General features: G+C 43.5%; 2 protein-coding genes and 1 long non-coding RNA gene across 5 annotated transcripts; 2 read left to right on the forward strand and 1 right to left on the reverse strand.

Moving 5' to 3' along the window:
- The first annotated feature begins 7,165 nt into the window (after window positions 1-7,165).
- Window positions 7,166-44,475, forward strand: lrrc41 (leucine rich repeat containing 41). 3 transcript variants are annotated; one of them, XR_011036720.1, is made up of 12 exons: window positions 7,166-7,446; window positions 8,868-8,954; window positions 9,045-9,103; window positions 9,179-9,962; window positions 11,255-11,491; window positions 16,937-17,101; window positions 17,866-17,964; window positions 20,133-20,935; window positions 28,249-28,321; window positions 30,033-30,262; window positions 30,836-30,987; window positions 31,330-31,873. XR_011036720.1 is itself a non-coding variant. In XM_068319087.1 (10 exons), exons 1-10 carry the CDS (start codon window positions 7,374-7,376, stop codon window positions 42,056-42,058), a joined length of 1,926 nt encoding a protein of 641 aa, XP_068175188.1. In that variant the 5' UTR covers window positions 7,166-7,373; the 3' UTR covers window positions 42,059-44,475. The 3 variants fall into 3 exon arrangements, 1 of the variants encoding a protein (XP_068175188.1); XR_011036719.1 differs by having other exon boundaries at window positions 20,807-20,935; XM_068319087.1 differs by lacking the exons at window positions 30,033-30,262; window positions 30,836-30,987; window positions 31,330-31,873 and adding an exon at window positions 41,839-44,475 and having other exon boundaries at window positions 20,807-20,935.
- A 271-nt stretch (window positions 44,476-44,746) lies between these two features.
- arhgap39 (Rho GTPase activating protein 39) lies at window positions 44,747-105,011 on the reverse strand. The gene is made up of 11 exons (XM_068319086.1): window positions 104,928-105,011; window positions 92,886-93,308; window positions 75,102-76,380; window positions 69,948-70,112; window positions 69,678-69,863; window positions 67,288-67,501; window positions 62,193-62,266; window positions 57,485-57,684; window positions 53,647-53,738; window positions 52,135-52,304; window positions 44,747-47,314 (listed from the first exon to the last, which is right to left on the reverse strand). Exons 1-11 carry the CDS (start codon window positions 104,936-104,938, stop codon window positions 47,120-47,122), a joined length of 3,009 nt encoding a protein of 1,002 aa, XP_068175187.1. The 5' UTR covers window positions 104,939-105,011; the 3' UTR covers window positions 44,747-47,119.
- A 19,268-nt stretch (window positions 105,012-124,279) lies between these two features.
- LOC137598425 (uncharacterized) lies at window positions 124,280-125,261 on the forward strand. Its single transcript, XR_011036676.1, has 3 exons — window positions 124,280-124,399; window positions 124,570-124,796; window positions 124,922-125,261. It is a non-coding gene; the product is annotated as an uncharacterized lncRNA (long non-coding RNA).
- The last annotated feature ends 18,918 nt before the right edge of the window (window positions 125,262-144,179 follow it).

A 144,179-nucleotide genomic window follows, 5' to 3' on the forward strand; every position in this document is an offset into this window, starting at 1 on the left:
GTTAGCCGCAGTAAGACAGAGTACATGTGTGTGAATGAGAGGGACCCAAGTGGAAGAGTGAGGTTACAGGGAGAAGAGATCAAGAAGGTGGAGGATTTTAAGTACCTAGGGTCAACAGTCCAGAGCAATGGAGAGTGTGGAAAAGAGGTGAAGAAGCGTGTACAGGCAGGATGGAACTGGTGGACAAAAGTGTCAGGTGTGATGTGTGATAGAAGAGTTTCAGCTAAAATGAAGGGAAAGGTGTAGAAAACTGTGGTGAGACCAGCGATGTTGTTTGGCCTAGAGACAGTGTCACTGAGGAAAAGACAGGAGACGGAGCTGGAGGTAGCAGAGATGAAGATGCTGAGGTTCTCTCTGGGAGTGACCAGGAAGGATAGGATCAGGAATGAGTACATCAGAGGGACAGCACATGTTAGAGGTTTTGGAGATAAAGTCAGAGAGGCCAGACTGAGATGGTTTGGACATGTCCAGAGGAGAGATAGCGGATATATTGGTAGAAGGATGCTGAGATTTGAACTGCCAGGCAGGAGGCCTAGAGGAAGACCAAAGAGGAGGTTTATGGATGTAGTGAAAGAGGACATGAAGGTAGTTAGTGTGAGAGAAGAGGATTCAAAGGACAGGGCTAGATGGAGGAAATTGATTCGCTGTGGCGACCCCTGAAGGGAAAAGCCGAAAGGAAAAGAAGAAGAAGTATAACATCGTAGAGTAGCAGATTTATTCAGGTAAGAGTCATCAATGAAATAATAAGTAGTGTCTTATTTTTATTACCCCAAGAGACAATCAGTATTATCAGCTGAATATACAGAAGTACAGTAGTCGTTGCACCAAAAAGATATATTGCAAAGCTTATTGGACCCATTACAAATATCATCCACTCTGTCAGCATAGTTTCTCATCTGTTACCTGTTTGTGCTCCACATTTGTAATCAATAACCTCGGTTCTGTCCCCTCTGACCGTCATCAGCACAGTGCAGTTGGCCATCACTGCCTACACAGGAATACAGACCTATTTATTGTACACTTTAAATCTCCATGAGCTTCTGAAGAGCTTCTGAGCTTTCCACCTTTTAAAGGTTCAAAAACATCTTTATTTTCACATACCTCATCCTGGAACTCACAGTCGTCATAATTCTTGGGGTTGACAGTGTGGCAGTTTGTTTCCAGAAGGTCCAACTTCAGCTCAATGTTACGGCCATCAAAAACCTGGAGACAGCAGAGCATAATCATAGATCACCATTATTATGAGACTGTACTGTCCTCACTGTGAACTTTTGAACTGGGAATGAGCCCACAATGTATTTACGTCTATGGGGACATTCACAAACATCCAGACTGACGACAATTCCCAGGTTGAAAGTTAGAGCCAGCTATGTGGACTATAGACTACATACCTGTAAGATGTGGTGGAAAGTTTTTTAATACAATAAAATAATACAATAATATAATAAAATAATATCATTTCATAGAACCAAAAATCTGGATTGTTGTGTGTGTCAAATTATTCAGCGCTCGTGAAGGTGGCCCCAGGATGTCTCGAGGTCATGAAGATGCTGCATGAAGATAATTACTGTTAGACCATATTTGGAAATGCTTGCATGACTGTATCCTTGGAAGAAGTTAGACACTGACAGAAGCAGCAAGCCAGATCATTTCATATACTAAACCTGAAATTAGAATATATGTTTCTGCACAGGGTCATCCAAAGAATGTCTGCAGCAGATATGTCCTCACAGGGTTCGCGTGACTGATTATGTTATGTCATCAAATAGTTTTGTGAAACTGTCGACTTGACATTTTTGGTAACGTCTTGAGGTCATGACGTACCAACTGAAAGCCCGTAAAGAACTGGTTGAAAGCAGATGGGCCGAGGTTAATACCTCCCCCTAGTCACACCTTTAGGGTATATAAAGATATGTGATCCATTTCCTAGTTTGTACTTGAAGTTTTTTCCTGTACCCAGAATATTCTGCAACAACACACCGGAGGACTTTTTCATCATCTCCAGAGCTCTCATCATGCTTAGATAAATATTTGTTAAACTTGTCTGTTTGTTGAACCTGTCTGTCTGTCAATATCATCGATGATATTATTGGACTCATACTCAACCTGTGAATGATATTATTGTACTGCTACTCAACCTATACATGATTTGAATTGACCAATATCTTGTATTTTATACACTGTCTCCTGTCCTTAAGAAAAACGAAACCCCACCACAAAGAAAACACTCAACCTGCCTGTTTCATATTTTTTAAATCATTGACAGGGTTGTACTAGCCCAATGATGTATGAGATCTTCTGGGAATAATTGTTGCTCAGGTATAAGTAGAAACCAATGTTGGCCAGGTTAGGTTTCTACCCTGAAGAATTCAGACGCTCATGGTGGAGTCTGAATATTTTACTATTTGATGTTTTTCTGTGCCTATGACTGTGTTCAGATAACTAAGGTGATGGTATGGGCTGAAAAATGCTGGAAAGGCAAAATGTGGCAAAACTAATAAGTCAGACTCAAAGTTGAAACTCAAATGATGCGGAGAAATGCAAATACCTACAACTGTCTCTTGATCAGACCCTTGCTTCTGTTGCCAGTGACAATGCTATAAAGTAATGGGGAAACCTCATCTCCAGTTGTAAAAACTCCATTTGGTACAATTCTAGAAAACCCATCCTGGGTTCTCATCAAACCCAGGATGGGTTTGATGAGAATGATCTTTTGATCCCAGAGCTAATCGCCAATAAGAGGAAAGCCTTCGTTGATTAGGAGCATTACTCTTTGAATACCTATACCAAAATAAATAAATAAATAAATAAAGAGGCAAATTCTCTGTTTAAAGAAGGAGTGTTGGGAAAATAAGGCGAGCAAGATACAAAGCTTTGCTGACAAGGATGACACCCGCAACCTATTTAATACCATTAAATTGTTCAACTTCAATCAAGGACAGCGACGGGACTCTCTTGAGACGCCAAAAGCAATAACCACCGCTGGATTAAACACTGTAAGAGCTCTTGAACTTAATTCCTCTGTTGACAGAACCATTCCCGATGAGAGCAGCTCCCTTTTAATTTGGAGCGTGGGAGTGAACCCAGGAGTGCTGAGATATGAATCATTATCACACAAATGATAAACTGTAAAGAGAGCAATATTGTCAGTAGAGGGAAAAGTAGATAAGGAGACTTGGTGGTGGAATGAGGAGGTACAGGAGTGTATAGAGAAAAAGAGGTTAGCTAAGAAGAAGTGGGACACTGAGAGGGCCGAGGAGAGTAGACAGGAGTACAGGGAGATGCAGCGTAAGGTGAAAGTAGAGGTAGCAAAGGCCAAACAAGGAACTTATGATGACTTTATACAATTTCCTCCGGGATTAATAAAGTATATCTATCTTGTATGCTAGGATGGAAAATAAGGAGGGGGAGACTGATCTACACAGGTTGGCAAGACAGAGTACAGAGATGGGAAGGACGTGATTAAGGATAGGGATGGAAGTATATTGACAGGTGCCAGTAGTGTGATGGAAGATGGAAAGAGTACTTTGAAAAGTTGATGAACGAGGAAAATGAGAGAGAATAAAGACTAGAAGAAGTTGCTGTTGTGGACCAGGATGTAGCAAAGATTAGTCAGAATGCAGTGAGGAAGGCATTGAAGAGGATGAAGAGGGGAAAGGCAGTCGGTCCTTATGACATACCTGTGGAGGTTTGGAAGTGTCTAGGAGAGGTGGCAGTACAGTTTCTGATTGAGTAACCTTGTTCAACAGGATTTTAGATAATGAGAAGATGCCTGAAGAATGGAGGAGAAGTGTCCTGGTGCCCATTTTTAATAACTAGGGAGATGTGCAGAGTTGTGGCAACTACAGAGGAATAAAGCGGAAGTTATGGGAAAGAGTAGTTGAAGCTATATTAAGGGCAGAAGTGAGCATTTGTGAGCAGCAGTATGGTTTCTTGCCAAAAAAGAGTACTACAGATGCAGTATTTGCTTTGAGGATGTTGATAGAGAAGTGCAGAGAAGGCCAGAGGGAGCTGCATTGTGTTTTTGTAAATCTTAAAGCTTATGATAGGGTGCCCAGAGAGGAACAGTGGTATTGTATGAGGAAGTCTGGAGTGGCAGAGAAGTATGTTAGAACGGTGCAGGACATGTATGAGGACTGTAAGACAGTGGTAAGGTGTGCTGTAGGTGTAACAGAGGAGTTCAAGGTGGAGGTGGGACTGCATCAGGGATCAGCTCTGAGCCCCTTCTTGTTCGCTATGGTGATGGACAGGCTGACAGGCGAGGGTAGACAGGAATCTCCATGGACTATGATGTTTGCAGATGACATTGTGATCTGTAGTGAGAGCAGGAACAGGTGGAGGAGAAGCTAGAGAGGTGGAGGTTTGCCGCAGTAAAACAGAGTACATGTGTGTGAATGAGAGGGACCCAAGTGGAAGAGTGAGGTTACAGGGAGAAGAAGGTGGAGGATTTTAAGTACCTAGGGTCAACAGTCCAGAGCAATGGAGAGTGTGGAAAAGAGTTTTGGAAAAGAGAGTGGAAAAGGCAGGAACTGGTGGAGAAAAGTGTCAGGTGTGATGTGTATAGAAGAGTTTCAGCTAAAATGAAAGGTGAACAAAACTGTGGTGAGACCAGCAATGTTGTTTGGTTTAGAGCAGTGGTTCTTAACCTGGTTTCGATCAAACCCTAGGGGTTCGGTGAGTCGGGCTCAGGGGTTTGGCAGAGATGGGGGTCAAGACAAAACATCCGACACATCGTGTCCTGTGTTTTATCTTACCTCCGCCGAATATACACGAATCACTGTACGTTTGACACGTTGTGTCAATTCTTGATGACACGCCCCCCTAGCCATCATCAGCTGCAGGTGATCATGCTACATCAATTAGCCTACCTGTGCTACATGGGATTTTGCACACTCAGTAGTCGTTTCATGCCTGTCAGGTTGATAGGTCATTTGATTGCTTTCTTAATATTTTAATTCATAGTAACTATGTCGAGCAAAAAAAGAAAGTGGTCGGATGAATACGTGCAATGTGAATTTACATGTATAACGGAACGTGATGGGAGTTAGCATTCTGCGTGATTTGCAATGTCAAGTTGAACAACTCTAGTCTCCCAAATAAAGGAACACTTCCTTCAGATGCATGGAGGACTTTGCTGTGAAAATGACCTTGGCAGGCAGCACTTGCCAGGGTGAAACCACGCATATCTGAACTGGTCTCTCAATAACAACAGCCGAAGTCACACTGATTTGCAGGTAGGTCATCTCGTGTGAGTTCATGCACCGTCTTGGTTTTGTTCCTTGAAAAAGGTGACATTAATGCACAGTTCATTAAATGCACCAGTAAAACATACACTTACAGTGGCTTGCAAAAGTATTCAGCCCAAGATTTTGTTTTGACATTTTGCCACATTTCAGGCTTTAAACTTAAAGATAACAAACTGAATTTTTTTTTCAAGAATCAGCAACATGTGAGACACAATCGCAGAGCCTCTGCTGGTCAAATGGATGAGTACCTTGCCTTCTTTCCTCCTTGAGCAGGAAGTGGACGTTTTGAAGGACCCAGTGACAGCAGTCCCAAAAAAAGTGCACCATCACCACTGGATTCGTGCAGGCAATGTTGGTGGAATGCAGGACAGCAAGTACCATTTCTTTTCCTATCTACACCATGATAGAACAACTTGAACCCTGCTTCCAAACTTCTAATCTTGCTACCTTTCCACCTAGTCTCCTGGTAGTTTTTTTCACGCTTCGCCATCTCTCTTTGTGACTCCACAAAGAGACTTTGTGGGCCTGCATGGAGTCTGTGACTCCATGCAGGCCCACACCACCGCTTCTGTCAAAAACCACGTCAAGCGGCTGAATTCGGAGCTTGCCATCATCCTGGGAGGATTAATGAAAGAACTCCAACTGCTGGACATCGGTGTAAACAGCCTTTAAAGTTAAGCTGCGTGTGTCGTGGAGTGATGGATGAGAGACATGAACACATGTTTACCAGGACTGGAGGCAGTGCCGAGCGAGTTACACCCCCACAATATGTGCGTGGATTGCGAATCCCGGACTAACGTATCAGCTTCGACTTTTGTTTCGCTAAAGCCGGCATCATTACCGGACAGCCACCCAGAAACGTGATGGTCAGCGATAATGAAATTGCTGAGCTATTCAATGCAGACAGAAGATGAGGACTTCGAAGGATTTAGCACATATTTATCAAAAAATAAATAACATATTTAAAAAATAATGTCGGTGTATTTTTTTAAAATTTAAATACGTAGTACAACACAGTTCAACCACACTCACCTTTTTGCTTCTGTTGGCGCACCTTATTTGGTGCATGCTAGCTGTGTGTCCGGTTAAAGTACAGAAATAAACTCCATCATTTAGACTGCGCCTTTTTATACAATGAGCCGAATGTCGTGCAAAATATGGTAACTTAAGGACTTTTAAATTGGCAACTAAAGCAATTAGTTAATATACTATAGACTATAGATATATCCCTATCCTACAGTAAACAGTACCGCAGGACTACACCACTGCTTTATGCAAGTTATATCACTGTAGTTAAGGCTTATGCCTCCTACTTAGACACTACATGAAATAAGACAAGAATAACTTCCACCATGTCATGTATTGCTGAACAACAGATATTCATTGTGCTTCTCCCACAACTCAATATTACTACAAAGTGCTGGCAGTACAGGAACACACTGCTCTGAAAATGACTGTAGCCAATGAGTTAATGTCTAAATTATACATATTTAAGATTGACATACTGCAGTGTTTACCTGTAGTGATTAAATTGTGACTGGGAGACCTCCCTTTTCTTAAGTGCTGCTGATAGCCGCTACTTCTCTCTGCTCTCATCCCACGTCCAGTGAATGACAGGAAGGGAAACATGAGGTCAAATATTTTTTTTAAAGAACGAAAAAAAAAACCCGGTATTAACCGGTTTACAATTATTTTCTGTTCCAATTCTGTTCATTCTGAACATTAAAAAATATAAAGTTTTCGGTTTCGTTTTCGTTCCTGCCAAAATACCAAAAGTTTTCTGTTTTCGTTTTCGTTCCATGAACCGGTTCAAAGCCCTGATTCTAACGGGTGTCATTCACTGTGTTCCAGAGGGGGGCGGTAATACACTGATGAGAACAGGATTTATGAAGAAGAAGAAGTAGAAGAAGAAGAAGAAGAAGCAGCAACAGTAGTAGTAGTAGTAGAAGACGAAAGATTTTTGTTTTTGATTTTTAAAATCGCCTTTATTCATAAAAGCCAAAATTACAAGATACTCACGTTGATAAAAATACAAAAGAGATATACGAAAAAAGAAGAACAACAGGAAGAAAGCGCGTGCGCCAGAGAGACAGACATCGGTCTGTAGTTGACAACAGACAACAGGACATGCGTCTAAAGGACTTGTGTCTCCGAGCCGTCGGGGGACACCTGGCCGTCCTGGGTCCTCCGGCTGTTCTCGGTAAGCAGCGGATGTTCTACCAGCGTTCGTTACTGATCACCTACACACAGCAGGGGGGTTGTTTCCTACAGACCGTGTTGAACATGGCAGATTCTCACTGACTCATGTTGAATAACCGACCAGTCAGACTTTTAGCTGTGGTCTGGTCTCTCAGTTCTCCTCATAGACCATCCATTTCAAACCGGACAGTACCAGTCCATCCAGTTGGTAGGTAAGGTATTCTAGGTAGGTCCCAGTCCAAGACCAGTCTGAGTTCTGTTAATCTGACCAACTCATCACATCTGAACTAGACTGCCCAGCCTGGGGCAGATCATCTGTCACAGCCAGCCTGCCTGAGGTGTGCTGGTCGTCAGTGGTCTCCACAGCCTGTGGTTCTACATATCACACACGGATGGAAGGACAAACAAGGGGGACACGTTTGTTTGTATCCTTAATTAATTGTTTTCTTTATAAATAATGGTTGTTTATTATGCATGAGCCCCAGCAGAACTTCAGTTAAGAGGCTGAAGACAAGATGATTAGGTCAGGGAGGCTGGTGTCCAGACCTGGATGTAGCGTCTCGCTGAATGTTTGCATGAATGTTAGCATGTCGTCACCTTCACCACATTTCCACCTAGAGGATGATGTTCATTGTTGTGCTAGACTTCCACTGATCTATCAGGTCAGAGTTAAAGCAGATGGACCTGCTAGACAAAGACATTTCTTCCTCTTGTCCTCCATCCTTTGACACTTTCATGAACTACATTTTAATAATTAACCATGGTAATAGACCTATTTATCAATTCAAGTTCCTACATACCTTCCCACTGAATTTAGAGTTTTGCATAAAGATATCTTGTAGCCCAGTTGTCTCCAACCCCCAGGCCGTAGACCGGTACTGGGTTGCACAGAAAGAATGCTGAACTTACATTATTTCTGTTTTATCTATGATCTGGTTTTGAACAATGTTTTGTTTTGGAGAATGACCAGATTCTCTCCTCCACATCAGTCCATGAGTCACTCTTGACGTCAGTCAAAATGCTTGCTTTGGTCACATGACTACCTTCTTGAAGGGGCCATGCCGGCTGCTAACGTAGGTTACACTGCCGCTAAATTGAAACTCCCAAGCCAGCAAACCGAACAAAAACAAGCGAAGGTGCGATGTTACGAGGATGCTGCTAATAAAGGTGGATTCACTTTTATTATTCTATTTTATTTTTGTTGTTGTATTAATCCACCCAACCTTAAAGGCCGTTCCGTGAAAATATTGTCAAGAAAAGGTTCAGTAATGTAGCCTATCGATCACTCTGACGTTTCTCTAGTCCATTTTTAAAGACACTTAACTTGACTTTGCTGTGGGAGGTGCCAGTTCACCTCCCGAGCACTGCTGAGGATTTTTTTGTTGTTGTTTTTAATGTGCTAACACATCTGTCAACATTTAGACATTCCAGTGCTTCTCCTTCAGGATCTTCTCCCTCATCTGACTGTGTGTCAGCTGGATGAGCTCCAGCCTGGTCTAAACAAGAGAGGTACGATCTGTGGTTCAAGTTTGATGCTAATGTTTCTTTTTTACCTGGGCTGTAGAGTTGACGCCATTATTTCTCTTTGCCGTCTTTCAGGAATATCAACTCTGTCTAGATGGATTGGAATCATTCGGGACATGTGTGGACCTAACCATGTAGGTACTTTTTCGGTCAATCATTAGCATAACGATCGGTAGAGCCCTGCTGTGATGTTCTCCTCTACTTTTCAGGTAATAGACGTACATACTGAAGAAGAAGCCAAGCATAAAGTTATGAGGATGCTGTTTGTGACCATAGTGTATGGCTTCACCAACTCCTTTGTCGAACGTAATGCCACAAATGTAAACACACCAGGATTCCTGTGGTCTGCAGCTAGACACATAAGACAATTTCCACTCATTATGAGTTTGGATAAATCTCTTCAGGGGTTGACTGCTGAGCTGTGGCCTCTTCTAAACCTCCTGGAGAAGTCTGTCAGAACTGTGAGTGTATCGCAGTCCACTCATCTAGGAAAGAGGAAGACACAAACACCATTGTATGTCCTCCATCGCCTGCTGGATCACGGGGTGGCTAAAAGCCTCATCGTAGATATGCAGTGTCCCCACCTGCTGGCTTGGCTCCTTCATGGAAGGGGATCTCAGTATTTATATCCTCAGCTTAGAAACTTCAAGCACACAAAAGAGGCAGGCTGTGTATCGGCTGCTTCAGCCATCTGCTGTGGTCAAGAGACCAGGACATCACAGGAGCAGAATGATCAAAGCAGTCCACGTAAACGCCCAAAAATGGATTCTGTGTCTTTGGAGAATGAGGAAGCTGGAGAAACAACCCATACTGTAGATCCACACCTACTCTGTCAGATGTTCAACCGGGGCCATGGTCCCTCGGTGGGTGTTTGCTCACTGGGGCAGATTGAGACTCTGGAGATAAGGCAGTGTGGATCGGACAGCCTGAGAGTACTGAACTCTGCCCTTCCCACGTTTTTCTGTCTTCGCTCTCTAACAGTCCACAGCTTTTGTAAGTTTTCTAATTAATTATTAGAGGTGGGGGCTCAGTATCACACTGGTTTTGGAACACACTAAAAAAATACGATTTTATTTACTTAGTTTATTTTTTTGGACATGTCATTACAGCAGACTTTAACACCTTCATCTCATTCGCAACATCAACAATATCTGAAAAAAAGGGTTGACGGGTAGAAGCCATTTAGCTTGTGTAGTCCCGTCCCCAGAATCAACAAAACACCTCATCACAATATGTTTTCAACCAATTCATAAAATGAATACAGTAAGTTTTAACAGTCATTATAGCACATTGTTTTTTCAAGTTGTCCATTCAATCCCAATAGATGTGTGTGTCTTCACTTCATCTGTTCCTTTAGTGACGTAAGTTGTTTGTTGACCTTCATTAGCTCCGTTTGTGACCTCCAGATCACTCTTTTCAGGCTAGCAGCTGTGTTCATCACTGCTGCATGTTTTTGCTTTGGGTGGAGCAACACTGCCTTAAATGGTCTGAGAACACTAACTCATTTAAAATCCAGTGTTAAATTACTATTTTATGAACTCTCCTGGTAAATAAAGTGAATTAAAAACTTCACCGTTTTACGAGTTAATCGATTTATTCAACATTAGTGAAATAAGAGATAGTGTTACTCTATACTGTTAAGTTTTCTGTGTACTGGGTTTATTTTATTATGGAATATATGAGTGTGTGCATGCGTGTATGTCTATGTCTCTGTGTGGCTCCGCTGTGCACTGTCGTCATGCCCGGAGTGTCCCCCGCCTCACGCCCTATGCCAGCTGGGATAGGCTCCAGCTCCCCGTGACCCGCTAAGGCGGATACAGCGGCGGTACATGAAAATGTATGTATGTATATGAGTGTGTGCGTGCGTGTTTGTCTATGTCTCTGTGTGGCTCCTCTGTGCACTGTCGTCATGCCCTCAGTTTCCCCCGCCTCACACCCTCAGTCAGCTGGGATACGCTCCAGATCCCTGCGACCCACGACGACGGAACAAGCAGTTAGAAGATGAAAGAATGAATTATATTTTTTCTTGTGTTTCCTCAGAATACAGCTGATGGCTGTTGAAAGTCTTTTGACTGTTGCTGCGTCAGTGTGTCTCAGTGTCATGAGATGTACAATTTACAGTTGACCAGTTTGCTGGTCACCAGTAATATAATGAACTAATGTTAAGCACCTTTTAAAGGGCTGATAATGTATGCCATCAGTCAATCATTCAAGACAAATCTTTTGCGGAGGGCTATTTAAGATGTATTTGCTGTGCAGGAATGAGTTGTCTTTTGTTTGTGCAGCCACCTTTAGGAATTCGGACGTGTTGGACCTGGCTCAAGCCTTGAGGCTGCTATCTGATAGCTCACTCGGCTCCCTGGCTAATCTTGACATCAGCGTTCTACCACACATCAAGCTCATATTGATTCTGCTGGATGCAAGCCCCAACATAACATCGCTGCATGTAGAAATCCAGTCTGCAATATGGGGACCCACCTTCTCATCGTATGATCCCAGGACTACTGAGTCAAGCACATCAGGTACTAGAAAGCTAATATCACACAAAACAGACCATTACAAATGAGACTGAGAAATCCATTGTATCTGCTTAAGAAGAAGTTTGTTTTGGACAGATGGGCGAACTCCCAATACACCCCTCAATAACACTTTGATGTGTAGAATGAAAGCCAGATTCACATCTCATAACTAAAACTAGGTTATGTACGAAGACTACTGATTTAAAGATTAAGAGGCTACATCTATTAAATTACATCAACTTGAAAGCAGCGTTGTAAAAAATGTTGACATGTACCACTGTGCTCTCCTGCCGGGTTTTTAAATGGTATATTGTTGCTTTGACTGTACAACTCATCTTCTGTACGGTTAGACCGTGTGAATGTGCCACCGTGGATACAGCTCATTTTTACTTTTTACTTTTGTTATTATAAAAAAGTAAAAATCAGAATGTAGCCGCAAGAAGGCACAAGCCAGTGTCTTATTGTGCTGGTCCCAAGCCCAGACAAATACAGAGGGTTCTGTCAGGAACCCGACATAAAACTTTTGCCAAACCAATATGCAAATTGAATCTACTATAGGTGCGGAAGGGTATTGACAGGTGCCAGTAGTGTGATGGGAAGATGGAAAGAGTACTTTGAAGAGTTGATGAACGAGGAAAATGATAAGAGAACAAAGACTAGAAGAGGTGGTTTTGTGGACCAGGAAGTAGCAAAGATTAGTCAGGATGAAGTGGGGAGGGCATTGAAGAGGATGAAGAGTGGAAAGGCAGTCGGTCCTGATGATATACCCGTGGAGGTATGGAAGTGTCTAGGAGAGGTGGCATTAGAGTTTCTGACTGGTTTGTTCAACAAGATCTTAGATAGTGAGAAGATGCCTGAGGAATGGACAAGAAATGTGCCCACTTTTAAGAACAAGGGAGATGTGCAGAGTTGTGGCAACTACAGAGGAATAAAGCTGATGAGCCATACAATGAAGTTATGAGAAAGCGTAGTTGAAGATAGACTAAGGGCAAAAGTGAGCATTTGAGCAGCAGTATGGTTTCATGCCAAAAAAGAGTACTACAGATGCAGTATTTGCTTTGAGGATGTTGATAGAGAAGTACAGAGTAGGCCAGAGGGAGCTGCATTGTGTTTTTGTAGATCTGGAGAAAGCTTGTGACAGGGTGCCCAGAGAGGAACTGAGATATAATATGAGGAAGTCTGGAGTGGCAGAGAAGTATGTTAGGACATGTATGAGGACTTTAAGACAGTGGTGAGGTGTGCTGTAGGTGTGACAGAGGAGTTCAAGGTGGAGGTGGGACTGCATCAGGGATCAGCTCTGAGCCCTTTCTTGTTCGCTATGGTGATGGCCAGGCTGACAGATGAGGTTAGACAGGAATCTCCATGGACTATGATGTTTGCAGATGACATTGTGATCTGTAGTGAGAGCAGGGAACAGGTGGAGGAGAAGCTAAGAGGTGGAGGTTTGTCCTGGAAAGGAGAGGAATGAAGTTTAGCTGCAGTAAGAGAGACTACATGTGTGAATGAGAGGGACCCAAGTGGAACAGTGAGGTTACAAGGAGAAGAGATCAAGAAGGTGGAAGATTTTAAGTACTCAGGGTCAACAGTCCAGAGCAATGGAGAGTGTGGAAAAGAGGTGAAGAAGCGTGTACAGGCAGGATGGAACGGGTGGAGAAAAGTGTCAGGTGTGATGTGTGATAGAAGAGTTTCAGCTAAAATGAAAGGTGTAGAAAACTGTGGTGAGACCAGCGATGTTGTTTGGTCTAGAGACAGTGTCACTGAAGAAAAGACAGGAGACAGAGCTGGAGGTAGCAGAGATGAAGATGCTGAGGTTCTCTCTGGGAGTGACCAGGAAGGATAGGATCAGGAATGAGTACATCAGAGGGACATGTTAGAGGTTTTGGAGATAAAGTCAGAGAGGCCAGACTGAGATGGTTTGGACATGTCCAGAGGAGAGGTAGTGAATATATTGGTAGAAGGATGCTGAGTTTTGAACTGCCAGGCAGGAGGCCTAGAGGAAGACCAAAGAGGAGGTTTATGGATGTAATGAGGGAAGACATGAAGGTAGTTGGTGTGAGAGAAGAGGATTCAAAGGACAGGGCTAGATGGAGGAAATTGATTTGCTGTGGCGACCCCTGAAGGGAAAAGCCGAAAGGAAAAGAAGAAGAAGAAGTAGTTGCAGGTCTTCCGTTTTATGCACCAGTGATCTGGCGTTGGAGAGGTACAGGCTCGGTAGAGGTGGCTCGGTAGAGGTGGCTTGTGTGGCTAAGGAGCCTTAGCATAACGCCGGACCTGCAGCCTCGTTTCTGCTTCCTCTCCCTTCTCCAGGGCCTGCGCCATCTCTGGGACCCGACAACAAACCACAGAGAGCCCAGTGCCCTCGCTGTTCGGACTGGGATGTTATGCGTGTGATAATAATCACTCGTAGCGGGTGTGTGGTGCTGGTTCCCGATTACCAAAGGGTTCTGGTGGGTGAAGTGGATGTTTGCATAACCCATGGTGCACAACAAGCGAGAAAAGTATATAAAGTGGAAGTAAAGGAAGCACTGGAAGGAAGAACCGTGAGCCGCCGCACCTACGCGCGCCGCCACACCAGTCCAACAGGACTGGTGTGGAAACAGGAATCAGAGCTGGAGGTAGTAGAGATGAAGATGCTGAGGTTCTCTTTGGGAGTGACCAGGATGGATAGGATCAAGAATGAGTATATCAGAGGGACGGCACATGTTAGAGGTTTTGAAGGTAAAGCCAGAGAGGCCAGACTGAGATGGTTTGGACATGTCGAGAGGAGAGATAGTGAACATATCGGTAGAGGGATGCTGAGTTTTGAACTGCCAGGCAGGAGGCCTAGAGGAAGACCAAAAAAGAGGTCTATGGATGTAGTGAAAGAGGACATGAAGGTAGTTGGTGTGAGAGAAGAGGATGCAGAAGATAGGGTTAAATGGAGGCAACTGATTCGCTGTGGCGACCCCTGAAAGGAAAAGCCGAAAGGAGAAGATTTTTGTTACTGTTACTTATTTCTCTCTTATTTCTTTCTTATTTCTTTTTTTATATAACTTTTGAATTGTTTCAACTGTAAATATAAAAATATTCATGTTTTTTGCTTTTTGTTTGCTCTGGAAGTACCGGTACTGTCACTCTGTCAGCTGAGCACTACTGCTCCGTGGCCACTTTGTTTACACCTGAGATCAGTGATGGAACTGAAGCCAGATGGCATTGTTTCAAGACCTACAGATGTTCCCAAGGAATTTTGGAGAAAAACGCATTTAGGCTGAAGGGATAAAAGAAAGCAAAGGAGAGAAGATAGGAGGAGACAACATACAAAAAAAGCTGTGTCTCCCGACAGTCATCATGGACAATGAGAGATCGCTGGCTAATAAGATGGAGGAGACAACAGGACTTGTCTGGAGTCCAAAAGAGTATCGGGAATGCAATCTGATGTGCCTGAGTGAAACATTGTTAAGCATGGACATCCTGGAAAACTATGCTTCCATCAGAGGCTTCCAGACTATTTTTACCAACAGAAATGGGACTGGGAGTGCTAAGAAGATAGGTGTAGGTCTTTACATTCTTGTGAACAGCAACTGGTGCTATCCTGCTCACATCACCAGCAAAGTGAGCATCCATGATCCTGACATTGAACACTTAGCTTTTGGGCTGTGTCCCTATTTTCTGCCACGTGAGAAGGAAAATGAGATGTCTCCATTGTGGTAAGACTGCAGTCCCAGAAGGGTTAAGTCCTAGGGTCCTTAGAACCTGTGCCTCTCAGCTGTATGGACTACATGTCTTCAGGATAAGTCTGAGTCTACAGAGGATCCCTGTGATGTGGAATTCATCTTGCCTAATTCCTGTACTACAGACAACACGCTAAAGTGGATCTAAGGATTACAGACTTGTGGCACTGACCTTCCACATTATGACGACCCTTGTAGCATCTTCGATCCCTGATCCAACCATACTTGGATCCTCTACAATTCAACTTCCAGTCCCATGGTGAAGTTCAGGATGTCATCATCTACCTGCTAAACCATGTCTACGGTCACCTGGACAAGGCGGGAATCACTGTGAGAATCATGCTTTTTGAGATCTACAGTGTATTCAACACCATCCAGGTGACTCTTTTGGTGAGATGTTAATGGCAATGCTGGTTAACCATCTTCTAGTGTTTTGGATTGGTGATAACCTCACCTCCAGTATGTGTGTCTGCCATGCTGTGTGTCTGACAGGGTGGTCAGCACCACTGGGGCTAAACAAGAGACTGTTATCTCTCACAATTCTCTTCACTCTTTACACCATGGACTTCAAACTACCACATGGGTACCTGCCATCAAATTTTCTGATGACACAGTGGTGGATATATCAGCAAGGGTGATGAGACTGAGTCCAGGACTTCTTGGCAAAGGCAAAAGAATTGGTGTTGGACTTGAGGCGGATGACAGGACAGGTAAATCCTATCTCCATTCAGGAGGACAATGTGGACATTCTTGAGGACTACAAGTACTAAGGGGCCCACATTGAAAACAAACTGGACTGGAGGAAGCACACAGATGTCCTCTACAAGAAGGGCCAAAGCTATCTCTTTCCTGAGGAGGCTGAGGTCCTTCAACATCTGCAACACCATGCTGAGGATGGTCAATCAGTCTGTAGTGGCCAATGCGCTCCTCTATGCCGTGGTGTGCTGGGGCAGTAGTCTAAGGGTGGTGGACTTTAGATAGATAGATAGATAGATAGATTAATAATCCCGGAGGAAATTGCAAATATCCACTGCTCAGCCAAACACCAGGAAAAACAAAAACAAAACAGAACATACCACAAGACATACACTAGACTAACAGACACATGTAGCATTAACAGTACATATACTAATTAAAATTAAAATATAAACAGTATAAAATTAAAATATAAACAGTATAACATTAAATAAAATTAAATCCATTAACCGCGTGCTGACCTCGTCACCTCCCCCCCGCTCCTCCTGAGAGAGTCATTGTACCCCCTGATGGCACGGGGCATGAAGGAGGACCTCAGCCTCTCTGTGGAGGCGCTGTGTGACAACAGTCTGTCACTGGTGCTCCTCTGCTGGGAGAAGGTGGTGTGCAGGGGGTAGCTGGTGTTGTTCATGATGGCCCTGAACTTAGACATGGTCCTGCTCCCCAGAACTGTCTCCACAGAGTCCATGCTCAGCCCGACCACTGAGCCCGCTCTGCGGATGAGTGTGTTAAGACGATCCATATCTCTTTTCCTGGCCCCACCACCCCAACAGAACAGAATACAACAGAACACAGAACACAATTCTCTCATTACTCTTACCACAGCTCATTTTTGTTTTGTTTTTCTATTGGAGAATAATTCTGAGAGAAATCAATAGTGGGATAGCGCTGTAATAGTAAATAGTTGGAAGCGCTGTTCCTTAAATCATTACTATGGTTGTGCATGAGAGATAAACCTATGCTGTTTCTAACCTTTTGTCAGAGTTACCCCTGAAGAACCTGACAGTCAAAGTAACGGATCTCCAAACACATCTACACCCCATCACAGCTGTGCTGAGACGCTCTCCACACCTCTCTTTATTTCACATATCTGGGATGAGATTAACAGCTGGCTCTTCTGAAAGTCAGCTCCTTACCACACTCTCAGGTAATGTGTAGCTAATTTAAAACCGTAGACCACACTGATACAATTTGTCACTCTAAATACAACACGTTAGAGATTTGTGCTTTTGATTCTACATGTGTGTATCTAAATGCGGGAGGCAGCAGCATTTAACCTGCTGTAAAACAACAAAACATAGCTGTATGATTGTGATGCACCCTGATAGGGACAGTAGAAATAAAATAAGAACCATGTGCACCATGCAGGTACAAATGCTGTTAATTAAGAAAGGTGACCAGTCACACGGTCACATCAGTAGAACAGCTACTGGGAGCAATCTGGAGTTCTATATCTTGCCCAAGTATACTTTGACATATTGTATGAGGACAAGGGGGCATTGAACCACCAACCTTCTGATAATTGGCCAACTGTCCCACCTCTTAGCTTCCTCCCCTATTTGCCAGGTAAATACCATGAAATTACTGTTGTAAAGTTTTAAAAAATGAATAAACAGCCCACCACCTTGAAAGACCCTCTGAACTCCACAGACATCAAACGCACTACATCAGTCCAGCAGCAGCCCAGGACTGCAGTAGAATCTGATGTCTGTAGTAAAACATGCAGCTGAAAACCGTTACGTGCAGTCTCGTAACTGTTTTCAGTTAAGAGAATGCCTGATTGGCATTTTCCAGCCAATCAGGAAAATGCATGCATCAGTAATTTTTGTCAAACATATTTTGGTACAATGTTAAGGAAATTTACTGTGAAACTCTTTTGTTATATTAACATGGGTCTGTTCACCTTTTTAGAGTCAAATCACTTTTTGAAGAGTCTCATGTTAGAGGATTTAAAACTGTCTGACTGTCTCCCTGAGATTCTAAAACTACTGAGTGACTGCAAATTGGAAGGTAAGGAAACTGGGTCACCACAGGTGAGCGATGAATGTAAACATCTGTTATCAGTCTTTTATTCAATTTAGACTTGACAGGTAGATTGAGTTTCTTTTAAAAAAAAAAACAATATTAGTCCAAAGTGCAGAGGTCCAGCACTGGTTTGTCTGCAAATCAGTGTCTTTTAAGGACAACAGTGCAATTCAGTTCTATTTCAGACTTGAGTCCAGTGTTTTTCTGGTGCTTTACAACAGGCTCCACCATGACTAATCTGTTCAATTTACCCTTGGGGACATATAAAGTTTTTTGTAATTGAATTGAATTAAAATTTGTATGAAGATGAAGTAGACAAATCCATTCAGTTCTCCATACAATGTAGCTTCTGAATTTCTGTGGTTTTGAGTTTCTTCTCCGGGCTCTTGTCTACATTTTCACATATCAGTTTCATTTGCTAGTTATTTCAACTGCATCTGAGGAGGGCTGAATATTCATTTATTCTAGAAAATAATTTGTTTATTATCAAAGCGGGAAACTGCTTTATCAGTTGTACTAGTCTTATACTACCAGGGCTTTGAATCACAATTTTTTGCGAATTGTTTCGTTCGGAACAGAAACGGAATTATAACGTTTCCAGTTTTGCGTTCCACCCATAAACTGACGTTCCTGAACCGGTTAAAAAAAAAAAAAAAAGTTCGTGAGCCGGTTAATAACGTTCCTTGTAAATATAAATATGGAGGGGCCGTATTTTGCGCACCATAAGACGCGCTTTAAAGTATAAGAGCCTTTAAAGTTAAGCTGCATGCGTCGCGGAGTGATGGATGAGAGACGTGAACACACGTTTACCAGGACTGGAGGCAGTGCCGAGCGAGTTACACCCCCACAATATGTGCATGGATTGAGGATGCCTGGACTAACGTGTCTGCTTCGACTTTTGTCCGATGTTTCGCAAAAGCCGGCATCATTACCGGGCAGCCACCCGGAAACCAGATGGTCAGCGATAGTGAAATTACCGAGCTATTCATTGCAGACCGAAGATGAGGACTTTGAAGGATTTAGCACAGATTTATCAAAAAATAAAGAAATAACATATTTAAAAAATAATGTCAGTTTATTTTTTGAAATTTGAATACGTAGTACAACACAGTTCAACCAGTCACCTTTTTGCTTCCGTTAGCTAGCATGCACCGAACAATAAGGTGCGCCGTGTGTAAAAGTAGAGAGAGTAGAGTATAACATTATTTGTCCCTTAAGGAGGTTCCGTCAGGGACATTGATTTCTCCGTCGCACACAGCATAGTAAGTACACAAAACACAGAAAAAACACACAAAAAGCACCAGCACATAAAAAATAGCATATCGAAGTACAGATATATATATACAATGCGCCAAATGGTGCGCAAAATACAGTAACTTAAGGACATTTAAATTAGCAACTAAAGCAATTAGTTTATACACTATAGACTATAATTATAGTTATATCCCTACCCTACAGTTAATAGTACCACAGCACTACACCACCGTTTTATGCAAGTTATATCACTGTAGTTAAGGCTTATGCCTCCTTCTTAGACACGACATGAAATAAGACAAGAATAACTTCCACCATGTCATTTATTGCTGAACAACAGATCTTCATTGTGCTTCTCCCGTAGCTCAATATTGCTAAAAAGCGCTGGCAGTACGGGGACACACTGCACTGAAAATGACAACAGCAAATGAGTTCATGTCTAAATTATACATTTTTAAGATTGACATACTGCAGTGTTTTGTGTTATGAATAAATTGTGACTGGGAGACTGCCCTTTTCATAACTGCTGCTGATAGTCGCTACTTCTTTCTGCTCTCATCCCGCATCCAGTGAATGACAGAAGTGAAACATGAGGTCAAATATTTTTTTCAAGAACGAAAAAAAACAAAACGGTATTACAATTTTATTTACAATTATTTTCTGTTCCGATTCTGTTCCGGAACATTACAAAATATAATGTTTTCGGTTCTGTTTTCGTTCCTGCCAAAATACCAAAGGTTTTCGGTTTTCGTTTTCGTTCCATGAACTGGTTCAAAGCCCTGTTATACTACAAAACAGCCTACAAAATCGATATGAGCATGTGTGACAGCATTTTCAAATTATAAAGACAACCCTGATTATATTTCCAAGTTGATATCTTACTCAATCTGTCTGTGTAGTAGGTTCTCAGCTATCCAGGTCATGGTTATCCACTGGACTTTAAGAAAGTTTCTTGAAAATGATTCCAAGAGGTTTCGTCAGTTCTGAACTGATGAACCCTAACCCTAACCAATGGTGCCTCGGCAGTGCTCCGGAGGTGAGCTGACACCTCCCACTGTCAGCTCACCTCCGGGTGAGTAAGTCAAACAATATTTCTTTATTTAAAATAACTAAAGTCATTTGAATCCTTCCTGATTCAATGGTTATCATTTGTGATGGGGACACATTGGTGATGTCATCTTCACGCACCTGTGTTTACACAGCTAGCATGCTGTAGCCTCAGCTACTCCTCCTGAAGTCCTGGAATTGTTTTCATCATCTCGACTCAGCCACGATCTGGTTTGAGGATTCCTGTAAAATTTGCCATTGATATAGAACTCATCAACAAACAAACTTTCAAGGGTTCTTTCTGCTTTTTCCTCGCTTCTGCCATGTATGGGCGGAGCAGCCTCCATCTGCTCATGATCTCTGATGGGAATTGTTCACTGATGGAGTAGTTGGGTCCCTTCATCTCTTTGCCGTTTGACATGACTGTGGAGTTCATCTTGGACTTTGGCCACATGCCGACAGGCTTCTTATGTTTTATACCCAATTCAGAGTAGAATATTGATCATTTTCTCTTTCCTCCTATTAGAGCTACAGCTTAATGACTGCCGCCTTCTTGAGAAGTGGACTGACAAGACGGAGAGTTTGCATCAGTTGGTAGTTGCTTTGAAGAAAGTTCCTTCACTCCATACTCTTGGCTTGGCTCAAAATCGTCTTGGTAAGTTAAACTTTCACATTTTTCGTTAACAGGATTACAATACCACCAAGATTCTCTCCTGGTAGCCTGCTGTAAAACCCTGATAGCCAATCATCCTAATGATTACTTCTACTCACATTCAATCATATGTTTGAATTACGGTTGACTATTTATGTAATTACGGTAGCAGAAAGTTGATGATCAAGTATTTGTTTAGTATTATTATTTATCCATGTCATATTCTTGTCATGTCAAGGTTGAATAAAAAAACAACAGGATTTCTTTTTAAAGTCTTATGATGTTTCATTTCTCATTCGACTTCTTTGACTAAATGATTGTTTGGGGAGTTTTTTATATTTCAACTCATTTGATGTCAGAATATTGAGTCATTTTGTCATGTTTATAGTGGATCCACTAGTAATAGTAGCTGTAGCAGTGTTAGTGGTAGTAGTATTAGTAGTCATGGCCAGTGAGCTGCAGCCTTGTCTGAATCTTTATTGACTTTTCCCAGCAATGGAGACAATGAGATGCTAACCTTTGTGCTTGTAAAAACAAAATATCTTTGAATTTTTGGGGTTTCCCCTAAAGTTTCCCTTTTTTCCATAGATATGCTTACTTCTGACAGGAGTAAGCAAAGGAGTTATTAGTTGTGTTCCATACAGCCTGAATTGTGGACTGTATTTGGGGTACATGATCAATAACTTAAACCACTGGCTGCCAGCCGTTTTCAGAACAGAGATCCCCACACTTTCAGAGATTTCAGTCAATGCAGTTTTTCTCTATCTATCTATCTATCTATCTATCTATCTATCTATCTATCTATCTATCTATCTATCTATCTATCTATCTATCTATCTATCTATCTATCTATCTATCTATCTCTATCTATCTATACATCTATCTATCTATCTATACATCTATCTATCTATCTATACATCTATCTATCTATACATCTATACATCTATCTATCTCTAAGCCCCTCGCTCCCCCTGGAGCATAGGCTGTCCACAAACAGTCCACCAGAGTGCTCTGTCCTGTGCCACTCTTTCAAGCTGATTCCAGGTGTTTTACATCCTCTTGATGTTGGTATCTAGTTCACGGCACCAGGTGTTTCGTGGCCTTCCTTTCTTTTCTTTCCCTTGTAGATTCCACTTTAGTGCCTGCCTTGTGATGATGTGTGGCTTCCTCAGACTGTTCCCATTCAATCTCCATCTTCTGCGCCGGATCTCCTCGTCAGCTGGCAGTTGGTTGGTTCGCTGTCACAGCGAACCAACCAGCAATGCAGACGCATTGCTGATGATGTCAGGCCTGTGTATCTGGAGGATCCGTCTCAGGCAGCTGTTGATAAAGGTCTGCACCTTCTTGATGGTGGTCTTTGTAGGTCTTTATGTCTCCACTCCATACAGAAGTACTGACTTGACGTTGGTGTTGAACAGCCTGATCTTTATGCGAGTTGACACCACTTTGGAGTTCCAGATGTTCTTAAGCTGCAAGTATGCTGTCCTCACTTTGCCAATTCTTGCTCTGACATCTGCCTCTGAACCACCCTGTCTGTCAATGATGCTGCCCAAGTACACTTGTCCAGCATCATTATATTGACCAACAATACTTGTTGTATTGTTGATCAATACAACAAGTATGTACTTGTTGTATTTATCTTGAGGATCTTGGTCTTCATGAATCTTGAGGCCAACTTGTGACAAGGTGGCTGCCAGCTCTGTTGTCTTATCCTGCATCTGCTGGTGTCTGTGGGAAAGCAGTGCTAAGTCGTCAGCAAAGTCTACGTTCTTTTGCTGGTCAAACAGTGTCCACTGAATCACGTTTCTTCTGTATGCTGTTGATGTCTTCTTGGTCCAGTTGATTGTCAGAAGGAAGAGGAAAGGTAACAAAAGGCATTTTTGTCTGACTCCGGTCTTCACACTGAAGCTGTCTGTTGACCTCCATGGCCCACTCGGCACGTTATTCCTTTGTAGGAATTTTTAATCAGGCTGACCAGCTTCAATGACGTAGCAGCTTCCAGAGGGTATTACGATCCACGGTATCGAAAGCCTTCTCGTAGTCAAAGAAGTTGATGTACAGCGAGGAGTTCAACTTTAAAGATTGCTTGATAATGATGTGAAAGGTGCCAATCTGGTCAATGCGTGATCTGTTCTGGCGAAATCCAGCTTTCTGGTCTTGGAGCCGGGGGTCGACAGCAGCTTTCATTCTCTCAAGCAGTATCCTGTTAAAGACTTTCCCAGGCACCAACAGAAGCATTATTTCTCTGTAGTTGGAGCAGTTGCAGAAGTCTCCTTTCTTGGGCAGCTTGATAAGGTACCTTTCCTTCCAGTCCACTGGTGCATCTTCTTCCCATATCTTCTGAAAGAGATGATCTCTACAATAATCTCCAGGTCTGCCTTGAGTGCCTCTGTGGGGATGTTATCTGGTCCTTCTTCCTTGCCGATTTCACAGCTTTCCTAGTCTCTTCCCTAGTTGCTTTTTCGCAGTTGATATCTAGGACTGTCAGCTGGGATGATCCCTGGGGGATTTGGGGAGAAAGGTCTGTTTAGGAGTTTTTCCGCAGCTTCAGTCTGCTACGAGCAGGTGGTGATCAGATGCAACATCTGCTCCTCTTCTAATCCTTACATCTTCTAGGGACCTCCTGAATTTCTTGGCCATGCAGATGAGGTCAATCTGGTTCTCAGTCACTAGGTCCGATGACACCCAGGTAGCCTTGTGTATTCTTCTGTGGGGGAAAGTGCTGCCACCGATGACCAGGTTGTACATTGCGTAGACATTGTAAATCTCACCGTTCTCATTCATCTCACCCAGTCCATGTTTTCTCATAACTTCTTCATTTCCGGTGTTGTCTTGTCCGATCTTGGCATTAAAATTGTCCATGAGGATGTTGACATCTTTCATAGATCTGTGACATCTTTGTCATAGAACTGGTTCTTCTTCGTCTTTGTCATTGGTTGGTGCAAAACACTGGATAACATTTATTTTGATCTTCTTCTTTGTTCTGAAGAATGCTGTGATGATTCTTGATCCATGTGGTTCCCATCCTATCATAGCTTTTTGTGCTGGTCCTGAGAGCATGAGGGCAACACCTTCTGTGTGTGGAGCATTGTCTTCTTCGTGGCCAGAATACAACAGCATTTCTCCCGTGGGCAGTCTTCTTTGTTCTGACTGTCCAGTGGGTCTCCCTGATTCCAAGCATTGTGAGGTTGTAGCTCTTTATCTGTGCGGTTATCTGTGGCTCCTACACTTAATATGTTTTTCCCATCTCGTACATGGTCCTCACATTCCATGTTCCGACATTTATGGTCCATGTCGATAGAAGGGGAGTTGGGCTTGTAGCTTCCATAGATTCACGGCTTTCATCATACGTCCTCTTGTTGAGGTCAGTTCCTCTCCTAGGGCACTAGTCTTTTGGTCTGTTGCGTTTCTGTAAAAATTTCCTTTTTTACAGTACATGGTTGTTAGCCCTGTGCCCAACCCTTCTTAGTCGCCTCTTACGACATGCATCAGAATCAGAATCAGAATCAGAATCAGCTTTATTGGCCATCGTTTGTAAAAAGCAGACGAGGAATTTGTTTCCGGCAGGTGGTGTCTCAAACTGTTCATTCATAACTTAACTATTCTAAATACTTAAAAATTATAAATAACTATAATAAATACAAAATGTAGGATGCAAAATGCAGTAGGTGGGGGGGGGGGACACGATGTACAGGTGCTGAGTGCATGTTGCAGGGATTTGGAGACAAATAGTTAACATTTATTGTTGAAGTGTCTTATGGCTTCGGGGAAGAAACTGTTTTTAAGTCTGGTTGTTTTTGAGAGGAGGGCTCTGTAGCGCCTCCCAGAGGGTAGCCTTTTAAATAGACGGTGTCCAGGGTGTGTTGAGTCTGAGATGATCTTCCCTGCCCGACTCCTAATTCTTGAGGAGTACAGCTTTTGGGGGGAGGGCAGGGAGGTCCCAGTGATCTTCTCAGCAGACCTGATTGTCCTTTGTAGTCGTGTCCTGTCCCTTTGGGTGGCAGCACCGAACCAGACTGTGATGGAGGAACACAGAACCGATTCAATGACTGCCTTGTAGAACAGGACCAACAGCTCCTGTGGCAGACCGTGCTTCCTTAGCTGCCTGAGAAAGTACATCCCCTGCTGGGCCTTCTTGAGGATGCAGCTAATGTGGAGAGACCACTTCAGGTCCCGGGAAACAGTAGTCCCCAGGAACTTGAAGCTCTCCACAGAGTCCACAGGGCTGTTTGCAATGGTGAGGGGGAGCAGAGGGGAGGGTGACTTCCTAAAGTCCACTGTCATCTCCACAGTCTTGAGCGTGTTCAGCTCCAGGCTGTTGCGACTACACCAGTCCACCAGCTGTCTCACCTCCTGTCGGTATGCAGACTCATCCCCGTCCTGGATGAGTCCAATGACAGTTGTGTCATCTGCAAACTTCAGGAGTTTGACGGCTGGGTGCGTGGATGTGCAGTCGTTGGTGTAGATGGAGAAGAGCAGCGGAGAGAGGACGCAACCCTGGGGGGCACCGGTGCTGACTGTCTGAGTGTCTGAGGTGATCGCCCCCAGCCTCACCTGCTGTGTCCTGTCTGTCAGGAAGCTGGTGATCCACTGACACATGACAGAGGGGACTGTGAGCTGGTGAAGTTTGGAGGATAGCAGCTCAGGGATGATGGTGTTGAACGCCGAGCTGAAGTCAACGAACAGGATCCGTGCATATGTCCCTGGGTGGTCGAGATGATCCAGGATGAAATGCAGTCCCATGTTGACTGCATCATCCACTGACCTGTTTGCCCGATAGGCAAACTGCAGGGGGTCCAGCAGGGGTCCTGTGATGTCCTTCAGGTGGCTCAACACGAGGCGTTCAAGGGACTTCATGACCACAGATGTCAGAGCGACAGGCCGGAAGTCATTTAGTCCTGTGGTGGAGGGTTTCTTGGGGACCGGGATGATGGTGGAGCGCTTGAAGCAGGAGGGTACCTCACACAGTTGGAGGGATCTGTTGACGATCTGTGTGAAGACTGGAGCCAGCTGGTCCGCACAGACCTTGAGGCAGGAGGGGGAGACACCATCAGGGCCTGGCGCCTTCCTGACCTTTTGTCTGTGGAACTGCTGACTCACCTCCTGGACGGTCACACTGAGGGGGGTTGGGGGTGGTGTGGGCTGGGGGTGTGAAGGGGATGGGATTGTGGAGGGGAGGGGGGTTGGAGGTGGGGCAGGCAGGAGGTTTGAAGGGGGTGGGGTGCAGACAGTGTTTGTTGAGGGGAGTGGAGGTGTGAATGGCGGTGTGATATGGGCTGCAGGTAGTGGAATGGGGGTGGTGGGTGTGAAGGCCTTTTCGAACCTACAATAGAATCTGTTGAGGTCGTCAGCCAGGTTCTTGTTGGCCTCAGCAGGGGGGGACGGGCGTCTGTAGCCGGTGATGTCCTGCAGACCTCTCCACACCGACGAAGGGTTGGTGGCTGAAAGGTTTCCTCTCAGCTTATCAGAGTAACTCCTCTTAGCTACTCTGATCTCCTTAGTCAGTGTGTTCCTGGTCTGCCGGTACAGAGCCCTATCCCCAGATCTGTAGGCCTCCTCCTTAGCCAAGCGCAGTTGTCTCAGCTTGGCTGTGAACCATGGCTTGTTGTTGCTGTATGTGCGGAAGGTCTTGGTTGGCACACACAGGTCCTCACAGAAGCTAATGTAGGCTGTCACAGTGTCCGTGTAATCATCCAGGTTGTCCGTAGCAGCTTGAAAAACACTCCAGTCGGTGCAGTCAAAACATTCCTGCAGTTCCTGCTTTGCCTCGTTGGTCCATTTCTTCACCGTTTTCACCACAGGCCGAGATGTTCTCAGTCTCTGCCTGTAGGCTGGGATGAGATGGACGAGGCAGTGATCGGAGTTTCCCAAAGCTGCGCGGGGGACCGAGCGATAAGCGTCCCTAGTTACCGTGTAGCAGTGATCCAGCGTGTTGTTGTCCCTCGTCGGACAGGTCACATGCTGCCTGTATTTAGGGAGCTCGTTGTTTAGTTTCGCTCTGTTGAAGTCCCCCAGGATGATTAAAAATGAGTCCGGGTGTTTCCTTTCAATGTCCGTGATTTGTTCCGCTAATGTATGGAGTGCAGCATCCACATTAGCTTGCGGTGGAATGTAAACACCGACGAACACGAAAGAGGAGAACTCCCGCGGGGAATAAAAGGGCTTGCATTTGATGCAGAATGTCTCAATGTTCGGTCCACAGAACCTGCTGAGCACTGTGACATCCTTACACCAACCTTCGTTGATGTAGAAACATATTCCACCACCCTTGGTTTTCCCCGACCGCTCCTTGACGCGGTCCGCTCTGTGAAGTTGGAAGTCCAGCAGATGCAGAGCGCCGTCGGGGATCGATTCACTGAGCCAAGTTTCAGTGAAACACAGGGCAGCGGAACGTGCAAAGTCCATATTTTTCCCGCAGAAGAGGTGCAGCTCGTCCAGTTTATTGGGTAGTGAGCGGAGGTTAGCCAGATGTATTGATGGCAGCGGGGTCCTGAATCCCTGCTGGCGGAGTCTCACCAGCACGCCAGCTCTCTTACCCCGACGTCTGCGTGGCCGCAGCCCATAAAGGGCCGCAGCTCCGCCGATCAAGATCTCCGCAAAACTGTTCGGATCTGACGCAAACTGCGGAATAAAATTACCGGGTAAGAACTGTCTGATGGCCAGCAGTTCCTCAGAGGAGTAGGTGATGGGATAGCACTCAGGAAAAGACGCGAAGGTCGACAAAAAACACAAAATAAAGTAGAACAAGAGAGAGCTCCGTGCCGAGGCGTCCATCTGCGGCGCCATCGTGCATCGTGCATGGTAGGGAAACAGCAGTCCTATTCTGTGCTTGCTTGGCAATCTGACCCCGGGTACTGCACGGGTATTTTCACTATGTAGAAGTATGATATCGATATAGGAGCTCCGAAAGACCATGTTGATAAGTTGCTGTAGAGAGCTGTTACATTGTATCATTTACAAGACATTGAAAATTCCTCCTGTATTTCATTGTCTGTACTGACTCTAACATTGAAGTCACCAAGTTGAGTTTAGTGGTTGTAGGGAAGACATAGATGTTCACTTTTAGGTCCTCAAAAAAACTTTTTGACCTTGCATTATTGTCATGGTGGGGGTCATAAGCATTGATGAGTATGGTGTGTCCCTTTCATTGTCACTTGCTGTGTTAACAACTTGTTGATCTGCCAAAGAGATAGAATAATCAGTTTCATCTGCAATAGGAGGAATGGGTCAAGTTACAAAAAGTATTAATTTAACAGACAGTGGAGTTGAATCTATGTTATTGGTGTTTAATCTAATATTATTGCATGTGTCCACAGCCAAGAATGTGTGTGTCCTGGCAGAACTGTTCTCAGGATGCTCACCAAGCTCAGTGAACCATCTCAACCTTAAGTAAGTCTGGCACACACCATCATTAATGACAACAAAAGCATATAGAATCTGTCAATACATACATAGTATGTATTGCATACTGTGGCCTGCAATTGTAACATGACAAAAAAAGTGTGTATTGGTTGTAACGACAGGTTTCCTTTAAACAAAAACCAAATGCAATTCCTTGTAATAGACACACACTTCCATACTTAACAGCCATATTCTTGATGCCTAGCACTGCACACCATCTTAGCAGTTATGGATTGACTAATCACAGAATCATTATCCTCCTTGGGCAACCATAGCCTTCTGGTTAATGGGAGACATAATAGAAGACTCTTTGTGGCTCTAACCATTGCCAAGAAAACTTCAGTTCATCCATCTAACCATTCATTTTCTTGAAAATGAGACGCCTGTAATCATCTCATATTGAGCCTCTTTTCCACAACAACAACATAAAATATATCAAGGCAAGGAGAACGGGTCTAGACCGACTCTTTATTCCACAGTAGCAACAGTGTTGAGAAAAAACTTCAACATGTAACAGGACATCTACAGTAGAGAACGAAGACTTATAAACTAAAAGGCTTCAAGCATTTTTTATTTTCATAATTATGGCCTACAGCTCAAGAAATATGATTTTTTTTTTCAATCAAATCATTCAATAATGATGCTTTATAATCCATCCATCCATCCTTCAACAACTTCAAAAAAGAGCCCCAAACTTCCCTTTCCCAGGCCACATCCACCATCTCTGACTGGTGGATCCCAAGGCGTTCCCAGGCCAGTGTTGAGATATAATCCCTCCTCCTGATCCTGGGTCTGCCCTGAGGTCTACAAAGCAGACCAGTGAGCACTGGCAGATGATGCAAAAAGGACCACATAATCTGCAAAAAGCAGCGATGCAATCCTCAGTCCACCAAACTGTAAACCCTCCTCACCACGACTACGCCTCAATATCCTGTCCATGAAAATCACGAACAGAATTGGTGAGAAACCGCAACCCTGGCAAAGGCCAACAGCCACTCGGTACAAGTCCAACCTACTGCCGAGATCCCAAACACAGCTCTCACTTTGGGCATACAGGGATGGGTTGGCCCTGACGAGAGGCCCCCTCACCCCATACTCCCACAGTACCTCCCACAGTGTATCTCTGGGGACCCGCTCGTACGCATTCTCCAAGTCCACAAAACACATGTAGATTGGATGAGCATCTCCCAAGCCTCCTCTAGGATCCCTGCGAGAGTTAAGAGCTGGTCCATTGTTCCACGACCAGGATGGAACCCACATTGTTCCTCCTCAGTCTGAGGTTTGACAATTGACCCGGCCCTCTTTTCCAGCACCTTGGACAGGGCTCGAAATTAACTTTTTGTCTTGGTAGCACTGGTGCTCTCAAATTTAGAAGTTAGTCGCACCAGCAAAGACTTTAGGAGCACCTACCAAAAAGCAAAGCAGTGACGAAGCAATAGAAACCGCTCCGTCCATCTCCGTTCTGCGCGCCTCTCTCCCTCGCCCAGGAGAGCAGCCGCAGCTGCGTTCTCATTGTTTCCTGGCAGGACCGCGGTCCTGCTCAGACTGTTTCGCACACATTCTCCGGCAGGTCCACACTCACGTGTCCGCATCAAACAAACTGGTAGTGCGTTCGAGTGTGCCTAAAGTGATCTGTGGTCCTAAATATCCGCTTTTCAAAAACGCTCATCTGAGCTACTCACAAAGCGCTTCGTTTCAGGCCCCCGGCTGTAGTATGTTAATGAGCTCCGCTGGTCAACGCCTCCTTCACCTGGGCCACCCCCCTCTGAAGTACAGCGTTAGGCTAACGGGACACTGACTGGCATTGCGTTTGTTATCATTATGGCATTTGGAGGACAGATCGTGTCGGCGTATATCTATGACGGACCCAGAAGCGGGGGCTCCTAAAGAAACACCGACTGTGCGGCTGCAGCAGGACGTTTCTGAATGGTTAGTACGTGTGAACGTTACTGAGTTGGTTCTGTGTTGTTTTGTTGTGTAACGTCATCACAGGACGTTAGCATCGTCCGGTAGCTACTTTTGTTTCTACTCCCGCCTCTCATCGCACAGTAATAATGTCAAATGTCTTATTATGTATTTTGTATATGTACAGATGTGTTTACTGTTAAAAAGTTGCTGTATTTCTATCAGTGACAGTAAAGTCTGATGGTGGTTCTGATAGTTATTACCATGTGGCTAATGCTAGCTTCTGCTCACGGCTGTTACTTTATTTTCTATCACATTGATTTAACCCGTTACTAAGCTGCTAAATATATGAGGCAGTCCTCTGTGACAAGAGACACGGAGCTAACACCTGCCACCATCACACTAGGTTAATGGTGAAATGATGTAACCATATTGCAGTGATGCCTTTATCTGCTCTATTCCAGTGTTCCTGTGGACACTGTGAATGTATGCCAACAGAAGCAGAAAACATCTGTTTGGAGATACAAGTAGCAAGCTCACAGCTAAACCACAAAGTTATGTCTCTACGGTATTCGGCTACTTTGTTTTTCACTGTAGGTTAGGAGCCGTCTGCAGGAGGTTGATGATGTTCCGTGCATGACTCGACATCCTGGGTTCCAGCCTGTGTGCCTAAACATGTACACCCTACAAACGGCCGGTCACGTACTGAGGGCCGAGTATGGCCCTTCACGTCTGAGACCACTACATCGGTAAGTCGTTCTTTGAAAAATGTCGGAATAAAAACTAGTTATGTCTTATTTTGCTTCATTAGGCATTCCTTCATTAATGCAGTAACAAGACATATATAGGTACAACAAAGTCTAATATATTGTATTTGTGACACTTGATTTTTCTCTTATTAATAGACATGTTGAACATTTTTTGGTATTCACAATCCATTTCTGTTGACATATACAAGCATTTATTTAAATAAAACAATACATCCAATAACAATAATGAGAACACAGCCATCCTGTCAGGAAATCAACAACAGTTGTAATACTCAGGATTGAAAACATTGAAATAAATAATTTTGTGTCCTTTTTCTGTAGATGGTGCAGACATCTGGCCTATTGCACCTTTTTTGGCTGGTGCTGGGGCTACTTAGGGTGCAGAATCTGGGTTGTCATCCCAGCGTGTGTGGTCCTTCACATACACCAGGTTCACATACGCCAGGAGTTTCCTGAAGACAAAGGCCACTACGCTGGATTTAGACGAAGCATAGTTTTGGTTAAACCTGGTCATGTAGCTGGCAATGACCTCCTCCTTGTCCGGACGCTCATACTGGGCAGACAGATTCTCGGGGAGAGGAATGGACAACATCTCATTTGTGTATGGCACGGGGTCCACCAAGACTTTGTCACATATGAGGTCCAACATGTCAGCTACAAAACCTGTTCAATTAAACTCAATGATAGATCTTTACTGTTATTGATGTTGTTTGATTCATTTCTCTGTTTAGAAAAATTGTGTTCAAAATACATCCTGGTACTTGCTACTAATTTATTTATTTGTATGGTTACTTTTTACTGTGTTTTGTTGCTAACAATTACCAACAGAATTTCAAAACATGTTTGTTTGAAATATTAAAATATTGCAACACTAACAGAATGTTGGCTCTGTCTTGTGAGGTTTGACTGTGCATTGTCCCTTCAAAAGCCTTTGGAAAGTGGATCTTGTAGAGGGGTACACCAAACGTAACGAAATAAGGAGCCAAAGCAATATATGACATACATGAAAATGTCTCAAATTTTTTTATACTAAAGTCTTCACTTACTGTCTTGCTGAAAAATTTCAATACACAACACTCTTATTTTTTACTGAACTACTATCAACACATGTGCATTCAATAACACATGTAGACAACAATATTTAGAAAATGAGTGTAACCAATTTTATTAAAACATTGTATGGAATATGACTTGTACATACCTTTACTTCAATAGTGGGAATGAAGAGTCCTGCAGGACAGCTGTGTACCAACAGTATGAGTGTCCACTGGGTCAGTTTGGCATGGCACGTCCCTTGAAGCTGTAGGCTGAAAGGATGCACAAGGAAGAGGGACACTAATTTCAGGACACCAGTGTTCTGATTTTGGATAAGGAGGACAGACCTGTGTGCCTTGTCGCTATGACGACCAACAAACAATCGACTCTAACACGTGCGCGCACACACACAATACGAAACAAAGCACAACTCCCTACTTAGCCTAGCATAAGTTGACTTTATTTATCTTGACAGATAATAGAAAAGAAAATATGAGACCAACTTACTGTGCGTTTTAGCTTTATACTGTAGGTCCGGCACGCACACACGTGTGGAAACAACACGCAATCTCGAAACAAAGGAGACCTCCCTACATAGCCTAGCATAACATGACTTCATTCAGGCTAACAATAAGAAAATATGAACCAACTTACGTGCGTTTTAGCTTTATACTGTAGGCCAGCACACACACACGTGTGGGAGTGCACGCACACACATGCAATACGCAAACGCGAAACAAAGGAGACCTCCCTACATAGCCTAGCATAGCATGACTTCCTTCATGCTAACCGACAAAAAGAAAAAAGATAAAATGTGAGCCCAACTCTGGTGCATTGTACCTAGATACTGTAGGTTTAGCAAGCACACACGTTGGAGCACGCACACGCAAACACGAAACAAAGCAGCACTACCTAATTAGCCAAATAGCAATTGATCACCCATGCTAACAGACAACTGCAAAAAAAGATAAATGTGGTGAGACTTACCAGTAACCGGGGTGCAGTTCCTTGGACCCGTATGGTTGGGAGTGATCCTTGAATGAGGATCAGTCTCAGGGAAAGCCCCGTCGGTACTGACCCTCATTGCTAAAACAGGCTGGAGTGAAGTCGTTCCACACACAAACAAACGTGCAGGCGATGTAACTGCAGATAGCCATTAAAAATGAAATGCAACCACGGTCTCTTCTGTTCTTCATTGGATGGGATTAAAAATAAACACTGGTTTTGATTTGTACAATCAACAACTGAGCAACTACCCTGTCTCTTTCTCACGGGCGCCATTTCAACAGACTGCTGCCTCACGTCCAACACAAAGAACTCCGTCTTGGGGATGGCCACGCCCTTGGGCGTGTCAATCAATCCATATCGTCCACGCCCTTGAGCATGTCCACCAATCCATATCGTCCAATACTCTATCCAATAGCACAGAGTGCAAAGTCTGATGTCAAGAATGCCTATTCCAGCGCTTTGTGGTCGAATTGAGTCTTTCAGAGCCATGACTTCCTAAAAGTCCAAATATCTATTGATGAGGTGTTTATTACCAGATTCTAGGAGTTGGTCGGGTTAGGGAGGACCACTATGTATATGTAAAGACCTGAAAAAGTGTGATTTTCATAATAGGGCCCCTTTATCTTGGGGTCCTGTTCACGAGTGAGGCAACAATAGAACGTGACATTGGACGGAGAATTGGGGCAGCAGGAGCGGTATTGCAGTCGCTATACCGCACTGTTGCCACAAAGAGGGAGCTAAGCCTAGAGTTAAAGCTCTCCATCTACCGTTCAATTTTCATTCCTACCCTCACCTATGGTCATGAACGATGGGTCATGACTGAAAGAACAAGATCGCGGATACAAGCAGAGGAAATGGGCTTTCTCAGGTGGATAGCTGGTGTCTCCCTTAGAGAAAGGTGAGAAACACTGCTATTCGCGAGGGGCTAGAGGAAAAGAGTCGTTACCCCTTCGTGTGGAAAGGAGTCAGTTGAGGTGGTTTGGGCATCTGGTGCGGATGCATCTGGGGTGCCTCCCTAGGGAGGTGTTCCTGCCACGTCCAGCTGGGAGGAGACCTCAGGGCAGACCCAGGTGGAGGGATTATATCTCAACACTAGCTGGGGAATGCCTTGGGGTCCCCCAATGAGAGCTGGTGGATGTGGCCGGGGAAAGGGAAGTTTGGGGCTCCCTGTTGAAGCTGCTGCCCCCGCGACCCGACTACGGATAAGCAGTGGAGGATGGATGATGAGTTGTTCTCCTTTGCCTTAAACTCTTCTACTTTCTCTATCCTTAGCTATCGAAAAGCTGTTTAAGTCAATCCACTGGACGTTAAGAAGGTTCTTGAAGACATTTTGTCTTTCATCCAAGAGACTTCTTCAGTTCAGAGGGTGGCTGATCATGTCCCAGCTTATAAACCCTGTGGGGCGTGGTCAGTGCTATTCACATTCCAACGACCGTCTGGCTCCTCAACGATTGTTGGTAGGGGTGTCAAAGGGGGTCGCTTAGCTCTTTTTCTTCCTCTCATAGTCACCTTCCCTTTTCCTCGTTCTGCAACATCTTCCATTGTTGTGGGGAAAAAAAGGTGTTACCTGTGGTCTTTATATAATGTTTACTTCTTTAGTTTGGTAACAAGTAACCACTGAGGTGTTTGGACATGTGGCACATACTGTATATATTTAGCAATTAGCTCATGTAGTGTCACTTTGCTGGGCTTGCACTAGGAGCTAGTATGACGAAGCCACTGTGGCTCATTGTAAAAGAATTGAGCAAGCCACAAAAAGGCATACTCTGTGTCCAACACAGTGGCACAGAGAGCGGACGTCCAATGCTCGTTGCGAGGGGGCGTGTGTGGGGGGGTCCCCCCCGGGAAGTTTTGTGGAAAATGGGGTTGTTTTCCTGCATTTGGGTGCATTCTGAGGGAAAAATGTTCTGTTCAGTTTACCTACAAAAATACACTAAAGTCAACAAGTTCAAGCTTAACTATTTTTATTTCTATCCTACTTTATGTAGGTATAAATGTGAGATTCAACAATTGAAAACTTGCATTCACTATGTGAAGATACAGTCATACAAAATATTACTCAATGTTTACTTGTAAGTTTTACTTGGACTAGAAGACATTTTAACTTTGACCACCACCAACAACAACACCATTGGTATGCCATAGTTTAGTTTTGTTAACGTTTTTAATTAGATAACAATGTTTTTTCATTTCAATTTAAAAAGAAATGAAAAATAGCAAGCGAGTTGAATACACATTTACATGCGTCACTGGTTATTCCTGCCGGTCATAGGGATCAAAAGTCTAAGACTACAAAAAAGTATTGATAATATCTTTCATTTGCCTTCTGAACGGTCTGTCACCACTCCTACCCCATCTCAGCATTCACCATTTGTTGTTCAATTAGCATTTTAACACAAACTTTACTATAAAACACTGGATTCTTAATTTATTTTGATCGATCGTCTTCGCCTTGTCGTACAGCAATTTGCGGGTTTAACTTGTAAAAATAGAATCTCTGTTTTTCATTGGACGAGAGGAGGTCATGAGAGGAGTGCATATTTAATGATCGGGAGCGTTCGGGTCACTTCGGCTATTTCCGTCGGCAAGCTTCGGCGCATTCCGACGGAAATAGTGGCGCTAGCGGTGGTAGGTGTAGAGTTATCCTCTATGTTGGACATCTATAACACCAGATGTCTGAGTAGGGCCACAAGCATAACCAGTGATGCTGGTGAACCTTACCCCGCCCACAGCCTGTTCTCACTGCTCCCATCTGGGAAGAGGTACAGGTCCATCACGGCACGGACGTCCAGACTGACCAACACGTTTTACTCGAGTGCGATCAGAGTACTGAACACAGGACTCTGTGTTGTTTTAATATAGGCGTTAATACAGACAGGCTCCTGCAATGGGGATGAGCGAGTACACAACTATCTGTATCTGTATCTGTTCAACCATCTAAATTATCTGTATCCTTATGTCTGTATCCTTATCTGTACTCGGAACGGGCGGGACTTAAACCAGAAGTGGTTATGGTTTGACCGGAAATGGGTGGTACTTAAATCACTACATTTATTTAGAATAGTTAAGTTATGAATGAACAGTTTGAGACACCACCTGCCGGAAACAAATTCCTCGTCTGCTTTTTACAAACGATGGCCAATAAAGCTGATTCTGATTCTGATTCTGATTCTGATTCTGATTATTTAAGTTTGAAATTGACATGAACTGATCAGGAGTTGCTATATTTATTGTTAATTTTAAAACAATTTACAGAACAGTCTCAAAATTGAGATTTAAATCAGTTTTTGATCACAAAAGTACAAAAAATATTTACAGAACAAATTTGTTATGAACTCAGAACAGGAATGTTCTTAAGTGTATGAATGAATATTTACAGAAAAGCCTCAGAATTGAGATTCAACGCTTTTGATCAAAATAGTAAAGGAACTATTTTCACAAGTTTTTTACTAACTCAGAACATAAATTACATTAATGAATTCAACGCATGCAATAGGAAATTATGAACGACAAAGTATGCAATTTGCAATGTCATAACTTAGTTATTAAAAAAATATGTTTACCAATAGGTGCCTGACTTTTCCTAAATGTGTGTATATTTTATTCTCACATTGTTTGATCATTAAAATTTCAAAAACACAAAAGAGATCTGAGTATTACTACCTAGAACTACCATAGGCTGGACATGATTCATATATTTGTATATGATTTGTATGTAATATGGATTATTATTAAAATATCCAAGAATAAATTGTTGGACTAGGAAAACACATCAGGACACTAAATTAAAACTATAATGATTTAATGTTTTATTTAACTGACCCAACATAGCTACTCTACAATTACACATCTAAGTTCGAACTTTGAAATAAAAACAAATGTATCCTGCTTCAAAATAGGTTGGTGTCACTATTAGACCTTAACAATGAAAATTGTTAACTGTTATGAAAAATCCAAAATGCTCTGATGGCTGCCAGCCAGCTGGAGACATTGATGTTACAATGCCAAGATGGTTTTCTTATGGCTCCCGATCACTCACAGTCAACAAAGGTAACCTGTACCTTCCTTGTGCAGCTCCCACTACCTTGTGACATTTGACACAATTATTCTTTGCTTTATTTTTCTTACACTTTTGCTCTATTTCTCTTACACATTCTTGACTTGGCATTGCCTTCTCTTCTCCATCTTCTGCTGCTTCAAAAGGGGCTCTTGCTCCATCATTTGTCAGGCTTTTGGTCCTGAGCAAAGTTTTTTTGCAAGTCACATTGTGAGGTTCCTCTGTGACATCATCTTATTGGTGAATTTCTTAAACAGGATCAAAGCATTTATTGCAGTCAGGTTAAGAATATTACAAAACACCACCAATGGCCATCATCATGTTGGAGCTTACCCTGAGTATTTCCTCCCCTTTTGATCAAACACATCTACTCCAACCTTGGTTCTGTTGTGGTACTGTACATAACAGTCTCCTCCTGACAACTTGTGATGCTGACAGCTGTGTGGATTGTGATTAGAATGGAGACATTTTTCCTCGGTTAGCATTGATAGACTGTTGGGGTTGCACTGTCACATTTCAGCACCTCTTTAGTGTGCAGGGTCCTTTTGATGCACCGCGTATGTGCAGCAAAAGAAAACAAGAAATAAGTTCACCAAGTAACCTTAAATAGACCGAAATAGTCTTCTGCGCATGCGCGAGCAGGCTGCAGTTTCCTCTGCTCAGAGCGAGTTTGTTTGCATAATTTTGCGGGTTTTTTTCTATGTTTCTGCGTGTATTTTTCTAACGTAAAATTATATAATGTATAGTAATATGCTAGTGTACTCCAGGGAGGAGTTGATGTCCATGAGGGTCAAAGGAGACCCCGCAACACGCGATCTCATCCCCGCTGAGCTCCGACGGAGGTATCGCGGATGCCGAGCGGGTCGCGTTGAAAGGACTAGACTAACAGCTAGAGCGGCTAACCGGAGGAGAGTCAAGCCCTCCGTCCCCTCCGTCATCACGGGGAACGTGAACTCTCTACCCAACAAGTTGGACGAACTGACGGCGCTGTGCAGGACTGATCATCGCTACCGGGAGACCAGCTTGTTGGTGTTCTCAGAGACGTGGCTAACTGGCGACGTGCCGGACGCTAACGTCCGACTAACCGGCTTCTCCTCCGTCCGAGCGGACCGGGACACGAACACCGCCGGTAAGAAGAAAGGAGGTGGATTAATCATCTACACCAACGATAGATGGTGCCATCCGGGACATGTGACGGTGAAATCAACACTGTGTAACCGCGACCTGGAGCTAACAGCTGTTAGCATCAGACCCTACTACCTGGCGCGTGAATTCTCACACGTCATCGTCCTCGCCGTCTACATCCCTCCACGGGCGGACCCTGAGACGGCACGAGAAACCATCTGTGGGACCACCTCTGCTCTTCGGACCCGGCACCCGGAGGCGCTCGTCATCATCACCGGTGACTTTAACCACGTCACCCTGGACTCATCTCTCCCCACAATGGTCCAGTGTGTAGACTGTCCCACACGGAAGAACAGAACCATCGATCTGCTCTACACTAATGCTAAGGAGGCATACACCGCCACCCCCCTCCCTCCACTAGGTAAATCAGACCATAACCTAGTGTACCTACAGCCCACCTACATCCCGCTGGTGAAACGGCTGCCAGCAACAACACGACAGGTCAGGAGGTGGTCCCCGGAAGCAGAGGAGATGCTGAGGAACTGCTTCCAGATCACCGACTGGGATGTTATTGTGGGCTCACATGGGGAAGACATTGAGGGGGCAGCTCAGTGTTTTACAGACTACATAAACTTCTGTGTGGACACCGTGGCCCCTGTCAGGACAATCAGGTGTTACCCCAACAACAAACCATGGGTAACAAAGGAAGTCAAGGCTGTCCTGAACAGGAAGAAGCGGGCGTTCAGGAGCAAGAACGAGGAGGAGATGAGGAAGGCCCAGAAGGAAGTGAGACTCTGCCTGAGGGAGGCCAAGGAGGCGTACAGGAGGAAGCTGGAGAAGCAGCTGGGGCGCAACCAAGTGCGGGAGGTCTGGAATGGGATGAGAACTATCACCGGACACGGGAAAGGGCGCAGCACTGTGGAGGGGAATATTGAACGAGCGAATGAACTTAACAGCTTTTTCAATCGGTTCAGCTCCCCCACCACTCCCGGCTCCTCGTCCCAGGCCTCTCCTGGCCTACAGACCTCTCCTGGCCTACAGGCCTCTCCTGGCCCTACAGACCGCTCCACTGATGCTCCCTCCTCCTGTGCTTCCTCTCCTTCCACCCCTGCCACTTCTCCCGAGCCCACTCCAAGAACTGCGAAGCTCAACGGCCCCACCTCAACCACTGGACTTCCAACCTCGCCACAACCTCCTGCTCCCACCACGACCGAGACCATCATCACTGCAGACCTGGTGACGACAACGCTGAGGAGGCTCCGTCCCTACAAGGCGGCTGGACCAGATAAGGTCTCCCCAAGACTCCTTCGAGCCTGTGCTTCGGAACTAGGGGACCCCCTGCAACAATTGTTCAACCTCAGTCTGCGGCTGGGGAGGGTCCCGTCACTGTGGAAGACCTCCTGCATTGTCCCTGTACCCAAGAAAGGACGCCCTACTGAGCTCAACGACCACCGACCGGTCGCTCTTACCTCCCACGTAATGAAGACCCTAGAGCAACTGGTCCTGGAGCTCATGCGTCCACAGGTGCAGGGTGCTATGGACCCTCTCCAGTTTGCCTATCAGGCCAAGGTTGGGGTTGACGATGCTGTCATGTACCTCCTCCACCGCACACTCTCCTACCTGGACGCCGGGGGCTGTGCCGTCAGAGTGCTCTTCTTCGACTTTTTGAGTGCCTTCAACACCATCCAGCCCCAGCTCCTGCAGGATAAACTGACCTCCATGGCTGTGGACCCCTACCTCGTGAGCTGGATTACGGACTACCTAACGGACAGACCCCAGTACGTCCGTATGGGGGACTGCTTGTCTTCTATGGTGACCAGCAGCACGGGGGCGCCACAGGGGACCGTTCTATCCCCCATTCTCTTCACCCTCTACACATCAGACTTCAAGCACAACTCGGATACATGCCACATACAGAAGTACTCCGATGACACCGCGATAGTGGCATGTATCCGGGAGGGTGATGAGGGGGGGTACAGGGCATTGGTGGCTGACTTCGTGGAGTGGTGCCAACAGAACCAGCTCCAGCTCAACGTCTCCAAGACAAAGGAGATGGTTCTGGATTTCCGGCGGGCACCTCCCTCTCCACAGCCGGTGATCATCAATGGCAGTGAGGTGGAGGTGGTAGAAAACTATAAGTACCTGGGACTGCAGCTAGACAGCAGACTGGACTGGTCACTCAACTCCAACTGTGTGTACAAGAAGGGGCAGAGCAGGATGTACTTCCTAAGGAGGCTGGCCTCCTTCAACATCTGTCCTAAGCTCCTTTTCATGTTCTATCAGTCCGTAGTCTCCAGTGTGCTGTCATACGCCATTGTGTGTTGGGGTGGGGGGGCCAGGAAAAGAGATATGGACCGTCTGAACAGACTCATCCGCAGAGCGGGCTCAGTGGTCGGGCTGAGCCTGGACTCTGTGGATATGCTTCTGGAGAGCAGGACCATGTCTAAAATTAAGGCCATCATGAACAACACCAGGCACCCCCTACACACCACCTTCTCCCAGCAGAGAAGCACCTTCAGCGGCAGACTGCTGTCACACAGCGCCTCCACAGAGAGGCTGAGGTCCTCCTTCGTGCCCCGTGCCATCAGGGGGTACAATGACTCTCTCAGGAGGAGCGGGGGGGAGGTGGCGAGGTCAGCACGGGGTTGAAAATGGATTTAATTTAATTTAAATTTAATTTTATACTGTTGTATATATATATATATATATATAAAATTTATTTATTTATTTTTTATACTGTTTTTATATTTTAATTCAATTTTATACTGTTTAGATTTTATTTTATACTGTTTATATTTTAATACTGTAATATTTTAAATTTTATACTGTTTATATTTTAGTTATAGTTTAGTATATAAGTCCTGTTAGTGCTGCATGTGCCTGTCTGTTAGTGTAATGTATGTCTTGTGGTATGTCCTGTGATGTCAGTGTTTCCTTTTCTCCTGGTGTTTATCCAGTATTATTTGTTAAGTAATGCCTGAGCAGTGGATATATGCAATTTCCTCCGGGATTAATAAAGTATCTATCTATCTATCTATCTATAGAGGCAAGCTGAAGAAAACTTAAGGACAGAGAGATCAGTCATTTTCTGTGTGTGTGCGAGAGTGGGACAGCGACAGGAAGCACTGCTCTGGCTGCAGTCTTTGTAGGGAGGGGCGGGCGCTGTGTGTGACTGGCCAATCACGGAGCGTGAAGACAGTCAGTAATGAGGATCTTTCGAGCACGGGTATTGAACATTTGTACTCGTATTGTGCTAGTCAGAAATGCGTTATCCGTACCGGATACTCGTCTGAAACAAGTACCTGACTAGACCCTGGTATTTATAGTGCATACTCCAGTTTTTACCTTTCCAATATAGTTTATTGTAAAATGTGCGCACATTAACGCAATAAGGGTAATTTCTTTTATAACTCCTATTTTCTTCTGCAACAGTGTCAATTCAGTTACATCTGAACATACACCACACAGTTCTCCACACTATGGCTGAATGTGATTTTGGAATTTTACTTGGTATTTTGAATACAAGACTCTCAAGAAACACTGCTTTTGTATTTTGAATGAAAATTTAACTCATGATCTCCTTGTGGTTCTTTTGTCCTGAACAGTTCAAACTTCATTCAGCCTGCTGACCTTCTGGAGTTCATGAACAGACTCAGGACACATCATCCTCAACACCAGGTGACCCTTGACCTCAGGAAGAACCCAGGTGATCGAGATCCTGATACATGGAACACTGCAATTGAGGGGCTCCAGCAGTACTGTGTTGTACTTGTTGAGGGATGGATATCTACCAACACGATGGCAGACCACATCAGCAACATGTGAACCTAGCCAGAGGAACACCTGCCAAGATCGGTGGAAAGAGTTGGCCTCAAATTTTCTTGTTGAGTGAAGAATGACAGCCTGCTAGCCTGCATTCACACACATTCACGTAGTGGTGCTACCCCTGCTCAGGAGGCATAACGTGGATTCATCAAGCACACTGCAATGGATCTTCAAATAAGAGAACAACACCGACGAGCCATAAAATATTCTAATATCTGGCAGTCTGAGTCCCTTCTCCACTGTCTAGTCACTGCATTGTAACCTCCATTGTGATTTGAGTGAACATACTGGACCAGACATACAGATGGAGAGCAGAAAAGTCCACAAAGCTAGAAGAATCCTTTTAGGGGTTCTGATCATATTTGTCATAAACATGCTGACTGATGCTTTGCTTTGTGCTTTGTGCTTTCCTGAATGTAAATTTGTGTTGATTGCATATCATTAAGACTGATGGATAAAAAGGAGCATCACATGCTTGTTTGATGTTTGAATCATTTATTAATCCAACTTTACAATTCCAGTCTTCCCTTGGACAGAGTGAGCATAGTAGTGATATAAAGAAAGGATGTAAAGCATGGAAGAGTGACATCAAGATGAAGACAAGCATCACCGTTGCCTCCTTTCCCTGTTATCCAGAAGACTATTGTTAGAAAAAACAGATTCCAAAGACTTGTGTTAGACTTTTGAAGCTAAAGAATGTGACACTTTCTGTAAATTCTCTTTACTTTCCTTATTTTGATATTTTAGTTAAGTTGAGAGTGAACACCCAACATCTGCATGCTAAATGGTTGATTAGCTTGATTTATTTACAACCATCTCATATAAAACAGACATTCTCACAAACACCACATATGTATCCAAATACACCACATTAACATGCTCACCAATCTTGCACTAACTAAGGCTTCTTATGTATCAAATGGTTGGAAATTATTTTGTCATTTACTTAACATTTCACAAAGAAGTCAAATAAGGGCGCACGTTGTTTGAGGGATTCTGATTTGGCTACTGGAGCAGATGAGCTCGCCTTCATTTGGAGAAATGATTACCGTATTGTGAAAACACCTGAACACTAACATGTTCAGGAACTGATGTTGCAGGTGGCGTGAAATGTTAGAGGGAACAGAACAAGGTGGAACACTGATGTCCTTCAAATATTTGTGCTGTTCAACATTCTACGGTCGTCTAACGCTCATTTTTCTCTGTGTGAAATAAGGTAAAGATTTTATTCAAGACATTTTAGTCCCAACCTGCTGTTTCATTACTGGGATAAACCCTCAGTGAAATGGACAAGCATTTTCATTTAGATCTATAGGTGGATGGAGGATGGGCCAAGAAAAAATCCTTTTAAATTTTTGGTGCAGGCCTGGACAGGCATGAATCGGATTTTTTTTTAACGCTTTCATTTAATGTTGCAAGGTAATTAGGGAAAACAATTTCCATGAAAGTTGGTGAAGGGTTTGGGCAGTGTTCATATTAATGAAGTATGTGAGACTGTTATGTTGACCAATCCAGATTTCACTCGTCCAAAAGAGTGTTCGGTCAAAACGGGTTATGCTTGCTTTTACAAAGATTTAAGTTCAGGCGACACTTCCCTTGAAATGAAAAAAGCAAATCATGTTGACAATCACTTTAACCAGTGAAGCTTTTAATACAAACTTTCACTTTCCTGAATAAATGTTTTGGTCCTGTTGTGTAGATAATTCTCGTATTAGAGCATATGGAATTAAATTTGGTCAAATTGGATTAGAAACCACAAACTCCACCTATGAAGGGGCTTCGTTCTGATAACCAGTGTAAGATGACCTATCTAGCAGTTAGTCTGATCAGACCTAGATTGTTGGTGGCTGCTGTTGACTGACAGTTGACCTCTGTCTCAGGATGACAAAGCAAAAAATGTACATTGTCATCCTGTAAAAATGTACATTTTGTCTGTGATATTTGTCACATTATAAACACACACACACACACACACACCATAATCGTCATCGTCATCATCACCATACCTTGACAAAAAAGAAGGCTCGATGATTGCTGTATTATCAGAACCTTGAGTCCATGTTGTTGTTTGTCAATCATCCATGGATCCAGCAGTGGAACAGGTCTGCTGACACCAGATTAACGCTCTACTTCATTCACACTGTTGTGCATACATATGTTATGGATGATGTTTACAAGTGGCAGACACATGTATGCCGTGACAAAAACACAGGACCTTAGAATACAACATCTTGACAGCAAATTTATCAAATAATAAATAACATTTTTACAAAATAAGACTGAAATACAGTACTGCTGAATGCAGAAAAAAACAGTTTCTGTTCATTGCTCAGTCTAAACAATGGTGGAAAAACATTCACACATGATTTGAGTGCTGGAGAATGTGTGTGTGTGTGTGTGTGTGTGTGTGTGTGTTTGTGTGTGTGTGTGTTAGTGTGTGTGTGTGTGTGTGTGTGTGTGTGTGTGTGTGTGTGTGTGTGTGTGTGTGTGTGGGTGTGTGTGGGTGTGTGTGGGTGTGTGTGTGTCCACTTGTGTTGGGGGAAGTGGGGTGTAACCTCATTGGCACTGCTGATGTTCCTGCTGTCCTCCTGTATCTGCTTAGGTCAACACCACCTTCAGTTGAACTATTGTTCATACATAGTCTGCCACCATGAAGCCATGGTGGCAGACTATGTATGAACAATCACTGACTTTAATTTTTAAAATACAGTGAGTCAACATCTCCTACTTTCATCTCAGGTGGAAGAGATGGAAATGAATCTAGGATCTTCAAACTGAGAAATGTGATGAAGGGACTCCATGAACACCTGATGCAACCAATCATTTGTCACAGGCGGACCCTAACCCCATCCAGGTGTCAGATGTAGGAGATAAAGGCTGAAAGCAAGTGCTCACTCTTGATTTTAATTACTGTGTTTCTTTATGCCCCTGACTCCCACCACCACCACCACACACACGCACGCAAACACGCATGCAAACACACACACACACACACACACACACACACACACACACACACACACACACACACACACACACACACACACACACACACACACACACACACACACACACACACACACACACACACACACATAACACTGTACAGGTTTACCAGCTTTAGGCATATGATAATATCAAAGCCGTTGAGCTACAGTCCCTGTAAACAGTGTCTAATCTGGTGTGACAGTTTACTGGTGCTGGACCTACTGGACAGTCAGTGTATCTGCAGGAGAGTCAAACACCTTGTGACAACATCTGTGTAACGTGTTAATGCGCTTCATAGTAGTTTGTGTTCTTTTACATGGCAGAGGAGTGACTTGGTACTGTAATTTAGTGCCTGAATGTGCTGAAAGTGCGTAACTTGTATGTCCTTCTGCGATTGTGTGTCCATGTGTTTTTGTACGTGGGGGGAACAGAGAAATATCAGTTATTATGCTCCATGGAATCTAACATGAACCCAAGAAAAAGGATGCGATCACTGTTGATTACTTTATACTGTATGTTTATGTTGTTAATATCTTCTTCTTCTCCTTTCTGCTTTTCCCCTCAGGGGTTGCCACAGCGAATCAGTTGCCTCCATCTAACTGTGTCTTACGCATCGTCTTCTCTCACACCAACTACCTTCATGTCCTCTTTCACTACTATATTGTTGATAATATATCCTGGTTATAATGGCTAGCTCTGTGGACTCCATTGATTACTAATAACGAACATTACCCACTAGATAAAAAAAGTCTACTAATTTCATTTGGCAATCAAAGTGGTTTTCCATGGGCTATAACTTGGTTTCCTTGGTAACAGCTGGGGGTTTTACTCATATATAATCCCCCTTAACATCCCTGTTCCTGTGAAATGACAATTCTGGTCACTCCCGGAGTATTACAGGATGGGACTCGTCAGGAGATAGTTCTAGTAACCACCTCAAAGAGCAGAACTGATATGACCCAAACACCCAACGTGATCCTAACACCCATTAAGCAATTTTAGAACAGAGAAAACCCCACATTGAAGTCCTAATAAAACTGTTTGAGGAATGTTTTAGTTATCTTGTCACTATATATATGCATGTACCTACTAATCTGTGTGTAGAGTGGATTCTTCATTTCCTTTCCGGGGTTAATACAGTTAATGAAATTAAAAAATAAAGTAAATAAAAAATAAAATTGATGTTCTTCCACAGGACAAGAGGAACCTTGACTGGGATTGGTTTAACACAGGAGACAAGGAGGTGCTGTAAACCTCCATTATTGTGTGATCAGCAGCTTGGAATGGTAGCTTCAAAAATGGTTAAAAAAAACACACAAATTTTTGCCTGTTTTCCTGAAGTGATGTTGCTATAGCAACTGCCAGCTAGCTTGTGTAACTTCTGTGTTCCAACTGTTGTGGTCACTGGAGCTACTTGGTAGATGGGGCCAATTGTAATGTTCGGTCAAACCATGGTATACTTTATGTGAAGGCACATACAGTACTGCTATCATATAAAAACCATGGAACTCATGTACTTACATTTTTCTAGTCAGAATGCATTAAAAAATAACAGCTGGTCAACTGGAAACAATGGACAAACTCAAAAAATGGAAGCTTCTTTAGTTCCAGAAAAGAAATACATTAATCCCCCGCATATCCGCGCTTCAGGATGCCTGGCTTCACCATATTGCGGATTTTTAGTAGGTAGTCATGTGATACTGTACGTGCATTCTATTGGCTGACAGCATCCGGAAGTGCACTGCTTTCTGATACTCACGGAACACACACACTTCTGTGCATTAAAGAAACTCTTAAAAGTGCTTCAAACAATCTATATGAGTGTGGAGAAAGGTAATACAGAAATAAGGTGGTTTAACATCAGTATGGGGAGGGTTCATAAACGTTTAAATTACTGTAAATAATAAAATAGTTTGTCGCTGTATCGTGGAATTTTGTTTATTGCGGGTGGTCCTGGAACGCATTAACCGCGAGTAACAAGGGATCACTGTATGTTGGACCAGATAATTGTTCACCCAGCAGTAACAATGTGTGTGTGTGATGTTCGAGAGTTGGGTCATGCTGTGGGAGGGGCTATAGAATCCCATCCATGAAGCTGGTGTCCAGCTGCTGGATGAGCACCCGGATGAAGGACATCTCCTTGCGAGTGTTCTCAAATATCATCCTGGGGTCGTCGGACTGGCAGCGTAGACAGTTGGGAGCCATCACCATGGCCAGGTTGTTCACATCCATCTTGGTAATAGACACATTGGCAGGCTGAGCAAATACCTGCACACACAACATATAATGCTAACTTTGTTTTAATCTTTTAAAGTTGTTTGCAGTAATGTTAAAGGTTTCCATCTGACCCGCATATAGTACAATTAGTACTAACTGGCTTGTCTGGTCTATTTCAAACAACGTGCATCCCTAACATGCATTTTTAATAACCTACAAAACTATTTATACATGTCTCTTAGCAATCATATTTCTCAAGAACACTAGCGGCAGTAGCGCCAAACTCTATCTGGCTAATTATCCTATTGGGGTGTGAGGTGAAGGAAAAAAAGGAGGCAGTGTCCTTCCCCAGATGTAAACAGCTCATCCCCATGTGTTCTCATGCGGATCATAGAAGTCGATTAGATACTGATATTAGATATTAGATACTGGTTGTCTGGCATTGGCATTTAACCAACACAGGTACACGTGCCATGGTGTTTTGTATTCTGCTCTAGTGGTAGCTTGTTAGACCGGGTATTCAAACAGCTCATTTGTTTATGTTTTTAGGGGATTCTGAACATCTTGCTAGTACTGATACTCTGCGAACTTCTCTTCAATGACAAGATGCCAGTGCAGACATGTGGAGGGGTGGACGGATTAAAGACAGTGGTGAGGACAGCCATGATGGACGGATTAGAGACAGTCGTGAGAACAGCCATGATGGACGGATTAGAGACAGTGGTGAGAACAGCCATGATGGACGGATTAGAGACAATGCTGCTGGAAAGAAGACAGGAAGCGGAACTGGAGGTTGATGAAATGAAGATTTTGAGGTTCTCTAGGAGTGATCCGGTTGGATGGGATCAGAAATTAGTTCATCAGAGGAAAGACAAAATTTGAGAGACTATCATGGTTTGGACACGTCCAGAGGAGAGATGGTGAGTATCTTGGTAGAAGGTAATGAGGATGGAGCTTCCAGGAAAGAGGGCAAGAAGAAGACTAAAAAAAGGTGGATGGATGTAGTGAGGAAGACAAAAGTGCAGTTGGTGTTAAAGATGAGGATAGAGGCTGTCAAGGAAAATGATGACACACTGTGGTGACCTCTAATGGGACACGCCCAAAGGAAATAGTAAAGAGTAAGAGATTTGGACAAAACCCTACAATCTGAATTTTCTTTTTTCAAATCTTTTGTGAAGGTGATGTAAGGCACTTCTTCTTTTCCTTTCGGCTTTTCCCTTCAGGGGTCGCCACAGCGAATCGATTGCCTCCATCTAGCCCTGTCCTTTGCATCCTCTTCTCTCACACCAACTACTTTCATGTCCTTCCTCATTACATCCATAAACCTCCTCTTTGGTCTTCCTCTAGGCCTCCTGCCTGGCAGTTCAAAACTCAGCATCCTTTTACCAATATATTCACTATCTCTCCTCTGGACATGTCCAAACCATCTCAGTCTGGCCTCTCTGACTTTATCTCCAGAACCTCTAACATGTGCTGTCCCTCTGATGTACTCATTCCTGATCCTATCCTTCCTGGTCACTCCCAGAGAGAACCTCAGCATCTTCATCTCTGCTACCTCCAGCTCTTTCTCCTGTCTTTTCTTCAGTGACACTGTCTCTAGACCAAACAACATCGCTGGTCTCACCACAGTTTTGTACACCTTTCCTTTAATTTTAGCTGAAACTCTTCTATCACACATCACACCTGACACTTTCCTCCACCCGTTCCATCCTGCCTGGACACGCTTCTTCACCTCTTTTCCACACTCTCCATTGCTATGGACTGTTGACCCTAACTACTTAGAATCCTCCACCTTCTTGATCTCTTCTCCCTGTAGCCTCACTCTTCCACTTGGGTCCCTCTCATTCACACACATGTACTCTGTCTTACTGCGGCTAACCTTCATTCCTCTCCTTTCCAGGACAAACCTCCACCTCTCTAGCTTCTCCTCCACCTGTTCCCTGCTCTCACTACAGATCACAATGTCATCTGCAAACATCATAGTCCATGGACATTCCTGTCTAACGTCCTCTGTCAGCCTGTCCATCACCATAGCGAACAAGAAGGGCTCAGAGCTGATCCCTGATGCAGTCTCACCTCCACCTTGAACTCCTCTGTCACACCTACAGCACACCTCACCACTGTCTTACAGTCCTCATACATGTCCTGCACCGCTCTAACATACTTCTCTGCCACTCCAGACTTCCTCATACAATACCACAGTTCCTCTCTGGGCACCCTGTCAAAAGCTTTCTCCAGATCTATAAAAAACACAATGCAGCTCCCTCTGACCTTCTCTGTACTTCTCTATCAACATCCTCAAAGCAAATACTGCATCTGTAGTACTCTTTTTTGGCATGAAACCATACTGCTGCTCACAAATGTTCACTTCTGCCATTAGTCTAGCTTCCACTACTCTCTCCCATACCTTAATTGTATGGCTCATCAGCTTTATTCCTCTGTAGTTGCCACAACTCTGCACATCTCCCTTGTTCTTAAAAATGGGCACCAGCACACTTCTCCTCCATTCCTCAGGCATCTTCTCAGTATCTAAGATCCTGTTGAACAACCCAGTCAGAAACTCTACTGCCACCTCTCCTAGACACTTCCAAACCTCTACAGGTATATCATCAGGACCGACTGCCTTTCCACTCTTCATCCTCTTCAGTGCCCTCCTCACTTCATCCTGACTAATATTGCTACACCCTGGTCCACAACAGTCACCTCTTCTAGCCTTTGTTCTCTCTCATTTTCCACGTTCATCAACTCTTCAAAGTACTCTGTCCATCTTCCCATCACACTACTGGCACCTGTCAATAGACTTCCGTCCCTATCCTTAATCACCCTAACCTGCTGCATGTCCTTCCCATCTCTGTCTCTCTGTCTTGCCAACCGGTATAGATCAGTTTTTCCCTCCTTACTGTCCAACCTAGCATACAAGTCATCATAAGCCCCTTGTTTGGCCTTTGCTACCTCTACCTTCACCTTACGTTGCAGCTCCCTGTACTCCTGTCTACTCTCCTCCGTCCTCTCACTGTCCCACTTCCTCTTAGCTAACCTCTTTCTCTGTATACACTCCTCTACCTCCTCATTCCACCACCAAGTCTCCTTATCTACTTTCCTTCCAGATGACACACCAAGTACTCTCCTACCTGTCTCCCTGATCACATTAGCTGTAGTTGTCCAGTCATCTGGAAGCACCTCCTTGCCACCCAGAGCCTGTCTTAAGTCCTTCCTAAAAGTCATGCAACTTTTCCTTTTTTAGCTTCCACCATTTCGTCTTCTGCTCTGCCTTTGCCCTCTTCATCTTCGTCACCACCAGAGTCATCCTACACACCACCATCCTATGCTGTTTGGCTACACTCTCACCTACCACTACTTTGCAGTCACTGATCTCCTTCAGGTTACACCGTCTACAAAGATGTAGTCTACCTGTGTGCTCCTACCACCACTCTTATAGGTCACCCTATGTTCCTGCCTCTTCTGGAAGAAAGTATTCACTATAGCCATTTTCATCCTTTTTGCAAAGGCAACTACCATCTGTCCTTCTGCGTTCCTCTCCTGGATACCAAACCTGCCCATCACTTCCTCATCACCTGTTACCTGCACCAACATGTCCATTGAAGTCTGCATCAATGACAACTCTCTCATTTCTAGGCATGCTCTGCATCACTTCATCAAAGTCCAACAAGAATTTCTCCTCCTCCTCCAGCTCACATCCTACCTGAGGAGCATACCCACTAACAACATCATCCCACCTTCTATTTCTAGCTTCAGACTCGTCACTCTATCTGACACTCTTTTTACCTCCAGGACATTCCTAACAAATTCCTCCTTCAAGATAACTCCTACTCCATTTCTCTTCCCATCTACACCAGGATAGAACAACTTGAAACCTGCTCCTAAACTTCTAGCCTTGCTACCATTCCACCTGGTCTCCTGGATACACAGTATGTCTACCTTCCTCCTCTGCATCATGTCAACCAACTCTCTACCTTTTCCTGTCATAGTTCCAACATTCAAGGTGTCTACTCTTAGTCCTATACTGTTGGCGCTCCTCTTCTCTTTCTTCGTGCGAACGCACTTTCCTTCTCTCCTTCTTCGACCAACAGTAATCCAATTTCCGCCGGCGCCCTGTAGGTCAACAGCGCCGATGGCGGTCGTTATTAACCCGGGCTTCGACCGATCCGGTATGGAAGTCATACGTTTGATTCGCATCTTTGATTTGGCAAAAATTTTCTGCCGGATGCCCTTCCTGACGCAACCCTCTGTATTTATCCGGGCTTGGGATCAGCACAATAAGACACTGGCTTGTGTCCTCTTGCGGCTACATTGATGATGTAGGTGATGTAATTATGAAGGTGATGTAAGGCACATACACAATAAATACATTGTGAGTCTACATATTCTGGCACCATGTAAACCCCATGTCTATGAAATTTATCAAAAAGGTATCAATAATGACATTTGAAAATCACAATTTCACTGTATTCTAGGCTGCTGCTCGGAATATTCGACAATCCTAACTGATCTTTTTAAAATTAGTGTGTGGAGGTAGACATGCAGCAGAGGGCCATGCATGGGAATAGAACTAATGCTTGAACCGGTGCAATGTGGCCTCTAACTTCCTGTTTTGTGTTATGGTATACTTGAACTGAGTTTGAGTCACACTACCTAATTCTGAGTATGGTGTTTATAATATATTTGGCCTAATTTTAAAAGTAATTACTGTTATGGTTAAATGTATTTTTGCACTTGTCATATTTTGTAATAGCATCTGCTTGGTCTCATAATAATCAAACAATTATCAGTTATCAATACCAAACTCCAAGTGTCAACTGTCAGGCCCACAGGCAAATTTCTTTGTAATGTAGTTTTGATGAGTTGGTTACCTGTAGAAAACGGATGAGGTAGCAGAGCACCAGTTTGTTGATGTGTGGCAGACCCAGCACCACATTGACAGCTGCTTCAGGGTTGTCATAGTGATTGATACACTCATTATAAAACTCATGAGGAATCAGTGGCTCCTCCAGCTCCCTATACCAGAGCTTCAGCAAAGATGCTTGGGAAACACAGAGACAAAAAGCATGTTTGAAACCTGTGTGTGCACTAAATAAAGTCATTTTGACTGTAGCCTATCCCAGTGGACTTACAGGCACAAGGCAGGGACACTCTGGACACGGTGCCAGTGCATCACGGAGACACAAACGAAAGACAGCAACTTACACATACCCGCATAGCTATGGAAAAGTTGGAATTGACCAACCAAGAGAAGTGCATGTTTCTGGAGGCTTGAGGAAACTGGAGAACCCAGAAAGAACCCACACAGACAAAGGGAAAACATATAAACTCCGCACAAAATAAGAACCTGGAATCGTCTTCCTGTGAGACAACAGCGCTACCCATTGCGCCATTGTACTGCCCTCAGTTTTTTATTACTGTCAGTATTTAAAAGATTTTGGTCTTGTTTTCACCCAACTGTCAATTGAGTTCTCTCTGTTTCTTTAGTCTCTAAATCAATACCTAAGAAAACCATCACGATTAAAGGTCCTCTGACTGACATAGCTTTATAAATATCAGGTCAATATATTATACTGTATTATATCATACTATGTTATATGATATTATATTATTCATTTTCACTAACCGCTTCACCTGCTTGCGCGGGTCACGGGGAGCTGGAGCCATATTATATTATATTATATTATATTATATTATATTATATTATATTATATTATATTATATTATGATTAAAGAATCGTATTTTATTTTATTTTATATACTGAATAAAATCCCTGAGGGGAAATTAGTAGCACACTCTAGTAATCAACCACATGCATATACAGTATATATATTAGTGTGTACAGGCCCTGAACACACACACACACACACACACACACACACACACACACACACACACACACACACACACACACACACCACACACACACACACACACACACACACACACACACACACACACACACACACACACACACACACACACACACACACACACACACACAAAGGGGCCTGTAGGCATGCAGTGGGAGGTAGAGTAGGCAGGCAGCACCTGCTTGGTGCAACCTAATGAGCAACTTGTAAAAGGGGACGGCGCCTCGCTCAGTGGTGCCTCGGCAGTGCTCCGGGGTGAGCTGACACCTCCCACTGTCAGTGCACAGACAGTGCACTGTCAGTGCACAGTGGCTGGGCAGGAGCGGGAATCAAACCGCTGATTTCGTGATCATTGGATTGGTTCTACCACTAAGCCACAGTCAGCGAGAGAGTGAGGGAGTCATTGATCTTGTGACCCTGACACCAACTATCCAAGATAGTTGGTGTCAGGAACCAGGACAGAGTCACAGAAAACCAGCTGTAACAGTATGTTCATCCAGGATATTTACCTGGAATGTGTGGATCATCAAGTCCTGTGGGGATTTTCCATTGATCCACTTGCAGTTTGAGGGCATTGACTTCATCTATGTCCCCTGGCACCCTGGGGATGACACACAGGCTAGTTGCATTTGACCTCTGTTTGAGGCTGGCTCTTATGATCTCTATACAGTGGTACCTCTACTTATGAATGCCACTACATACAAAATTTTCTACTTACGAAACGCCTCAACAGGAAAATATTGCCTCTAGTTCCGAAAGAAATTTAGAGTTACGAAAGGTAAAAATACGGTATGGGCTGATACTCGCAGCTCCCAAAGGTTCCTGAATGCAACATTCTTATAGCTGCTCTGCCATTGGCTATTACCTAGCATACTGGCATCCCATTGGCTAAGAGAGACCTCTGTGTGTAGCAAGATAGGTGTCTATGCAGCGTCCTCGTCATTCGTAAATATATTAACTTTTAGAGTATTCACTATAGACCCCAAGAAAGTGACGGAGAAAAGAGGAAAAGAAAAGACGAAGAAAAGAGTTTTTTTGTCCATACAAACAAAGCAAAGGATAATAGAAAAGCATGAAAAAGGGATGAGTTTGGTTGATCGCGCCAAAGAATATGGCCGTAATGCATCTACAATCGCCACGTTATTAAAACAAAAGGAGTTTAAGAAATCACGTGGGTGGTTGGAGAAGTTCAAAGGGGAGAACTGGAATTTACTCTGTTGTTCGGCATGGTGAGGCCATCAGCGCATGAACCAAAGAGGGCAAAAACAATGAGGACAGCAGTTAAAAGGTAAACGACTATCATTTTTATTCTTTATTCTTTGTTTTTTACATTATGCACAACTCTCATTTATTGTGTAATAATCTAATTGTAACATGTATAAAAATGCATCAAAACATGTAACAAATTTACATGTTTTGATGCATTTTTATGCTTTATAAAATATTTATGTCTGAATTTTGGGGGGCTTGGAACGGATTAGGGCATTTGCATGGAAAACGCGTCTCTACTTAAGAAATTTTCTATTTACGAAATTTCTTCCAGAACCAATTAATTTCGTGACTGGAGGTACCACTGTGTTTCTTTCTTCTTTATGCCCTGGATTTTATATCCAGGGGCATGAAGAAATTACTGTGAATAAAGCTAATATCCTGTGAGCAGCTGGACAGTGAAGGAATATGGAGAGAACTGGCCTATAATCACTGATACCAACGGGCTACTAATGATTTTTACCCACACACGATGTGAGCTCAACAAAATCCAGATATCCTGGAATTGTTTTGCGTTACTGACTGGTGAATCAAATCCACTGAATCCTCTCCTCAGTCTTTGAAGGTTATTAACATCAAGACGCATAGCACACCTCCATTCAGCAGTGTGCAAGTATTGAGCAGAAAAGTGGCAGTGCATGTGAGCAAAGCAAAGCAAAGGAAAGTGTTAGCAGAAAATTGCTATTATAGCAGTAAATGTCCAGCAAGGACTACAGTCAACAAATGCGGCACCTTTGTTTCCCCAAATGCAGCTATTAGCAATATTCATAGTCTGGCACATTAATAAGGAGGCAGTAGCTTTAGCTATCTGGAACTCTGGAACGATTGGCCGGTCTCGGTCCAGGGAGGAGACACCCTTAACTTATGTAAGAGTAGACTCAAAACCTTCCCTTTGATGATGCTTTGATGAAGAACAACAGAGATTCCTTTAGATTAGTTGCTACAGGCCTGGACTGCTGAGGGTATTTTTCTCTGTCTGCTTTTAAATTTTATCTCTGGAGAGGCAAAACTCGCAATTTATGTGACCAGGAAGAGGAGAATTGAAAACAATACTGTTCAAGAAGCAGCTACTGCTTTTTGCTGCAACATCAGATGTCGCTTAAAACTAGAATTTGGTTTCTATAAAATGACAAAAGACCTGAACATCTGATGATACAAAAATGTCCTATGCACTTTAGTTGATGACCACCTCACTTTTGCAAACTTCCTGTTATAATGCACTAATTTTTATATTGTATTTCCTTTTGTTTATTGGTGTTTAGTGTTTTTGAGTGTTTAGTGTTTTTGAAGTTTCATCTAATGAAAAATTGTAAAATGTTCTAAATGTTCTGAATGTGATTGAAGTTTTTTTTTTACAAAAAATGTTCTTCTTCTGGAGCACTTTAGTGCTTTCATCTAATGTAAAATTGTAAAATGTTTGAATGTGATTAAAGTGTTTTTGCAAAATTCAAAAAATCTCTGTCTCTCCCGTTAAAGGAAGTTACAGTACATTGATTACTTTCTGTTATTTGTCTTTGCTTTTTTGTTAATACTACATTGACACTTCAAATGCTTGCAAGATATTGCTGCTGTCTATGTGGTTCTGCTCAACAGATGGAGAACAGATATAGAATACAGGTAATCCAAATGCCTGAAAATCCCGCCCCAACTGCAGCAGCTGCTGTAACTGCAAATTCTGTCTGGCCTATCTGCCACTCTCTCTGTCTCTCTTTTTCTTACCCTGTCTCTATCCCCATTATTATTTTCTTTCCCCACCCAACCAGTCAAGGTAGATGACTGCCCTTCAGTTCGGGTTCTCCCCAATGAGGAAGTTTTTCCCCTCATGCTTATGCTTGTTCTGGAGGGTTCTGTTGGGTTTATCTGTCAGTTAAAGCACTTTAAAATGTATGTTGATGTGATTAAGCACTATCCAAATAAAGTTTGATTGATTGATTGACTGAATAAAATGCTTGTCATTAATACCTGCAAGTGTAGTGTTAAGACCCTGGTTTACCATTACTGATCCATAAAGTTATAGTGGCCAACTGTACTGATATTGTGGGTCATTTACGGTCCAATAAGTGAAAGTCGGGTTCAAGCTTACGCTACACTCATACTTTTCCTAAACACACACAGCTTGCAGAGGCAATTTCTCTAAGACTGCAAGGGAAGCTAAGCAAAATGTCCCCAAATGTCCAAAATTAAATGGTTAATTATGCACTTGTGTTAAGATTTCATTGACTACAAATGACACGTTCATCGCCAATGTGAAATTGTTCAGAATCAGCTACTTATCATCAGGCAACTGTTATTACTTCACATGCATTTCCGTAGCGTCAGAAGCTGAGTGTCCATTCACTTCAATGGGACCGCATGGAACAGATACTCAAGTACTGCTTGAGTTTCTACCTCTTTAGACCCTTTCTTCACTCTCTATGCATCTTCTCTATGTAGTACATGAAGCAATGCAAGAAACCCATTTTCTACTGATAATGCTGCCAGAAAAATCTCCAACAGAGTTTAAGATCATGAACTGAAAGTTAATTTCACTACCATAACCCATCTGTTGTTACAGAGAATTTTGGAGAACATCCAAATAGATCAACAATGTTTAACCCATGTTAAATGCCAACTCACCCATGTTGCAGATTTTCAATGTGGGTGTATTTTAATCTTGGGGCTGTTCAAAGCGGTTGTACAAATTGGCTCCATCTATTTCAGTGAAGGTTGTCTGTATGCTCACTGCCCACGCCAGGTCTAGGCCTGACTGAAGGTCAGAGAAATCGACTTGGCAAATGTTTATCACGAATATTGTCATAGACTTCACTGTCCTCTTTGTGTACGCTATACTAGGCTAATGGCATTATGTGGAAAAGCTTTATGCAGATTTTCAACATGAGTGCATTTTACCGTCAGAACTTTGAATGGGAGAGATACTGTGACAAAATCCCATGGCCCATTATCTGTTTAGAATCAGTGTGTACAACAAGGATTACTGTATACAACAGTGTTTTCCATCTCATTCCAAGATCCAACAACTTTTCATGTAGAATCATATGGAGTTAAAAACAAGCATTACATTCCAATTATCTTACTCACCTGAAGATGCCTTCTGTCTGGTCTCCATTGAGACCTAGAACCTCCTCTGAGAGCCGAGTCTGTACCCAGGGGAGCTGGTTGTCTGGATATCGCTCCTTCTGGAGTGCCATCACTTCTTCCAGGGAGGAGCCAAACATAGAAGGGCTGAATATGGCATTCCTGGCATGCTTAATCTCTTCCAGACACGGTTTCTGCAAGCCCTGGATACAAATACACACATACGATGACGTTGAGGTTTGAGTGTCCCCCCCTGACAGAAATGAGTCCTGGGATAAGAAAGAATTGCTACTTTAAAAGGACATCAGAAAACATTCATTCATTTTCTCAACCCGCTTCATCTGCTTGCGAAGGTCCCGGGGGGCTGGAGGCTATCTCAGCTTGTCTTAGGGTGTGAGGCAGGGAAACTCGGAGCTACTACACAAACACGCACACACACACACTTATTCCTATGGTCAATTTGGGACTGGCAAATCAACTTGAAGCGCATGTTTTTGGATGTGGGAGGAAGCCGGAGAACCCGGAGAGAACCCACGCAGACACAGGGAGAACATGCAAACTCCGCACAGAGTGTGACTCAAACTTGGAACCGCCTTGCTGTGTGGCAACTGCGCTACCCACTGCACCAATGTGCCACCCCATCGGAAAACAGAAAAGTAAAAATAATTACAGCAAAAATGCATAAATTGGCAGAGTAAATGTAGAATGCAGTTATAAACCCTCTCCAACTTACTTGATGGCTTCAGCAAATAGCCAGCATTCAACATTTGAAAGTCTTGTGAAAATGATTTATTGACCCAATATTTGCTCTTTTATGGAGGTGTGGACTGGCAGCACAAAGAACTAAAACTATCAAACTGCATGGCTGTGGGGTGTTTTGCAGACTTCATGACCAAACTAAATGAGCTCAACTCTTAACTGCAATATAAAGGAATGAGTGAGCACACATGATGAGTGCTGTCATTCAGTCAAATGAGTCTGTGGAACTTTCAATTGACAAAAGGGAGACTGATGCACTTCTCAAATTTAAAATGAATGGCCCAAGATGTAAGAGAAGCTAAAACTGAGCACTTCTACGTCCATTTGGATTAAGTGGCAGCTGAATTTAATGAATGTTGTCAGGAAATTCACATAGTATTGAACTTGTCTGCATCCAGCAGCAAAGTGGACCATGGATAAGGCCCGCGGATAAGACCGATCACCCCAACATTGCAAGAGAATTTAGCCTAATGCTAACGGTAAAATGTATTTGATGTGAACTATGAGTGGAGTCAACTGAGAAACTTAATTCTTTTTTATTCTTAACTTCTGTTTTTGCAGGTCACAGGTTGCTGAAGCCTATCCCACTGAAACTGAGAAACTTAAAGGAAATCAGACATAACGTGGAGTGTAGGACTACCAGGAAGTGCATCAGCGCGTCATTCACATAAGTGCACAGGAATACCTCAGTGGATTAAAGGTATAGGAAACTCATTTTAAAGTGATATATATTTTGTTAATCATTACCAAAAAAAAAAAAAATCCCTGATGTTTGGCATCATCCCTGTGGTAAGGAAGTCTTAAAATATGCACTGCAGCGGGTTCTGTATCGGGCTCCCCAGCAGGGGTCACTTGGGGTCATATGCTATCAGTGAAACCCGTCGCTTCATCAGTCAGCATTCCTGCACACTCTAAAAAATGATTCAAGGACCTAGTAAATGTGACAGTAATAGATAGTTATACATGCTCAATAAAAATTCTGAATATCATCATGATGAGTATTTGATTTGACTACATCAAAATTAATTAGTAAAACTCCAACGGGAATATTTGTGTGAAATAGACACATTTAAATTAAGTGTACTTACTTAAAATAAATTATTATTTTTCTCACAGATTACATGGTTTAAATATTTGTAATAATAAATGTATGTTTCTCCAACCTTTTTGAGAATATATTAACAAATATCTGTTAGCTTTAATAAGTGCACTTATTAAACAAGTCAACTCAATTTTATTGGAGACGTAACTAACAATTTAAAAACATCAAGTAAACAAAAGGGAACCGATTCCGCCTTTTTAGGATTTTGGGGCGCTGCTCACTCACTCTGGAGTCGGGTCACCATGCAGGTGGATGTTCGTTTCGTCTCGTTCGTCTCGGCTGGATTTTGAATTTTTGGGTTAAGTTTTTAATAATAGTTGGTATGTGTAGTTTACTTTCAACATTGTTTAAGCCCAATTTACTTTATTCAAATGATTATGTACTCAAATAGTAAAAGATATGGGCTTAATTAGTTTGGGTAGTTAAGCTAGCCATGTCAGGATGTGCTAGCTTGTTAATGCTACTGATATTAAATACACTTTTGAGGTATTCCAAAAGATGCTTCTTGAAGTGGATGCTGGAAACCTGTCAACAAAGGTGCAAAGACTGAAAAACAATGTGATGATAAAGTTGTCTGTTGGGTAGATGAGCACAGATAAGACTCATCCCCAACTGATGTTTTGTTTACACATTTACATTTTGCATGAATAATCGCTTTGAAATGTCTTCTGATATGATTCAGCGCTATATAAATAAAAGTTGATTGATTAATGTCCTTTATTTTCTTAATAATTCATGTGAGGCATGAGGCTTCAAATTTTAATTTAGTTTTTTAAGTTTTCACCAGAAGTGACTTAAATGCTGTGCTAAAGGAGAAAGTATTAGGTTTGTATATTCAGTTTGAAGTGCCTGCAATTGTGAGAAATGTACGGTATGTTTTAAAAAGCACAAGAGTTGTATTGTCACATCTAAACATGAAGCCACATTTGTTAGAAATGATCTTCGCCTACATGTTCCAAACTGTTATAGGCCTAGCCACTAGTCATCAATATGTTTAGTGTGAATACTACATTTTGCAATAATATAAATCTTTTTTTTCCATGGCCGTTTGGCAAGACGCATTTTAGTTCAGGATCTTTGGTATCCTGATTCCCTGTCCTGTAACAGCTTCAAATGTGCTGCTGTAGAATATGGAAAAAATGTTTTTTAAGAAATCTATCATGTTTTGTGAGCTCTTGGACATATTGATTTATAGTACACAATATTTTCCAACAAAAATTAAGATAAAAAATCAGTCGGTACAACACATTTTTCTAGTAAGCCATTAGCAAATTTGCAATTATCTCCTTCGAGGGCGGCAGTGGCTCAGCGGTAGATAGATAGATACTTTAGCATACAGTATGTTTTGAAGAAGGATCGCCCAACCATCGGTGGTTCAAATCTCGCTCCCGCTAGGACATCCCTCGGAGTGTGAGCTGACAGTGAGAGGTGTCAGCTCACCTCCCAGCCACTGCCGAGGCACCCTTGAGCAAGGCGCCGTTCCCCCTTACAAGCTGCTCCTTTGTGAGGCGACCCGTCACTTTGCCTCCCCCTACTGTTCTTTGTGTGATGCAATGTTACTAACTGCATGCCTAGTGTGTTGTGTTCAGGGACCTGTATTCAACTGTGTGTGTGTATGCATGACTGACCCATATGTAACCACATGCAAAGGTTAGTATAGAGTGTAAAGATAATTTCCCCATGAGGAACATTAAAGTTGACTTCAATTATATTTACTCAGTTTGTTTGGTGGTTTCTACTCAGGTTTTCATATGGTTAAAACAGCATTTCAGTTACATTTACTCAATTTATGTAGATAATTGAACCAAATCTATTTGTTCAGACGTACTATAAAATATTACTTAGATTTACTCATGACTCAGGTTTTGTTTTAAGAGATTTGAGAGCTTTCATATCTAGTCAATATTTGTAAGTGTAAAAATGTTTCACTGATTGAATTAAGTAACATGCAGTTTTATTATTTTGAGTGTACCTGGGGATGAGTCGCTAGATGAGGACAAACTCTCATCGTCCTAATACATCGGGTGGTAATTATATGGAATAACTACAACCCCAAGTGGGTTCACTGGGAACTCGTCTTTAGTTTCCAATGATGACGACCTTATTTTTGGTGATATTCGGATAAATAATTACAAAAATGCCTGCTGTGCACCTTGTTGTTAGCTTTATCTGCATTGATATGGATTCACCCTGTTTGTCAACGGTTGCGTCACTTCCGCCGTCATGACGCGCTCCGTAACTTACGATAAATTTCATTTTTCTAAGTTTCTGTTGCAAATAAAAATATAAAAATGCCACCAAGCCTTGTTTTTAGTTATGTACTTCAAATACAGACCCAGTTCATTTTAACTTTACTGTCCCTTTAATTTTCTCAAAAACCGACAGTACACCTTATAATCAAGTGGGTCTTATTTGTGAAAAAAAAGTTTTGAAATAGGCCATTCATTGAAGGTGCACCTTTAATGAATCAGATGCCCATTATAATCCAGTGCACCTTGTATATGAAAAAGGTTTAGAATAGGCCATTCATTCGACGACAGAACCAAGTAGCAGACTGAACACTTTCTGGTGCGGTACTGCCTCACTGCTGAGCACTCCTACTTTGCTTAGGGGAGGGGTAAAAATGTCACAAGAAGTGCTTGGGGAGCCATAATAATTCAGACCCACGAAATCCTCAACTGGTATAGTTCTTCAACCCAGTAGTTGCACAGCTCACAGACTTTAATTGCTTTCAGAAACCTTCTTTTAGAAACAAATGGATGTTGCATTTACAGGATCTCTGAAAAATAATTTTGTCATGTGATAAGAGCTAAAGTGACAACATGAATACAGAATGACAAAACTGCTTACCTTCTTGGCTCCAGTCAATGCAGCTTTTGACAGTTTTCTGTAGCAGTATTTAGCATAGCTGCTAATGGCTACACCTGGAGTAAAAGAGAAGAAAGTATACTTACATTGTAGGGAAATGTCTTATTTTATCACATACATCGGTTCAAGAGAAAAACATCATTCCATTGTTCAGTTCACGCAGATGTTTGTGAATGAGGAAAGGGTTGAGGCAATTTAACTTTTAAAATTGATTTATTTGACTTCTAAATGTGCATCTATCCATTTTCTAGTGGATGAGAGGACTGCAATCAGCTTGCTGACAAGAAAATGAATGAATGGATCTGATTATCTAAATGAACAAAAATGTATTTCATTCCTTGCTGACTGCCAATGGATAAAAGAAGCAGATCAAAGAAAGAGACAGAAGAAACAGATAGACAATGAGTAGGATGTTATTGAAGACACGCACCAGCTTTGGACACCAGATCAACAGCACTGCCAAAATAAAAATCTATGGGAAACACTGCCACCAATCATGCAACTACTACATGGTTTCAGCTGCAGGCATAGAGCTCTGGAGTGAAACTGCTCTTCAATATCCCACAAAGATTTATAGTTCACTTTCATAGATAGCTATAGAACTGAAGGCGTATAATCTTTGACATGCCTTGACAGACTGGACATTGCAATTTCATGTTGAATAAACACAGAGAGTATGCTTTGTATGAGAACGGTGCTGTCAAACAAAGGCTCTTCCACTGGGTTGGTCAGAAACAATAGCAGGTGAGCCTGCCCCTTAGAGATGTCATACATAATTTCTTTGTCTCTTGGTGTTTATCCAGTATTTATTCGTTATGTAATGCCTGAGCAGTGGATATGTGCAATTTCCTCCGGGATTAATAAAGTATCCATCCATCCATCCATCCATCCATCCATCCATCCATCCATCCATCCATCCATCCATCCATCCATCCATCCATCCATCCATCCATCCATCCATCCATCCATCCATCCATCCATCCATCCATCCATCCATCCATCCATCCATCCATCCATCCATCCATCCATCTAATTACAGCTGGTGTTAGCTATCAAGAAGCTGAAGCTGATACATCAATAAGGTGACATTTTTCCATTTATATAACTTTTTCTAAACTTTTATTTCTCTAACTCTACTTTGCCTCTCCCAAATATGGCTTCTCCCCCTAGCCTCTCCCCCATCTGTTCCCCCATCTACTCATGCCCCAAATGTCTGATGTTTAGCTATACCTCGACTTCCATTAGCGAGTCAGGAAACTGTTTAAAGTGTAGCTTTGTTTTAGCACTGGAACTGGAATGGAGCGCCCTAGCATAGCATCGCAGTCCTGCCCAGAGTTTCTTCCTCAGTGAGGGAGTTTTTCCCCGCCACTGTGGCTTATGCTTACTCTGGAGAGCTCTGTTGGGTTTTTCTGTCTGTTAAGGCGCTTTGAAATGTCTAATGATGTGATTAAGCGTTATATAAATATAGGTTGATTGATTGATTGCTTGATACACACTGCCAATAATAATAATTTTTGGTTAATAACATAATTTATGGTTCCTCTCCAAAGAACCATCACCTTATCGTGGTGGAGAGGTTTGTGTGCCCTAAGGATCCTGGGAGCTATGTTGTCGGGAGTCTTGTACTCCTGGAAGGGTCACCCAAGGCAAAGAGGTCTCAGGTGAAGGGCCAGACAAAGAATGGTTCAGAAGATCCCATGAAAAACAGAAAAGGGAAAAATGTGACCCTGCCCGGAGGAAGCCCGGGGCTCACGTCTGGAGCCAGGCCTGGACGGAGGGCCCGTCAGCGAGCGCCTGGTGGCCGGGTCTGCCACGGGGCCCGGCCGGGCTCAGCCCGAAAAGGCAACGTGGATTCTTCCCACCCCTGTGGACCCACCAACCGCAGGGCAGACCGATGGGGTCGGGTGCGCTGCCATATGGGTGGCAGTGACGACAGGGGGTCACGACGGACCAGACCCGGGCGGCAGAAGTTGGCTTTGGGGACGTGGAATGTCACCTCACTGGCGGGGAAGGAGCCGGAACTTGTGTTGGAGGTGGAGCGCTACCAGTTGGATCTGGTGGGGCTTACGCATAGCCTCGGTTCTGGATCCAAACTCCTGGATAGGGGTTGGACCTTGTTTTACTCCGGAGTTGCGTCAGGCGTGAGGCGAAGGGCGGGTGTGGGGATACTCACAAGCCCCCGGCTGAGCGCCGCTGTATTGGAGTTTACCCCGGTGGATGAGAGGGTCGCTTCCCTACGCATTAAGGCTGTGGGGGGGGGAAACTCTGACTGTTGTTTGTGCATATGCACCAAATATCAGTTCAGAGTATTCGGCCTTCTTGGGGTCCCTAAATGGGGTCCTTGAAGGGATCCCTGCAGGGGACTCCATTGTTCTCCTGGGGGACTTCAACGCACACGTCGGCAATGATGGAGCCACTTGGAGGGGCGTGATTGGGAGGAATGGCCTCCATGATCTGAACCCCCAGTGGTGTTATGTTGTTGGACTTCTGTGCTAGTCACGGATTTTTCATAACTAACACCATGTTTGAACACAAGGATGCTCATAAGTGTACCTGGTACCAGAGCACCCTGGGTCGTGGATGGTATGATTGATCTTGTGATCGTATCATCTGATCTTCGACCGTGTGTTTTGGACACTCGGGTGAAGAGTGTGGCAGAGCTGTCAACTGATCACCACCTGGTGGTGAGTTGGGTCCGTTGGCAGAGGAAACCTTCGGATAGACCTGGTAAGCCCAAACGAGTAGTGTGGGTGAACTGGGAATGTCTGGAGGAGGTCTCTGTCCGTGAGGCCTTCAATTCACACCTCCAAAGGAGCTTCTCGTGCATCCCTGTGGAGGCTGGGGGCATTGAACCTGAATGGTCGATGTTCAAAACTTCCATTGCTGAAGCTGCAGCTCAGAGCTGTTGTCACAAAGAGGGAGCTAAGCCGAGAGGCAAAGCTCTCCATCTACCGTTCAATCTCGTTCCTACCCTCACCTATGGTCATGAGCAAAGGGTCATGACCGAAAGAACGAGATCGCGGATACAAGCGGCTGAAATGGGCTTTCTCAGGCAGATAGCTGGTGTCTCCCTTAGAGATAAGGTGAGAAACACTGCTGTTCGCGAGGGGCTCAGAGTAGAGCCGCTGCTCCTTCGCATGGAAAGGAGTCAGTTGAGGTGGTTTGGGCATCTGGTGCGGATGCCTCCGGGACGCCTCCCTAGGGAGGTGTTTCTGGCACGTCCAGTTGGAGGAGACCTCGGGGCAGACCCAGGACCAGGTGGAGGGATTATATCTCAACACTGGCCTGGGAATGCCTTGGGATCCCCCAGTCAGAGCTGGTGGATGTGACCGGGGAAAGGGAAGTTTGGGGCTCCCTGTTGAAGCTGCTGCCCCCGCGACCCCACTACAGATAAGCGGTGGAAGATGGATGGCACATAATTTGTTATGTTATTGGCCTGGTAAACATTCGTTCGACCACTTTCTTTTTTTGCTCAACATTGTTAGTATGAATTAAAATATTAAGAAAGCAATCAGATGACGTACCATCATGACAGGCATAAATCGACTACTGAGTGCGCAAAATCCCCTGTAGCACAGGTAGGCTAATCGATGTAGTGTGATCACCTGCAGCCAGTGATGGCTAAGAGGGACGTGTCATCACGAATTGACACGATGTGTCAAACATACACAGTGATTCGTGTATGTTCGGCAAAAACACCCGACACATCGTTGTAGGTGTTTTGTCATCTCCGCTGAACCCCTGAGACCGATTCACCGAACCCCTAGGGTTCGACCGAACCCAGGTTAAGAACCACTGCAACAGGCATCTCCTTTGAAAGGGTAAGCTAACGTTGTAGGAACTGACAACAGACAACTCTGTGTCCTTGACATGTTTTGCATTTAAATGATACATTAGGCTGGAGCTACTTTGGTGATATGAAAATTCTCATTTACAAAAGGTACAAATCACTGCATTTTTGTTGATAGTCCCGTCTTTGTTCTTTTTAAAAATAAACGCCCAAAGGTCCGAGTGGGCTTGCCTCGCTCTCTTGTGTCGCGTCCATCTCTGTTGTCAGTCACCCTGCTTTTGACTAGTGGCGCAGGTACGAAGTGACGTGCCACTGCAGCCTACAGGTCACTCAATGGGCCAAATTTAAAATGCCTGCGCATTGACTTGCCACTCACAATTCATTGCGTTAATTTTTTAACGCGTTAATTTGCAGAGTAATTAATTAACCTAATTAACGTGTTAAACTGACAGCCCTAATTATTACGTTATCAGTTCATTTATTACGTTATAGAACAGTTATTTGGGGTGGCAGTGGCTCAGTGGTAGAGCGCGCGGTGGAGTGGGTCGTCCAATGTTTCAAGATCGGCGGTTTGATTCCTGCTCCCGCCCAAAACAACACCTGGAGGTGAGCTGACAGTCGGCATTGTCAGCTCACCTCCGGAGCACTGCCGAGGTGACCTTGAGCAAGGCGCCGTTCCCCCTACAAGGAGCTGCCCGCCACTCTACCTCCTCTGCATGCGAACGGGCCCCATGTGTGTGTGTTTGTGTGTTCAGGGCCTGTACACACATACAGTATACAGTATATGCATGATTCAAAACTAACTAGAGTGTGCCACTAATTTCCTTGCGGGGATTAAAATCATTATATAATTTTTTTTTTCAAAGTAAATTATTGGCCAATGACATTTCAAAACGGTAAAGTTATCAGCTTTAGAAAGTTATGGATTTGTGGTGGCTAATCAATGTGTAAAAATGATGCCTCATGCTCCCTGAGCCACGTCATTGCCACTCATCTTGAAATATGCTCATGCCACCATAGAAGAAGAAAATCCATTTTATGGAATAACTTGGTTATTCAGTAAATTCAGGCACAAGGCATGATGGATGCATCAATTAATCTGCCCTTGTTCTTACCCTGATGTACCCATCACTTCTTGCATCGTTCCAGAGTTCAATCTTTATGCTCTCTAGCAGGTTAAACCCAATTATCCTGTTAGCCTCACTGATTTTCTTAAGGCTACATAGTTGTTCAGTCTCAAATTCTTGAGTTCTTTGTTATGCAAAAGTGAGTGTGCTGCTTCCTCACCTTTGTTGTCATTGAGGGGGTCCATGTGTCGGCAGATGTAGCTCTCCAGGTAGGTATGAAAGTGGGGTGTGGGGGGGAAGAAGTCCAAACAGATGGCCATCAGCTCCCAGCCTCTCTCCAGACTATCATAGCGGAAATTTTCTGTGGTTTGACGACACAGCTGGATGTACAGCTCATCACGCAGACCCTGGTTACTCCATCCACGCACCACCACCTGAAGAAGAAAGCCAGAGTACTGTGTTCCTTTGTCTCTTCAAAATAGTTTAAGAAAGAAAATGAATGATGCAACTTTTAGTATAGATGATCACCAGTGGTTGTTGGTCTACATACCTGTTGCACGGAGCACAACACCCTATTAGTTCTCTGTTCACGTTCATTGTTATACCATAGTTACCCACTGTTTGCTGGCATATTCACAAAACATACATGAACATGTGTGCTTGTTAAGCGGGACGGAGGTGCTGTTTCGTTGCCAACGAAAACCAATAATAATCATGTGATGAAGGAAAATAATACCCTTTTAATCTATTTCAATCCTTTTTAGGATTGAAATATGTTGTGGCATTGCTTTACAATGCCACAACATAGAGACATAACTATGTTGGAATTGGTTTTACTTCACTCCACATTTACAATGTTGAAATCTCAGAATAGTTCTGGTGATGCTAATTTCAATGCTAAGGGATTTACTCTTACGGTCAGGGAAACCCCTATAGCTGGGAAGCCTAACAAACTGGCTCATGAGCTCCCATTTTATCTTTCAAGTGGTTGTTCTAGAAGAGAGCTAAAATTATTAAACTCACTGAGCCATTTTTTTCTGTGCAAATGTGCAAACACACTATTTTAAATTATTTTCTTTCTTTTAACTAGAAAAAAGTGTAGTCAAGAGATCCTGCTTCAGCAGATGATGCATAACACTTCTATAAATTCCATATATTTGATATCATTTAATCCTAGCATGCTGGTGAAACTATGCCTGGAAATTATCATGACTTAAGACAGAATGTCCCTGCTAACCATGGAAGCTTCACTCTGATCAGCTCAACTATCTTAAGCGTTACTCAAGATATCTTGTAGAGGATATTCATTTCAGATTATTGACCTACAATCATGTTCATTGGGTCATTACGCATAGCTCAAGACCATAGGTGACAACAGGAATGGAGGACAATGGTAAATTGACCTGCATCTATTACTCTGTCTCCTGCTCCACTCATACATCACTTGTGAAGAAGAACCCAAGACACTTGAACTCATGCACTTGAGGCATCGACTCAACCCTGACATGTAGAGAACAATCCACCTGGTGGTCACTGACAACCATGGATTGATTTGTCCAAACTGTCACCTAGGACCAGTTTGCGTCAGGAGTCACTACCACACTATAAATAATGATAAATGATAAATAATACTAACAATATAACAAAAATGATATCATTTACAATAATATGAATGCAGTGTTATTATAAAGGATAGGACTTGCTCTTGGTTCTTTCTGTTTGTGTGTTTCTCATATTAAATAGTGTTGAACACATTAATGTAAATTGTCCCTCTTGCGCCTCATTAGGTGGTATTTGTGTCAGCCTCAGGCCAGGGTCCACCACCAGAGATATGGGATTGTGAGGGTTCAGTACAGTATCTTAGCTGCACTGTTCTTGACTGAAGCTTTAGATGATACACCAGGAATCTGCTCAAACCAAACTCCAATTATATTCGCTACCATCAGGACCATGCCAAATTTGAAATTCAACATCTGTTCCACTTGTTGCTTCAACCCTTTGTACCTATCAGCCTTTATTGTTCCTTCCTTCTGACGGTATCAGGAAGAAAGTTTCTTATTTTCTATGGTTTCCTCTTCGTCAACTGGCATCACACTATCCATCAACACTGCCCTCTTCTGTTCTTGGTCTAACACCACTATGTCTGGATTTTTTAGCCAGCAGCTGTTTGTCAGTCTGGAAGCTGTAGTACCAGAACACCTTGTCCCTGTTGTCCCTGTCCCTGATTTGGATAAATCTAGTCCATACTGGGTACAGATGTTCCCGATAACTATTTCAGCCACTCCATGCCTCTACATATATGCTGATTCAGCAAGCATCTTAGACCCTGATACTAATGTTGGATTATTTTAGGGAGATCTTTGCACAACCTACACCTAGGGTCTGATCTACTCTGGTAGACCCTGGCCTCTATAACCCTGTGCATAAGACTTGCTCCTGCCACTGGCAGTAATAAGAGTGATAGCAATAAGAGAGATACCAAGTTAAAACAGCAAGCCGTTAATTATAAAATTATTTCTTCTGGAGATGAATGAACTACATAAAGGTGGGGGAAACCCAAGCGTAGATTATAAATTCAGGGGAGAGCAGGGATTCAGGCTGTCCACAGACCTCCAGAGCCACAGATAGGGAGTCTGCCTTTGTGCGCCGGTCCCCCATGTAGGTCTGGATGAGCTTAAAGATGTCTACTGCCTCCCTTTTCACCGTTCGATCTGTGGTCACAATCATGGGCTTCTTGATGGGCTCACTGCTCCAGGCCAACATGTTGGCAATGGACACCTTTCTCCTAAATAGGCCCTGAGGAACCCAATACAGAGAAGAATTACAAGATTAGAAAAAGAGGCGTTCTGTGCGGTAGTCTCTAGGGTGGTGTCTGACAACCTGTGTGTGTTTGTTGAAGTGCTTGGATGCCCAGTTTTCAATATCAGTCTCTGAGGAGGGCTTTCTCAGGGTAAATTCTGGGAAAATGCCACAGCTGGCACTTGGTATTATGTTCCTTGCATTTCGACTGGCCTCAAACTGGGCACACGCTCCGAGGTCCTCCGACTAGCAGGTGAAGAAAGAAAAAGACAGGGAAGCAGTGAGGACAGAGAGAAAGTCATAGGTGTCTGTGCTGTAATGTACAATATATAGAATGAGTGACAGCTGAAAGTTTCTTCAATTCAGAGGGACTTGGCTGGAATCAACGCTCATGTTAATACATTTATACCAAAGAGGTTCAGTGAAACACACTCTCATTTATTCCTAAATATTCTAGCAAGGATAAGAAATAGCTGTGGATTAACAAAAATTTTTTTTAAAAAGGTACTCAAAAACAGTTGTCTTAAAAAAGTCTTAAAAGTAGTATAGTATCAAATATGCTCAAATAAATGTAGATGTGTAGAACCTTTTTGCATAGCACCATTTTTTAAAATTATGACTCGTGAGGTACCAGCTCTAAACATGCCCTCTTATGTTCTGCCATATGTTGGTTTTGAGGAATTGATTAGTCTTTCTTGAGAAACACATAAAGCAATGACATTTCCTACTTCCTTTTGGCCCCAATAAAACTCTCACTGTGATAATCATCATGGCGTGGTGCAAAATACTAACAGAAACATTTTAATAAATGACACCTGCAATAATAAACATGTCCGACATGCTAAATCAGTAACCAGGACTCAATGTGCTGGGAGGTCTTTCTTCAATCTTGACTAATTGCTCTGATGTTTTCTTCTGGTGTTCACAGATTAGCTGGATTCTTGTAATCATACATGTCCAGTTAGCTCACTGAGCACCAATTCAGTGAGATTTGCTGAACGTCTTAAACTTTAGGAGACGGATGGGAAAGATTTTTAGCTGCAGTTTGTTCACCAGAAGAATCTTGCTTTCAACCAGTTGGTCTTCAATTAAACAATCAAAATTGAACGAGGCAGAGTCAACTGTCCTCTCTGCTACAGTTTGAGCGAGTAGTTGCCAAACAAATATGGCAACGAAACGATATAAAACAAATGTGGGTATGAAAAACTGCTTTCTCTGGCACCCCTGAGAGTGCTTAACTTGTCCCCTGCAGTTCAGAAGGCCATCCTGTTATAGAAACACCATGTCAAATGTCATTATTTTGATATACAGTGGGGTAAAATGCAGCTCTGGCAAAAAAGACCCAAACAAACAAACAAACCAAAAAACTCCTCAAAAATGACCCTAATATTTAATTAGTTATTATTTTAAAAAGTATAAGCTATTATAGTTTAAGTTTTGCAAGTGATAGTATATTATATATTGGCCGATCCGTAGAAGATAATCAGATATGAACAGGGGTCAACTGTACTTAATAATATGTATTTTGAGTCAGTTGTTTGGTGGGGGGACACGTAGGGTTGGTGGCGCACCAAACCTGTATAATCGTCCATCCGTCCATTTTCTTGTTGATGACATTCTCGTAATTGTCTTATCTACAACTGTTTTGACAGCTTTGTGGAGCCTATCCAAGCTGGCTACAAGCGAGAGGCGGGGTACGTTCTGGATGCCTGGCCGGTGCATCGCAAGAAAGATAAACAACCACTAAAGACTAAGAACAATTTAAACTAATCAGTTCACTTAACACTTGGCCTCCCACAATTCTGTAACTACTAAAACTTCCCATAGGCAGTATTGTGACTTCTCTGACATTATTTATATATGATTTGGATTATCATTGAACATATCTAAGAATAAATTGGTGGAATAGCTAAAAACACATCAGGACACTAAATTAAAACTTTAATGATTGAGTTTTTATTAATTTATTTGACAAGATAACTTCTCTGCCATTACACATCCAAAATCAAACTGTGAAATAAAAATAAATGTATCTATGTGAAATTAAAACAATTGTATCCTGCTTCAAAATATATTGGTGTCATCATGAGACCTTAAGAATAAAAATTATTAACTATTATGAACATTCAATACTGCTGTGATGGCTGCCAGTCAGCTGGCGCCACTGCTGTTACAATGCCAAGTTGTTCGGCTTATTTCCCCTGATATTTCCCCCATTCAACAGAGGTAACTTGTGTTGATGGGAGGAAATATCACCACTGATGATGACTTCCTTACCTCTCTTGAACTTTCCAAGGCACTAAAGGCCCAGAAAACCAGCCTGATTTGTCCAGTAAATATGAGTAGACAAGAGCTTCCTCCATCTGTAGACGAACAAAGGACCCCAAAAACTAAAGAGGTGCTGAAATGTGACAATGCAACCCTAACAATCTATCAATGCTAACCAAGGAAAAATGTCTCCATTCTAATCACAATCCACACAGCTGTCAACATCACAATGGCCACGATGCTACACAGAACCAAGGTTGGAGTAGATGTGTTTGATCAAATGGTGAGGAAATATTCAGTGTAAGCTCATGCATGATGATGGCCATTGATGGTGTTTCGTAATATTCTTAACCTGGCTGCCATAAATACTTCGATCCTGTTCAAGAAATTCACCAATAAGATAATATCACAGAGAAACCTCATAATACGACTCGCAAAGGAACTTTGCTCAAGACACATGAAAGCAAAAGCCTGACAAATGATGGCGCAAGAGCCCCATTTGGAGCAGCAAAAGATGGAGAGGAGAAGGCAGTGCCATGTGATTGTGTGAGAAAAATAAAGCAAAGGATTATTGTGTCACATGTCATACGGTAGTGGAAGCATACATTTGTTTTTATTTTAGTTACATTTGCTTTTATTTCAAAGTTGGACGTGTAATTGCAGAGAAGCTATATTGTGTCAATTAAATAAATAAAACGTTCAATCATTATAGTTTCAATTTAGTGTCCTGATGTGTTTTTACCTATTCCATTAATTTATTCTTGGATATTTTAATCTTCTTCTTTTCCTTTCGGCTGTTCCCTTCAGGGGTCGCCACATCCAATCAGTTACCTCCATCTAACCCTGTCTTCTGCATCCTCTTCTCTCACACCAACTACCTTCATGTCCTCTTTCACTAAATCCATAAACCTCTTTGATCTTCCCCTAGGCCTCCTGCCTGGCAGTTCAAAACTCAGCATCCTTCTACCAATATATTCACTATCTCTCTTCTGGTCATGTCCAAACCATCTCAGTCTGGCCTCTCTGACTTTATCTCCAAAACCTCTACCATGTGCTGTTCCTCTGATGTACTCATTCCTTATCCTATCCTTCCTGGTCACTCCCAGAGAGAACCTCAGCATCTTCATCTCTGCTACCTCCAGCTCTGCCTCCTGTCTTTTCCTCAGTGACACTGTCTCTAGACCAAACAACATCGCTGGTCTCACCACAGCTTTGTACACTTTTCCTTTCGCTGGTCTCACCACAGTTTTGTACACCTTTCTTGGATATTTTAATGATAATCCAAATTATATACATATAATGTCAAAATGGCTGCCTATGGTAGTTCTAGGTAGTAATACTCAGATCTCTTTTGTGTTTTGAAATTTTAATGATCAAACAATGTCAGAATAAAATATACACACATTTAGGAAAAGTCAGGCTACTCTTAGTACATGTGTTTTTCTAAAACCAAGTTATGACACGCAACTTTTGAAAGGAGTCAAAATGACAGCTTTGGGACCTGGAACCTTCTTGCAACAGCGCCACGCACTGCACCACCGTGACAACCCTGGTCTGTACAATGGTTGGGAAAACATTAGAAAGCGCCCTGATATAAGCTTTTGTTGTGATTTGGTGTCATAAAGATATAACTGACATGATTTGAGATGTAATCTGTCATAAGGCCCTTTGGTACCTTTTAAACCAAAAAAAAAAAAGTGTCAATACGCAATATCAATAGGTAATATGTTGGATATATCCTTTTTTATCTTGGTCAGCATTCATTATTTTATTTTAAAACAGCATTAGTCAATTTCATGTACCCTATGGTAAGCCAGACAAAAGAACATTAATATAGTCCAGCCTACTAGTAATAAAAGTGTTTCTATGTTGCTATCCCTTTTTGAGATTATTTAAAATCAACATATGCCTTGATTTAAGAGGATGTGAGCCTTAAAATTTAAGACTTTTACTTTTTTGGTTTGAGTCTCTTTCCTTACAAGGTCAAGTTTAGCTTAAATGTATAATAGAAGATAGCGGATTTGATTTTCTTTTCATACCCTGTAGTATAATATAAATTTTTTTGATAGGCATGGGTCTAGATTGTCTCTCTAACACTACTTTTTACAAGCAGACTGCACACAGAAAAACCAAACATGTAATGTCGTAGTTACTCATGCTACCTCCTGTTAACGTCTTAATGTTTTTGACCACTGGATTGTGTACCTTGAACCTAAGTTTTTGAATTAGCATCTCATAAATAGAATTGACTTAAAGACAATACTAATGTAAAGATTCATGTGACTTGGCACAACATCAATAAAGTATGAATAAGTGTAAGGTTTTGATTGAGAACCGCTATGTACAGTATATGTAGATTTGACATATAAAGAACAGTATGTGATTTCAAATGATACATATGTATAAGATGATTTCTTGAATAACTATGTAGCCAGCCATCTTTATCAGCTCCTTATGTAGCGATGTGTTTAGGCCCAAAAAAAAGAAATTTTAGGTTTCTTCAATAGTTTTGTCTGCTAATTATATCTGTTATAAAACAAGAAGGAACTTTATCAAAGTAATTGACCCCATCTCAGAACATACGCAGACATTGACAGAATGATGTAACAAGAAGACAACCATCGATATCATTCCAAACATGATACTTATAACATCCATGTATGAAATTGAACAACGCTGATAGGTTTGGGATAGGGTAAAAATTTAAGTGACACAATTATTCAGCAGTTATTTTCAAATGCAGTCTACTTCTATTAAATTGTATTATTTTAAAATGTATTATTTTATCTTCAATGATTTTTGAGAAATCGTTTTCAATCTAAAGAAAACAAAAAACAACCCCCCGCCCCCCCGCAAAAAACGTGGATTGAAACCATAGTTATATGTCCTACTGTTGGTGGCAAGGGAAAGACTGAAATTATACTATTTTTCTAAACAAGGAAACCAAGTCCCAACATGCATCTGTACCTGTGAGGGATGAAGGTAAGGCTCTGGTGAAGCCAGATTGGTCTGGACTGACAGGCTTTTCTCCAGCAGTGCTTGAGGGAAGCCTAGCCGATCAAAGGTGCTACGTTTCCAGTGGTGGCTGTCACTCAGTGCAAGCGCCTCATCTTCACTGAAGGCCCTCACTACTGGTCCTGGCAATGGCAGAGGCACTGCCCCGTCACTCTCATATCCATCTTTGGAGCCAGCACTCTGGGCTCCCCCCTTTCCCTGGCCAGAATCCCAGCTGCTCCTTTGTTTCATCACCTGCTGGGCCTCCCATGCCAGCTTGGCTTGGGCCAGTATTGCCTCAGATGCTGTGCCCTCCAGCCCTCCACAGCGTGCAAGTTCTTGTGGGAGTGATGGCTTGCGAGACTTGCGTTTGCGGCTTCCACCAGGAGAGAAATTCCCAGTACCACCTGTGGAGGAGGAGGAAAGGGAACGGGTCTGGGTGGACATCCATGATATGGAGTCCTCATAAAGCAATCTCTGACCTCCTTCTCCATCTTCCCCACTGTAGTCCAGCAGTAGACGGGGGTCTCTAATCAAAGACTGACTATGCTGCAGAGTATAGGAACCACCATATGAGCCATAGCTACCTGCAGTGCCATAATGAAGCAGATGATCAGCAGTCTTGAAGCGAGGGCTGGAAGATGATTGCTCCACATACACTAACTGCTTGACATACTCTTTACCCACAGGACTATACTCCAGATTCTGGGACTTTTCAGGACATTTCTGCCTGGTTAGAACCAGCTGGCCATAGGGTGACTGACTCTGTTTTGGGGAGTGATACAAAGGGCCAGAGGACTTGCGGGTAGGTGACTTGCCTGTGTTATAGAGGGTGGAGGAGTCAGGGAAGTGCATGTCAGTGGGAGGCTCTTCATAGATAGGAGGAGGCTGGTACTCTGATGGTGGCTCCTCATACAGTGGAGCTTCATAGGTGTAGCGAGGTGAGGGAGGCTGAGAATCAACAGAGGAACGGTTGGGAGTACCTGCACTGCCTAGTTCTGCACGCTTGAGGAAGGGGGACTGACGGCGGTCGACATAGTTAACATGGGAACCATCAGCTTCTGAAGGCATGTTTCCTCCAGAGGAATGGCGAGTTCGTGAGACAATGCTCCCTCCAGATGGAGGACCAGGTACCGGAGGGTCACAAGGGGAATAATCATTCCCTTGGTTGATCAAGAAGCTGGGCTCTCTGTCTGTAACTTTAATCAGCATTCGCTCCTTTGTTCCAGTGTTCCATCTGAAAGGAGAAGTCCTGAGAGGAGTGGAGTGGAGAGGAGAGAGGAGAGGAGAGGATGTCAAATGTGAGTACAACACAGCAGCATGACTGAACTTAACTTGCTTGTCAGTCTTCACTCTATTTTATAACAAGCTGAGACGTCGTCATTGCTAATAAATGGTTTAATTTCTACGAAAATATTCATTCCCTGTCTCATTACTGTTGAAGTATTTGTCTTAAAATAAATCTGACCACCCATGTTTTCAAGAAGTAGCTAGCAAAAAAATATGGTATCTATTTTTTAGAAAAATGGTCTCCACTGTTGAATTCAGAGATACTATGCAAAGTATCTTAACATACTGTATGTAGATTCATACATATTAACTGTTAAATCTGATGCAAAAATGCCAAAAAAAAGGAGGATTGGAGGTGACATTAAGAAAACCTCACTTATTTCAATGTTTAGTAATCTCATATCATTGATTGTCTGACATGTCCACCAACACACAAAGTGTGAAATGAAATCACCAAATGAATTTTCAGGGAACTTCTTGGAACAAAATGTTTATGCATTCAAACAGATTTAGCTGATTTACCCATTAGTATTTTAAATTACAGGCAGTCGTCAACATACGAACAATCCCTGTGGTGTAGAGGGTAAAGGGAAGTGGAGAGAGCACAGCTCCCTGTGGAGCTCCTGTGCTGCTGGATCTCGATGAGGATGAGATCCCAAATTCCCGGACCCCCTCTGGTCCTCATGGACAGCATCTCCTCCCTGAAGTATGCCAGTTCATTACTGCTGGCTTGCAGTAGTGGACTCAGGAATAGGCTTCCCATCATAATAAGCTAAATTAAAAATAACATAACAACATTCACATATTTATGTTAATTAAAACATTCAAGTTTTAATAAATGTAAATAATAAATAGTTTGTCAGAATTTCGTTTTCACGGGTGGTCCTGGAGCAAGTAATGACAGCAAGTAATGAGGGATTACTGTACCATAAATAAAGTCAAGACAATGGCTCCACCTTGTGGCCAGGATGATTTTTAAAGACCTATTTGTTGAAATCAAACTAAAATATTTATGCTTATCAACAACGAATGATTGCAGAATTACAGGAAAATACTCCATTTTGAGTCAATGGATGTGCTTTGAGTCCTTTTATTCTCTGCTTATTTCCAGCTACAAAACCTTTACTGTTACTGCTGCTCTTTAAAATAGGGGTGGCCATTCATTTTTGAATATTCAAGTATTCATCTGCTCTGAAGTAAAAACCGAGCAAGAAGGTTACACGCAACAGTCAGTAGATAGACATGAAGAATAAACAACCACCGTCATTTCACATATGACAGCAAAACTAATGGTATCAGCTGCACTGAAGATGGTGGTTTTTACAATCTAGACCAGTGGTGCCAAATATATCTATCGCAATCAACTGGTTGATTGAAAAGGTCGTGCGGGTAGATCGCATGGCATGAATACAATAGCGGTTAGCCTAATATCCATCCCTGCAATGGCATTTCCCACTTGATTGAAGTACAGCGCAGCCAGAGATCTCTCTCTTTTCTAACACACGGGGTCACCATGAATGCACAGCTAAAACACAAGCTCTATTGCTCCGATGAACTAATTATCTTGTTAGATACTTTAATATACAGTATTTCTACTTAAAAAAGGGTCTAAATATATAACTTCTGTCCATGAAGCTGCAGCCTCATAATTTTAGAAAGTTTCAAAACCTCATTCATACTGTTATGCAAGATGCACAAATATTGTAAATACACGGTGTATATGTGTGTGTGTTTTTAGTAGTCTTTATTATTATATTAATATTTTTATCATATTAATACAGGTAGTCCTCATATTACAAACATTCTAGTTACGAACAATTGGAGATAAAAACAAATATGCGTCGCCATATTGTCCTGCATTTCCCCTATCTGCCACAAACCCAGCCGTGCAGCATTGCTGCTTTCACTTAGCTCCAACACTTGTCTTCTTCTTTTCCTTTCGGCTTTTTCCTTCAGGGGTCGCCACAGCAAATCAATTGCCTCCATCTAGCCCTGTCCTTTGCATCCTCTCACACCAACTACTTTCATGTCCTCCCTCATTACATCCATAAACCTCCTCTTTGGTCTTCCTCTAGGCCTCCTGCCTGGCAGTTCAAAACTCAGCATCCTTCTGCCAATATATAGCTCCAACACTTGTCTCATTCTCTTAATCTCATTTGTTGTTGTCTCTGTGAGCATCTCAGAGCGTCAGGCTACATACTTTGGATAATTTACTGTTTAGCACGAATGATAAAGCAATGACTAGTGAAGACAGTGGTAGTGGTGACCATCTCTCTGATGACTGCTCTGCTGTGTCATTGATAATAATTCCCTCCTCGTCTTCACTCTAAAGGTAAGCTACATGCTGCGTACATAAAGTACCGTAGAGTGGCTGTACTCTTAAGAGGTAAACAGTGGGTATCCATGTATCTGTATCACAGAAAAACATCACTAGTGACAAAAAATAAGTACAGTACCCTGAAAAGTAACCTGCTGTCAGTCACAACCCAAAGTGGCTGGGTTGAGTGCTCAAAAGAAGAAGTGAACCACTTCCTCCAGAACACTTTGAGCGACCCACTGAGAGAACAAGATCTAGGACCCAACAAAGCTCTCGTCAGCCCGGCCCCACCGACAGCAGAGTTCAAGCTGACGGAGCCTAGTCTGAAGGAGGTCGAAGATGTCATCAAGGCAGCTCGCTCAGCATCTTCCCCAGGCCCCAGTGGGGTAATTTACCTTGTCTACAAGCACTGTCCAGAGCTTCTCCGACACCATATGGAAGACCCTGAAGGTGATCTAGTGAAGGGGGAGAGTGGCCGACCAGTGGAGGTGTGCAGAGGGAGTTTGGATCCCCAAGGAGGAGGACTCGAAAAGCATCAACCACTTTCGGACAATCTCACTACTGAGTGTGGAAGGGAAGGTGTTCTTCAGGATCATCTCCCGAAGACTGACTGAGTTTCTCGTCAAGAACAAATACATCGACACTTCAGTACAGAAAGGTGGGATTCCTGGAGCTCCCAGCTGTTTAGAGCACACTGGTGTAGTCACACAGCTCATCAGAGAGGCCAATTAGAACAGAGACGATCTCGCTGTGTTGTGGTTGGACCTGACTAACGCCTATGGGTCCATCCCACACAAACTAGTTGAGCTAGCGCTACACCTCCACTACGTTCCCAGTAAGATCAAGCACCTGATCCTGGATTATTATGCCAATTTCAGGCTCAGGTTCACTTCTGGGTCAGTAGCATTAGGCTGGCATCGACATGGGAAAGGAATAATAACAGGTTGTACCATCTCTGTTACCCTTTTCGCACTGGCAATGAACATGGTGGTCAAGGCTGCAGAGGTGGAATGCAGAGGGTCCCTATCCAGATCAGGTGTTCGCCAGCCCCCTATAAGAGCCTACATGGATGACCTTACCATCACAACAACATCGGTCCCAGGGACCAGGTGGATCTTGCAGGGATTGGAGAGACTCATCACATGGGCTAGGATGTGTTTCAAGCCCTCCAAGTCGAGGTCCATGGTACTAAAGAGGGGGAAGGTGATGGATAAGTACCAGTTCTCGATCTCCGGAACTGCAATCCCATCCATCACGGAGCAGCCAGTCAAGAGCTTGGGGAAGATCTTTGATTCAAGCCTGAAAGACTCTGCTGCCATCCAGGAGTTTGGTGTGCAACTAGGAGCGTGGCTCACCAGGGTGGACAAGTTGGCCTGCCTGGTTGATTTAAAGCCTGGATCTACCAGCACTCCATTGTGCCCAGAGTCTTGCGGCCTCTCCTCGTCTGTGCAGTCCCCGTAACAACTGTGGAATCCCTCGAAAGGAAAATCAGTGGCTTTCTCCGGAAGTGGCTGGGCCTTCCCCGCAGCCTCAACAGCGCTGCCCTATACGAGACAAGTAACACCCTCCAGCTACCCTTCAGTGGGCTCACTGAAGAATTCAAGGTGGCACATACAAGAGTAGCCCTACAGTACAGGGATTCCAGGGACTGTAAGGTGTCATCAGCTGGGACTGAAGTGAAGACAGGAAGGAAGTGGAAGGCTGAGAAGGCAGTGGAGGTGGCAGAGTCACGCCTAAGGCAGAAAGCACTGGTAGGGGTCTTGGCAAAAGGGAGAGCAGGCCTAGGCTACTTCCCAAAGACCCAAGTGAGCCAGGCCCGGGGAAAGGAGAGACACCATTTACTCCAGGAAGAAGTTCGGGCAGGTGTGGAGGAGGAGCAAGTGAGTAGGGCAGTGGGACTCCGGCAGCAAGGGGCATGGACAAGATGGAAGAGCGCGCTGCAGTGCAAAGCTACCTGGTCAGACATCATGCAGGAAGACTTCCACCACGTCCGGTTCCTTGTGCAGGCAGTCTACGACGCCCTCCCGAGCCCAGCGAACCTCCATGTATGGGGGAAGAGCGACACACCTTCCTGCCCCCTGTGCGCCGGAAGAGGCTCCTTGGAACATCTCCTCAGCAGCTGCCCAAAGTCCCTGGCTGATGGTCGCTACCGCTGGTGCCACGACCAGGTTCTGAAACAGCTGCTGAGAGCATAGCCTCGACCATAAGCACCAGCAAACACCATCATGCTCCGAACAAGGCAGCCCCCTTCATCAAAGCTGGAGAGAGACCCCGGGTATGTCCAAAGATAACAACAGGACTCCTCCACACAGCCCCTGATTGGCAGCTGCACGTTGACCTGGGCAAACAGCTGAGGTTCCCCCAGCACATTGCATCAACATGTCTGCGGCCAGACATGATCATCACCTCTGAGGCTTCAAAACACCTGATCATGCTGGAACTGACAGTGCCCTGGGAAGATCGCATTGAGGAAGCCAACGAAAGGAAACGTGCCAAATATCAGGAACTGGTGGAGGAGTGCAGGGGCAGGGGCTGGAGGACATTCTACAAGCCAATAGAAGTTGGCTGTAGAGGCTTTGCAGGACGTTCTCTCTGCAAAGTCCTAGGCCATTTGGGTGTGACAGGGGCGGCCAAGAAGAGGGCCATTAAGTCCGCTAGCGAAGCCGCAGAGAAAGCCACGTGGTGGCTGTGGCTCAAAAGGGCAGATCCGTGGGTTGCTACTGGGACGCAAGTCAGGGCATGATCAACCCCGGCTGGGTCACCTGGGGGAGGATGTCTGATGTTGCGAGACCCGAAACACCCAATGACCTCAGGCTACATCACTGAAGATGCATCCCAGTGCATCCAGGAGATGTTTCTTTAAAGTGAATTTAAAGCAATTGTGTGAATCATGAGTGACGTTTAACAGTAGATATTGGAGCTACAGTGTGCCCTTGTTCCTCGATGTTAATTCATTCCAGGAACCACATGCAATTAACGAATTCCATGATAGAACGACAAACTATTCATGTTATTATTTGCGGTATTTTAAATGTTTATGGACCCTCCCCTTACCGATAGATAGATAGATAGATAGATAGATAGATAGATAGATAGATAGATAGATAGATAGATAGATAGATAGATAGATAGATAGATAGATAGATAGATAGATAGATAGATAGATAGATAGAGCCTTCCCCACACATATTTCAGTAATATCTGTCAATATCTGTCTTTTTCTTCATCAACTTTTGATTGTTTTTTATTCAAGAAAAGCACTCATTGTCACTTGCTTTTTCTCCAACTTTTGCATCATTTTTGGAGGCATGGTGATAATCAATAATCAATCAATCAATCATATATGTAAAGTGCTTAATGACATCATCAGACATTTCAAAGTGCTTTAACAGGCATGGAAACCCAATAGAAGCCTCCAAGCATAAGCAACAGCTTATGCTTGCTCTGCAGGGTTTAGCCACCTCCTCGCTTTGACTGCAGCTCTGATGTGTGGGGTGGCTCTTGCTGTTCTCTTCGTCCTCTCGTTGTCTCATTCATTGGTGTTTCCTTTGTGCATTATAATGCTCTCTCCACAACTGACTCACCTGATGACATTCTTACAATTGTAAAAGAACTACCTTTTGCTAACTATGGTAATTGATTTAAGTTTATATGCTTTGATATGTTTTTTATGTAATTTTGTCTCATAGCTTGCCTTTTTTATTTTTGTGTTGATCAAAATATGATCAAACTGACCGTCAGACCAATGTTGGACCGGTGACCGATCATCCAGAACCGCCAAAGGTGTTCTGCCTCTTACCCAAATCTTTGGACAGGATGACCGACCATGTCGTGTTCCGAACGTAATCTCAGGATTCCGTTATTGGACAAGGAACCCCGATCAACTTCAGATGGAAATATCTTTGAAGCAACTGTCTCAAGTACTGTCTTTGTGAGTGTCTGGGACACTAGACAAAAAAAAGAAAAGAAAAGGCGTTTAGGTGTCTGGGACACCCAAGAACAGGTCCGGTAAGCCTTTGAGACGTCTAGAATCTGTGATTCAAAAGAAAAGTAGTATCATGGGAGCAACCAACAATAAGGGGTTCCAGGAACCCAACATGTCTTTGCCAATGCTTTTGACAATGACAGGGAAATATGGAGATGAATGCTAGGAGTGTGTGGGTGAATGGGTTTCATTTTATGTATAAGGCAATTGTCCCAACTGGAAAGTAGACTAACAGAATACAGTGTGTGTAGGCAGGATGGAGTGTGTACAGGCAGGATGGAACAGGTGGAGAAAAGTGTCAGGGTTTGATGTGTAATAGAACAGTTTCAGCTAAAATGAAAGGAAAGGTGTACAAAACTGGTGAGACCAGCGATGTTGTTTGGTCTAGAGACAGCGTCACTGAGGAAAAGACAGGAGACAGAGCTTGAGGTAGCAGAGCAGTTTTTAAGCACATCTAACAACAACAGCTAGAGTCAGCTGTTGATGTTGCTGTACAGTATCATACTATGTAGCATTCAGGTTACCTTTAGAGTGGAGAAAGAGGAGGGGGAATTTTCGTCGGTCAGACGCAAATTTGTTATCAGAGAGATCATCACCACCACTATCTTCACTAGACTTTGCTTTATCATCCATGATAAACAGTAAAGTATCCAAGGTATGAAGCCTGATGCTCTTTTGGTGATAAAAGAGACTGGCTGCAGTATGATGCAGAGTCATTGGTGATGAGCTCCTCAGTGTGATATCAGCATGGCAAGGAATGGCATAAAAAAAACATGTGTATCTTTGGAAATCAAATAATGAACCTGGAAAACATCTGTGACAATGAGCGCTGCTACTGTCACAATGTCTGTATGTCCCGGGCTCAGTTGGAGCCTCCTCAGAGATCTATCAGGAGCAGGACAGCGGACTACCAGTCCACTTGGCAAATGAGTCAAACTTATTTCGCTTTTGTTGACCAAATTTGAATTCATCATGGTGAATGGGTTGACTGAAGTGTCTCAAATTCTGTCTATTGAGATTAACCAAATCTCTCTAATGAGATTTATTCATTAGCCCCAGATTTGAAATGAAGTCTGAAGCATATTGGACCATACAGAATATTGTTATAACTTCCTTCTTCCTTATTTGACATATTAGATTTCACTTGATATTTATGACTACATCTTTGCCCAAAAATGGACTAGCTTCAAAATAATGTGTTATAAAGATTTGGAACCATGTATTTCATGAGTTGTTAAACCCTTTTGCTGACACAACAAAATGATGTTCTATTCATTTGTTCAGTCTGGTGATGTCTGAATTTTGTGAACTTGTGTCATGACTTGCTTTGCTTTAACGTACCTTGATACCTGTCACCTGAACTGGGACAACTAGTAGTGGCAGTGTCTGTTATCACCTTATCTCATAGCTGCAATTAAACATGTAACTGTCATGTGTCATGAATTTGAATCCTGCTCTGCTACTACACTACCGAGGTCACTGTCATTGGTTACAGTCTTTGTAGCTTGAGCTACAGAATGTTGGTCACAGTCCATCTCTGTAGCACACTGATTTGACTCGTCTGACTTTAATAATCCCATGTTTTGTCTCCCCTGTCTCATTCCTCTGAGCTCTGTCTCTCCATCATTTCAGCTAGTTTCCTTTTCTGGTTTTGATGCTGACTACACTGTTCCAACATCGGCTGTCTGGGTCATCACCACCTTGTCTAATTTTACAATTCATATAATGCATATGAATTTTTAAACTTCTCTGTCCTCATGGAATATATTGCATGCCTATCCATCCTGGAAGAGGGAGCCCTTCCTGAGGTTTCTTCCATTTTTCCCTTTTGGGAGTTTTTTTCTCACCCAAATCAAGGATAAGGACAAAAGATGTTCTCTATGCACAGATTGTACAGCCCCCTGAGACAACCGTATTTTGTGATTTGGGGCTATACATATAAAAATTAGTTGATGGATTTATCCAAAATAAGCTTGACAGCAAAAGTGTCACAACACTAGATGGGGTCTACCTGATGCTTCACACCACATTGATATTTTTTAGCCTGTATAGCCCTATGATGACAATGTGGCTTTGTAACCGTTCTAAAAAGGTCTCCCCTGAAGCAATCAGGGATTTTGGTCTTGGTGTCAGGTATGTGTCGCAGTATAAATGTATAGGGAGCAATCTGTGGCACCAAATCCAGCTCACTGGTATAGAGCTTAGGCTTGAAATGGGGAAGAGGGTATCAGTCCATGCTGTAAAAGTGACATTTTAACAAGGGGATGAATTTCTCTCACACATTTCAAAGTTAAAAACCAAAGGTTGTGATTTCTTTGCAATTACCTCAATTGTTTCTACACTGAGATCCTGATCTGTTAGCTCATTACAGGCCCATATTGATACTTCTATATCTGTCACCTATATGAGGTTTTACAAGACAATAATATATTTGAGGATTTCCAATCAGGATTCAGATCTCGTATAGCAGACGCAGCACTAGTTAGTCACAAATGACCTTTCAGTAGCATCTGATAACTGTATTATCTGTTGTTCTTATTAGATTTCAGTAGATCCTTTGACCAAATTGATCATCAGATTCTGTTACAGAGGCTGGAACATTCAGTTGGCATTAGAAGATCTGCACTGAACTGGTTTAAGTCATATTTCTCTGACCTCAGTTTTTTTACGTGTTCATGATAAATCTTCTACATACATAAAAGTTAGGTCTGGAAACTTGCTTGGACCTATTTTATTCACACTTTATGCTTCCATTAGGTAACATTATAATGAAACACTACAAATATCCACAACTATGCAGATGACAGGCAGCTATATCTGTCTGTTCATCCAAACAAAACCAGCCATTTAGTTGGACTTTATAGAGGACTTTAAAGGGACAGGAAAGTCAAAATTAACCCAGGGTATTATTTGAAGTACATAATTAAACAAACAGTTTGGTGGCATTACTATTTTTTTATAATCAATGGGGACCATGGCCAAACAAAATATATCATAAGTTACAATGCGCTCCATGACAGAGAAAGTGAATTGTAGACATCGGGGTGAATCCATATCAGCGTCATTATATAAATATACAGCAAGTGACAACATAACAAGCCAACATAATCACATTTTTTTATCACAAAATCATCTCAAATCATGTCATCGTCATCAGATACGGAAGAGGAGTTCCCTTTGAACCCAGCTGGGGGTGCAATTGTCGCCTATAATTACGACCCGATGTTATAGCTACATTGTAACTGCAATCTATACAAACTCCTATATGATACCAATCAATGGAGATAAGCCCCAAAATCTGAGGTAATTGTTGTAAATTAGTAACAAGCCCTTAGGGAAACAAATCCAATCAATCGTTGTTTACTTTTCGCGAGTGCCGTAATTGCATGATAATCTGGTCATAAAAACATTTATGCAATACTTTCAGTAGCTCCAGACATTAATTAATTACCCAGTAAACCTTGGGAATTCAGGATAAATGCTATGGGTTCTCCGAAAATAATGTTACCTTCAAATCTCTTTCAAAATCATCCGGGGTGAGTGCTCATGGCAGAACCTTGGATCTTTGGCCATTGTGATCCTGTTTATTCTTGCTTTGCATTGCTGTCCAATCTTTCCAGAAGGTATTTTAAAGAAAGATACATTTTTATCTTTGTGTCTAACTCCTGTTGTGTTGGAACATCCATTCACCTGACAGGTAACAATGATTTTATCAGATGTATTGCTTCATTGATCGTATTGTGTTGTAATGGCTACCCTGACTAATAGCAAAAGCAACGGGTGTCGTCGATGACGCCTGGCCCCATGTGACAGTGCTGCTGCAGCTTTTAAGGCATCCTGATTTTAAGGTGTCCTGACACCAGGGATGACATCAGGATTTTTTTTTTTCATAATGATAAACAAAATATATACAGTATTACATTCTAATGAGTTTCCTGTCCCTTTAAAATGCTGGATGACCAAGACATTCCTTTAAATTTCAATAACACTGAAATTATGGTTGTTGGCCCAAAACATCTTGGAAATGTTAGTTCTAGTGACATAGTTGACCGAGATGGTGTTGCATTGACCTCTGGTACCACTTTCAAGAACTTGGTGTTATCTTTGATCAGGACCTGTCCTCCAAACATAAAAGACATTTCAGGGACTGCATACATTCACAATATTTCAAAAATTAGATATACCTATACTTTAAAAGTCATATATCATGCTTTTTTAAATTCAGGTCATTCAGCTGCCACATGTTCAACTGTACTGTATTTGAAATGTCTTGCTCCACATTGATCTGTTGTCCTCAATATCTTTGATTGAATATTGATAAAATCACTTCCGGTCCAAAATGCTTTGTTTTTATTTTTCTCATTTTTTCACTTTTGTTTTTCATGACATAACTGTTAATTTTTCTGCACTATGTGTGGAGCTACTTTCTCAGTCAGCTGAATGTGACTTGTGGCACATTGTGTAAACACTAGATGACTGGTAGAACTGAGACAGACCGGTAAACATTTGATGATTTGTAGTGAAAAACACGCAGTGTTTGCAAATGGGACAAAATCAGTGGAGACAACAATAGATGATTACAGACAGGAAGTCATTAAAGCTGTGGTTCCTGACAATCATCACGGACAATGACAGATTGCTGGCTAACAATACGAGGCAGCTAAGCTAACAATGTTTAATGAAACATGGGATGTTATCGGAGAGGTATTTGTGAAGTATATTGAACTATTGATTGTTGAGCGCTGTCACTACGTTATCTACTGTACATTACCGCTAACCCTACAGGTGAGGAGGAGGACGAATGAAAGCAATGACACTAAAAACTGTACATACCTGTGTATACATTTTTATTCTCTTATATATTCCTCATTGCAATTTCTTTTAGTTCTTCGTTCTTAAATTCTCCTTATTCCGACATTTGTTGTAGTCTTTTTCTAGAGCAGTACAACGATTAATATAGCACTTTCCTCATAAGCAACTGTAAATAACATGAGAAGGAGCTTAGGACAGATGTTGAAGGAAGCCAGTCTCCTCAGGAACTACATCCTGTTCTGCTCCTTCTTGGAGCAGGTACTTACAGGTACTTATAGTTTCCTACCACCTCCACCTCACTGCCCTCAATGATCACTGGCTGTGGAGAGGGGCGTGCCCGCCGGAAATCCAGCACCATCTCCTTCGTCTTGGAGACGTTGAGCTGGAGCTGGTTCTGTTAGCACCACTCCACGAAGTCAGCCACCAATGCCCTGTACTCCCCCTCATCACCCTCTCGGATACATGCCACAATCGCAGTGCCATCGGAGTACTTCTGTATGTGGCATGTATCCGAGTTGTGCTTGAAGTCCAATTTGTAGAGGGTGAAGAGAACGGGGGAGAGCACGGTCCCCTGTGGCGCCCCCGTGCTACTGGTCTCCATAGAAGACAAACAGTCCCCCTTACAAACCTACTGGGGTCTATCTGTTAGGTAGTCCATGATCCAGCTCACGAGGTAGGGGTCCACAGCCATGGAAGTCAGTTTATCCTGCAGGAGCAGGATAAACTGACGATGGTTTTGAAGGCACTCGAAAATTCAAAGAAGAGGACCCTGACGGCAAAGCCCCCGACGTCCAGGTAGGAGAGCACACGGTGGAGGAGGTAATAAGACAGCGTCGTCAACCCCAACCTTGGCCTGATAGGCAAACTGGAGAGGGTCCATCGCACCCTGCACCTGTGGACGCATGAGCTCCAGGAACAGTCGCTCTATATCTTCATTACGTGGGAGGTAAGAGCGACCGGTCGGTAGTCGTTGAGCTCAGTAGGGCGTCCTTACTTGGGTACGGGGACGATGCAGGAGGTCTTCCACAGTGATGAGACCCTCCCCAGCCGCAGCCTGAGGTTGAACAATCACTGCAGGGTGTCCCCTAGTTCCAAAGCACAGGCTCGGAGGAGTCTTGGGAAGACCTTATCCAGTCCAGCCGCCTTATAGGGACGGACACAGTGTTGTCATCACCAGGTCTGCAGTGATGACGGTCTCGGTTGTGGTGGGAGAAGGAGGTCGTGGCGAGTTTTGGCAGTCCAGTGGTTGGGTAGGGCCACTGAGCTTCGCAGGTCTTGGAGTGGGCTCGGGAGGAGTGGCAGAGGTGGAAGGAGAAGAAGCAGGAGGGAGGAGGGAGCATCAGTGCAGTGGTCCGCAGGGCCGGGAGAGGCCTGGGACGAGTAGCCAGGAGTGATGGGGGAGCTGAACCGAACTGCTTAGTTTATTCGCTCGTCCACTATTCCTCTCCACAATGCTGCGCCCTTTCCCGTGTCCGGTGATGGTTCTTATCTCATTCCAGACGTCCTGCACCTGGTTGCGCCCCAGCTGCTTCTCCAGCTTTCTCCCGTACGCCTCCTTGGTCTCCCTCAGGCAGAGTCTCACTTCCTGCTGGGTCTTCCTCATCTCCTCCTCGTTCCTGCTCCTGAACGCCCGCTTCTTCCTGTTCAGGACAGCCTTGACTTCCTTGGTTACCCATGGTTTGTTGTTGAGGTAACACCTGACTGTCCTAACAGGGGCCACAGTGTCCACACAGAATCTGTAAACTGTATCTGTATCTGAAGCAGAATCTGTAATCTGTAAAACACTGGGCTGCCCCCTCAAGTCCTCCCCATGTGAGCCCACAATGACATCCCAGTCGGTGGTCTGGAAGCAGTCCCTCAGCGTTTCCTCCACTTCTGGGGACCACCTCCTGACCTGCCGTTAAATATCTTCAGCAATCCAGAATGAAGCACCACGTGTTCTAACAAAACACAAATGTGATTAGGGGATCACATTTCCTGTGTTAGCTTCTCTGTATTGGCTGCCTGTTAAAGAAAAGTTAAAGTACTTCTCACTTTTAAAGCCCTTGTCAGCCAGGCCCCATCATACCTTAAAGAGCTTGGTGCCATATTGCCTCACTAGATATCTGTGGTCCCAATATGCTGGTCTGTTGATGGTTCCAAAATTTTTTCAAAAGCAGACCGGGGGCAAAGCTTTCAGCATTAAAGCTGCTTTATTGGTGAATAAGCTCCCTGATTAGCTTTGTGAGGAAGACAACATCTTCAAGCTCAGGTTTATTTATTTATTTCTTCAGTTCATTTTTCTTCTTTCCAGACATGTTATTACATCATATTTCACTTTCATCAGTGCTGAAACACCATCAGCAACATCCGGAAAAAAAAAAAAGGGTTAACGGGTAGAAGCCATTGGCTTGTAAGGTTCCTGTCCCCTAAATTATCAACAAAACATCTCTCTCATTAGAATATGTAATCAACAAACTTAGACATTAAAAGTCTTCAACCAGCTCATACATTGAATTTTGACAGATGTTCATACCCTTATCCACTTCCACATATTAGCCTTTTACCCTAGAGTATAGTCATGTTTACATTCTTCCTAGGAACACAAGGTTTGTTAACATCATGGATAGTCAAAACTAGACGTTGACCTTGCCAGTGTTCTCCACAAGAATATAATGATCACCTTCACCTCTTTCAGCAGACAGTGTTTATACAAGAATTAACCAGTTTGTAGCAGACACTTTAACAGTTTCACATGGTATTATATTGTCAAAAGATATCAACGTGCTCAAAGTTAATGTTATCCCATGTTATCACAAATACATGTTGTAGTTTTTTTTGTTTTAGTTTGTTTTTTTTGTTTTGTTTTTTGTTCATTAGCCATGTTTCTGACATCAATGATGTTGATTTTTTCGACTGTTCCATGAAATACTTGACGTGTCCAAAATCGTAGAGCTCCCAATATTGAAGTGACTCTGTTGTGCTGATCTTTGGTGTAGTAAGAATTCTTGTCTGTCTTTATTGCTCATATTTCACCAACTCCTCTGCACTCCTGATCACCATTGTTTTCATCTGGTCCGGAGAAAGCCCCTTTGTTTTGATGAAGATCCCGCAGTTGTTTGTTCAAGTGTTGTCGATCAGCCCATTCTTCTTTGTAGTGATATTCTCATTAATATAGACATTTTTTCCTTTCAGTTTAAAGCCTTGTTTCAGAAGAGCAATCTTGTGTTTACGATTGTTGAATTTTATCAGCACTGCAAGTGGTCTCCTACCTCCAGATGGTAATGGGTAACATGTCTCAATCTGGTCTGGATCTATAGTTATCTCCAGGTCCCTCAGTTGAGAACTCACTTGTTGCTCCAGAGATTCGATGTCAGCGCTAGCCATAGCATTTCTGTAATTCCTCGGCTTGATTTTGATTCCAGTGATGATCACATCATTTACTCGAATGCTTTGTTCCAAATCATCCATTCTTTGTTGTCCCTGTTCCAAGACAACAATTTTTCAGTCTTTTTCATCCATGTCTTTCTGCATTTTCTTTATTTTATCCTTCATTTCTTCCAAGGCATCTAGCACCGGTTTTAGCTTTTCTTCCAACTTTTTATCAAAGTCACTCCATAACTTATCAAAGTTGCTCTTTAACTCACTCTTTAATTCTTTCATAGAGACCATCTGGTCTTTAGTATCCTCCGATTTTTCTTTTGGTTTCGTCAATTTGCAGAGAATAAGTGAGAGTCAGTCTGGGTATGAGTTAGAGAGATAGCAACAACAGGAGAGAGAAGAAAGACGTCTGCTCCCGTTGAGAGCCGGAAGTGCAAGTTGCAGACATTTATAAAAAAAATGTCTGCAGGTTGCAGACATTTCTTTATTAAAAAAAAGCCTATACTTAATCCATCCCAATAGCTAAGCTGTCTTAGAGGTAGGCTGCCGAGGAAACCCCATACCTCTCCATCTTTTTATTGAAATTCCATCAATACATGTGACTGACTTCTTTTCCATTTGTTTGCCGTCTCTCCTTCAGTTCTCCATCCATCTGTCTCAGTTTGTAGGCCCTTCTGTCTATGGACCTGCAGAACCCTGACCTGCGACTGTTACCATTAGTGGTAGCAATTGCAACTGTAGTTTTAGTTCTAGGACCTCCTGTATAGTAGCTTTCAAATCATCACAATCTCCATCCACATATTACGAATAACTGGATAAACTCTAAATGCATTCTGTTCTGTCTGCTTCTGTTTTCTTTGTCATGTATTTCTGTCCCTCTCTCTCCTGCTCTGTGTTGTTGTTTTTCTCTCACTCTCGCTCCCTCTCTCTGTTTTTTGACTTTCCTCCTGTCTGTCCCTGTCTCTTTCTCTTGATCATTGTCTCTCTGTCTTTCTACCTCTATCAGTCTCTCTCTTTCTGCACTATCAGTCAAAGCAGGTGGCTGCCCACTGTGTGCCATGGGTTGTTACTGCCCATAGAAGGGAAATTTTTTGTCTTGCCTCCGTCACCAAAGTGCTTCCTTGATCCTCCTCTGCCACTGGGATGTTATACAAGTTAGAGGTCAGATCCATTGTGCTGTATAGGTGCTTGCACGCAGTGTAGCCTGAAAGTCTGACTGGAGTAGTCACTGGGGTGTATCCCTGCTGGTTCATTGAACTGAGCCACCTGAAAGTATCATGCTTTTTATACATTAGCACTAGTGGGGAGGCCCACTAAATTATTTCCTGAATACCTCCAGCCAGAGCCTGCTACAGTTTCTGGTAATGGGGGGGTGGTACACATCAGGATGGAGGACAAAATGTTTTTTCATCAATAGGTTACATGCTATTTATAGTTTTTGCTTCAGTGCAGTCAAACACAGTTGGAGAAGATGTACATTTTCAGCACACCAACCAATTTCTCTTTCCTCATATGGCCAGTGGGCCATTGGTCAAAAGCAATGTCAGTGGACATGCTGTAGTTGCTGTCTAAGATCTGTTCACTTGCATGTGTTTCTCGTTGTTTGGTCTCTTCGGGTTCATTTGTACGTTGGACAATTTTAAGTTTTCCATAACCAGCGTGGGAGATATATGTGTAAGGGTATCATTTGGATTAATGAGTCATTGGATCTTTATGCCTCACAGTTTTGTCTATTCCAGTTACTGTCAATAGTTCTTCAAGTGATCCTGTCATACCAGTCATGGAATATAACATGTACAGTATTGTGCTCAGAATTATGTGACACGTAAGGGGACTTAAAAATGAAGAATGTATTGAGCAAAACACATATTGTCTAAATTTTGCAGTAAAGTAACTTAAAACTGAAGTACTTCAAAAACTACTGACGATGAACAACAGGTGTGGACACAGCAAGGCCCCAGGAGCGGTAGCTCAAATGTATCTCAGGTCTTACCTGTCGGCCTCATCTCTGCTGCTGTGTTTTTCAGAATACTCTTGGTCTAGGGAGGATGAAGTGCTTCCCTCTCGACTGACCACACTGTTACGTCCTGGGCTGTTGTCAACTGATGCTCTGCTACCTCCTGCTCCACCACATGGATGACAAGTGTTGGTGGCATCAGTGTGCTGCTTCAGAGTCTGCAGCTTGGCCAAAGGGATGATGTCGCAGCCTTGGGGCCGATGCCACACTGTCCGCTGAGTGGAGGCATTGTAGTAGTAGAAGCGTGAGGTGTTGGGATCAAACAGCTCCCACCACTGGTTGTCACCGGTTCGCTTGATGCAAACACCCTGCGGAGGGTCCCACACACACTCACCAGTGAGCAGGTTGGCATACATACGCTCCCGCGTGCGTGGTTCAATGATTTCCACCCACTCCAACCTGTAGAAAGAGTCCAGAATGGCAACTATTAAACTAATCCATCCATCGATTTTCTTGTAGATGAGATAACTGTAATTGTCTCATCTACAGCTGCTTTCTGCTTTGCGGGTCATGGGTGTTGCTGGAGCCTATCCCAACTGACTACAGATGGAAGACAGAGTACACTCCAACACGTCATTAGCACATTGCGGAGCTCTTAGTTACAATTCTCAAATTAGTTGGTATCATTGGGACCACCTGAGTGTGGCGAGGGTGAGATACGGGGAGAGTGTTCCCGGTTAAATGTGGTGAAACATTTCACTTTCACCTTTTTAATTTGAGAATAGAGAGGAAAATTCTTTGGCACTATTTTTCACTCTTAAATTGAAATACTGAAGTGTTCAATGCACCCATGAACATTGACAAAAGAAAAGAAGCTGCCGGATTAATTCACAAATCAAGATGGGAAGCAAAAATAGCATTTGTGTACTGCATATGGCCTGGAACATTACTCCGAAGAACTAGCTTAAAGTTTCTTGCAAGAAAAAATGTGCCAAGTGAGCTTATGTCATATGTCATCTTCCTGTACAGTTAAAACAGATGTTCTAAAAATGCAAGAAGCCATTTTCACAGGACAGACACTCCCATATTGCTCTCCTGAGTGGGCATCAGCAAAGTCAAATCATCTTGTTGTGCACTCACTTTTAAGCTTGTGTAAAGTAGTTAAAGCAAGCTCTCTTTATTGGTTTCCTTCTGTGACACTGAAGTTTGAGTTTTTTAATATGATTTAAATTGATTTCATCAATTGTGAAAGAAATGAATAAGAAATATGTATCATTACCAAATTGGCACTTGAAGTGTGTGATACCCCCCCCCAAAAAAAGAAAGAAGACATGGCTGTCTACAACAAAGGGCAAAATAAAAAAAACCACACACACATGGACGAATGAACGAACGAACGAACGAACGAACGAACGAACGAACGAACGAACGAATGAATGAACAACATGATTGAGAAAACCCCAATGTGATTTGTTGTTTAACAATCCTACACAATCTGGTAAAATAAAATGCAACACTTTTTTTTAATTTCTGGGTCTCAGAAGGCTAAATGACTTTAAATTAGTTTCTATGAAATACACAGTCAAAGTCATGTATGGTCCAGCTGGGCCATAAATCAGTTGTTGTTGAAAAAATTACACATTCCAGCTGTTCTATTTGGACTGTTGCTCACTGCTTATTTTTCATAGCAGGTAGTGCAACATGTGAAAAAACAGTTGCAAGAGGGCATTATTTAGGACTTGACTAAGATGTTGCACGTTTCCCAAAAATCCATCATGATGCACTGCTTCTAGGGACACAGATAAAGGCAGATGAAACAGCATTGTTTAGAAATTAGATTCCACGCACATCTGAATTGAGATCATGATTTTGTAGTAATTACATGTTCAGTCCTGAATGATCCCAGGGAAAAGTGTTAACCTGAGGAAATACTTTGTCAACTTCTTGTGATTCCAGACCCTCTAAACACATTGTACAGATTTCTGTGGGAATTAGCTCTACTTCTAACACTGGAGAACTTTGAGCTGTGGTGAAGCCATGATCAATGCTAGTTACTTTGCGCTTCTGACAGTGATAGAAAAAGAAGAAAGAAATGGTTCATTAGCTGTCAGAGTGAATACTTGTCAAATGAAGCAGAACAGGCTAGTTATAGAGGGATCCGGACCACAAAAAGTAGGACTGATTGACTATAACTGGTTGTTGTGTTTGTGTTCCAAATGACCCAGTTTAACAAATGAAACATCCTACCTGTGCCAATATACACAGGCTCTCTACCATTAATGGTATACACATCAAATGCTTTGGCCTAACAAAGAACAACGTGCTTTTTTCTCGTCCAGTTTTAAACCAGCAAAATAGGAGAAAATTGAGGAGTACTGTGCAGTACTCTGCTTCATTTAAATATGCCTCACTAACATTAATATACCAGTGGAAAAAATGTCAGTCTATTACACAATAAGCTTTAGGAACAGAGTGGAGATTTATAGTGTTTCAATATGAGACTATCTAAAACTTTGTTTACCTTCATTTAGGTCTAGTAACTGAAGCATCCATATCTAGAGTTATTTTAAATATCTATGAAGTCAGTTTACAATTTCATTTTGTTGCAGAATAGATAAATTCACTGTGGGATTAGCACAGTGAATGGCTGTTTTTCTTTGAGCTCCAGTACAAAAAAGCAATATTAACCCTTAGATGCACAGGTGGGGTTAAAAATGACCCCAGGGTTTGTTTTTCTTCAAAAACTTCAAAATGAAAAGTTGTAATATATTCATATTCCAGGTATTCCTCATAAAACATGTTTGTGACGTGAGGCCATTTGCATTTTCAAAAATGTTTTAATTAAATTTAAGAAATTTTTGTATCACAGACCCACTCTTCTGCAAGTGGGGTCAAATATGACGCCAAATAGTTGTTATAGAATCTTGTATGAACTTTGAATTCTTAAAACTTGATGTCATCATCCACTTCTGATGCACTGTCCAACCAACATACTTGGTGTCGGCAGTCTCACCACCCAGGTGGTCATTTTTACACAGCAGCACATGTGTAAGTCATTTATCTATTTATAAACATATTTTTTATTGATACATTATAATGTGTGATCAATGTACTGGTCAAATGTGTGGAATGTCAGATTAGCCTACTTTGTTGTTAGCTAACAACGATATATTTAGGTAGTAACACGTGTTAGCTAACAGGAGCCACACACACACAGACACACACACACAAACTTACACACACATATAGTGGTGTTTATGTGTGTGTGTTTACGTGTTATAGTGGTGTTTATGTGTGTGTTTACGATATATTTAGGTAGGTAACACGTGTTAGCTAACATGAGCCACACACACACACACACACACACACACACACACACACACACACACACACACACAGACACACACACACACACACACATAAACACACACATAAAATGGTGTGAAAAAGGTTTTTGCCCCGTTCCTGATTTCTAATTTTTTTTGCATATTTCTCCCACCTAATTGTTTCAGATTCATCAAACAAATTTACACAAATGAACACAAAATAGATTTTTAAAATGAGGGTTTTTTTGATTAAGGGAGCAAAAAAACTTGGATGGCCTTGTGTAAAAAAAGTAATTACCACCCCAAAACATAACTTAACTGTAGTTTATCACTCCTGAGTTAAAATTCTCTAGCCACACCCACGCCTGATTACTGCCACACTGTTTCTCAGTCATAAAATCACGAGGACCCGCCTGACAAGTGAAGTAGACCAAAAGATCTTAAAAAGGTGTACATAACGAATTTCCCCACTGTGGGAGTAATAGAGGTCTTATCTTATCTTATCTTGCTGAGAAGTAAAGAAACTGAGGAATAAATGAGAAAGAAATTAATTAAGGTCACCCAGTCTGGAAAAGGTTTTGGGACTCCAGTGAACCTCAGTGAGAGCCATTGTCCACAAATGGCAAAAAAAAAGGAACAGTAGTGAACCTTATACCCCAATAACCCCACCCGAGCCGAGCCGTGAGCCCAGACCAAGCAGCCAGTCCCCAAAGGCAGTCCACAACCATACGTAGGCCTCGGGCCCCAAAGGACCGAACCCCACCAGAAGTGACATTCAACGTGGAGTCACCACTACCCTCCCTTTAAATATGCTTCCCCGATCCCCGATCTCCTTACCCTGTGCTAAAGTGTTACCCTGTGTGGAATGTGGTGCATCAGGTGTCTGGAGGGAAGCACCTAACGGGCCGAGAACTGTGGCCTGAAGGACTTTTGTAGATTCTCCAAGAATGTCGTCAACTCGACCGTAAGAGAGAACGGATGCAGATGGGACCATCAAGAAAAAGGGACTGGGGGAGGGGCTCTTGCCCACCGATTCGTCGTATGCTTGAGTTTGGGGCCAGGATGGGCGTGGGCGTGCGACCCAGATTTTGCCGTCGCTGAGACCCTGGTTGTTGGCTTGGCAGATCACTATGCGTCGGGGTCAGGGGGGGCCAGGGGTGGGGGCTTCAGCGAGGGGTTCGGGCGTGCTGTGGGTTTGATCTCCTCGTTGCTGTTTGTGGTGGGTGGTCGGCCAGATGCTCCTGGCACTGGCGTACTGCTGGCTGGTACGGCTGGCTTGGGGTTGCCTCTGTTGGTGGTTCGCCACTTCACTTGGCTAATGGGGCTGTTTCGTTTGGCCTACGCTTGGACTTTGGTTTGACTGGTGGCACTGCAAAGTATCTCAGTGCGGTAAGAGTGGCTTGGCTGCTGGCTGTTGACTGTATGTGGTCAGTTGGTGGTGGTGGATGGGTGTGTGCTGCGGTGCCAGGCGGCCCGGTCAGGTGTTCTGGGCTGGGTGATGGGCAGTGTGGCGCCAGAGGTTGGTTTAGGAGTGAGTCATGGGGGAGGGCTTGGCTGTTTGGCGGCTGCCACCCCTGAATTGTGTGATGGCTTTGGGCTGCTGGCTGGCCTTGGTGCCGTTGGGATTGCCCTCCGTGGCCAGGCGGCCGGGCCTAGTGGGGTGGGCTGTCCGTCGCCTTCCTTCCGCGCTGTGGTGACATGATGGTGTGTATCGAGGTTGCTGTTGTCAGGGGGTGGGTTGACTGGTTGCCGGTGGTCGTCAATGGCATTCATGATCGCTGGACGCCTGTGACCGGGTTGGGACCCTTGTGGTCGTGGCCGGGCCAGGTTGTGGGCTCAGGCTGATTTGCTGGCTGTGATGCTCGTCCCTCGTACAGCCCTGTCCATGCCCATGCGGGCAGGGCCCACACCACATTGCCTCCTAATGTTCATCTCACACATCTCACACTTCACTGTACACAGTTACTTGTAGGCACATAAAAGGACACCAGTTAGGGCTTAGGGAACAGGTGGGGGTGGGAACGGTGGGCTGTATTGTGGGGCAGATTGCAGTGCTGTAGGGCATCCTCCCCATATGCAAACCTCCTGTCCCCCCTCACTCTCCACTTTTAATGCAACACACACTCACACTTGGTAGGGGGCCCTGCGATATCTGGATGAGTCTGGACAGCGCTGAGCTTCCCTGCAGACTTTTAATGGACCACATTCCATACAGAGTAGCACTTTAGCACAGGGTAAGGAGACAGCTTCCTCGTTGGGGATCGGGGAAACATATTAACAGGGAAGATAGTGGTGACTCTACATAGGATGGCACTTCTGGTGAGACTCGGCCCTTTGGAGCCTTTGGCCTATGACTGTGGACTACTGTTGGCGACTGGCTGCTTGGTCTGGGCTTGCGGCTCAGCTTGGGTGGGGTTATTGGGGTCCTGGGCTTGGTGGCAGGCGTTTGGTGATTGTTGATTTTGTCTGTGGCTGCCAGTTAGGGGTCGCTGGTTGTTGGTCGTAGCCGCTGACTTGCCGCGTGGCGGTAGTGACCAGGGGTGTGGCGCTCGAGTCAAGTCCAATTGTTGAGAACTGTTGGGTACCGTCAGAATCTGATGAGTCTCTCTTCAGACATCACAGTCTCATGCCCTCTATCTTCCTTCTGCACTGTTTTTCTCTGGTGGCCTATTCTACTGTATATTGTCAGGACCTCCACAAATCTGGTGTTTTATAACATTAGGTATTAAAGTGTAAGTTAGAAATAATGAGACAGCTTAAGTCTCTTACACTCTAACAGCACTGCCTGTCTAGCCACTACCCTGTTTGTGTTTTCTCTGTCTGGTAACACACGAAGGTGCAGCACTTCCCTGTCTGGCTCATGATAGGAAACTCTAATAAAGATTGACAACTTAATTCCCAGAGAGGGCCGGTGATGGTCACATGCATGCAATAAAATATATAAAAGATTTTGCGGCAAGAATAAAACAAGCATTGATCTCATAAAAAGTGGATCCTTTTTATGGTGTTAAACTATGAGAATACATGCAGACAAAAAAAAAAAAGAAACAAATGATGTGCTCACCAAACTTATTTATACGTAGGTTGGCAAGACAGAGAGACAGAGATGGGAAGGATGTGCAGCAGGTTAAGGTGATTAAGGATAGGGATGGAAGTCTATTGACAGGTACCAGTAGTGTGATGGGAAGATGGAAAGAGTACTTTGAAGAGTTGATGAACGAAGAAAATGAGAGAGAACCAAGACTAGAAAAGGTGGCTGTTATGGACCAGGAAATAAAAAAGATTAGTCAGGATGAACTGAAGAGGGCGTTGAAGAGGGTGAAGAGTTGAAAGGCACAACAGGATTTTAGATAGTGAGAAGATGCCTGAGGAATGGGAGAGAAGTGTGCTGGTGCCCATTTTTAAGAACAAGGGAGATGTGCAGAGTTGGGGAAACTACAGAGGAATAAAGCTGATGAGCCATACAATGAAGCTATGAGAAAAAGCAGTTGAAGATAAACTAAGGGCAGAAGTGAACATTTGTGAGCAGCAGTATGGTTTCATGCCAAAAAAGAGTACTACAGATGCAGTATTTGCTCTGAGGATGTTGATAGAGTACAGAGAAGGCCAAACGAAGCCGCATTGTGTTTTTGTAGATCTGGAGAAAGCTTATGACAGGGTGCCCAGAGAAGAAATATGGTATTGTATGAAGAAGTCTGGAGTGGCAGAGAAGTATGTTAGAGCAGTGCAGAACATGTATGAGAACTGTAATACAGATGTGCTGTAGGTGTGACAGAACAGTTCAAGGTGGAGGTGGGACTGGATCAGGGATCAGCTCTTTTAGAGGGCTACGATTCAATGATAAAATGATTATCAATTCATCTTCATGTATGTAACTTTTTCTTTAGATAACTTTAGATTTATTTAGATTTATTTCTTTAAATGACTTTTTAATACTTTTTAATACTCATAAAAATATATTTATTTGTAAAGATTATATTTACTTGTCAGATCTGTAACTACAACTCAATCTTTGTTACAGATCCATTCTTCAAGTATGTTTTGTAAAGATCAGCCACATTTACCATAGCTGACTCACTGGTCTTGTTTTCACTTCTTTGACAGAAATGAAGCTTGGTTGTTTTTCCTCCAAGTCCAGATGGAAACGTGAGGTGTAGTTTAGCATGTAGTTTAGCATCAAACTACAGGAATTATAGGTGAGACACACCTTGTATCACGTGGTGTGTCTTTTGTCTGTTTCACAATGTTTCAAAATCTAATTTTCAGGCAGTAGGTGGTGGTTGGGTTTCACTCTCAACCAACCCCCGAAATGGTTGTGGTTAGTGCATCAGCTGACTGCAAAGTAGTGGTAGGCGAGAATGTGGCCAAACTGTGTAGCATAGGATGGTGATGTGTAGGATGACTCTGGTGGTGAGGAAGATGAAGAGGGGAAGCTGAAAAAGGAAGAGCAGAGGACAAAATGGTGGTGGTGAAAAAGGAAGAGTGTTGCATGACTTTTAAGAAGGTGTTAAGACAGGCTCTGGGTGGTCAGGAGGTGCTTCCAAATGACTGGACAACTATAGCTAATGTTGATCACATTAGAGACAGGTAGGAGACTACTTGGTGTGTCATCTGGAAGGAAAGTAGAAAAGGAGACTTGGTGGTGGAATGAGGAGGTACAGGAGTGTATACAGAGAAAGAGGTTAGCTAAGAGGAAGTGGGACACTGAGAGGACTGAGGAGAGTAGTCAGGAGTACAGAAAGAAGCAGCATAAGGTGAAAGTACAGATAGAAAGTCCAAACAAGGGAGTAGAGTTTATGACTGGGTTGTTCAACAGGATCTTAAATAGTGAGAAGATGCCTGAGGAATGGAGGAGTGTGCTGGTGCCCATTTTTAAAAACAAGGGAGATGCAGAGTTGTGGCAACTACAGAGGAATAAAGCTGATGAGCCATACAATGAAGCTATGAGAAAAAATAGTTGAAGATAGACTAAGAGCAGAAGTGAACATTTGTAAGTAGCAGTATAGTTTTATGCCAAAAAGTGTACTACAGATACAGTATTTGCTTTGAGGATGGAGAAAGCTTATGACAGAGTGCCCAGAGAAGAAATCTGGTATTGTATGAGGAAGTCTGGAGTGGCAGAGAAGTGTATGTTAGAGCGGTGCAGGACATGTATGAGGACTGTAGGTGTGCTGTAGGTGTGACAGAGGAGTTCAAGGTGGAGGTGCGACTGCATCAGGGATCAGCTCTGAGTCCCTTCTTGTTTGCTATGGAGACTGACAGACGAGGTTAGACAGGAATCTACATGGACTATGATGTTTGCAGATGACACTGTAATCTATAGTGAGAGCAGGGAACAGGTGGAGGAGAAGCTAGAGAGGTGGAGGTTTGTCCTGGAAAGGAGAGGAATGAAGGTTAGCCGCAGTAAGATAGAGTACATGTGTGTGAACAAGAGGGATCGAAGTGGAAGAGTGAGCTTACAGGGAGAAGACATTAAGAAGGTGGAGGATTTTAAGTACTTAGGGTCAACAGTCAGAGTGTGGAAAAGAGGTGAAGAAGTGTGTACAGGAAGGATGGAACAGGTGAAGAAAAGTGTCAGGTGTGATGTGTTATAGAAGAGTTCCAGCTAAAATGAAAGGAAGGGTGTACAGTGGCGACACCAGCAATGTTGTTTGCTCTACACCAGTGGTTCTTAACCTGGGTTCGATCGAACCCTAGGGATTCGATGAGTCATTCTCAGGGTTTCGGCGGAGACGGGGGTCAAGACAAAACACCTGACACGATGTGTCGCGTGTTTTTGCCGAACATACACGAATCACTGTGTACGTTTGACACATCATGTCAATTCGTGATGACACGCCCCTCTTAGCCATCACTGGCTGCAGGTGATCACGCTACATTGATTAGCCTACTTGTGCTACAGGGGATTTTGCACACTCAGTAGTCGATTTATTGTTGTCATGATGGTACGTCATCGGATGGCTTTCTTAATATTTTAATTCATAGTAGCTATGTTGAGCAAAAAAAGAAAGTGGTTGAACGAATATGTGCAACGTGAATTTGCTTGTACAGTATAACGGAACGTGATGGGAGTCAGCGTTCTGCATGATTTGCAATGTCAAGTTGAGCAACCCTAGTGTCGCACTGGCAAAAATAAAGGAACACTTCCTTAAGCTGCTTAGAAAACAGCAGAAACAGACTTTGCTGTGAAAATGACATAAGAGTAGCACTTGCCAAGGTGAAACCACGCATATCTGAACTGGTCTCTCATTAATAACAGCAGAAGTCACACTGATTTGGAGGTAGGTCATTTCATGTGAGTTCATGCACTGTCTTGGTTTTGTTCTTTGAAAAAGGTGACATTAATGCACAAGTCATTAAATACACCAGTAAAACATATACTTATGTCTTAAATTTGAATTTTTTTTAAATTTTTTACTAAAGAAGGGTTAGGTGAGTGAGCATATCAAACCGGCAGGGTTCGGCACCTCCAACAAAGTTAAGAACCACTGGTCTAGACAGTGTCCCTGAGAGACAGACAGAGCTGGAGGTAGCAGAGATGAAGATGCTGAGGTTCTCTATGAAAGTGACCAACATGGATAGGATGAGGAATGAGTACATCAGAGACATGTTAGAGGTTTTGGAGATAAAGTCAGAGAGGCCAGAGTAAGATGGTTTGAACATGTCCAGAGGAGAGATAGTGAATATATTGGTAGAAGGATGCTGAGTTCTGAACTGCCAGACAGGAAGCCGAGAAAAAGACCAAAGAGGAGGTTTATGGATGTAATAAAAGAGGACATGAAGGTAGTTGGTGTGAGAGAAGAGGATGCAGAAGACAGGGTTAGATGGAGGCAACTTATTTGCTGTGGCAACCCCTGGAGGGAAAAGCCGAAAGGAAAAGAAGAGACACACCAACAACATGAGAAGAACTTCGTAAAACAGTCTTTTCATCATATGCACCAAATGTCTGGAATTAACTTTAAGCTGCCTTAAATCCAGAATCCCTTCCACCTTAAATCCAAAATCACTTCCACCTTTAATACTTTAAAAAAAACGTTAAATTAACAAGAAATTAAATAACATGACTGAAAAATGCCGCTTTTTTTTAGCTTATGCCCTTTAGCTGTTCGTCAGTCTAAGCTCGGTCTACCTGTGTGTGATTTAGTGTTTGGTTCTACAGTGACTGTAGTTTGTTCCCTTATCTCACATGTGTCAAACTCAAGGCCCGGGGGCCAAATGTGGCCCGCCACATCATTTTATGTGGCCCGCAAGAGCATAAAAGTTCAGTGTCTAAAAATGAATAGGTTAAAAGTGTGCTCTGACCAAAACTACATTTCCCACAATGCAGTAATTCAGCCCATTTTATTTTTGACGAAAAACATTAACAAAGTTAATGTCTTAACTTGTCTTTGATGTTATTTTTCTTTATTCTCTTGGATAAAATGATCCTTGATTAATGGAGTTCTGTGGGTTTAATAACCTGACAAATTAAAAAGATTCATGTTATAACAGAAACAAACGAACACGTTTTTTCTGTGTAACTGTAATGTTTGTAACTTGAATAAGTAGTAAATTTTCATTCATTTTCTAAAGTTTCATCTGAAGTAGCGGATCACCGGGAGCTGGAGCCTAACTCAGCTGACATAGAGCGTGAGGTGGGGGACACTCCGGGCACGACACCAGTGCACCGCGGAGCTACACACAAAGACGAGCAACCATGCACACACACAGGCTCACTCCTACGGGCAATTTGGGACCAGCCAATCAATCTGAAGTGCATGCTTTTGGAGGTGGGAGGAAGCTGGAGAACCTGGAGAGAACCCACGCAGACACAAGCAGAGCATGCGAACTCCGCACAGAGCGGGACTCGAACCCGGACCCACTGTGCTGTGAGGCGACAACGCTACCCACTGCGCCACCCAGTAAAATTTAGAGTTACTTAACATTAAGGAGGTGTTACACTAAGTTACATTTAGTTACATTTAGTTACATTTATAAATTACATCTGGCCCTTTGAGGACAGCAGTTATGCTGATGTGGCCCTCGGTGGAAATGAGTTTGACACCCCTGCCTTATCTGGTCCTTTGTGTGATGTGTGTTCTTTCTGTCTCCCTGGGAGAAGAGTTCTTGAAACTCATGGAACTTGTTAATAGCTAAATGTATAAGTGAATGAATGAATGAATGAATAATAAATAAATAAACAAACAAACAAACATAGCGACGGTGCTGGAAGGCTGACAGCACGGGGTTCCCACTTGGGCTTCCTCTCATGGGAGGCGCCTCCATCTATCATGAGGATGAGGGTGGCTTCAATGAAGGCTTGGTATCCCGTGCCTGTCTAAGCATCAGCTCCCACTGCTCACTTGTCAATGGGTGGGTTTCCGTCACTCGGCCTCTGTGGAGATGCATTCATGTAAAGACACGCCTGTTCACAACGACAGGTGCAGCAGCAGCATCATCGTCATCATCATCACCATCATCATCCAGCCATACAGAGCCTCCCTCTTCTGTTCTTTCCACCTTGACAAGTGACCAGAGAAAAATGCCCATTCCAGCAACCCACACCCCACTCGATGTTCTCAAAATAAGCAGTTACGTGTAATTGTATTTTCATCCACCGAAGAGTGAACCTGTGAGCCAGGCGTGAACCGAGCTAACGGTCGCGTCAGCACGGCAACCGAACGATGCGCTGTTAGCCGAGCTGGGCTGCTAGCCCGGAGCTATTCTTGTAAAACAACCAGAGAAGACACAACGTGGGTGTTCGTGGGCTCACCTTTCTGCCATCTTCACGGCGCTCCTTAAAATCCGTTCACAATTAACCCTACACGATCTGCCATGTCGCCGCAGTCACTCCTTCAGCCAGGGATTCTCACGTCCGGTTATAATTTTCACAATAAAATCCTCCAAACAAAGGTCTATTCGGCGGTTCCCTTTTTTTAAATGGGTTGCCACAGCGAGTAACATCTTACATCCGGTCATGATTTTCACAGTAAAAGAGAGCGAAAGAGCTCTCAGTACAGCTCTGCACTGATTTTTTTTTGGTGTGTGTGTGTGGGGGGGGGGGGGGTTGTTGTTGGACAAAGTGAGTAAATAAGGGAAAGTGTAAAAAAAACATTCTTCCTGCCGTCTTATCTCTTGCACAGTCAGAAAAAATACAATTAATAAAATGATGACATGTGGACATATCTGTGCTACAGGTCCAACAGATTAATGACCTCAGAAGAATGTGAGATTATTGGGAAAAAAATGATTTGTCAAATAGTAAGAGCAGAAAATAGTCAGAGGAAACTGATGCAGATGTTTCAGGCAACTACTTTGATACTGTACAACTGAGTATTGGCAGCTGAGACGCAAGTATCTCAGATGGACCAAACATCATCACCTGCACAACAATAGGATGTTGGTTCTCTGAACCTCCTCAGTGCGAATGTAGCTGCTTCCAAACTGAAGACTAAGAATAGAGTCTGAAAACATTAAATAACAAAATTGTTAGACTCGTCTAAGTTCACGAACAGGCCACAGATGTTGAAAACTGACACAACTGACGGTCCAGTGATGGTCAGAAACAGAGATCTTCCCCCAAGACTACAAACTTTATCAAAAGAGAATAAAATCAACAACGCAAACACCAACAGACCTATCAGGTTTCAGTTACCTGCATGAGCACTGCAGAATGGCCAGGACGACTGCAACTGGGGAGCCAGTCCAGGCCAGAGCACTCACCAAGCTCCGTGCCCAACACACACTCACACACTAAACATAAACCAAAAGACAAGGGATAAAAATGTAAAATGTGAAGGCTGTTCGAAAATTGACAGTACACACACAAACTAAGGGGACTGTGAAGCTGAAGTGAGGAACCCCGACCACCAATAGCTGCACCGTCCGAACCGTCCCACTGTCACCATCCCTGCAGCACTCATGCAAAGGAAAGCCCAATTAAAAACATGTTGAAAGTTAGCAAGACTGCTACCACAGTCCAGTATATTGTCTTGGGGGATAAGTATTGTACAAACCCAGGAGAATTATAAGAACTACAGTACAAACAGCAAAATAACCTATCAAACAAAATGGAGCTGAATAAAACAATGAAGGCAAAACAATGAAACAAAACTATACACACACAAACAGCAGTGACAGTCTGTGTTACGCTCAGTCTAGGAGTGCTTGGAGCCCTGAACCATAACTTGAACGAGCCCCATCTTCCCCAAGTCCCAAGTAGCCACAGACAAATAGTTGGAGTATATAACAAAAATCAGGTTTTTATTTACAAGGACTAATATCTAATAGTCAACCAACTCTCTACCTTTTCCTGTCATAGTTCCAACATTCAACGTCCCTACTCTCAGTCCTATACTCTTGGCGTTCCTCTTCTCTATCTTCCTACGGACACACTTTCCTCCTCTCCTTTTTTGACCAAGCACCTCCACCTTATAGTAATTAGCCACAATTAGCAGATTAGCTTTAGTGCACTTGTCAATCTTACTTCAAGAAGGACTGGCCACAAAATCATCCAAAAAACCCTCCATTATTTTCCCCACACACCAAGAACACCGCCAACCAGAAGACAAAAAAACTCGCACTGGACTTACGCGGAACGAAGCGCGACAAGGAGACGGACGAGCCCCCAATTCATGTTACGCTCAGTCTAGGAGGGCCTGACCCATAACATGAACGAGCCCCATCTTCCCTAAGTCCCAAGTAGCAACAGACGAATAGTTGGAGTACACAGTGGCACCCCTACTTACAAATGTCTCTTCTACGAAATTTTCAAGTTACGAAACATTTCAACAGGAAAATATTGCCTCTTGTTAAGATAGAAATTTCAGGATATGAAAGGTAAAAATCCAGTATGGGCTGCTACTTGGAGCTGCTCTGCCATTGGCTATTACCTAGCATTTTCCTGGCATCCCATTGGCTAAGAGGGACTATGTGTAGCTAGATAGGTGTCTATGCTGCGTCCTTGTCATTCGGCCCTCGACCCATGAGGTGTTTTGATAGTTTTTACGTTAATATATTAACTTTTAGAGTATTCACTATGGACCCCAAGAAAGTGATGGAGAAAAAATGAAAAAGGAATACATTTGGTTGATCTGACCAAAGAATATGGCCGTACTGTATCTACATTTGCCACGTTGTTGAAATAAAAGGAAGCCATAAAACCTATAACTCCTTCCAAAGGCCTCGCTATAATTTCGAAGAAGAGGTCGGCAGTGAATGAGATGGAGAGGTTTGTTACTCTTGTGGATAAAGGAGAAAGATGGCTGGCGACACAGTGACCGAGGCCATAATTTGCGAAAAGGCAACTGTCATTTTTAATGACCTCGTGAAGGAGGATTCAGGCGAGGGAAAGTGGGCGAAAGAACACCGGGAGTTTAAGGCATTGCGTGGGTGGTTCGAGAAGTTCAAAAAGAGGACTGGAATTCACTCTCTTGTTTGTCATGGTTCTTTGGTGCATGAACCAAAGAAGGCAAAAAACACTGAGGACAGCAGTTAAAAGGTAAATGACCATCATTTTTATTCTTTATTCTATTCTCTGTTTTTTACATGATCCACAACTCTCATTTATTGTGTAATAATCTAATTGTAGCACATATTTGTCACATGTTTTGATGTACTTTTATGCTTTACAAAACATTTATGTCTGAATTCTGGGGGGCTTGGAACGGATTAGGGCATTTGCATGGAAAACGCGTCTCTACTTACAAAATTTTCTACTTAAGTTATTTCTTCCAGAACCAATTAATTTCATAAGTAGAGGTACCACTGTATAAAAAAAAAATTAGGTGTTTATTTACAAGGACTAAATATCAAATAATGGGTTGAGCTTGCTTCAGGTTGGACTAAGGCCAAAATTACAAACCAAATATTATATTATATTATATTATATTATATTATATTATATTATATTATATTATATTATTATATATAACCAAATATTATTAGGTTAAAAAATATTTAACCTAACAGAAAATAAAGGACAGGATCTTACCTTCCTAACTAAAGTAAACAGGACAAAAGAATACCAACCACAACGGCAGTCCAACCCTACTTCATAAACGTTACTAAACAATTCGTACAACAAAGCATGTGGCTCGTTGGAAGCTGGAGATGATGAGGAACTGCTGCCGGCTGCCCTGTTGCCCTGCTGCCCCACTGCCCACCCTTATGAAAGAAAAATACATTGCAGTATGGAAAAAATCATGCAATACATTAGTGTGGTGGAAAGTTTTTTATACAATAAAATAATATGAATAAAACAATAAAATCATATAATAAAATAATATCATTTCATGAACCCAAAAATCTAGATTGTGTGTGTATGTGTGTGTGTGTGTGTGTGTGTGTGTGTGTGTGTGTGTGTGTGTGTGTGTGTGTGTGTGTGTGTGTGTGTGTGTGTCAAATCTTTCAGCACTTGGGAGAAACGGCCCCAGGAAGTCTCGAGGTCATGAAAGATTCTGCATGAATGTAATCTGTTTTAATAAGTGTTTGCGTAAATGTCAGTGTGTTTTAATAATTTTGTCCACTAAATGTCCGCATGACTGATTAGGTTATGTCATGAGCCATGTGAAACTGTCGACTAGATGTCTCTGCTAACTTCTTGATGTCATGATGTGCCTACTGAAACTAGGGGAAAGATTAGTGGAGAGCGGAGGTGTAGATTGTTGGTTCCTACACGGACAGGTTAATGTGTTGCACACTTTTTTCTTACCCTGCTCAAATGTTCAGCAGTAAAGTGTTTTGCCCCTTTCGATACTCCGCCTCCGGCTCCAATTCTTAGGTACCACATTGGTGAACCCGACGTCAGTCTTGACGAAGATTCCGAGACTAATCCGAACATGACGAACAATGCTATCGTCCTGAAATTGCCGGAGTTTTGGGAGACGTCCGCTATGGCATGGTTCTACCACGTCGTCGCGGCCCTAGGGAGCTCTACTGCAGCCAGGGCAGTGGGTTTCATCACATTCCCTCCTGCAAGTGATAAGTACCCAGCATTAAAGGCATATCTTCTCAAAACTTTTGAACTATCACGACCTCAGAGAGCCAGGCGTTTGTTTGCCATTAAAGGTTTGGGGGACAGCAAACCTTCAGAACACATGGAAATGATGTTAGCCCTACTGGGGGAGGAAGAATCGAACGCCGGTGGACAGACTGACAGAAACGCCCCCGCCGCCACCGGCCGTTATGACCCGGGGTTATGCTACTTCCACGCACGCTTCGGCGAGAAGGCGAAGCAGTGCCACGCCCCTTGCAGCTATGGCCCGCGCTCTGTGTCAAAGACTAACTCTGGGCGTAAGTTCCTCTGCAACACCGGTGCTCAGAGGAGCGTCCTGCCTGCGATGGTGAGTGACACTGCCGGCGGGGCCCACAGACCGCCATTAACATCTGCCAACGACACCCCGATTCGCACCTATGGCACAAAAACTGTTTCGGGGGCCAGCGCTTCACGTGGGAGTTTGTCACGGCCGACATCTCCTTCCCCCTCCTCTGCTCCGATTTCTGTGTGCTCACGGGCTGCTCATGGACGTCAAACATGGCCGTCTGGTGGACGTGCTGACCTTCTCCTTGTTGACGTGCGTCCACGACGGGGCGGAATACAGCGGCCACTCCAGTTCTCTTTCAGAGGGTGACAACTACCAGCACCTCCTCAGCAAGTTCCCCAACTTGACCCAACCCACCTTCTCCACCGCCACGGCCAAACATGGTGTCGAGCACCACATTGACACTAAGGGCCCTCCCATCTATGCTAAAGCGCGGCGGCTCGATCCGGAGAGGCTGGCGATCACCAAGGCAGAGTTCGCTAATATGGAGCGGCTTGGGATAATCCGACGCTCAGACAGCCCCTGGGCCTCGCCCCTCCACATCGTGCTGAAGCCAGACACCATTTGGCGACCCTGCAGCAATTACCGTCGCCTCAACGATGTTACTACACCGGACTGCTACCCGGTCCCCCACATCCAAGATTTTTCGGCGCACCTGGCGGGTAAGGTCGTCTTCTCTAAAGTTGACGTGGTACGTGGTTACCACCAAGTCCCCGTACACCCCTTGGACATTCCCAAGACGGCGGTGGTCACGCCCTTTTGACTGTTTGAGTTCATGCGTACGCCATTCGGGCTTAAGAATGCGGCCCAATCCTTCCAAAGGCTGATGGACTCTGCGCTAAGGGACATGCCTTTCGTTTTCGTCTACTTAGACGACATTCTTGTCGCTAGCTCCTCAGAGGAAGAACACCTGACCCACCTCCGGGACCTCTTCACGAGACTTAACCAGCATGGCCTGATCATCAACCTGGCCAAGTGTCTTTTCTGGCAGACCTCCATTCACTTTCTCGGACACCTCATTGACAAAAATGGCGCCGTCCCCCTTCCTTTGAAAGTGGAAGCCGTTTCTGCCTTTCCCAGGCCACACACAGCCCAAGTGCTCCGGGAGTTTCTCGGTATGGTGACGTTTTACCACCGGTTCATTCGCAGAGCGGCCCACACCATGCGCCTGCTGTACGAGACCCTGAAGAACAAGTCCCCCAACCAGGCCATCGACTGGACGGACGAGCGGCAGACAGCCTTCGACGCCACCAAGGCAGCGCTGAGCCAAGCCGCTATGTTGGCTCACCTGGTGCCTGGGGCCCTATGCGCAGTCACGACCGACGCCTCGGACTACGCTGTCGGTGCTGTGCACGAACAGTGGGTCAGTGGCGCCTGGCAGCCCCTAGCCTTTTTCAGCCGCCAGTTAACCCCCATGGAACGCAAGTACAGTGCGTTTGACAGAGAACTCCTGGGCCTTTTCTTGGCCATCTGCCATTTTTGCTTCCTGCTGGAAGGCCAGAGTTTCACAGCGTTCGTAGACCACAAACCCCTCACGTTCTCGATGTCCAAGGTGGCTGAACCGTGGTCTGCTCGACAGTAGCGCAAACTGTCATACATCTCCGAGTACACGACAGACATCCAGCACGTCGCAAGTAAAGACAACGCGGTTGACTTCCCCTCCAGGGCGGTCGTCGGGAACGTCCAGCTGGGACTTGATTACGCCCACATGGCTGCCGACCAGGCCTCGGATGGTGAGGTACAGACCCTCAGGACCTCTGACACTGGACTCCGCCTTGAGGAGATTGCAGTTGGTGACTCCGGCATCAAGCTGCAGTGTGACGTCTCCACTGGCCAGCCCCACCCACTGGTCCCCGCGGACTAGCGACGGGACGTTTTCGAAGCGGTGCACAACCTGTCGCACCCCAGCAGGAAACCTTCCGTGAAGTTAGTCTCCCAGAAATTTGTGTGGCGGGGGCTCAAGAGGGACGTGAAGTCATGGGTCGATTCCTGCGTGGTCTACCAACGCGCTAAAGTACACCGCCACACAAAGGCCCCCTTTGAGCCTTTCATGGTCCCTGAGAGGAGATTCGAACACGTCAATGTCGACTAGTGGGCCCGCTTCCGTCCTCCCACGGCTTCACCTACCTGTTCACCATGGTAGACAGGACGACCTGCTGGCCCGAGGCTGTCCCCCTCTCCTCGACAGCGGCATCTGACGTGGCCCGCACATTCATCTCCACGTGGGTCGCGCGCTTCGGAACTCCGTCCGACCTCTCCTCCGACCACGGCTCGCAGTTCACCTTGGAGCTGTGGAAAGACTGTGGAAAGTTGATGTACTTCCTTACCTAAGTGAGAAGATCACCACTCGTTCCAAGCAAGATAAGGAGGCATTAGCTCTTCTTGAGAATCAAACGATAAGGGTGGAGGTCAATGGAGTTGATCGTTACGCAACTCCCCTAATTCGCAAGATGAACGCCCCTAAACTGCAGGCACCAAAGGAATTAGTCCTACCAACCCTCAGACGGACAGAGCGGAAGCTGCTAATAAATCCGGAGCAAGCAGCCATCTATGATCATGAGATCAACAAGTTGTTAGACGCTGGATATGTCAAGAAGCTTGGATCTCATGAAATGGTCCCTACCGATGAGTCATGGTACATACCCCACCATCTTGTGGAACACAATGGCAAACACCGTCTGGTGTTCAACTGCTCATTCCAATACCAAGGACAGATCTTAAACGATCATCTTCTCCCTGGTCCAATCCTAGGCCCTTCCTTGATGGGTGTTCTGCTGCATTTCCGTCAACATTCTGTTGCCATTTCTGGTGATATTAAAGCTATGTTTCACCAGGTCAGATTGCTGGCTGAAGACAGACCTCTCCTCCGTTTCTTATGGTGAAACATGCGACGTGAAGAACCAGTGGAGGTCTATGAGTGGCAAGTTCTGCCGTTTGGCACAACATGCAGTCCTTGTTGTGCCACATACGCCCTGCAGCGTCATGTGAGAGACAATCAAGTGGACCAAGGAGATGTCTTAGCACCAGTCTTGCAGTCATTCTATGTAGACAACTGTCTACAGAGTTTCCCAAATGAGGAGCAGGCCAGAACCCTTCTTGATGAGCTCAGAGAATGACTGGCCTCTGGTGGCTTTGAAATCCGACAGTGGATCAGTAACCTTCCTTCAGTGGTTGAGCATCTACCCAAAGAGGCTCAATCAGAGAGCACTGAACTGTGGCTGAGTCAGGACCGCACCGATCCATGGGAAGGCACATTGGGCTTAATATGGTACTGCTCTTCAGACACTCTGGGATACAAACACAGACCTGTTCAGTACCAGACCCTTACCCTCCGCAATGTGTACAGGATACTGGCCAGCCAGTATGATTCCCTTGGGTTCATCATCCCATTCACTACCCGTGCCAAAGTCCTTCTTCAGAAACTGTGGTCCAAAGAGCGGGAATGGGATGATCCATGTCTTCCAGAGGCCTTTGTGAAAGCCTGGACATTGTGGGAAAAGGAACTTCCACAATTGGCCCAAATCAAACTCCCACGGTGTTATGGACCTACTGAAGAACAAGATCCTTCCATGACAAGAGAATTACATGTGTTTTCTGACGCCTCTGAAGCAGCATATGGCTCTGTCGCATATCTACGTACCATGGACTCAAACGGACAGGTTCATGTCGCTTTTGTTATGGCTTGTTCAAGGGTAGCACCAAAACGGCAGCTCACTGTACCCCGCTTGGAATTGTGTGCTGCTCTTACTGGGGCCCAACTAGCAAAGATGCTGCAGACTGAGCTGACTCTACCACTCCACCGCTTGGTGATGTGGACGGATTCCACAACTGTTCTCACCTGGCTGCAATCAGAGTCTTGTCAGTACAAGATATTCATTGCCCATCGGATCACGGAGATCCTTGAGTACACAAATCCTTCTGACTGGAGGTACATTGACTCAGCCAGCAATCCGGCTGATGATATTACCAGAGGAAAAACGCTCACAGAACTAGCTGCACTACATCGATGGAATCAAGGCCCTCATTTCCTGTACTTACCTTCTCACCAATGGCCCTTGAATCCATCCTCACCTTCAAACGATGCAGCGGCAGAGTTGAGAAAATCTGCATTCTGTGGCATGACCCAAATAATTCCGACCAACGTTCCCTCTAACATCCTTAACTTCCCATGCTGGGAAGATTTAGTGGTTGCCACATCTCAACACATCATCTCATCATTGGATCCAGGTTCTCAATGTGGGGGCTCATCCGGGAATCAGAGATGACCAAGAACCCCTCACGAGTCCCTGAGGATTTTCCTGAAAATCAAATATGACTTACATATTTGAGGGGCGGCTGTAAAAAAACCCCAAGCCCTCTCTCTCTACCTTTACCTGGACGGAAAATCCCCATCCACTCCCACCTGCCTTCCCTAATGGATGGGTGGAGCCCAGAAGCTATATAGGAGCCAGGCCACATGCAACCACTCCTTTACCTCTGGAGAACAAAGAAGCATGTGGATGCCTCAGCCTTCTGGAAAATGTTTGAATTGAGTACATGACATGTGAGTTGTAAAGTTACTTTAGTTGACGATGATTTAGTTTTCAGTGATGATTAATTTCTTGATTATTAAGTTTTGTAGTGTTTATATTTGAAGTTAAATGACCTTTTGATTATTAATGGTTTAAATTAATTATGGAATTGGGAATTAAGTGGAGCTAATATTCTTTATCCTTTGTCTTTGAACATTCCTTTGTCAGACCAGAACCAGTTCAAACAACCTTAAAATAAAAGCTTAAAGTGGAACCTCCTGCATGTGCTTATCTGTCCTAACCGACACACCATTGCGTTGTATTGACTCCCTAAACCAGTTCAACCTAAAGCCTAAATATTCTTCATAGACACTTAGAGCTTGTGTTGCCTTCATATAAAGCTTATAATTTTTTGCTGCTCTTGACAGGTTTGATTTTAGTTTTTTTGGTTCAATTTGGCTCTTTGAACGTTTAAGGTTGCAGACCCCTGGTGTTCTGCCCTGAGTTTGTTTAAATGTGTTTAATGTGTTTAGAATGTTTAAAGATAAGTTTGATTATATAAATGTGTTTTATTATTGTTTTATTCGCATTTTAGAAAGATCGCAATGCTTTTATTTTGAAGGACAGAAGTTAGCGGTAACAGGAAATAGGAAACAGGAAGTAGGAAGTAGAGTAGCGATGCGAGCGGAGACGAAAAGCGTGATGACATCGAGTGTGTTACAACTTCATAATTGAGTGCAATCCTCCGTGCCAATCCTCCAGAAAGCAGTGGCTGTAAGTGTAGATGTTTTTCTTTATGTTTAAGTGTTTATATTTGTGGACATTTTGTAAAGTTTATTTGTATTTAGAAACTTTATTTGTATGTGTTTAGAAAACAACCTTACAGCTATCTACTTACCTGTTCTGTGTCCATTAAGTTAATTGCAATTGTTTAAACTGTTTATAAGATTATTTACATATATTTTTTGTATTTTATTTTATAGTTTCACTCCATTTCAATGTGTCATCGCCACTAAATTGTGTGGAGAGTTATTAAAGGAGCAAGGTCGCTCACTTCCTGGCTCTTGGAAAGGAGTTTGGCTGGCTGTTTCATTCATGTTAACGCTTAGAAAGTATAGCACATGAAGAGAACAGTACAGTGAAAAGCCATAACATTAGAAGGATTTGTGCATCACAGTTATGGAGGACCAGGCGAGAGACAATGAAAGAGCATCTTCAGTCAGTCGATCATCACATAGCATCAAATCTGCCTCTTCTGCTGAGTCTTCAGTAGCAAGTGCTGCTGCTAAAGCTAGAGCAAGAGCCGGAGCTGCTCGTGCAAAAGCTATGTTTGCAAAAAAGGAATTAGAATTTATAAAACGGAGAGCTAAATTAGATTTGGAAAAGGCTATGTTAGAAGCGGATCTGGAAGCATTGGAAGAAGAAAAGGCAGCCGCTGCTGCCATTGCTGAGGCTGAAGCTGCAGAAGGAATAGAATGTGAGGATGTGCGCAGCGTCAGGAGCAGCGTCTCACCACGTACAGTAAGACAGTTAACAGAGGCATTTCTGGAACATCAGGCTGATGTCACCTTTAAACCAGTCACAACCCCTCCAGAAAGAGCCTCTCCTCTCCTCAAAGAAACGACATCACCAATAAAGCAGGAAGCTTCTGAAATAACCCCTGCATACCACTATGATGCAAAACCAGCGAGAGATACGCAGCAGAGAGAGTACTTAACTGTACCTGAGCATCAGGTACATCTGCCTCACCATCCAGACTCTCCCTTTCAGCCTCCTAGCCCACAACCTCAGAAACTACAGTCTGCCTCTAAAACCTATCAGGAGCATGGACCCTCTTCATTCAGATGTCCAAGCTATCCAAATTATCCTCCAATAAACAACAGACAGAATTCCCCCACAGCTCCAGCTACTAATGTAATAGACTTTGCTAAGTACCTCGCTCGCAGGGAGTTAGTAGCCACAGGGCTCACTAAATTTAATGATCATCCAGATAGCTTCAGAGCTTGGGAGTCTTCCTTCCTTAACGCCACTCAAGACAGAGTAAACAGCCAGTGAGGAGTTGGACCTGCTTGTAAAATGGCTAGGGAACGAGTCGTCTGAACATGTCAAAAGAATACGTGCTGTCCACATTGCCAACCCTCAAGCTGCGCTCCATTTGTCCTGGACAAGACTCCAAGAGTGTTACGCCAACCCTGAGGTGATAGAAGATTCTTTGTTTAAGCGTCTGGACAACTTTCCTCGTCTCACTCAAAAAGACAACGTTAAGTAAAGAGAACTGAGTGATCTGTTATTAGAACTACTCTCAGCCAAAGAGGATGGATACCTACCTGGACTGAGTTACCTTGACACACCACGAGGCATTAAACCCATTGTCGAAAAGTTACCATTCAGCTTGCAAGAAAAATGGCTGTCTGTCGGTTCACATTACAAAGAGGAGCACAGAGTTTCCTTTCCTCCTTTCTCTTTCTTCGCTGACTTTGTGAGAAGACAGGCAAAAGCCAGAAATGATCCCAGTTTTATCTTGTTAAATACCAACCACAGTCAATACCGCAAAGAAAGACCAACAGCCAAATATGATAGTGCGAAGACAGCCAGTTCGGTGCATAAGACGGATATGTCAGCAATTGCAAATTCAAGCACAGCACAGAAAGCAGCACCATGCAAGAAAAATGGGACTAATGTAGTCAAGCACTGTCCAATCCATAATAAACCTCACCCTTTGGAGATGTAGAGCCTTTAAAATGAAGCCGTTCATAGAACGCAAACAGCTACTCAAAGAGAATAGACGTTGTTTCCGGTGCTGTTCTGCTACTCATATGGCCAGAGAATGTCCAGTGGAGCTGAGATGCAATGAGTGTGAGAGCAATCAACACTGCACAGTCATGCACCCAGACCACACCATCCCAACGGTGGTATCTTCTGCAACAGAGTCCGATGGAGAGCAGCATATCAACTCTCCTCCAGAGGTGACCTCAAGGTGCACTGAGATCTGCGGAGAAGGTCTCCCAATACGATCTTGTGCAAAGATATGCTTGGTGCAAGTTTTCCCACAAGGTGAAAGAGAACGCTCAGTCAAAATATACGCCATCCTCGATGACCAGAGCAATCGCTCACTTGCAAGATCAGAGTTTTTCCAGCTCTTTGGCATACGTGGCGGGTTTGCACCCTATCTGATGAAAACTTGTGCTGGAACAACTGAAATGACTGGAAGAAAGGCAGTTGGTTTTCAGATCGAACCAGTAAATGGTGGAGTGTGTCTAGATTTACCTCCACTCATTGAATGCAACGAGATCACGAGCAACAGATCCGAAATTCCTTCACCAGTGGTCGCTCGCTCTTATGCTCACTTGAAATCCATGGCATCCTCCATCCCAGAGATTGACCTAGAAGCCCAGATCTTAATCTTGCTCGGCAGAGATCTCATACATGTTCACAAGGTGAGACAGCAGATTAATGGGCCTCACAATGATCCTTTTGCCCAGCGTTTGGACTTAGGGTGGGTGATAGTGGGGGAGGTTTGCATCGACCGTGCCTACAAGCCCATTGTATCTGTCTTTAAGACAAATGTCCTGCAAAATGGACGTCCATCTTTTCTGATGCCTTGTCAGAATCACATCTGTGTGAAAGAGAGAGTAAGCTACGGCGGGGGGGACAGACACTGCCTCCCTTCCCTTCAGTCAGGTTATCTTGCTTCTGCGGTTCTTGCTGAAGAAAAACTCGGACAAGATGTTTTTGTGAGAACGGAGATCGACAACAAACCTGCCTTGTCTTTTGAGGAAGAGAAGTTTCTGGAGATCATGCGGGCAGAGTTTCAGAGAGATGAGCAAAACAGTTGGATCGCACCTTTACCGTTCAAGTCACCCAGGCCACGCCTTCCAAATAATCGTGCTCATGCCCTCTCCCGTCTCCATTCCTTGCAACGCACGTTAAATAAAGATCCCCAAAAGAAAGAATAGTTTGTTGCCTTCATGGAAAAGCTCTTTGACAACAGACATCCAGAAGAAGCAACCCTCTCCAAGAAAATGAGGAATGCTGGTACTTACCTATCTTTGGGGTGTATCATCCACAAAAGCCAGGCCAAATACGAGTAGTGTTCGACTCGAGTGCACAAGAAGATGGTGTCTCACTCAACAGTGTCTTACTCTCAGGCCCCGACCTAAATAATTCCCTTCTTGGAGTACTGCTTAGGTTTAGGAAAGAAATTGTCGCGCTGACATCCAACAAATGTTCTATGGTTTCTTGGTGAGAAAAGACCACCGAAACTTCTTAAGATTCCTCCGGCACAAAGATAATGACCTGACCAAAGAAATAGCAGAGTACCGAATGTGAGTACATGTATTCGGGAACAGTCCCTCACCTGCAGTTGCTATGTACGGCCTACGAAGAGCAGCCCAAGCAGGTGAACAAGAGTTTGGATCTGACACACGCCGCTTCGTCGACAGACACTTCTATGTGGACGACGGGCTAATTTCCCTCCCATCTGAGACAGAGGCAATTGATCTTCTGAAGCGCACTCAAGCCTCACTGGCCAAATCAAATCTGAAACTGCATAAGATCGCCTCAAACAGTGTCACAGTAATGCAAGCCTATACGCCTGGAGACCTGGCAGCAGGCCTCAAAGACTTAGGCCTTGATGAAGAAGCTCTTTCTGTCCAAAGGAGCCTTGGTTTATGCTGGGACATAGACTCTGACACCTTTACATTCCGAGTAGCAGTCAGCGACAAACCATTCACCCGACGTGGAGTGTTATCCACCGTTAACAGTCTCTTTGACCCATTAGGCTTGGTTACACCAGTGACCATCCGAGGACGAGCACTGCTCAGAGAACTTTCTGTTGACATTCAAGATTGGGACACAGAACTCCCTGCAGACAAGTTCATCAAGTGGAAAAAATGGAAAGACTCACTTCAGGATCTGAGCAGTCTCCATCTTCCTCGCCCATATGTGCGTCAGCCCCTCTCCAGTGCCACACACACTGAGCTGTGTTTGTTCTCTGACGCTTCTAACTGGGCCATAGGAGCAGTCGCGTACCTTAGGGTCATCACCACAGACGGACAAAGCAAAGTCGGTTTTGTGCTCGGGAAAGCTAAGTTAGCGCCTCAACCAGAGCCTACCATCCCACGCCTCGAACAATGCGGAGGCTTGCTGGCTGAAAAGGATCTTCTTAAGTGCCAATGGAAACGAGTGCAAGCCGTAGCAAACGAATTCTGATGCTGGTGGACAAACAAATACCTTCACACTCTTCAGCCATGGTGCAAGTGGCACACAGCACGCCGGAACCTGCAAGAAGGAGACATTGTCCTGCTTAAACAGAGCCAAGCACCTCGAAACGAGTGGCGAATGGGTCTTGTCACGTTGACCTTCCCAAGCAGTGATGGACAGGTCCGCAAAATCTAGGTCAAAACAACATCGCAACACAAAGCGAAAACATTCTTAAGACCTATTTCTGATGTTGTCTTGCTCCTGCCAAACAAAGGTCAAAGTTCAAATGTGGACGGTTAAGTCTCAAGTGGCATCAGTAAATGCCAGACGGGAGTGTTCTGCCCTGAGTTTGTTTAAATGTGTTTAATGTGTTTAGAATGTTTAAAGATAAGTTTGATTATATAAATGTGTTTTATTATTGTTTTATTCACATTTTAGAAAGATCGCAATGCTTTTATTTTGAAGGACAGAAGTTAGCGGTAACAGGGAATAGGAAACAGGAAGTAGGAAGTAGAGTAGCGATGCGAGCGGAGACGAAAAGCGTGATGACATCGAGTGTGTTACAACTTCATAATTGAGTGCAATCCTCCGTGCCAATCCTCCAGAAAGCAGTGGCTGTAAGTGTGGATGTTTTTCTTTATGTTTAAGTGTTTATATTTGTGGACATTTTGTAAAGTTTATTTGTATTTAGAAACTTTATTTGTATGTGTTTAGAAAACAACCTTACAGCTATCTACTTACCTGTTCTGTGTCCATTAAGTTAATTGCAATTGTTTAAACTGTTTATAAGATTATTTACATATATTTTTTGTATTTTATTTTATAGTTTCACTCCATTTCAATGTGTCATCGCCACTAAATTGTGTGGAGAGTTATTAAAGGAGCAAGGTCGCTCACTTCCTGGCTCTTGGAAAGGAGTTTGGCTTGGCTGTTTCATTCATGTTAACGCTTAGAAAGTATAGCACATGAAGAGAACAGTACAGTTGAAAAGCCATAACATTAGAAGGATTTGTGCATCACAGTTATGGAGGACCAGGCGAGAGACAATGAAAGAGCATCTTCAGTCAGTCGATCATCACATAGCATCAAATCTGCCTCTTCTGCTGAGTCTTCAGTAGCAAGTGCTGCTGCTAAAGCTAGAGCAAGAGCTGGAGCTGCTCGTGCAAAAGCTATGTTTGCAAAAAAGGAATTAGAATTTATAAAACGGAGAGCTAAATTAGATTTGGAAAAGGCTATGTTAGAAGCGGATCTGGAAGCATTGGAAGAAGAAAAGGCAGCCGCTGCTGCCATTGCTGAGGCTGAAGCTGCAGTAGGAATAGAATGTGAGGATGTGCGCAGCGTCAGGAGCAGCGTCTCACCACGTACAGTAAGACAGTTAACAGAGGCATTTCTGGAACATTAGGCTGATGTCACCTTTAAACCAGTCACAACCCCTCCAGAAAGCCTCTCCTCTCCTCAAAGAAACGACATATAACCCCTGCATACCACTATGATGCAAGAGTTATTAAAGGAGCAAGGTCGCTCACTTCCTGGCTCTTGGAAAGGAGTTTGGCTGGCTGTTTCATTCATGTTAACGCTTAGAAAGTATAACACATGAAGAGAATAATACACCTGGTCTAAAGTATTCCTCAGAGAGAGAGAGAGGCTACAGAGGAAAGTCAGAGCAGCGCAGCAGGACTGGAGTTTGGCTGGAATTCTAGAAACTGAAGGAGAAAGAAAAGATCAAAGTTGTAAGGAAAGCATGATTCAGCTTTCTGAAAGAGACCCGGTTGATGGGTAGAATCTAGAGGTGGGGATATGACGCTACACACTCTTGTACAGTAGGTGGCGGTATGCACCTGAACGTTTGCGAACCGCCATGAAATGAAAAAAGAATACAGAACAAACAAGCAGCCGGACCGGTTCTGTTCAGCACAACGAGGAGGTGAAACATTACAGTTGACAGAATATACTGTAGGTTTGCCCTTGTTAATTGGGCGAAGGGACCAGACAAAGATAAAACTACCATTATTCCCTTCAGCTGGATAATCGATTTTGACCCAGATATTATTAACAGGACATATCTTGTTGAATGTCGTACATCTAACCGCAAGAAGCCTACTAAATGAGTGGCCTGTCGAAGATGCTGAAGTTCTTCAGTTAGCAGGCAAGTTAGTCCACACACACACACACACACATTTGTTGCAGAGTACACTACAAGGTATTTTTTCCTTTAAGATACAATTTCAGTTTACACAGATAGAAAAGAAATACTCAGAGAAATTCCTGGTTTACAGCAGTGGTTCTCAAGCTGAGGGTTCTCACTGATTTGCTTAAAGGAATGTTGCTGTCCATAGGTGTTTATTACCACAGAGTGGAATTTCTTAGTTTTCTTTTGTCTTGTTAAAATGCTGTAAATAGTTTGTTTTGACGTTTACCTTTGTTTGGAAGGAGTGGCGACATCTACTGGGAAAACTTTTATGTTGTACTGAGCAGCTGCACTAATTAGTAGTTTACCTGCCTAATTGATTTAAGGGTGTGGCAAGGTTTGCTCTGTTTGAAGCCATCTACACACCACATGCAGCAGACAGTGGCAGAAAAAGGGAAGCTGTGTGGTCAGAAAAACAAATAAAACACTTCCTAACTCCTCCTAAATTTCGAGGCAGAAAGCGCACACGGTATGTTTGTCTTTTACTTTTACTTTGTGTGCATAATATTCATGTTTGTATCATATTTTGGACTGATAAGATGCTTGTGTTTGTAATACTTTGTTTCAGTTTTTCACGGTATTTGCGGTATTACCGCAGAAATAAATACTGGACAAACATCAGTCGGAGCGTGGCTTCTCTGTCTCAGAACAAGGAACACCCCATGACTTTTCAACCTATCTTCAGATAATAGCTCCTTACTAATGTTCATGATAAAATAGCACATATTTCATAGGAGGCTGCTGGCTTCACTCAGAGGAGGGAAGCCGAGTGGTTCTGTTCAGTCAGTTCAATATGATGCTGGACATCGTGGAGATTAACCGTCTTAACCATCGTTACATCAGATTCAGCAACCTGTATCTTTGTGACATCATCGATTGGGAATCCAAGCTAATAGAAAATGCAGGCTTTCTATTCCTAAAAAGTTCCAATGCAATAATGGAAGCAATTAGTATCACGTTAACTATATATATATATATATATATATATATATATATATATATATATATAATATAAAATTTTTTTTTTAAATCTTGCTTTAATAAAAAATCCACAGACCGGCTAGAAAGAATTGTGCTATTTTATCATGAACATTAGTCAGGAGCTATTATATGAAGAGAGGTGGAAAAGTGATGGGGTGGTTCTCACTCAATAGTAAACAAGACGGTATTGCACATTTCTCATTTCTAAAGTGACAATTTAAGGACTTTAAGTTCAATACCCTTTTAGTACCTCTATAATGAAAAATAAATTAAATTGTCAAATATTAGAGGCATAAATTGATAAAACAGCCCATCTACATGCTCACCATCATGCCTCTCATTGTTAGGTGTTGTGAGCATGTAGATTGGCTGTTTTCACAATAGAACCGTGCTAAACCATATGTAATGCCTCTAATCTTCCGACACTACTAGCCATGTTTACATTCTTCCTAGGAACACAAGGTTTGTTAACATCATGGATAGTCAAAACTAGACGTTGACCTTGCCAGTGTTCTCCACAAGAATATAATGATCACCTTCACCTCTTTCAGCAGACAGTGTTTATACAAGAATTAACCAGTTTGTAGCAGACACTTTAACAGTTTCACATGGTATTATATTGTCAAAAGATATCAACGTGCTCTTTAAAGTCTCAAAGTTGATGTTATCCCATGTTATCACAAATACATGTTGTAGTTTTTTTGTTTTAGTTTGTCTTTTTGTTTTTGTTTTTTGTTCATTAGTCCATGTTTCTGACTTCAATGGTGTTGATTTTTTCGGCTGTTCCATGAAATGACGTGTCCAAAATCGTAGAGCTCCCAATATTGAAGTGACTCTGTTGGTGTAGTAAGAATTCTTGTCTGTCTTTATTGCTCATATTTCAACAGCTCCTCTGCACTCCTGATCACCATTGTTTTCATCTGGTCCGGAGAAAGCCCCTTTGTTCTGATGACGTTCCTTGCAGTTTTTCGTCCAGGTGTCGTCGATCAGCCCATTCTTTTTTCAGTTGTCGAGCTTTTATAGCGATACCAGCATACTTTTTAGTGAGATTCTCATTAATGTAGACATTTTTTCCTTTCAGTTTGAAACCTTGTTTCAGAAGGGCAATCTTGTGTTTTTCGATTGTTGAATTTTATCAGCACTGCAGGTGGTCTCCTACCTCCAGATGGTAGTGGGCGACATGTCTCAATCTGGTACGGCTCGATGTTAATCTCCAGGTTCCTCAATTGAGTAATCTCCTGTTGTTCCACCGACTCATAATCAATGCTGTGTTCAGTTTCCACTCGTCTGGTCACGGCATGAGCATAATTTCTCATCTTAAGTTTGATGCCGGTGATGATCGGCATTTATTCGAATGCTTTGTTTGAATTCCTCCATTCTTGCCCTTTTTTCCATGTCATCCTCAACTTTTTGCATGTGGTTATTTAACGGTTTCAGCTTTTCTTCCAGCCTCCTATCAAGTTCCCTGTTGAACTTTTCGAAGTCACTCCTTCACATCACAGTTCTCTGTAGCTCATCCATCCCAGAGGCCAGCCGTTCAGGGGTTTCTTTCATATTTTTATTCTCATGTTTATTCTCAGACTCCTCGGATTTCCTCGGATTTCCTTTCGGCATTTTGAAGGAGTCTGTGAGAGTTAATGAGTGTTTATCCAATACGAGTTCGAGAGAGATAGCAAAGTTAGCAACAACGAGAAACAGAAGAAAAGACGTGAATACGATATCATTGTATTAAAGGATTTAGATCAGGATCTCTGAGTCCGTTCACTTGATCTTGTTCCGATGTGTTTATTTTAATGATAATGATCAATTGCTTTGCAGCTTTCAATGGGTTAATAAACTTCACTGGAGATGTGGTTTCCAGGGTCATATTTGCCTCCATGTCTGTATAATCTTGCAGCACTTTTTTTCTCAGAAATTCCAACTTTGTTGGTGGACGTGAGAAAGCTTGTCAACACCACCACCAACAAAGCTGTTGATGACCCTAATGCTGAGTGACGGCCCAGGTGAATCGTCACTTTGCACACCTTGCAGACCTTCACAAGTAAGTATAAGTTGGTACATTTAGAACAAACATTTAAACTGACAGCATTATTGGCATTCTATTGCAATTTGCTTCATTTTTGTCCGTTCTATTCGGCCTTCAATTGCTTGTGGTGTTTTTGCTTGTGTCTTTTTTCTTGTGCTCCTATTCATTTAATTTAATTTTATTAGTTGAAGGTGAAAATCAGGAATGATGGAACCGTCATTGTCTCGTCACATTTGTTGGGAGACTGCAAAAGCTTGTACTACTGCCATTGGAATGGCACGGGTGCTACTGATGGGGCTGTTTGATGTGGATGTCCTCCTCAAGTCTAACCTGAAAGGAGGGGTCAGCAAGTTGGATCCCTCTGCTGAGCGTCAACAGGCCCTCAACCCAATGAAACTTCAAGCTTTACAAGGTAAAAAGTTCTCAGAGGTGGTGCTTTCCCATAATTTCCCATAAAATAATTGCATGTGGGGGAGAGGGTCACAGGAGGTGTGAAGAGGGGAAGAGTAATCAATTTTCATCTTTTTTGTTCCACAGATACTGTTCTAAACCAGTTTCTGGCAGCCAAAGAAGCTGATGCCAAAGAAGCTGATGCCTTGAGTTTTGAACTGCCAGGCAGAAGACCTAGAGGAAGACCAAAGAGGAGGTTTATGGATGAAGTGAAAGAGGACATGAAGGTAGTTGGTGTGACAGAAGAGGATGCAGAAGACAGGGTTAGATGGAGGCAACGGATTCGCTGTGGCGACCCCTGAAGGGATTAGCCCAAATGGACTGTCCGTTAGGTAGTTTTTTCTTTACTTTTCCACGGTTTCCAAAAGTCCTTCACAATTTGCAAAAAAAGAAAGGTCTTTGTATGTTTCTTTTGAAAATAATTGTTCATTGAAAGTGCCAGTTAAGCTACAGAAACAGCATTTTGGAACAATGTTAAGTTGTGGCGACTTTTTTAATTTATATTTTGTATATTTTCTGTTCAATGGGACACTTTGAAAAATGTTTCAACAAATTGCACTGTTAGAAATATTGCACTGTTAAATGTTGCACTGTTACAAAATGTCTACCTCAAATCCTCAGGGTTTAGTATCTGTGCCTGATAAAGAAAATAAAGGTGGCTATTGATAGATTACCCATTAGTCTGTGTCAATATGTTACAACGTTTTGCATTGCTTATACAGGTTGTATTAGTTTCATGTTACCGTATAATATATATTTAAACATATTCTACCATATATGGTACACATATCTGTACCTACAGTATATGTAACATATATGCATCCATATAATTTTATATATTCTTAAATATATATTCTACCATATATATGAGCATATTTAAGGTATATGTGTCCATATAATGTTACATATATTTAAATATACTACGATATATATGAACATATTTAAGGTATATGTGTCCATATAATGTAACTTTACGGTATATTTCAAGATATATTCTACCATATATCTGTATATACATTTAATGTATGTTTCAATATAATTTTACATGTATTTAAAATACATTCTGCCATATATTGAACATACATGTGACACTATTTCTTTACATATATTACCAATACTTTTTACCATATAAATTGTAATACATTTTTGACAATATTTCTAAATGTAAATTTGAATATTTTTTGGAATATATAATAAATATGTTTCATATATTGTAATATATGGAAAGCGGCAATTATTTGTATATTTGGAATACTGTACATTGCAATATATTACATGAATATAGTATGTGTTGTATTATATATGTGTCCTCAATATATTATTCCATTATTCCATGTATTTCCAATATATTATTCCATGTATTTCCAATATATTATATATATATATTGTAAATGGAATGTAGCCGCAAGAGGACACAAGCCAGTGTCTTATTGTGCCGGTCCCAAGCCCGGATAAATACAGAGGGTTGCGTCAGGAAGGGCATCCGGCGTAAAACTTTTGCCAAATCAAAGATGCGAATCAAACCTATGACTTCCATACCGGATCGGTCGAGGCCCGGGTTAACAACGACCGCCATCGGCGCTGTTGACCTACAGGGCGCCGGTGGAAATTGGATTACTGTTGGTCGAAGAAGGAGAGGAGGAAAGTGTGTTCGCTCGAAGAAAGAGAAGAGGAACACCAAGAGTATAGGACTAAGAGTAGGGACGTTCAATGTTGGAACTATGACAGGAAAAGGTAGAGAGTTGGTTGACATGATGCAGAGGAGGAAGGTAGACATACACACGTACAGGAGACCAGGTGGAAAGGTAGCAAGGCTAGAAGTTTAGGAGCAGGGTTCAAGTTGTTCTATCATGGTATAGATGGGAAGAGAAATGGAGTAGGAGTTATCTTGAAGGAGGAGTTTGTTAGGAATGTCCTGGAGGTAAAAAGAGTGTCGGATAGAGTGATGAGTCTGAAGCTAGAAATAGAAGGTGTGGTGTTCAATGTTGTTAGTGGGTATGCTCCACAGGTAGGATGTGAGCTGGAGGAGAAGGAGAAATTCTGGTCGGACTTTGATGAAGTGATGCAGAGCTTGCCTAGAAGTGAGAGAGTTGTCATTGGAGCAGACTTCAATGGACATGTTGGTGCAGGAAACAGAGGTGATGAGGATGTGATGGGCAGGTTTGGTATCCAGGAGAGGAACGCAGAAGGACAGATGGTAGTTGACTTTGCAAAAAGGATGGAAATGGCTGTAGTGAATACTTTCTTCCAGAAGAGGCAGGAACATAGAGTGACCTATAAGAGTGGCGGTAGGAGCACACAGGTAGACTACATCTTGTGTAGACGGTGTAACCTGAAGGAGATCAGTGACTGTAAAGTAGTGGTAGGTGAGAGTGTAGCCAAACAGCATAGGATGGTGGTGTGTAGGATGACTCTGGTGGTGAGGAAGATCAAGAGGGCAAAGGCAGAGCAGAAGACGAAATGGTGGAAGCTGAAAAAGGAAGAGTGTTGCATGACTTTTACGAGGGAGTTAAGACAGGCTCTGGGTGGTCAGGAGGCGCTTCCAGATGACTGGACAACTACAGCTAATGTGATCAGGGAGACAGGTAGGAGAGTACTTGGTGTGTCATCTGGAAGGAAAGTAGATAAGGAGACTTGGTGGTGGAATGAGGAGGTACAGGAGTGCATACAGAGAAAGAGGTTAGCTAAGAAGAAGTGGGACACTGAGAGGACCGAGGAGAGTAGACAGGAGTACAGGGAGATGCAGCGTAAGGTGAAGGTAGAGGTAGCAAAGGCCAAACAAGAAGCTTATGATGACTTGTATGCTAGGTTGGACAGTAAGGAGGGAGAGACTGACCTATACCGGTTGGCAAGACAGAGAGACAGAGATGGGAAGGACGTGCAGCAGGTTAGGGTGATTAAGGATAGGGATGGAAGTCTATTGACAGGTGCCAGTAGTGTGATGGGAAGATGGAAAGAGTACTTTGAAGAGTTGATGAACGTGGAAAATGAGAGGGAACAAAGACTAGAAGAGGTGACTGTTGTGGACCAGGATGTAGCAAAGATTAGTCAGGATGAAGTGAGGAGGGCATTGAAGAGGATGAAGAGTGGAAAGGCAGTTGGTCCTGATGATATACCTGTAGAGGTATGGAAGTGTCTAGGAGAGGTGGCAGTAGAGTTTCTGACTGGGTTGTTCAACAGGATCTTAGATAGTGAGAAGATGCCTGAGGAATGGAGGAGTAGTGTGCTGGTGCCCATTTTTAAGAACAAGGGAGATGTGCAGAGTTATGGCAACTACAGAGGAATAAAGCTGATGAGCCATACAATGAAGTTATGGGAGAGAGTAGTGGAAGCTAGACTAAGGGCAGAAGTGAGCATTTGTGAGCAGCAGTATGGTTTCATGCCAAAAAAGAGTACCACAGATGCAGTATTTGCTCTGAGGATGTTGATAGAGAAGTACAGAGAAGGCCAGAGGGAGCTGCATTGTGTTTTTGTAGATCTAGAGAAAGCTTATGACAGGGTGCCAAGAGAGGAACTGTGGTATTGTATGAGGAAGTCTGGAGTGGCAGAGAAGTATGTTAGAGCAGTGCAGGACATGTATGAGGACTGTAAGACAGTGGTGAGGTGTGCTGTAGGTGTGACAGAGGAGTTCAAGGTGGAGGTGGGACTACATCAGGGATCAGCTCTGAGCCGCTTCTTGTTCGCTATGGTGATGGACAGGCTGACAGACGAGGTTAGACTGGAATCACCATGGACTATGATGTTTGCAGATGACATTGTGATCTGCGGTGAGAGCAGGGAACAGGTGGAGGAGAAGCTAGAGAGGTGGAGGTTTGTCCTGGAAAGGAGAGGAATGAAGGTTAGCCGCAGTAAGACAGAGTACATGTGTGTGAATGAGAGGGACCCAAGTGGAAGAGTGAGGCTACAGGGAGAAGAGATCAAGAAGGTGGAGGATTCTAAGTACTTAGGGTCAACAGTCCATAGCAATGGAGAGTGTGGAAAAGAGGTGAAGAAGCGTGTCCAGGCAGGATGGAACGGGTGGAGGAAAGTGTCAGGTGTGATGTGTGATAGAAGAGTTTCAGCTAAAATTAAAGGAAAGGTGTACAAAACTGTGGTGAGACCAGCGATGTTGTTTGGTCTAGAGACAGTGTCACTGAAGAAAAGAGAAAGAGCTGGAGGTAGCAGAGATGAAGATGCTGAGGTTCTCTCTGGGAGTGACCAGGAAGGATAGGATCAGGAATGAGTACATCAGAGGGACAGCACATGTTAGAGGTTCTGGAGATAAAGTCAGAGAGGCCAGACTGAGATGGTTTGGACATGTCCAGAGGAGAGATAGTGAATATATTGGTAGAAGGATGCTGAGTTTTGAACCGCCAGGCAGGAGACCTAGAGGAAGACCAAAGAGGAGGTTTATGGATGTAATGAGGGAAGACATGAAGATAGTTGGTGTGAGTGAAGAGGATTCAAAGGACAGGGCTAGATGGAGGAAATTGATTCGCTGTGGCGACCCCTGAAGGGAAAAGCCGAAAGGAAAAGAAGAAGAAGATATATTGTAAATGGACCCATTGGCAGACTACCCGAAGTTGGCGCTTCCAAGTTGGCTCATCCTAAAAGGAAGTACACTGGTAGCTGAGATTCACAGCCAAACATCAAGAAAAAGGGTGAACTGTAGTTCAATGACAGGTGGTGCTGTAGCTGACCAGTGCCTGTTGGAGGAACTCTGGCCGTCTGTGCTTCTGGTCAGCTGATGGAGTACTAACGAAGTCATGGAGGGTCCTGTTAAAACGTTGGCACTGTCCATTTCCCTGAGGATGAAATGGTGTGGTTCTGGACTTCCTGATTCTATACAGCTCACAAAACTATTGGAGGATTGTGCTTTCGAAACTGTATCTGAGTGAACTGTGCTAGGACTCCATATTTGTATAACTACTCATTGGTTAACACTTCTGCCACTGTGGAGGGCCGCTTATCTCAGTTGTTGTTATCTCAGTTGCCTGTGTAAACTTGAATAACACGCCAGTCATTACTAGAACTTGCTCTCTCCCATCCCTGGTAGGCTCTAGGAATGAAAAGTCAATAGCCAAGATTTCATTGGGTCTGGAGGCTAACAAAGTGTCCCATGGGGTATTAGTTCTGTAGTGCGCTCAGTACCTTGGTGACCATGGTGATCATGCAACTGCTGTAACACTTCTTACCTCAGGCTATCCGGCAGAATTAGCTGGTACACCCACTCTCCGCCATTAGGGTGCCGATGGGTCCTGTACAACAGCCCATTTCTTCAACGTGAGTTGACCCCACTGATGTAGGAGTCCCAGTGCTGCAGGATGGAGTCCCTTGTCCCTCCACACGGCCTGGTATCCGCTGTTGCTTGAGGAAAAGGAGTACAACACCAATGGCTGGGTCCTCTCTCTGCAGTGCTATCAGGTCATCGATGGAACGCTCCAAGACAGCCGAGATAGCGTGTTGAACCATTGACCCTGGCTCAACAACAGCTCCTTGAACAATGTCCGGCACTGCGTTCCCAGGGTGGCGTGGGCAGATTGTTGCTTCCTCCTGCGAAGAATAGGGGCGGCAGTGGCTCAGTGGTAGAGCGTGCGGTAGAGAGGGTCGTCCAATGATCTGAGATCGGCGGTTCGATTCCAGCTCCCGCCCAAAAACACCCGGAGGTGAGCTGACAGTGGGAGGTGAGCTGACAGTGGGAGGTGTCAGCTCACCTCCGGAGTACTGCCGAGGCGCCCTTGAGCAAGACGCCGTCCCCCTTACAAGTTGCTCATACAAGTTGCTCATACAAGTTGCTCAAGTTGCTCATCAAGTTGCACCAAGCAGGAGCTGCCCGCCACTCTACCTCCTCTGCATGAGCACAGGCCCCCTGTGTGTGTGTGTGTGTTCAGGGCCACACACTAACTACAATGCATGTGATTTTGATTTGGACTAACTAGAGTGTGCCACTAATCCCCCTTCGGGGATTACTCGATTAAAATTTAAAAAAAATTTTTTTGTCGAATTGCCGTTGGCTGATACCGCACAGTGTAGTTGAAAACTGCGAACTCGGCCACCCAGCGCTGTTTTGTGACTCCTAGTTTAGCTGTGCCCAAGTGGCTGAGGGGGTTGTTGTCAGTCCATAACCATGCACTTGTGGGCGAGCAAATACTCACGGAATTTGTCCCATTCATGGGCAAGAATTCTAGTTTCGTGGAGCTGTAGTTTTTCTCTGCAGTTGGCAGTTGACTGGGATCTACTACCAAAATGAAATCGAAGTTAGCATAAGCTAATACAGGTGAAGACACTAACCTTTGCTTTCTAAAACTGTGCTGATACTGGGGTGTCCAGGCATCTCCCAGAGCAGCTCCCTGACTCCAACTGTTCCATTTCCCCATATCTGAAATCTAATGTCTTCTCCTGGTGCTTGGCTCTTCACATCAGGAAGGAGCAGTTTCCCGCATCCTGAACAGCAGAGATTGTTGATATAGGCTGTGGAGGTGGAGGCGGCCTAACCTGGAAAAACTTGTTCATTATTGCAGAGGTTAGCATAATGTCCTGTTCTTTGGCAACGCCTGCACATAACAGTGTCTAGATTTGGTGGTCGAGCAGAGATTCTATTACGGGACCTGTGAGCTGTCTGTAGTGCTAGTAGACCCTTTGTTAGTTGATCCTGTTGTTTCTGTAGCATATGCTTCAACTCTGCCGTTTCTGTTACCAGAACTGGTAGCTGTCTTTAACCTCAGAGCACTGCATGGCACTAAAGGAGGGCACTGAATAACTCCTGGTCCTTAACTCATCAGGTTGTCCCTCTCGCTCCCAGCGAATGGCCTTTGCTCTTATATCTAGAAGTGTGTACTCAGGATGCTGTCGCACTATAAATTTATCCTTTTAACACATATATGTACATGTGTGAGTGTGAGTGTAAAAAGAATTTCCCCAAAAAGGATAAATAAAGCATAGATTATTATTATTTATAATTATTGTTATTCTTGCGAAGGTTAGCGTCATAAACACGTCCAACAAATTGATCTCTAAGAAATGTGGGGGCACCACGCACACCGCTTGTGGTGCATCGTTCAATCCTCTCCATGAGACAATATAAACCATGTGAAAACTCTTGAAAACTCTTTCATTCCGAGAAAAGAAACACTGCTGCAGGGAAACGTCAGATTTAGAACACCCATAGAAGTCTTGGAGGATTATTAAAATGTTTTCTGGGTCCTCCCTCCTGTTTTAGGCCGGTACCTTATCTCATCCTTGGCCTCCTCCTCCAGATGATCATATATAAAATCAGCTTGCTCAACAGTCCTCATGTGGATAGTTATGAGAGTTGCCCTCATCTCCTCGACCCAATCCTCCACCGCGATCCCTGAGTCCCTGTAAAGACTTAGGCATTTTTGTTCCCTAGGGATATACAGCATACGTTCAACAGACGGAGACTCATTCTGACCCAAAGTTATGAACCAGCTGAACCACCTGGGCTTGGGCCCGACTGGGAAGCACATGTTTACTGCTCGCTCCTGCAGTTGCTGCTCCTTTTCAGCAAGCAGCTGCTGGACTAAGTCTTTTAGCTTTTTAAGTTTGCTTGTCATGGTGGTAAGGAAAAGACGCAGAAACATTCATCAACCCTGGACCCAAAACAAGGAGACACTGGACACCAACGCTCAGAAAATCCATCAAAGTGCACACAGCGGGTTTGTTCGAATTAAGTAAACAATAAAACCAGAAGACAGCTCAAAATTATACAAAAGAGATGAAGTGAACCTTTATGCAGATGACACAGCTATTATGGAGGAAGAGAACTTTGGTGAAGAGCTTTGTTGACTGGTGTCACAGCAACAGCCTGAAGCTCAACACCTCGAAAACTAAAGAGCTGGTTATTGACTTCAGGAGGGAAAGACCCCAACCTCTTTTTTTTAATCTTGTCTGCATGTAATTCTTATAGTTTAACCCCATAAAAGGGGGTCAACCTTTTATGAGATCAATGCTTATTTTAGTCTTGCAGCAAAATCTTTTATATATTTTAATGCCTGCATGTGACAATCACCGGTCCTGTCTGGGAACTAAATTGTCAGTCTTTATTCTAATTTCCTATTGTGAGCCAGAGAGACAAGTGCTGCACCTCTGTGCGGTTAAGAGGGAAAGCAAAAGAAGACAGGGAGAGAGAACACAAACAAGGTAGTGGATAGACAGGCAGTGCTGTTGGAGTGAAAAAGATTTAGGCTGTTTTATCATATCTTAGAACTGATACCTAAATACCAATGTTATAAAACACCAGGTTAGTGGAGGTCCTGTCAGTATAGAATAGACCACCAGAGGAAACCAGTGTAGGAGGAAGATAGAGGGCATGGCTGTGATGTCTGAAGAGAGACTCATCACATTCTGACGGGACCCAATGGTTCTCAACAATTGGACTCGACAGTAGCTGGTAAGCCCTGACCCAATATGCATATGTGATGGAAACCAATGCCCAGATAGGCTACTAACACCCTAACACCGTAAGCCAGGAGCACCCAGAAGCCATCACCTGAAGAGCCACTGGGGCACCAAGAACCATGTAGACCAGAGAACCAGAGGAGGCAGCAGCGGCCACCGTCAGGGCGCACAAGGCAGGCCCAAGGGTCAGAGGGCCCCTATGCCCCCGTAAATTAACGATATTCCAGCCCGAGAAACTGAAGGCCTACACTTCAAGTAAAAAAACATTAACATGTTCAGAAGCATGAATAAAGCATGAATAAAAACTGGCTCTTTCAGGGGAAAACTGAAAACAGAACTTTCTTCATGAGAGAAAGGAGCCTGCCTGTGCACACCTTTTGGCAGTCACCTTGTGGTAGTCTCTGTAATGTTGGTGAAAGAGACCACTGGACTTGATCAGCATCTTTTATTGCTGCATGTATGTCCTTGTGTATGTATGTCCTTGCTGCATGTATGTCCTTGTGTGTGTTTCATAGTGGTGTTACACCAGCAACTCCTTAATCTTTGTGAAGGACACCTGACACACAAGCTAAAAACTACAATTCATCAATGTCCACAGATATGCATGGTGCTCTCTGAATAGCTGCATCAAGCTGTTAATATTTCTGATTTTCTGGTTGCTGTTGAAGCTGACATTGGGAGTTTTTCCCACACATCTCATCTTTCTGTTTTCCCCCAAACAAAACATCAACAAATAGCTTTTAAGCACTTATTCAGAACTGTCCCATCACTAAAAGATGTTTTTAGTTGCCCCAAACTCCACCATGCCTTTAGTGAACATTCGTTTGTTTTTTTCTCGGTCATTTTGCCCTCAGCTCGGACTTCAGGGGATAATTCTGCGCAAAAGTGCTGCAGCATCTTTTATTGCTGCATGTATGTCCGCTCTGTGCTTTGTTTCGTAGTGGCGCTTTCAACAGGGAGCCCCAAACTTCCCTTTCCCCGGCCAAATCCACCAGCTCTGACTGGGGGATCCCAAGGCGTTCCCATGCTAGTGTTGAGATGTAATCCCTCCACCTGGTCCTGGGTCAGCCCCGAGGTCTCCTCCCAGCTTGACGTGCCAGAAACACCCCCCTAAGGAGGCATCCATATGCCTCAACTGTCCTTTCCATGCGAAAGCAGCAGCGGCTCTACTCTGAGCCCCTCGCGAACAGCAGTGTTTCTGACCCTGCCTCTAAGGGAGACGCCACCTATCCGCCTGAGAATGCCCATTTCAGCTGCTTGTATCCGCAATCTCGTTCTTTCGGTCATGACCCATCGCTCATTGCCATAGGTGAGGGTAGGAACGAAGATTCAACGGTAGCTGGATAGCTTTGCCTCTTGGCTTAGCTCCCTCTTTGTGCGGTAAAGCAACAGCAATACCGCTCCTGCTGCCTCAATTCTCCGTCCAATCTCATGATCAATTGTTCCCTCACTTGTGAACAGCACCCCAAGATACTTAAACTCCTTCACTTGTGGAAGGACTTCATCCCCCACTTGGAGAAGGCAATCCACCGGTTTCCTGCTGAGGACCATGGCCTCAGATTTGGAGGCACTAATCCTCATCCCCGTCGCTTCACACTGCAAACCGGACCAGTGAGTGTTGCAGGTCACAGGCCAATGACGCAAATAGGACCACATCATCTGCGAAAAGCAGCGATGCAATCCTCAGGCCACCAAACTGTAACCCCTCCTCACCGCGACTACGCCTCAATATCCTGTCGATGAAAATCACGAACAGGATTGGTGATAGCTTTATCACCAATCCTGTTCGGCAAAGGCTAAGTACGACTTACTGTGCAGAGAACCCAAATGCAACTGTCACTTTCGGCATACAGGGATTGGATAGCGCTGAGGAGAGGCCCCCTCAACCCACTACCCCCGACAGTATATCCCATCGTACGCCTTCTCCAAGTCTACAAAACACATGTAGACTGGGGATGGGCATACTCCCAAGCCCCATCTAGGATCCCTGCGAGAGTGAAGAGCTGGTCCGTTGTTCCACGACCAGGACGGAACCCACATTGTTCCTCCTCAATCTGAGGTTCGACAATCGACGCTTCATGTTACCACTTTTAATTCATGCTACTTGTGCAGACCATATGAGGTAAGATGGTTTTGAACCTGGTCCACTCATTGTTAACCAGCGGTTTTCCTCGTTAATCTCCCTTCGTTTGGAGCTATACTGTCTCCGTTCTTCTGTGCTCCGCTGTAGTGGTAAACTCACAGCGGTAGCAAGCTGTCTCACTTTTCGGTATGCTGACAGTGCAAGTAACGATCTGATTGCCTGAACTGAGTTGCGCTATTACTGTATTAACTGGAGGAGCAGCGCCCACCGTCTGCAGCCGCGAACTGCAAGAAAATCTACTCTCGTGACTTTATTATGGAGTGGACAGAACCATACGGATGCGGACCGCGGTCCGCCATCTGGTGACCCCTGCTCAATGGAAAGAGAGAAAGAGTCTTTCACTCTTTAACTGCAGCAGAAGGTTTCATTTCCAAGGTGCACATCGAGATATTTGAGACCACCAGTCTTCCAACATAAGTTTTGAGGAAGAACCGGGAGGTAGTCATGCCATTGACCAACAGCAAGGACTTCACTTTTGCTCCAGTTTATTTTTGCTAAATAACGCATTGAATAAATTTGTTAAAACCACTAAAAAAATCAACATCCCTCTGGTTTTTGATAAGAACAATAACATCATCAGCATAGGCAAATAAAATAATGCTCTCTCTAAAACCAGGTAAAATCAAACCGTTGATGCTTTTGCGGATTTTACAGAGGAGGGGTTCCAGGGAGTGCATAGAGCATCCCAGACAGAGTACAGCCCTGCCGGATGCCCCGGTGCACCCTGAAAGGAGCACACAAACTGCCGTTAAAATTCAGTATACTCTCAACGTCACTGTTAAAACCAGTGCTGAACCCAAACTTCTCCATAGTTTTCCAGAGGAACTGTGCTCAACACGGTTAAATGCCTTTTCCTGATCCAATGAAATGAGACCAGCATTTTATACCCAATGAGCTGGAAACCTCCGAAACATCTCGAATTAGGTAGACATATGTCTAACCATGGACTTGCCGGGCACACATAGGTCTGATCCCGGTGGATGACCTGCTCCATAGCTTCCCTCAACCTGGTAGCCAAGGCCTTGGACAGAACCTTGTAATCCGTGCAGAGCAGTGACACAGGGCGCCAGTTCTTGATGTCCTGCAGATTACCCTTTTTAGGCAGGAGGGCAACGACAGCCCTCCTGCAAGGACAGAGGCTAGGAGCCCGAGGCAAGACTTTCATTAATCACTTCCAACATCTCACATGCTAGAATGTCCCAGAGCCTTTTCCTGATCCAATGAAATGAGACCAGCATTTATACCCAATTAGCTGGAAGCTCAAAAAAAAAACATTTAATAAGAACGAGCAGTGCTACTCTGTGACTAGGCGGGAGCTCTTGGCGGTCCTGACGGCGGCCCGGCACTTCAAATACTATCTGCGCCGGCTGAGACAGAGTTTTTATTGGGGCCAGGACCGCCGGGACGTGGAAGACTTCTGCCTGCGGTGTGATGAGTGTGAAGTGCAGAGGTGTAGTGCTGTGGTACTGTTTACTGTAGGGTAGGGGCATATCTATAATTATAGCCTATGGTGTAAACTAATGTTGTCTGTTCAAAGTGACAGAAAATGACTTGTAGGTTTCCTACATATATCTCAAGAAGTGAGGTTTCAAATATAAAGAGTGGTTTTAGACGCATATCTGAGTGAAGTAGCTGAAATGAAGTCAAACTTCTTTGATTTCAGACTGAAACAAGTGTAAAATTGTTCAACGATGCTATTGTCACTCTAAATGACTGATCATATGAATTCACAGCCGAAAACAGATGTTGGAGTTTTGGTACTGCAATAGATGAAGTTCAAGCACTTACCAGAGTGAAAGCAGACCAAAAATGCTCAACAATAATCTTATCACTAAAAACTGACAGGAAAATGACCTATGACACGTTTCCTTCCAAACACGTGATTTCTTAGCTAAACACAATCTTTTGGAGTTGTTTCGTACTCTATCCAGCTGAAATGAATGCAATCTGCTGCTTTAGAGTTAAAACAGTCCAAACACGTTAAACAATGCTACTTTCACTCAAACGGACATAAAAATGACTTGTAACACAGGGGTCCCTGCATGCATCTAAATGTGAAGTTTGAAGTGGAAAAAAGCTGAACAGAAAGTCAAACACTTTTGCAATTAGGGTGAAAAGCAATCCAAAAGTACTCCACAATGATCTCGTCAATAAAACTGGTAGGTTTCAACTATTTTTAAAAAAACACGTGGCTTCTTAGTCTACTCAACAGCTTTCATATTTTCCAGTCTACTTCCAGTCTACTCAACAGCTACCAGACCTGTATCCAGTTTGTCATACACAGCCAAACACAGGACAAGAACACTGTTAGTGAGATATTATGAAAAGAAAGATGACATTACCGAAGGATTTGGTTTTTTTAACCAACAAGTCATTTAGTTTTCACTGATCTTTCAATAACTACATAATATTAGCATTGGAAACTGCATTCTAAGCAAGTGCTGTACTAAAGAAGATGCTTGCACGCTTACAATCATAATGTCATAATTTTATTGAGGTTCATCTGTGAATAATAAGTTCATGTTCAAATGCTTTGCAAGCTGCTAACTTTTCTTGTGACTTTTCACTGCAGGCTAAGAAAGTGATCGCTCAGTGAGGTTCACGGAGGGATTTTCCCCATAATGCCATCATCAGGGTTTTTGCCTCCGTCTGCAGTGAAGAATAGTGAGGCAGTGGCCGAATTTCAGCACCACCTTTGTTAAATATTGTGTATTGTTGTATTTTATTAAATTTCCCAGTTTCGGTCCATGGCTTAAAAGCTATGGAAGGGGGGAATGTGGAGGAATGTTTAAAATAAAATAGAATAATAACATACACACTATAAGCAAATGTCAATGTGTTAGCGAAGTTGAGTCGTAGCGACTAACTGTCCCTGATGTTAGGCAGAATGTTAAGCTTTTCAGATGAGTATTGGCAATAGACTTATCCCCATACTTGCATAATGTGTTTTGCAAAGATGTATTGATGTTAGTTCGACATGGGGTTGGTTTGACATGTAGTCAGTTGCTGATGAGTCCAATGACTGCCCACCATGTACAGACACACGGCAGAGCTTGGCTATAAGAACTCGACAAAGACTTCAGTTGAGCTGAGTTGAGGGCTAACTCGACTCCCGGGATGTCGTTACCAGATAAGTATCTGTTGACATTGTCTGCATCATCGATGACACTGTTGAACTTCTGAACCTACGCATGATTTGAATTGACAAATAAATATCTTGTACTTATACTGTATATGTGGTGGGGGTTTCGTTTCTCTCAAGGACAGGAGAAGTGTGTAAATAACATTTATTGGTCAATTCAAATCATGGTTGAGTAGCGGTACAATAATATCATTCATAGGTTGAGTATGAGTCCAATAATATCATCGATAATATTAACAAACAGACAAGTTCAACAAATACTTATCTAATTATGATGAGAGCTTTGGAGACGATGACCAGTCCAAGTGTTGTTACAGAATATTCTGGTTACAGACGAGAGCTACAGCGGAGTTCCAGGTACAAAATATGAAACGAATCACCTATCATGGTAACACTTTATAATGAGTACACACTATTAAGCATTAGTTAGACATTACTAAATATTGAATTCATCATTTATAACGCATGAATACTCATTAGTATGTAGTTTATAAACGCAGCTATAAATGTTTTAACTCATTTACAAGCACTGTAGTTATGGATTAGTAAACACTGAATTCATCATTTATAAAACACGATTTTGACGTAAATACTCATTAGCATGTGGTTTTATTAATCACAGTTATAAATGTTTTACTCTTCATTAATGAGCTCATCTATATAAATGATGAATTCAGCATTTCTAAATTATTACATCACTTACCCACCAGTTAGTCAGGATTTCTCAGTTGTAGGATCATTTAGAAAGCCTATGTAAATAATGAACAATATATTTAGATGTTCATGTCTGCATGCTCTTACATGCCCACTATTCAGACATGTACTAATGGTTAGTGAGTGTGTTAGTAGATGCTTTATAAATCTGACAAATTCCAATCCATTTCCAATGGATGGCTTATAAACAATTATTAATGAAGAAATTCATGAATTCAGGCTGTTACAAAGCATTTTGTGTGCGCTCATCTCAAGTGGAGATTATCTATGCCTTATAAAATATTTACAAATGAGATTTTAAGGCTGGCAATGCTCAAAACTCGCAGAAGTTCCAGACCAAGGAGAGACAAAACGTGAAAGTTCTGGCCATGTTTCATGTGGATGTACAAATCTAGACAAAAATAAAGTTGTCAGGAACCAGGAAGACAGAACCATGACCACATGCACCACCTAAAGAATTTTGTGTTCCTTCAGCAAGACCGTAAACTTAGGTCATGAGGAGACAGACAGACAGACAGACAGACAGACAGACAGACAGACAGACAGACAAGACAGACACAGACAGAAAGACACTGACATCACAGGACATACAACAACACATACACTACACTAACAGACACTTGCAGCACTAACTGGACTTATATACTAAACTATAACTAAAATATAAACAGTATAAAGCTATAATATAAACAGTATAAAATTAAATTAAATCCATTTAACTGCGTGCTGACCTCGCCACCTCCCCTCTCACTCCTCCTGAGAGAGTCATACCCCTGATGGCACAGGGCACGAAGGAGGACCTCAGCCTCTGTGGAGGCGCTGTGTGACAGTAGTCTGCCGAGAAGGTGCTTTCTCTGCTAGGAGGAGGTGGTGTGCAGTGGGTGGTTGGTGTTGTTCATGACAGCCTTAACTTTAGACATGGTCCTGCTCTCCAGAAGCGTATCAACAAGAGTCCAGGCTCAGCCCGACCACTGAGCCCGCTCTGCGGATGAGTCTGTTCAGACGGTCCATAGCTCTTTTCCTGACCCCCCCACCACAACGCACAATGGCATATGACAGCACAATGGAGACTACGGACTGATAGAACATGAGAACAAGCTTAGGACAGATGTTGAAGGAGGCCAGCCTCCTCAGGAAGTACATCCGTGCCCCTTCTGGTACACACAGTCTGAGTTTAGTCCAGTCTGCTGTCTAAGCTGCAGTTCCAGGTACTTATAGTTTTTCTACCACCTACACCTCACTGCCTTTGATGATCACTGGCTGAGAGGGAGGTGCCCGCCGGAAATCCAGCACCATCTCCTTGGTCTTTGAGACGTTGAGCTGGAGCTGGTTCTGTTGGCACCACTCCACGAAGTCAGCCACCAATGCCTTGTTACGCCACCTCATCACCCTCCCGCATACATGCCACAATCGCAGTGTCATCGGAGTACTTCTGTATGTGGCAGGTATCAAACGCTCCCCCATACAGACGTACTGTGGTCTGTCAGTTAGGTAGTCCGTAATCCACCTCACGAGGTAGGGGTCCACAGCCATGGCGGTCAGATTGACCTGCAGGAGCCGGGGCTGGATGGTGTTGAAGGCGCTTCAAAAGTCAAAAAAGAGCACCCTGATGGCACAGCCCCCGGTGTCTAGGTAGGTGAGCACACGGTTGGAGGAGGTACAAGACAGCGTCCTCAACCCCAACCTTGGTCTGATAGGCGAACTGGAGAGGGTCCATAGCACCCTGCACCTGTGGACGCATGAGCTCCAGGACCAGTCGCTCTAGGGTCTTCATTACGTGGCAGGTAAGAGCGACCGGTCGGTGGTCGTTGAGCTCAGTAGGGCGTCCTTTCTTGGGTACAGGGAGTTCTTCCACAGTGACGGGACCCTCCCCAGCGGCAGACTGAGGTTAAACAATACCTGCAGTGTGTCCCCCAGCTCCGAAGCACCAGCTCGGAGGAATGTTGGGGAGACCTTATCCGGTCCAGCCGCCTTATAGGAACGAAGCCTCCTCAGCGTCGTCGTCACCAGGTCTGCAGTGATGACGGTCTCAGTCGTGGTGGGAGCAGGAGGACATGGCGAGGTTGGAAGTACAGTGGTTGAGATGGGGCAGTAGAGCTTCGCAGTTCTTGGAGAAGGCTCAGGAGAAGTGGCAGGGGTGGAAAGAGAGGAAGCACAGGCGGAGGGAGCATCAGTGGAGCAGTCTGCAGGGCCGAGAGAGGCCTGGGACGAAGAGCCGAGCGCAGTGTGAGAGCTGAACCGATTGAAAAAGCTGTTTAGTTCATTCGCTCGTTCACTATTCACAGTGCTGTGTCCAGTGATGGTTCTCATCATATTCCAGACCTACCGCACCTGGTTGCACCCCAGCTGCTCCAGCGTCCTCCCGTACGCCTCCTATGCCTCCCTCAGACAGAGTCTCACTTCCTGCTGGGCCTTCCTCATCTCCTCGTTGTTGCTCCTGAGCGCCCGCTTCTTCCTGTTGCCTTGACTTCATTTGTTACCCAGGGTTTGTTGTTGGGGTAACACCTGACTGTCCTGACAAGGGGCCACGGTGTCCACACAGAAGTTAATGTAAACACTGAGCTGCCCCCTTAATGTCCTCCCCATGTGAGCCAAAATAACATCCCAGTTGGTGGTCTGGAAGCAGTCCCTCAGCATCTCCTCTACTTCCGGGGACCACCTCCTAACCTGCCTTGTCATTGCTGGCAGCCGTTTCACCATCGGAATGTAGGTGGGCTGTATGTAGATTAGGTTATGGTCTGATTTACCTAGTGGAGAGAGGGGGTTGGTGGTGTATGCCTCCTTAGCATTAGTGTAGAACAGATGGATGGTTCTATTCTTCCGTGTGGGGCAGTCTACACACTGGACCATTGTGGGGAGAGATGAGTCTAAAGTGACGTGGTTAAAGTCACCGGTGATAATGACAAGCGCCTCCGGGTGCCGGGTCCGAAGAGCAGAGGTGTTCCAACAGATGGTCTCACGTGGAGGAATGTAGACGGCAAGGGCAATGACGTGTGAAAATTCAGGCGCCAGGTAGTAGGGTCTGATGCTAACAGCTGTTACACAGTGTTGATTTCACCGTCACATGTCCCGGATGGCACCATCGATCGTTGGTATAGATGATTAATCCACCTTTTTTCGTCTTACTGGCGGTGTTAATAAAAGGTCAGAGCATTGAGAAAATACGCATATGAACACTTGAATATATGTATACACACACACACACACAGACACAGACACACAGAAAAACACAGACACACACACACACACACAACACACACACACACACACACAAATACACACGCGCACATGACCAAGTTTTCAAGATTCTTTTGCTTCTATTTGAGGTGAAAATGATGAATTTAGTTTTATTTATATTTAGTGATAATTTATTGGAATTAAACCAGTTGTCCACTTTTTTTAGTTCCTCATTTATAGTATTCTGTATAAATGTGGGGTCTTTATGGGATAGAAATAGGTTTGTATCATCTGCAAAGATTATGAAGGATTTGAGACGAATTTGTGAAGTAATTTATATAAATAATAAATGATAATTGGGCCTAGGACTAAGCCCTGTGGGCTCCCGCAATTAATAATTTTACGGTGTGAGTGCTGATTATTGATGTGCACATATTGTTCCCTTTCATATAAGTAGCTTCTGAACCAACTGAGTGCTGAACCTCTGACACCATAATGTTCTAACTTGCCAAGGAGTATTTCAAAATCAATAGTATCAAACGCCTTCGATAGATCAAGGAAAATGGCTATTCCACATTCACTTATATCGAAAGCGTCATTTATTTTTTCTACCAGATCCAAGATTGTCATGCATGTGGTGCGCTTTTCTCTGAAGCCATATTGTGATGGTGTAAGAACATTTAATTTGTTTACGTAGTCCATCAGTCTCTTATATACAACTTTTTCATATATTTTCAAAAGTGTTGGTAGAATGGATATTGGTCGGTAATTTTGAACATCATTTTTGTCACCAGATTTAAAAATAGGGAGAATTTTGGAAATTTTTGTCATTCTTGGTACTATTCCATATTGAAGAGAGGTTAATACAATAAACTAGCGGGTCGACGATTTCACATAGAGTTTTCTATTTTATTATTTATATCGTTAATACCAAGTGTGTTTGAGGTTTTCAAACTCATAAATAATTAGTGATTTCATATTCATCAGTTGGTGAGAGATAGAGTTTGGGTAATTTCCTTTTAAATATTGTTTGTAATCGACATCATTTATTGGGCTTATATTTTTTGACAAGGTTTCACCTATTGAATTAAAATACTCCTTAAAACAAAAATTAAAATTAAAATTGTTTTCGGTGGGGCCATTTGTTGTATTCATCATGGTGTCAGGTAAAGTGTTTGCTTTTTGACCGCGGCTGAGGACGTCATTTAGCACTTTCCAGCACTGTTTCTGGTTGCCACGAGTAGCCTTTAACTGTTCAGAATAGTACATTTGTTTGCTTTTACGAATTATGTTTTTTAAATTTATTCTTGTATTTCACTTTGCTTCAATAGTAATTTTTTAGCTGATGATACAGGGCATTTTTCTTTTTAATTGATTTCAAAATTCCTTGTGTATGCCATTTTTTCCCCTCTATTTTCCTTTTTAGACTTTTTTCAAATATACATAGACATACTTTCAGTTATTCCATGAACCAGAGCATTATATGCTTGCATCTGGACATTTACAATAGTAGACCGAGTTCCATGACTGTTTTCTTAGATATTCAGATAACATATAAATTCTTATCATTGAAAACTGTCATTTTAGTTTCTGATGTAGAATCATTGAATCGTATTTCCAGATCAGCAAGAAATGTAATGGGAAAATGGTCCTTAATATCAGATAAAATTACACCTGTGTAAAATCTGATATAGTGAATGTTCTTAATGATATCAATGATCGATTTGGATGCATCCTTTATACGTGTAAATGTATTGATTGTTGGTAAGAAA

Source organism: Antennarius striatus, chromosome 7 (assembly GCF_040054535.1).
Source record: "Antennarius striatus isolate MH-2024 chromosome 7, ASM4005453v1, whole genome shotgun sequence".
Taxonomy (NCBI): Eukaryota; Metazoa; Chordata; class Actinopteri; order Lophiiformes; family Antennariidae; genus Antennarius; species Antennarius striatus.

What these genes read in the sequence shown, in the direction of transcription:
- lrrc41 (XM_068319087.1), top strand. Translation starts at nt 7,374, where the DNA reads ATGCGTCTAAAGGACTTGTGTCTCCGAGCCGTCGGGGGACACCTGGCC. An exon ending in GGGTCCTCCGGCTGTTCTCG is followed by an intron (nt 7,447 to 8,867) that starts GTAAGCAGCGGA and finishes GTCAACATTTAG; the next exon opens with ACATTCCAGTGCTTCTCCTT. An exon ending in TACTGAGTCAAGCACATCAG is followed by an intron (nt 11,492 to 16,936) that starts GTACTAGAAAGC and finishes ACCTTTTGTCAG; the next exon opens with AGTTACCCCTGAAGAACCTG.
- arhgap39 (XM_068319086.1), bottom strand. An exon ending in AGCAGAGATGAGGCCGACAG is followed by an intron (nt 76,381 to 92,885) that starts GTAAGACCTGAG and finishes CACTCCTCTCAG; the next exon opens with GACTTCTCCTTTCAGATGGA. An exon ending in TGATGATCCACACATTCCAG is followed by an intron (nt 52,305 to 53,646) that starts GTAAATATCCTG and finishes GTGTTTCCCAAG; the next exon opens with CATCTTTGCTGAAGCTCTGG.